At 37.8% G+C, this 116,975-nt stretch overlaps 7 protein-coding genes across 12 annotated transcripts in view; 3 read left to right on the top strand and 4 right to left on the bottom strand.

Moving 5' to 3' along the window:
* Positions 1–5,033: 5,033 nt before the first annotated feature.
* Positions 5,034–14,729, top strand: LOC141335745 (uncharacterized). Of its 4 annotated transcripts, XM_073841291.1 has the most exons (25): positions 5,034–5,503; positions 5,587–5,675; positions 6,048–6,250; positions 6,954–7,073; positions 7,217–7,360; positions 7,452–7,577; positions 7,668–7,706; positions 7,800–8,723; positions 8,812–8,951; positions 9,064–9,265; positions 9,378–9,494; positions 9,588–9,790; positions 9,872–10,019; positions 11,203–11,892; positions 12,031–12,051; positions 12,239–12,345; positions 12,506–12,625; positions 12,757–12,804; positions 12,896–12,979; positions 13,073–13,138; positions 13,761–13,812; positions 13,886–13,936; positions 14,093–14,137; positions 14,240–14,304; positions 14,401–14,729. In XM_073841291.1, exons 4-21 carry the CDS (start codon positions 7,067–7,069, stop codon positions 13,803–13,805), a joined length of 3,231 nt encoding a protein of 1,076 aa, XP_073697392.1. In that variant the 5' UTR covers positions 5,034–5,503; positions 5,587–5,675; positions 6,048–6,250; positions 6,954–7,066; the 3' UTR covers positions 13,806–13,812; positions 13,886–13,936; positions 14,093–14,137; positions 14,240–14,304; positions 14,401–14,729. The 4 variants fall into 4 exon arrangements, with proteins under 4 accessions (XP_073697392.1, XP_073697390.1, XP_073697391.1 ...); XM_073841289.1 differs by having other exon boundaries at positions 13,073–13,812; XM_073841290.1 differs by having other exon boundaries at positions 5,034–5,675; positions 13,073–13,812.
* A 920-nt stretch (positions 14,730–15,649) lies between these two features.
* LOC141334346 (E3 ubiquitin-protein ligase RNF144A) lies at positions 15,650–17,555 on the bottom strand. The gene is made up of 3 exons (XM_073839397.1): positions 17,427–17,555; positions 17,140–17,198; positions 15,650–16,173 (listed from the first exon to the last, which is right to left on the bottom strand). Exons 2-3 carry the CDS (start codon positions 17,152–17,154, stop codon positions 15,679–15,681), a joined length of 510 nt encoding a protein of 169 aa, XP_073695498.1. The 5' UTR covers positions 17,155–17,198; positions 17,427–17,555; the 3' UTR covers positions 15,650–15,678.
* A 932-nt stretch (positions 17,556–18,487) lies between these two features.
* hsd20b2 (hydroxysteroid (20-beta) dehydrogenase 2) lies at positions 18,488–45,986 on the top strand. Its single transcript, XM_073841387.1, has 11 exons — positions 18,488–18,659; positions 20,367–20,413; positions 22,879–22,954; positions 39,955–40,065; positions 40,862–40,929; positions 41,038–41,082; positions 45,038–45,072; positions 45,164–45,245; positions 45,358–45,423; positions 45,504–45,653; positions 45,849–45,986. The coding sequence occupies exons 1-11, from the start codon at positions 18,488–18,490 to the stop codon at positions 45,984–45,986; spliced, it is 990 nt and encodes a 329-aa protein (XP_073697488.1).
* Positions 45,987–49,194: 3,208 nt separating this feature from the next.
* slc12a9 (solute carrier family 12 member 9) lies at positions 49,195–63,586 on the bottom strand. Of its 2 annotated transcripts, none has more exons than XM_073839697.1 (14): positions 63,036–63,586; positions 59,849–60,062; positions 58,714–58,848; positions 58,467–58,604; positions 58,060–58,362; positions 57,639–57,746; positions 57,365–57,476; positions 56,201–56,358; positions 54,836–54,918; positions 54,615–54,739; positions 54,302–54,494; positions 54,050–54,224; positions 52,639–52,785; positions 49,195–51,452 (listed from the first exon to the last, which is right to left on the bottom strand). In XM_073839697.1, the coding sequence occupies exons 2-14, from the start codon at positions 60,042–60,044 to the stop codon at positions 50,638–50,640; spliced, it is 2,688 nt and encodes an 895-aa protein (XP_073695798.1). In that variant the 5' UTR covers positions 60,045–60,062; positions 63,036–63,586; the 3' UTR covers positions 49,195–50,637. The 2 variants fall into 2 exon arrangements, with proteins under 2 accessions (XP_073695798.1, XP_073695799.1); XM_073839698.1 differs by having other exon boundaries at positions 59,849–60,047.
* A 606-nt stretch (positions 63,587–64,192) lies between these two features.
* LOC141335557 (uncharacterized) lies at positions 64,193–68,552 on the bottom strand. Of its 2 annotated transcripts, none has more exons than XM_073841059.1 (2): positions 67,672–68,552; positions 64,193–66,233 (listed from the first exon to the last, which is right to left on the bottom strand). In XM_073841059.1, the coding sequence occupies exons 1-2, from the start codon at positions 68,327–68,329 to the stop codon at positions 65,488–65,490; spliced, it is 1,404 nt and encodes a 467-aa protein (XP_073697160.1). In that variant the 5' UTR covers positions 68,330–68,552; the 3' UTR covers positions 64,193–65,487. The 2 variants fall into 2 exon arrangements, with proteins under 2 accessions (XP_073697160.1, XP_073697161.1); XM_073841060.1 differs by having other exon boundaries at positions 67,681–68,552.
* Positions 68,553–73,394: 4,842 nt separating this feature from the next.
* gnb2 (guanine nucleotide binding protein (G protein), beta polypeptide 2) lies at positions 73,395–87,389 on the top strand. The gene is made up of 10 exons (XM_073839565.1): positions 73,395–74,178; positions 79,149–79,258; positions 80,422–80,460; positions 80,549–80,655; positions 82,351–82,414; positions 83,382–83,544; positions 83,799–83,865; positions 85,473–85,674; positions 85,774–85,990; positions 86,534–87,389. Exons 2-10 carry the CDS (start codon positions 79,202–79,204, stop codon positions 86,638–86,640), a joined length of 1,023 nt encoding a protein of 340 aa, XP_073695666.1. The 5' UTR covers positions 73,395–74,178; positions 79,149–79,201; the 3' UTR covers positions 86,641–87,389.
* A 2,865-nt stretch (positions 87,390–90,254) lies between these two features.
* Positions 90,255–116,975, bottom strand: part of mink1 (misshapen-like kinase 1) — a 53,288-nt gene continuing 26,567 nt past the window's right edge. Inside the window, exons 14-30 of the mRNA XM_073840033.1 lie at positions 112,953–113,219; positions 112,681–112,760; positions 112,493–112,596; positions 109,432–109,526; positions 109,177–109,200; positions 106,905–107,053; positions 106,702–106,822; positions 104,789–104,905; positions 104,522–104,633; positions 103,908–104,063; positions 99,665–99,808; positions 99,403–99,537; positions 99,145–99,245; positions 98,142–98,291; positions 97,786–97,945; positions 97,504–97,643; positions 90,255–94,294 (exon numbers count right to left, since the gene is read on the bottom strand). Of these exons, the coding sequence (XP_073696134.1) occupies positions 94,211–94,294; positions 97,504–97,643; positions 97,786–97,945; positions 98,142–98,291; positions 99,145–99,245; positions 99,403–99,537; positions 99,665–99,808; positions 103,908–104,063; positions 104,522–104,633; positions 104,789–104,905; positions 106,702–106,822; positions 106,905–107,053; positions 109,177–109,200; positions 109,432–109,526; positions 112,493–112,596; positions 112,681–112,760; positions 112,953–113,219 (2,139 nt within the window). The 3' untranslated portion in view covers positions 90,255–94,210. The remainder of the gene's footprint in view (positions 94,295–97,503; positions 97,644–97,785; positions 97,946–98,141; positions 98,292–99,144; positions 99,246–99,402; positions 99,538–99,664; positions 99,809–103,907; positions 104,064–104,521; positions 104,634–104,788; positions 104,906–106,701; positions 106,823–106,904; positions 107,054–109,176; positions 109,201–109,431; positions 109,527–112,492; positions 112,597–112,680; positions 112,761–112,952; positions 113,220–116,975) is intronic.

The raw sequence follows: 116,975 nt of genomic DNA, 5'->3' as shown, positions 1-116,975 counted from the left end.
TTTTCGTGCGTTAGTATTCAGTTCTCGTAAACAGGTTGAAGGGGAATACCAACAGTTCTGCGTCTTTCACTTTCTGTTTTTAGGAGGAAAACAAAAACAAAACAAAAGAAAAACCCGGCGGTCTTCCAAAACATTAACGTTCACCAGAAAAAGTTATACTGTCATGTACCATTCTTGAGCTGTTTTTTCTTTACAAAACACTATTCATTTAGCGAGCAAATACAAGATGATTGGTGTTTTAAGTTTATATAGCCCCATCTGCTGGTCAGTGAATGAAAGTGAAAATTAATGCTTGACACCTTCCCTCTTCCCTCTATTCGCCTTTATTCACCTGGCGGCCATTTTGAAAACTCGAACGCCGTCAAAGAGTATAAAATACCAAGAGGCGAAACTCTGTTGCTGTTATGGTAACAGCCACTAGGTGGCGCTTCGGTAGCGCGGCCGCCATTCTGGAGTGAAAATTCCAACTGGACAACAGCACTGAAGCAGACAGAATGACAACGAAATAGAAGTCAAAGTGGAAATAAAAGAACGCAATGACTACAGGGAGGTAGTGTGTGACCTTAAAAAGTGCAAAAAGTCACTCTACACTGTTAGATTTATTTTACGGATCAGAATTCATCATATCTTATTCTTACGCACCCAAAATTTTCACAGCCAGTTCAGAAGTGCAATAGACAATTTCTCAAATTAAGTCATCAGTAAATGTTATGACTACATTCATTCATTCATTCATTCATTCATTCATACATACATACAGTAAAAGTTGTATTGTATTATTATATATGTTTTATGTTATCAATTGTGGAATCCAACCATTACATTTGAGGCAGCCTGCTGTATTTTTATTTTATGCAACTTAATGCATTTACTATTACTATTATTTACTATTATAGGTCTGAAATATATATTGTATTATTTATACATTATATTGTACATGTTAAACCCATGGATCACACTACAAATATCGATGATCTTACAGAACATGATGTATTGCTGTGTCTTTCATAACTAAATAATTAAATAATTTTGGAGTTTTTAGTCATGCTTTAACGGACATTAATATAAGATAATACTGCAAAATTTACTGTTAAGCTGTTATATTCCTGTCGTATATTTATTGTCTAACATTCCCAATTTTCTGATGCATGTCCTTAATTTAATTATATATGTTGGTATTAGTTCAGCGTTTATAATGCTAGAGCAAAGATTTTGCGAAAAATAAATGCAAGACAAAGTCTGTTTTTGATAATATACGTTATTTTGTGTTGTCATATTTTTTAATTGCATTAATAACAAAGGTTAGGGTATGTACAAAACATACAAAAATCCTTTTAATAACAAACGAGTTATGGTTTAATAATTAACAGAAGTAGCCCAATATAATACAAAAATTCTTAAGAAATAAACGGAAAGGAGTAAAAAAATATATATTTGTATATTATATATATTTCATGATTCAGGTTGTGTATTTTAGCTTTAAAGTACTTTTTTTTTAAAACAAAGCAGCTGATATTTGCCATAGCGACAGCATGGAGAGAGTGGACTGCCGAGTGGCTTTCACTCCAAAATGGCGGAAGCGTAGGGCTGCTACTGGGCGGCGCTGTTGCAATGGAACGTTCTATTGACTTTCACTTCTTGTCAGTATAAGTTCTTTGACGCCGTTGAGGGGTACACAAAACTACAGGCCCATTGCCCTAACGTCGCATGTGGGGAAAATTATGGAACGGATGATTGTAGAAAGAATGACATTTTATATAGAAAGTAAATGTCTTTTATCCCCCTACCAAAGTGGTTTTAGGAAAGGACGGGGAACAATGGACCCTGTGGTTTGTTTGGAAACAGAAATTAGAAAAGCTTTGATAAATAAGGAATCGGTTATGGCAGTTTTCTTGGATGTGGAAAAAGCTTATGATATGGTATGGAAAGAGGGGCTACTGATTAAATTAGATAAAATGGGTATTAAGGGAAGAGCTTTTAATTGGGTCAAAAGTTTTCTATTTGAAAGGTATATTCAGGTTAAAATTGGTGCTTCAGTGTCTAATAAATTTAAAGTAGATAATGGGACCCCGCAGGGTAGTGTGATAAGCCCATTACTTTTCTCTATTATGATCAATGATGTTTTTAGTAAAATAAAGTATGATATTGGGAAGTCATTATTTGCTGATGACGCTGCCCTGTGGAAAAATGGCAAGAACTTACTTTTAGTACAAGAGAAGATACAGGAAGCAGTAGGTTTAATTGAAGAATGGTCTTATGCATGGGGTTTTAAATTTTCAGTGGAAAAAACAAAGATGATGGTTTTTACTCAAAAGAGGGATAAAGATGCTAAGGTGTTACTGTATGGAAATCAAATTGAGCAGGTAAATTCCTTTCGGTTTTTAGGGGTAACATTTGACTCTAAACTAACTTGGACAGAGCAGGTAAGGAAAGTAGAGGAAAAGTGTAAGAAGATTTTAAATATAATGAGGTGCTTAACTGGGATAGAGTGGGGTTCTAGTAAAGGAGCCTTAAGAGGGGTGTATGTGGCTTTAATAAGACCAGTGATGGAATATGGAAGTATAGTGTTTAGATCTGCGTCGAAAACAACACTAAAGAAGCTGGAAAGTATACAAAATCAAGCACTGCGAATTTGTTGTGGAGCAATAAGGTCCTCACCGGCTTGCGCATTGCAAGTGGAGGTGGGTGAGCTACCATTAAGCTTAAGATTTGAGCAACTGATGATGAATTATTGGGCCAATCTAAAAGGTCATAATGAAAGATGGCATCCTACAGTTAAGTGTCTTACCCCTTGTTGGGAAAGTGGGAAGGCTAAGACAGAATGCTTTGCTTGGGCATCTAGTAAAATAGCAATTGAAATGAAATTGCAGGAGAGTAAGTTCAGTCCTACTGTTCCTTGTTCAAGGACGCCGCCTTGGTTGTTTTCACCACTAATTATAGACTTCTATATTCAAGGAGAAATAAAAAGACTTAATGGGAAAGGAAACTGGGTTGAAAAGGTGGAGGATAGAATAAGGTCTATATATAATTCATTTATAGCTGCATTTACGGATGGCTCAAAAGATCCTAAGAGTGGTTTTACCGGTTTTGCATTCACTATTCCAGAACTAAAGGTAAATGTTAAGGAAAGAACCTCTGATCATCTGACAGTATTTACTGTGGAAATGTTAGCTATTTTAAGGGTATTACAGTGGGTGGAACAAAACAAAATTGCCAAGGTTTTAATTTGCTCTGATAGCCTATCATCATTAATGTCTCTTCAGTCGGTATCATCTAATAACAGACTTGATATTGTGTACGAAATATATGAGACTGTATACAGACTGCAGCATATTAATGCAGCGGTCAGATTTATGTGGATTCCAGCTCATAGGGGGATTGAAGGAAATGAAACAGCAGATATGTTGGCTAAGCAAGCTTTGAAACTTGACAGAATTACAAAAGTGGCAGTAAGTAAAGCTGAAGTTAAAGTTAAAATAAAGGAAAATGTTATGAAGACATGGCAGAGACAATGGGATGAAGGAAAGAAAGGGCGGCATTTATACAATATTATGCAAGAATTGGGGAAAAGGAAACCTACAGGTCGATGTGCTAGAGAAAGTAGCATTATTTCGAGGTTGAGATTAGGACATACTGGATTAAATAAAACTATGTATTTATTTAAAAAGCACCCTTCAGGTATGTGTGATTGTGGAAGGGGAGAGGAATCAGCGGAACATGTGATTAGTGAATGTGTCAAATATGAAAAACAAAGGATAAAATTAAAAGAGGAAGTACTGAAGTTTGGAGAAAACATGTTGAGCCTTAAAAATCTTTTTAAAATCGGAGAGCAGATAATGGGAGAGTTGTTTAACTTTTTAAGAGAAACTGGTTTAATGAAAAGGATTTAATTGATTGGTAAAGTAATTATAAAGGTAGGAAGAAGGTAAAGTAAAGTTTTTTTTTTTTTTTTTTTTGTTTTGAGTCATACCGTGATTAGATGCTTACATTTCTGGCCCACACTCCAGTACAGTAGGTGGCGGATATGCACCTTAAATGCCGGTTGCCACCCGCCATTAAAAAAGACGAAGAAGAAGAGAAGAAGAAGGGGTACACAAACCCGGAAGTTTGACTGACGCATACGATCTTCAGAGATTCAGCTGCAATGGAAACTACAGTGTGGACCACCAATCTTTCCTGTCTGCCCAAACAGTCCTACAAAACGTGGAGCAGTAGGCCAGTACCGACTGCAACATCCCCCGGGCAGTATTAATTAAGGGATACAGTAACTGGATCGAAGGTTTTATCCACGACAATGGACGCTAATTTACCTCAGTTTCTGCTAGCTTGTAACGACATGGAGAGTATGATTATTAGCGACCTTGAGTGTCCTGAAAGGCGCTTTAAAGATAAAATGTATTATTATTATATATTATAATCAGATATTACTTGGGTGTATTAAGATTTTAATATACTTAATAATTGTTTTTATCTTGTAAAGCACTTTGTGCTACTTTTGTATGAAAAGTGCTATATAAATAAAGTTTGATTTGATTTAAGTTTAGCTGTGATATGGAGTTGTTGACTCTGTGTACTATGTTAGATTTTATTTAACACTTTACATGTATTTAATCGACAGTTAATAGGAGCCCATCACGCATATTTGTGAGGGCTAGGTGTTTTCCCTCGGTGCGGAAAAATGAGGCACCGTACAACATACAGGTGTCAAAGTGCTAAGTGGACAAACTGCTCAGTTAGCAGAGCAGTGCCACAGTTAAACCAGCTTGTTACATGTTCGTTATGAGTTTATATAAACAATGCACCTTTCCCTGTCTAACTGAAAGTAACATGTTGATTATATCTCATTAACATGTTCTCTGTAGTTGATGTAATATCACATAAGCTTCATTGATCTACTCAAATATTATCTTGTTTCAAATTAGCAAAGCCAGACAGGGCTAGGTGCATGTTGCTATAGACCAATTATCAGCCTACGTCACACACGCGTCACGCTGGTTCAACTGCGCATGTCGGTTGCAAAAGACGACCGGAAACCGCTATAATGTCCCGTTCCAGGCAACCCGTTACTCGCGTTTTTCCGATCTTCTATCAGTGAAAGTGCACCCAAACGACAGTCAAACCCGTGACTTCCCACTCGTGAACTCGTACTAGATCGATGTGCTCCCAGTTCCGAGTTCTGACGTGACATAGCCCGCGAAACCACTATGTCAGCACCTAGTGCGGTGTTTATGCAAGAGGTACACAGTGAAAAATAGACTTTAGGACAATATAACATTGCAAACAAATTAATAATAATGTAATAATAATAAATGCGCTCAGGCAGTTTGGGGTGACTTGCCTGGAATGCTACAAAGATGTGAGTCGTGATTTGAAGTCCTGCTTTACGAGTTAAAAAACCTGCCTGGAACGCAGCGTAAAACCCGAAAGAAAAATCAGAAAATGAAGGAAAGACAACCGTGAAAATGTTGTATTGTGCAGTGGGTAAAGTTACACGGCTAGTCTCGTAAGCTTGGCTACTAACGTTGACAAGTTATAGCGAACTATCCTACTGTCAGTCACTAACGTTAGAATACACTTTTTGTACAGGAGATCGGTATTGGTCACTTCTGTCTTTTCCTACTCAACTCAACCCAGTGTGAAATAAACAAAGGCAAAGCAAAACTTAAATATTTGAGGTAAATATTGTCTCTTTATTTGCTAAGAGGGATGAAATTGCAGGCATCAAAATTCAGAGAATTTATGGCAAGTAATGTCACATCGTGTTTTTAAATTAATTTGTTAGACATTGATCGTTTTTGTATGTCTGCATTGTGTTTTGAAGCCTGTTGAGGCATGCTTTATACATGTAATTTGCACTTGACTTGATTTGGGTACACGATTACATCTATGGCAAACGGATCTGTCAGAGCAATCCCACTAACGTTAATTTCGTTGAATAACCATTCTTATCGTTGGGTGACAAGCTGTTGTAATATGCGGTAAACATTTTTTAAATAACATTAATCAAAATAATCTATAATAATTTAGAATCGAACTGTTTTGTCCAGTAAGGGTTCAGAAAAAAAATTGGCAGCTGGCAGCAGGAAGTACCTGTCATTGACAGCCGGAAGCCAGTTACTGGCAGTCGGAGGGTAGGAGGGACCTGCCACTTGGTGGCAGCCAATCAGCATCGACCAACGGAGCAGCAACCAATCACATGCAAGGACGACAGACGCGAAATTCTTCAGTAATGGCGGCGTTTGTCAGAGCGGTAAGTTTGGAAATTAATGGTCGGAGTAATGAATAATTGTTGCTTTGTATGTTTGATTTTAACTTTTATGTTAGCGAACGACAATGTAACTTTGTCTACTATAGTATCCGTTGAGCTTAGTATGTTAGGGGGGCACCATTAACTTTAAAATATTGCAATAACTCTTAAGTATTAACATGTTTAAATAATCTAAGGTTACTGAATGATATATGTGACCCTGGACCACAAAACCAGTCTTAAGTCGCTGGGGTATATTTGTATATTTGTGATTTTTCTTTTATGTCAAAAATCATTAGGAAATTAAGTAAAGATCATGTTCCATGAAGATTTTTTTGTAAAATTCCTACTGTAAACCTATCAAAATGTAATTTTTGATTAGTAATATGCATTGCTAAGAACTTAATTTGGAGAACTTTAAAGGTGTTTTTCTCAGTATTTTGATTTTTTGCACCCTTAGATTTCAGATTTTCAAATAGATGTATCTCGGCCAAATATTGTCCTTTCCTAACAAACCATACATCAATAGAAAGCTTATTTATTGAGCTTTCATATGATGTATATATCTCAATTTTGTAAAATTTAACCTTATGACTGGTTTTGTGGTCCAGGGTCACATATGTTATGTTGTTTGTCTGAAAGTGTTAAAGGTACACGTACAACACTAACCACATCTTTTTTTTTTTTTTTGTTTAATTTGCTATAGGCATTGTCTGCTATCCATTATTTTTCCCTCTTGTTACAAAAATTTTGACCAAACAGTTCTTTTAAGAACTATCATTCTTTCTTTTCACCTTTCTGTGTACCTGGCTATGAGTTATGGCAGGTAAGAAGTCACATTTTTCAAAATTCTGGAAATAATATGCAAAAAACTATATATAGGAAATGTAATTTGAAATGTTTTACATTTTATATATGAGTGAGTTTGTGTTAAGGAATGTTGTTTTCTTTAAAACAATGCATTTTTAGGTGTACCACTTGCTTTTGGAGTAGACGATGTCTATCCTGGGACAGGCAGTTGTCCCTATTGTACAGCTGGGGTGATGTCATCTCCTGAACATTTTCAGGCAAAGCATTTAAAGCATGCCATATATTTTGAGGACAATGGCATCCGTAAGCATTCTACAAACTGCACATTAATTTTGCATGTTTGTTTGTCATTGTTAGTTAAAAAGTATTAAAAGTTTATTTTATTTTATTTTAGGAAAATACTGTGTTCCTTGCTTTTGTTTGAGGTCCCAACAACGGAAGAGGTGCCACTGGCATTGCCCTAAGTGCCAGCACATCTTGTGTCGTGCCCCTGACTTTAAAAAGCACCTACACAATCATGGTGTGTGTAATGTAAATTACATTTTTAACTCTTGTTTCATTTTGATTTCATCCATGTTTAACTCCCATTATCTGTTTCTACTGTTTGCAGATCTTGTGGTTACAAGCAAAGTTACCAACAAGCCTGAGGGTACGAACTCTTGATGCTGGTTTTTATGAATGTTTAATATTTATTGGTCTTTGTGTATATATTGTCTTTGCATTTTTTTCTATTGTCCTTCAGAAGTGCCATCATTACAAAACCCAAAGGCAAGGCAGTATGTCAAGGAGCAACCACCTGTCATTTGTATCGATGAGAGAAATGGGATTTTTGTCACCCCAAAAGATGCACATGGACCCAGAGTCCCTATTCACGTAAAAAAACAAATTGTCTCAGGTTCTATAGCCTGTGAGTCACCGCTGTGTCATGATTTTATGAGGATTGGAGTAGAAAGTGGCAATCCAGGCATGGAGTGTGATCACCTTCAGAGGACAAACAGAGCTGTGTGCTATTCTGCACCACCAGCACTTAGGGAGGACGCTTTGCAGTCAATGGTAGACAATGGCCTGTTGTCCAAAACACGACAAGATGAATGTTTGCAGCTCAGAATCAAAAGCATTACTAATGGAGTTGATTGCGTGTTTCCTATTTTTTGGAATGAACAAACCTCTGTCAGGTTTGTTTATTTTTCTGTCTTTACTGGGGTGAGAGACAACTGGTGTCAGTTTGAAAGGACAAGGGTTTCTTTTGATAGCCATGTAGGCCAGTGGCACTGCCAGTGCCGCAATAAAATGAGGAGCTGTGTGCACAGATACTTGTGCATGTGGTGGCTCTATCAAGAGAAACCCCACCTTCTTTCTTGTCAGACTGACCCAAATGCTGAAGACAGTGATGTGGATGAAAGAGTCAGAAATGTTGCAGACACAGAAGTGGCAGCACTGGCTTCTTCTGACATACAGGATTGGACAGATTACATGTGGAAGCAAAAGAGGGTGCCAGAAGACCTTCCAGAGGATTTGGCAACAAAAGAGAAACAAATCCCCAACTTATTTGAACCACTCGAGTCCAACTGTCCTTATTGCCCTGGCCCAACTCCACCAGCTTTGGGAGAGAGGGTGCTAATTACACGGCATGGGACAGTGTATGGGATATCCTCAGTGACTCGAGGTTAATTTCTAAAATGTGTCTTTATTTATGTATTATTTTCCACATTGTGTTTTACATTTTAATGTTTTATAAAATTTGTGTTCTCCAGATGTGCCAGTGTATGTGAAGAATTGCCTTGTCTGTAGACGTCCTGTGAGGTTTCAAGAGTATCAGTCTGGATTTCACAATTATGACAACAGGACCTTTTTGACCATTCCTCTGTGTACTCTTCTGACATCTGGACTCGCAGTAAGTGACAGGAAAATATGACTTGCATTTCACAAATACTTCCACATGTCTATTAATGTGAGTTGTTGTTGTGGTGTGTGTATTTTGTTTGTTTGTTTGTTTAAATGTATAGAATCATGTTGCCCTTGGACGTTTTTTGCAAACAATTGAGGATCATGCCAAAATTACAGTTTCACACAATCTAATACGAAAGGCATTTTATCATTTCTCTGCTCTGAGGGAGTACTCCTATAGCTATTCATGCGTCAGATGTGGCCATAATCCTCCCATTTTGATAGCAGATGGAAATTGGAAAATCGCTTTTGATTTACCAGGTAAAACAGAATGAGGAGGGTGTGTTGTGTGAATTTTGTGTTGTAAATTATAAATGCATTTAATGACTGCTTGATATTTGCTTCTTTGCTTATTTTCTTGGTTGTATATCAGCACATCTGTTTAGACGCCCAAGCTTGGACAAAATCAGCCAAGAAGACACTCAAGTGAATGTGAGGACCAGATGGGAGACAATTGAGAAGGAAATGATTTCTTCTGGATTCTGTGATGGTAAGCGCTATTTTAGGGTATGGAGTGGGGGTACCTGTAGTTAAAATCTTAAATCCTGAAATGGACATTTTATTTTCCTTTTTTGTAATTTAGGAAACAAGTCTGCCAATCCATATGCACGTCCATTAACATACACCGCCTTCACTCCATGGTTGGGCAATCACTCAAGGTTAAGCGATATTGTCCCAAAGACAGAAGTTTTCAAAGGTCTGTCTCAGAAAGATCGAGCATTCACCTCAAGCTGTGGGTTGGAGATGGATGAAGATGCCATTTTGCAAGTGCTGGAGTCCAAACCAGTATGTACTCTATTTTATTCTAGTAATGATGTTTTCTTTTACCATTTTGTTTCTTTATTGACCATTACTTTTTTTATTTAGCCAAAGAAAGAAGCTTTGGTGAAAGCCTGCAATGCCCTTGGAGTATCACATGTTGGTAGTATCACTGACTTGATAAACAGACTTGAGGAGCTACTCCTTTACAAGGACTTGTACCCCAAGATGTTTGTCAAGCTTCAGAAGGCTGGTGGTAAGACATTGTTATTATTTGTTAAAGGAGAAGTTCTCTTCCAGAACAAACATTTACAGAATGTGATGTAGGGCTTCAACGATTAATCGAACAATGTTTAGTCAATGAAGCCGGTACTTTGATTAGTTGTAAATCCCCATCACATGCGTTCAGCACGTTGAATTCACGTTGAATTGCCGCTCCAGCTGAACGCACGTGATGGGAATTTACTACTAATCAAAGTACCGGCTTCATTGACTAAACGCGCCTCACAACATCGTTCGATTAATCGTGCAACCCTAATGTGATGCTCACCCCCTTGTCACCCAAGATGTTTGACTGTCAGTAAATAAATAGTTTTTTGAGGAAAACATTTCTGGATTTTTCTCCATATATGGTGCACTGAGTTTGAAATTCCAAATTGCACCTTCAAACAATTACAGCCGAGGAAGAAGGGTCTAAACTAGTGTATGTATATGTGTGTGTGTGTATATATATATGTATATGTGTATATATATATATATATATATATATATATATATATATATACTTTTTAACCTCAAACGCTTGTCTTGCTCTGCCTGAACTTTTTTTCTGGTTCAAGACAGTTAGGTTATTTAGACACCCATCTCATTTTCTTCTACAACTTCAAAATTGCCCTACATCGCTGTACTACCTTTTTTGTCATCTTTGCAAACACTGGGTCAGTACTTCTGCAGCAGTGTAGGATGATTTTGAAATTATGTTTGAAGTTAACGGTGAAAATGCTACCCTAACAGTTTTGAACCAGAGATGCACAGACTGCATTTGAGGTTTAAAAAGTATATAAATGTAATAATAAAAAAAAGGTAGTTTAGTAAGACCCTTCTTTCTCAGGTGATATCATTTACAGACGCATTTGGGATCGTTTGAAGCTGCGTTAAACTGCATTAAACGTAGAAGTTCAAACTCGGGGCACCGTAATAGTCCACTATATGGAGAACATCCCTGAAATGTTTTCTTCAAAAAACATAATTTCTTTAAGCATGAAGAAAGACACACATGAAGATCTTGGATGACAAGGGGGGTGAGTACATTATCTGTAAATTTTCATTCTGGAAGTGAATTTCTTCTTTAAAAAGTGTTTTTCTTTAGATTTTTTTATCATGCTAATAAAACATGTTTTGAGGATGTTTTTCACCATTTCTTGTTTTGTCAAATAAAGGTGGTGTTCTGCACATGACCTGCACACACTCTGTGGTGTACTACCAGTCAGCTCTGTGGTGGCAGGAGTCAGCACGTGATCATGGAGATGCTCTATTGAGTTTTAAACACCCTCCCACAGTATATGTCTCTGATATTGCTGGACGTGTTGCAAGACACGTAAATAATCGCACCAACCAGCGTTTTTTCCAGCCGTATGATGGTCGACTTTGTGCAAACACTGCTGAACATATTCAGGCTGCCGTGGAAAAACGACTTGAAGTCCGGTTTCCATGGGTGACAAGTGTTGGCTTCTCATCTAGAACAGTCTCTGCTAAGGAGGCCACCAACAGTTCTGACAGATTCTCTTCCCTGCATCCTGTGACAGGAACCAATGAAAGATTTTCTTTGTATGATCGCTTCCATCAGAAAAATCAGAGGAGACAAGAGGAGCTTTTGAGGAGTTTGAAATTGGCACCACATTTAGCTGCTCTTATTAATTCCTCCACAGCAGAACAGTTAAACAGGGAGTTGTCTTCCAGCAAGTACTCTTTATGTCAAATGAAAGATGAACATTATATGTTCTCTCTCCGACTGTACTTTCACCTTCATAACAAAAGGATTAATGAGAAATACACCAAAACTTTGAAGATGCAAGCAAAGCAATCTGTCCACATTGGCCTGCATGGGAAATTGACATTCAGGAATGAAGGTAGATGTTTTAGTGTTCAGTGCTTTTCATATTAGCTAAAGCCTTTAAAGTGTCTATAATGACAGTTTCAGTTAGACAGACAACTGTTGTCATATTATAATACTCCTATGTTCCTTTTTGTGTGTACATTCTCTACAGGCAGTACCACAGCACAACAAGGTAATATTGATTTGAATTGCTTAAGTAAATGTAAATCTCAAGGTCAATTATTTTAAGCTTTTTACACTATCTTTATTTTGTAGGTACTGGTAGTAATAAATGTGCAGTGTTTTATCACAAAGCACCTGATGAAATTGAAACATTAATTAGTAATAGCATTATTGCACCATATGTCTGTATTTTGTAGTTTCAACAAGTTCACCAGACTCTGACACTGATTGCTGGGGACGGAAAAATATACGTGCCAGGAAGGAGATCCCAGAATTCCAGTTGCAAAGCCAACAAAACCCACTGGTATACATGTTTTCACATAAGGATCATAATGTTTAAATATTAACCATCATATCCTGCCTTAAGCAAAGCAGAAAGAAGTCATTCTGGATTGTTATACTAATTTATTGACTAAATTGTCTTTGTCTTTTTTGTTGTTGTTGTTTTTTTTGTTTTGTTTAAGTTGGATCATATTTTGGATGAGACACAATCACCGGATGAGATCATAGGTGCAGTGGGTACAACAGTGTTGAAAAGATTTGATTTGATGTCTTTGGGATTGAACCAGGAAGTGGAGGCAACAGTAAGTGGACTTTTATAACGATTATATTTTAATATCATCTTTTAAATAGCTTGTGGTCTTTTTATTATTATAATAATAATAATTATTATTATTATTATTTAACCTAAAGCATTCTGATTTTAATACAATAGGTGGTGAATTGTTGCCTTTCTCAGCTATCCCACATTGCTGGACAGAAGGTAATATGGGTATCATTAACAAATCTGTTTAACTAATAATGTTTAATAATGGATAATTGTGCTTTACGTTGTATTTTTTATTTTCATCCAGGGCAAGGATGTTCATGTTGTCAGTGCATATGCAGTAGCCACTTGGCAACCACCTCTAAATTGTGATCCATTTCTGTCCCTGCCTGTAAGTGGTTTTAAAAATTTGTAGCTTAATTTTAATGCACTGCTTTAAGGTTATCATCACTTTACAATGTAGCTTATATTTTTTCTCCAACAGGATGATGCATCCTTGAAAGACTGCATAATTTTTCCCATATGCAAGTCAAGTCACTGGACCCTGTGTGTAAGTTATTGTTGTTGGTGGTGGTGTCTTCAAATAATTTTTATTTTGGAAATTTCTTTGAAAATTAAATCATTGTTTTCATCCAAGGTTTAGCTTTTTTCATTTTTAAGATGAAGGTTGTATACTAAAACTGTATTGTAGAAATGTAACGTTGTGTATTTGACAGGTTTTGCTGCCGAAACTTAAAAGGATACACATCCTTGACTCCACTGACCCTAGTGGTTATGGAGATACTGATTGTGTATCCATGTTCAGGTTTACATACTGTATAATTCTGTTCCATGGAGTTCCTTTGTGGGAGAGGGGGTTCTGTGTTCCAGTTCTATGCATGTGACTGCAAAACAATTTTTCTATATTTTTGTAATCTATAGAAAATATATTGGAACTGTTCATTGTTCCTATTTCAAAGATGAAAATATTAGTTCAGTGGTTCAGTTCAACATTTTGTTCTCTGGCTTTAGATGGGTATAGACAGTGGTTTATAAAAAAAAATAATACCTGCTGCTTGGTTCAAGTAACAGTGTCTTGTTTAACTAATAGCAATAATCTTGCTACTGTCTATACCTATAACAGTGTTAAGTGGTTCAACACTGATTTAATCTCTTTCTATCTGTGTATATAGCTCAGTTGCAATAAAGCTGATTCCAGGATCTTGGAAGCTCCTTAAAAATAAGGTATGAATTCATGGTGCAACATGTAAAATCTATAATGAAAATGTAAATTTTTATGCTATGATTTATTTTCCAGGATGTTCCTGCACAGTCAGCATCTGTGGACTGTGGTGTATTCATGCTAATGGTAACTAGTTACAGTGGTTTTGTTTTCCCATCACAACATTCATCTTGGGCAAAAAACACTTTTGCAAATTATGTGTCATCAAAAGACATCTGGTTTATTCCAATGAAAAAAATATTTCTAAAAGATTTCTATAAAACTGTGTTTTTTGTTTGACAGTATGCACTGTATTTGGCACTTAACTGGGAGTTTGACTTTACCCAGGTTAGCAAAGTAGCATATCCTTTTTTATGTTGATAAAAAATATTACGTATTACATTTGAACATTTTAAACATCCATTTCCAAATTAAAATTTTATTTTTCAGCATGATATGGCTCATATCAGGATTTGGTGGATGAATCTGCTCTTATCCAAAATGGCACATGCAAGGTATATGTTTTATATGAGAATACATTTCATTTTACACAGGTAATTTTGGTTGTAAGTTACTTTTATTTTATTTTATTTATTTTTTTTTTTTTAAAGAAAGAAGCTGTGCACATCAGCCACGGAGGAAGCATTTAAGGAGGAGACAATGGGAGCTGAACACTTGTAATGCTGTTTACATCGTACAGCACTGACGTTAACATCATACCAAGTCCTTTACAAATTTAAATGCTTTATTAAACAACCACAACAGTGTTGTTTCTTGAAATGCTACAAATGGAATTATGAACCTTCATAACACAGCTTAAATGATTAAAAAAATAAAGGTCATTAATAAGCCCATTTACTTTTGTCATTTATCCAGGTCTTTAATCAATTTACGGAATGTTTGAATATATTTATATATAATAAAAATACAATATACAGCATTTCTTGTCTCTCTATAAATTGTTTGCACACACACACATTCATTTATCTAACTAACTATCTATCTATCTATATCTATATATATATATATATATATATATATATATATATATATTTATTTATATATACACACACACATATAAATGATAATCTACCATTTAATGATAATTTTGATAGATTTAATCATATAGTACACATTTCTGACTTAACATATATTTATATATTAAACTTAGTATATATTTGTTATAACTTTATATACTTTATTATTATATATACACATATTTATATTTTTGTTGTTTTCTTTCTGCCGCTGCCAGTCCCGTCCGACAGCAGACGTCCGGTTTTAGTGACAGGTACTGTCGGCTGCCACTGGCAGCCACTTCCTGCTGACAGCTGCCGATTTTTCGCTGAACCCCCTCTCGTTTTGTACCATATCCGTGTAATTTCCTATTCGTAAACGCTATGTCTCCCGGGTTTTCTGCAACCAAGATGCGCGCGCATCCCGGATGTTTACAAACAGATAATTGGTCTATTGCTTGTTGACAACGATAGTGTAATGACAGTATATCTAAAAAAAACAGCACCATTGCACTGAGCAAAATCCAGAAATCGCGTTGTGAGAACTCCCGGAAATGGTAAGCGTACCCCTCAGGCTCGATGGAACGTTCGAGGTGAATAAGGCGAATATTCTAGTCCTGACCACTTGATCGCGACCATAATCATAAATATGCTCTCGGTACTTTTTTTCGAAAAAAGTCAAAATGCAGTGGAGCTTTTACAATGAAAATGTATTCATTGTACAAAAAGTATTAAAACATCACGTCTAGTTTGTTCCAAACATTTATTTTTCCTTTTCGGACTTAAAAGAAAAGACAAAAACATTTGAAGTTTTGAAAAATATTTATTCTCATATGAAATTAAATGTTACATTTAATAGTTTATCCTCATCCACTAGAGATCTTTAAGGATCTCAGCATTATCCACTATCACACAGGGCTCTGTTTCAGTATCATCATCGTCATCATCATCATCATAGTCATCGTCCTCGCCATTGTCATCGCCATAGTATTCATTATAATATTCATTGTCAAAGCATTCTGGACGTAGGCACCGAAAGCAGAACTCCTTATCGCAGTCGGGACAAATAATGTTGGGGCAGCCTTCACCATTGTGCGTTAATAGGGACTGGCATCCCGGACAGGCCCTGAAGTACGGGCATCCGTTCACTGAGCTTTGCGGGTCACTGATCTTTGTGACGCTGAGAAGTACAGCACGAAGTGCACAGTTGGGCAACATGCAGGAGCTGGTGGTCGAAGCGTTGTGTGGCCACTCCCTCTGACACGCCAAGCAGAACTGAAAGACGCACCTCTTTGCTTTAGAACAAGATTTGCAGACTGCACGCTGTCCGTCCAGCTTTCTGATATCAGATCGCTGACAACCGGGACACTGCAAGTCAGAGAGACAAGTTAAATAATTGCCTGGTGTCAAGAAATTATTTTGTCATTACATAGATGAGTCATTGAATCATTCACACAAACTATTTGTTCAAACACACAACAAAATACTCCATAATTCATTAAATCATTCAAGCAGTCTAGTCTTACTGACAGTGCTACTGTGTGTTGGCAGGACATACAGTTGAGGTGAAAAGTTTACATACACCTTGCAGAATCTGCAAATTGTTAATTATTTTACAAAATAAGAGGAATCATACAAAATGCATGTTATGTTTTATTACCTGAATAAGATTTTTCACATAAAAGAGTTTACATGTAGTGATTCTTAATACTGTTGTTAGCTGAATAATCCACAGCAGTGTTTTTATTTTTATTTTTTATTTTTATAGTTGTTCATGAATCCCTTGTTTGTCCTGAACAGATAAACTACCCATCGTTCTTCAGAAATATCCTTCAGGTCCCACAAATTCTTTGGTTTTTCAGCATTTTTGTGTATTTGAACCCTTTCCAACCATGACTGTATGATTTTGAGATCCATCTTTTTCCACTGAGGCACTCATATGCAGCTATTACAGAAGGTTTGAACACTTACTGATGCCCCAGAAGGAAAAGCGATCCATTAAGAGCCAGGGGTAAAAGCTTTTTGAATTTGAAGTTCAGAGTGAATTTAAATTATTTTGTCTTCTGGGAAACATGTAAGTATCTTCTGTAGCTTCTAAAGGGCAGTACTAAATGAAAAAAAAAAAAATGATATTTAGGCAAAATAAGAAAAATGTACACATCTTCATTCTGTTCAAAATTTACACACCTGGCTCTTAAGGCATCGTTTTTCCTTCCGGAGCATTAGTGAGTGACTTTCTGTGATAGTTGAAATCTCTTGTCTTTCCTATAGTACTCATAATGTGGGCAGTTTGTACAAATCTATGAAAATATAAAATGAAAATAACCGTTTTACCTTTGAAGTGCTCATGGTTTAAATTCTGCTGTTCCACATCCACAGATCAACAAAGAAACCTGTGAACAATACAGAGTCATACTGGTCGTTTAAAGTAATGTACTGACGAGCCACTGGAAAACAACAGTTTTCAAATCAGTCAGGAAAAAAGGCCAATTAGTCATCACCTCATTTTAATACATAATTTTAAGTCATAAATTCACAAATGTCATCATCATTGCTCAAAATTACAGTAGAACATGTGTGAAGTGACTAGAACAACAACAACAAAAAAAGCAAACAAATACCTCCTTTACTGGCAGATCATACACACACCATACTCTGCAGTCGTCTGTTAATGGAAGCTGTGATGCCACCTGTAAGCATAGCATCTAATGATGAAGGGGAATACCAGGGAAGTGCCATGCAACTTTCACTTTGTCTTTTAATCACTAATCTCAAGCACAACCTTATACGACCTTTCTTTCAATGGTTTTATGACAGGGTGGAACAATTTTAACTCACACCCACAGTGAGTGCAAGTTTTATTGTCTGTTCATCTTACAAGCTGTCTAATTTTATGTGACATGAGCTGCGTGTAAAAGTTTCAGTTAGCTTTTTATTTGGTCATTGTTTTTAAATAAAAGTCAAATACTTCCATTTAATACTCCCATCTTAATATTTAATATTATATATTTTTATAACATATATATAAATAAAAATACAGCGTTAAAAAAGTGCTGCATTATACTTTTATATTTATTTGCACAGAATTTTTCTAGTCATCTCACGTTTCACCTTTGAAGTCAAAAACTGATTTGACAATCAAGTTTTTCTTTAGAGTGTTTAACTAAACAACTACTTACATGTTAATACATTATAAATGTTTAAAATATTTAGAGCATGTGCATAAGCACTGAGAAACAAGTCGATATCGCCATCTTGTGTTTGTAAATAGAAACAAGATTCGAACAAGCTGTACCGATGTTGACAGCGTTTGTTTGTGATTTAATATATGTACAGTCAGGGTTGCTACATGGATTTTTATCTGTTCCGTACAGTAATAAATTGTTGAAACAGGATGTGATTCATAAGTGATAAACTTTGAGGTGAATGGCAGGTGGGACCACATGATAAACATTTATTGAATCATATTCCAAAAATGGCACTCAGCTGAAAGGATCCACATAATCACAAAAGTATTCTTACTTATTGATACTGCCGACCAATGACAGAGAGGCCCATGGGAGGAGCATGCTTATAATAAGCGTGTATATGTGTGTGGAGTTTTTTCCAACCTTAAACTCTGGAGCATACCAGAAAAAGCTGGTTTTATTTTTTAAGAAACGCGTAGTTGCTAAGAAGTAAGATGGGAGACATTGCAGGGTGCAGCTGGTGCTCATTGGTGTTGTGTAGCATCGGTTCCGTAACGGTTGTGTATTACCTGCTGAGGTGGTCATGGCAGTGTTGGCTAGGATTCAAAGTCTACGTGCTCTCTGAGATCTGGCAAACTGACCTGAAGACATATGGCCAATGGGCTGGTAAGGTTTTCTTCAAAGATGCACACTGGGTTCCTTTCTGATTATTCTGTAATGATATAATTAGCTGCTGTTTAGTATAGAAGAGCAGCAATAAACCGATCAAGACTAACACTGTTAGTACCTGTCTATCATTTGCTGCTTTTTTTCACTATAAGTGGAATGGCAAGCCATTGCAGCATTTATTCCCTTTAAATAATTTAAATTGTATTATTAAAATGCATGGTGACACTTTACAATAAGGTTCATTAGTTAACATTAGCTAACTACATTAGTTAACACGAACTAAGAATGATCAATACTTCTTTAGCATTTATTAATCTTTGTTAATGTTAATTCTAGCAATTACTAATGCTTTATTAATACCACAAGTTGTGTTTGTTAATGTTAGTTAATGCACTGTAAACTAACACAATAAACAACTTATTTTTATTAACTAACATTAACAAAGATTAATAAATAGTAATACATTAACTAATGTTAACAAGTTAAATGCATTTAATTAAATGATTTGTGATAACAGTGACAGGTAAAAATACAGTGTTACTGGTAACAAATTACAAATTGAATCCTACGGGTTTATATCTAACAAATAGGTCAACAATTAACTTCCAACTAGTGTGCATTCCAAGCACTAGTACTTATTTTTCAATTTATTAGATGCAAGTATCACTTTATGCGATTCTTTTCACTATTTTTTAATGAATAACTACAACCAGTTGAACAGATACTAGTCTGTACAGGAATAAGTCATTAATAAGATTGAAAAAGATACTAGTCACTATAACATTGTACACTAGTAATTAAAAATAATTATTAGTAGCTTAAAAACATACCGGTTTTTAAAATGTACATGTTAAAATAGCTTGCCATAAAATTCTGATCATGAACTCTTTGTAATGTTTTCTGAACTAAATTTGTACAATTCCTTGAACAATAAAATTGCCACTGCAGTGTTCTAGGAAAATGAAATAGTAAATTATTATAGTAACAGATCGTTTTATATGAGCTGTCTAAATTAATCTAATTTACTCATACAAATGTAGAACTATCTGATGTACGCTCTATACCCGGGAAATGCTTTCCAGGAAATATAACATGTATTTCTGTTTGACTAAAGTCAATGTATCAGGTTTTATCACTTGTCTCTTTTCTCTAGGCTTAGATGATAGTGATTGATATCTCGCCCCTGCTGATCAAAAGAACAGTTACCATTATGAATTTTGCACCAGTTTGTACCACTCAGCACTGTTTTTTTTGCTAGCCCAGCTGGTGGACCATGCTTTAACCAGCAGAATCCTGGTGGACCATAGGGAGTCCAGCAGACCGGCAAGTGATGCAGCAGAGTCTTGCTGGAGCAATACAGATGTTTGTGGTTACGCGGCATGTGGGCGCCACACCAACAACTAGTGTCCAAAAAACAACATTTGCTTGTGACCTGCTTTGCTATTTTTTCTGCAGGGGTGTTCTTTTGCATTGGCTGTACAGTACTCATTCTGCTCAGGGCATCTGCACAGCCAGAAACTCATCACTGCTGCCTTTTTCTTGTTTATTTAAAACGTCCAGATTCCAGACATAATCAAAACAGCCTTAAAAATCAGACACAATCAATTATAGTGGTTAAAGGCGGGTGATTTAATAATAACTGACAGTAGAACAGGAAGGATGAGATAGTGTTGATATTTCACTAAACCTTCCTGTCTCTCACAGTTGTAACTGGAGCAACATCAGGGATTGGTCGTGCATATGCTGAAGAGGTCAGTAAATATCTCTCTTTTCTGAAAACATTAATTATGTGGGAGTTTAATAGCATCTGTCTTGATAGTAAAACGCTCACGACAGATCTTTGTATAGTTGCATAGTTCCTCTAAAGATGGGTTGATTTTGGGCCAATTTCTCCTCTTCCGACAATCCTAGGTAACGTTTGATTATCTTGGTCGTTCTAAAGATTATTTTATCAGATGTTTCTGTGGTGTGAGGTGTGTTAAGAGCAAAATTCTTTTAAGGCAAGTCATTCCACTCGGCGGCCATCTTTAAAACGCCTCTCGGGCGTGCAAGTGCAGCTCCTATCTATTCTATAGGTAAGGAATAATTGATGAGCGGAGTTGCCATTACACCTCGGGAATTCATTATTTTCGTAGAATTTAACGGACCAAAGTCAATTATTCCGCTTATACTATGGTTGCCACAACTCAAGACATCGATCAGATGAAATATTTCAAGACATTCGTCCAGTTTTTGTCCTTAAAACGCTATTGTGAGTATGATTAATTTCTTACACAGCTCATCAAACATCTTCGTTGCTAATTCCAAAACGTCATTTTAGACCTAGTAATGAGACTTGAGCCGTTGATGGCAAACTAATACAGTTAATAATGAAATTTAGACAAACCGACAGACAGGTAGACAGAAAGAGAGAGGGAGAGAGAGATTAAGCTTGTGAATTACCTCTCTCAAGTCTGTGCCTCTCTTAAAAGTGATTGGCAACATCATCTCTACTACAGGTGCATCTCAATAAATTTGAATGTTGTGGAAAAGTTCATTTATTTCAGTAATTCAACTCAAATTGTGAAACTTGTGTATTAAATGCATTCAATGCACACAGACTTTAGTAGTTTAAGTCTTTGGTTCTTTTAACACATTTAACAAAAAATTTTTTAATGAATTGTTGGCCTTCTGGAAAGTATGTTAATTTACTGTATATGTACTCAATACTTGGTAGGGGCTCCTTTCGCTTTAATTACTGCCTCAATTCGGCGTGGCATGGAGGTGATCAGTCTGTGGCACTGCTGAGGTGGTATAGAAGCCCAGCTTTCTTTGACAGTGGCCTTCAGCTTATCTGCATTTTTTGGTCTCATGTTTCTCATTTTCCTCTTGACATTACCCCATAGATTCTCTATGGGGTTCAGGTCTGGTGAGTTTGCTGGCCAATCAAGCACACCAACACCATGGTCATTTAACCAACTTTTGGTGCTTTTGGCAGTGTGGGCAGGTGCCAAATCCTGCTGGAAAATGAAATCAGCATCTTTAAAAAGCTGGTCAGCAGAAAGAAGCATGAAGTGCTCTAAAATTTCTTGGTAAACGGGTGCAGTGACTTTGATTTTCAAAAAACACAGTGGACCAACACCAGCAGATAACATTGCACCCCAAATCATCACAAACTGTGGAAACTTAACACTGGACTTCAAGCAACTTGGGCTATGAGCTTCTCCACCCTTCCTCCAGACTCTAGGACCTTGGTTTCCAAATGAAATACAAAACTTGCTCTCATTTGAAAAGAAGACTTTGGACCACTGGGCAACAGTCCATTTCTTCTTCTCCTTAGCCTGGGTAAGATGGGTCCAAATGGGGTCCAAAACAATAATAGACTCAGTGACCTTCATTCTGTGGACAAAAATCTGTTGGAATGGATGGTATTAATTACTATTCTTACTAATAAAGGTTCTTTATTGGCATCAATGGTTCTATGAAGAACCTTTAACATAAATGGAAATTTTTAAATGCAGAAAAGCTTTTTTATAGTCACTGCAAAAACACCCTTTTGGAACCTTTATTTTTAAGAGTTTAACTCCCTAATATACAATCAAGGTCAAAAGTTTACATACACCTTGCAGTATTTGCAGCTACCCTAAACTTCAAATTCAAAAAGTTTTGACCCCCCGGCACTTAATGCATTGTGTTTCCTTCTAAAGCATCAGTGCGTGTTTGAACCTTCTGTAATAGTTGCATATGAGTCTCTCAGTTATCACTCAGTGTGAAGAGATGGATCTCAAAACATACAGTCATTGTTGGAAAGGGCTCAAATCCACAAAAATTCTGAAAAACCAAAGAATTTGTGGGACCTAAAGGATTTTTCTGAAGAACAGCGGGCAGTTTAACTTTTCAGGACAAACAAGGGACTCATGAACAACTAATACTAATACTAATAAAATCTGCTGTGGATCATTCAGGTAACAACACAGTATTAAGAATAAAATGTATGTAAACTTTTGAACGGGGTCATTTTTATAAATGCAACTATTATTTTCTCTTGTGAACTATATGTAAATGTATTTTATGTGAAATATCTTATTCAGGTCAGTACTAAATAAAAAACAACATGCATTTTGAATGCTCCCCTCTTATTGTGGTAAAATAATTAACTGATTCTGCAAAATGTATGTAAACTTTTGACCTCAACTGTACATACACATTTATCTTTGTGGGTATATTTGTCTTTTAGCTTGCCAAACGAGGTTTAGACATTGTTCTGATCAGTCGCTCAAAGGACAAGCTTTGCAGTGTCGCCAAAGAAATAGGTGAGTACAAAAAAGAAGTGAAGAACAAAACGTCTCAGGTTACGTATGTAACCCTGGTTCCCTGAGGGAACGAGAAACTGCGTCATCAAACGCTTTGGGGAATGCCATTGGCGAACCCGGCTCTGAATCAGTCTACAACCAATAGGATGACGGGGGTGACGTCAGACGACCAGGAAGTATAAAAGCACGTGCGTTTCAAACCGGCTTCAGCTTCCAGGAGTGAAGCGATGCGCGGTAGGAATGCGGGAATTATGGCCCATGACGCAGTGTCTCGTTCCCTCAGGGAACCAGGGTTACATACGTAACCTGAGACGTTCCCTTTCGAGAACTCTACACTGCGTCATCAACCGCTTTGGGGAACAATATGCCAACGTCTCCAGAATTCCAAATTCCTACCCAGTGGTGTTTGTCTGGGAAAGAAAAAGGGAAGCGCTGCTTCTGGTGGATCAAGCCAGGAAAAGCTCTCTGCCTGGGGGACCAGGACGAGAGAGACTGTACACCTCTGTCTGGGGGACCAGCCCAGAACGAGAGGGCAGTGCCCGATGATACTTACCTGCTGAGGCACTGAGGTTCTCTGCCTGGGAAACTGCCAGGAGCAAGAGAAAAATTACTCCTCTGTCCGGAGAACTGCCGGAACAAGAGGGAGGTGGCATATACCTCGGCCCTCGGGCTCACGAGGGAAGTGGTCCGCTCTGTCTGGGGACACCAGCAAAAGAGGGACTAAACAGACTCCGCCTGGAAAACTGCCAGGACGCGAGTGGAATGACATCTCTGCCTGGGGATCACCCAGCGCGAGAGGGAACATAACAAGTACCTCGGCCCTCAGGCACTTGAGGAGAATAGTCCAAACTCTGTCTGGGGAACAGCCAGCACAAGAGGGACTGAATTAGCTCCGCCTGGAAAGCTGCCAGGACGCGAGCGAGATTACATCTCTGCCTGGGAGTACCCAGCGAAGAGGGATATGATCCGCCTCGGCCCTCGGGCTCACGGGGAAGTGTCTACCTCGGTCTGGGGACCAACCAGACATAGAGGGACAGGTAGCGTCTGGGGAATATGCCAAGGCGCTAGGTTGCTTCACCTGGGAAGGATGCCAGGACGCAAGCGGGATTACATCTCTGCCTGGGGCGTGCCCAGCGAAGAGGGATTAGATAAACCTCGACTCTTGAGGTTAGGTCATACGCCCCAGTCTGGTCACCAGCCAGAGAGGGGGTTCTCCTCGGCCCTCGAGCACACGAGGAGAGGGTAGTCCTTTGTCGGGGCGCACCCGGATCAAGAGGGACACAAGTAGTGCCTGGAAACTCTGGCCAGGGCATGGGAATGGCTCCGCCTGGGAAAATTGCCAGGACGCGAGTGGAATGACATCTCTGCCTGGGAGTACCCTGCGCGAGAGGAATCACAGTAGGAACCTCGGCCCTCGGGCTCTCGAGGAGAAGTAGTCCAAACTCTGTCTGGGGAACAGCCAGCACGAGAGGGACTGAATTAGCTCCGCCTGGAGATCTGCCAGGACGTGAGCGGAATTACATCTCTGCCTGGGAGTACCCAGCGAAGAGGGATAGATCTGCCTCGGCCCTCGAGCTCGCGAGGAGAGTGTCTACCTCAGTCTGGGGACCAGCCAGACGTAGAGGGACAGGTGGCGTCTGAGAAATATGCCAGGACGCAAGCGGGATTACATCTCTGCCTGGGGAGCACCCAGCGCAAGAGGGAACATCTACCTCGGCCCTCGGGCTCACGAGGGATAGCGCCTTCGCTGTCAGCTCAGGACAGACGAGCTCGTAGCTCTTAGGTCTAGTTCGTAGAACTTCACAAAGGTCAAAGGGGTGGACCAACCCGCCGCACTGCAGATGTCCTGAATGGGGACACCTGCTAGCAGAGCTTTGGAGGCGGCCATGCCTCGAGTAGAGTGAGCCTTGACGCCCATCGGTGATGGGAGGCCAGAGGACTCATAAGCAGTAGTTATGGCATCCACAATCCATCTACTGATAGTATGCTTAGTTGCCGGGAGCCCCCTCTTAGGGGGACCGTAACAAACTAGCAGTTGCTCTTGTAGGGTCTGGACCAATCAAACACACAATTGTTCATTAGAAGTAGGAAAAAAAATCACACACTCCTTTTTCTTAGTCCCCAACTGTAGGCTCCGGCAAGTCTCACATGGCCCACAAGGCCCCGGTTGCTATAGTGACCAGGACATCTCTGCCAGACCATAAAAACTTTACGACGCAAAAGAATGTGAATCGCAACTTCCCCAACCAACTCTCTCCTAAACAGACTGCAATAGTAACTGACTTCGTTCATTAATTCTTTAACAAACCTTCCTATGAATGAACACACCAATCCCCAAGTCAGTGTGTATTTCATTGTGGTTTAGGTATCTTGTCTTTTGGTGTAATGTTTTTATGCATGTGTTACTATAGATATGGATGGATGTGTTATGCGGTGTAACCACATGGTCATGTTTGGTATCTCTGAATTCGTATTTTGATGGCCTAAAGGATGATACATATTATATGTCAATACACATGCAACATATTACAGTTGCATGAATCCCTAGTAGATATGAATGAGTACCCACATGCTCTCAGGAAAAGGGTCATAAAAAGCCCCCTTTCTATCCAAACCTCCCGCTTGGAATTTCAGCCTCTCTCATTGGTCAAACCCAGGCTGGGGGGGGCGTCATTCTTCAAGCCTTTAAAGGGCTCCCCCACAGTTCCGCCCTCTCTCTTTTTTTTACTCTTCGCTCTTCTCTTGGACTGAAAACACGTCACCCGCGCCCCCCCCCAGATCCATGGGAGGGGGGGGGGGGGGTGCTCACCCTGCAATCATGAGGCCTACAAACCCTTCTTCGAAGCCATGCGGTCTCCAAGGACACTCAAGGAACTGAAAAGGACTCTCTGAACTGAACACATACGGAACCAATGCACAACAACAAAAGCTTGCAAGTATCTGTCCTTTCTAACGTAGATAGCTGCGTTTAAGGCGTTTATAAAAACGATTTCAGGTTGTTCAGAACCGTTTCATACCTGTCCAATGCAACTCACTTTCTGTCTCTCTCTCACTCTCTCTCTCTTACTCTCTCTCTCACGCGTTCTCTGTCTATTTGTGTTTTATGTATGTTTGTCTATGTGCGATCGTTTGTAAATAGTTGAGTTTAATAAACAACCATATATTCACATATAATGATTCTCTGTGCTGAATGCTTACATTACAACAGTCACTTAAACTGTGTCGATCTCATATTGCTACCTTAAAGCCCTATTGTGTTCAAATTGTTTTAACTCCGTTCTGATTCGTAAAGAAAAACGTTGCCGTGACGACGGCCAACGTCAGAGTAATGAGTATCGCTGAGTAATTTGCTGGACAAAGAAACAAGCCGATATCATCATTACTGTTACTGATCAGAAACTGGAAATTGCGTATATTTAATGACGATTATTATACACAATTTCCTGTGAGTTAAACTACTTTCCCTGACCGAAATGTATGTTTTAAATAACTCATTTCATCCTATACATTGGTCGGAAGACCTGGTGGAGTTTTGCAGTGTATATGTGATGAGAGAAACAGTCTCATGCATATACACACATATATTGATCATCTTAAATTCTTTGAGCTAATGACATTCTCTACATATTGGCGTTAGAATGCGGGGCAGTTTTAAACTATGTGATGTGAGCAACTCAGGAATAATTTGTGTCTCTCCATGCTTGTTTATTCAAACTTGGCTCGTGACTCGCGTCTCTTTTGTTTGTGTGTGTGTGTGTGTGTGTAAGAACGGTGTGGACCCGCCCACCTTCAACACCTTCACAGATGCTTGAGCCTCTCGCACAGAGAAACTCTAACAGCTGTAAAAGATGTAACTTAACTGCAGTTTATATATTGACCCTATAAAACTAAGAAATATTTTATAGCGCGTCCTAAAGCCACCCTAAATTGAGCGTAGAAATCCTCTTTTTAGCGTGAAGAAGCTGATTGAGCGAGTTTCCTCTTTCACTTTAAGGCCTTTATTTTTATATTTTGAGTGTAGATAGATTAGCCATTGATGTGCATTCCAATGCTAATCAGCTATCTTGCTCCTTTGGGTTAAAACCTCAGATTAGCTACCTGATAAAATTAACCCCTTTTGCTCGTCGAATAGATTTAATGTAGTAAACAACTTCGCGTCATTACTGTACAAATCTTGATCGAGTGTTATTTATTTGTTTGTGTGCAAAGCACACACAATTCTTGTGTCAGCAGCCTGACTCAAGATCGACGTGCACGCATCGTAACTAAGCAACCTTTTAATAGTGAACGCATCCTATTAAGATAAGGTTTGCAAACCCACACATGTACCTGTGTTCAGTAAATGGACATAAGAAATATACACCCGCGATAACTCTTCGCCATGGTAACGGCACTTAGATGCGCGTTTAAATCCACACAAGGTGGAATCTGAAATCCCGCATAAAAAGGTATTTCCTTCTATTAAAAGCTAGAAGTCTGTCTAAAACCTTTTCCAATACCTATGCATGATTTCATGTTTTTGTTTTCTTTGGGCAAAAAAAAAAAACAAACAAAAAAAAACGCTTATGGATAGTCCCAGTCAGTCTCTCCCTTCTCTTTTCCCTTTTGATTTTACATTATTAATTATTGTTATTTGAACCATAATGATAATTAACATAATGTATGTTTTCTTTTTGTGTGATTTAATTTGAATTATTTCACCGCCTTAGATTCAACTCTCCCTTTAGCAATTATAATTGTATTTGCTCATTTTAAATTTTTGATTAAACAGTCTTGATTAAAATTTAAACTTTGACCAAATCGATCAAGTTGCACTCTCAGTACCCCAAAAAGCTAACTCAGCCCATCCCAGGAGGTCTGTTTTGCTCTCTCAGCTCTGCCATTTCCCAGGTGTGACGACTCCATAGTGCCCCCACCCGGTGGGCCCCGTCACTGACCCCAGGGCTGGCAGTCAGCTCACTTTCTCTCTTTTGCTTTAACCCTTTATACCTCTCTTTCTGGTGGATTTTGTTTTTATTTTTCTCCCTATTAGAGACTGAACCTGTCTGAACATCAGTGAAATCTTTTGGTAACTACACCGATGAACTGAATAGCTCCAAAGTTAATCGCTCATCATTAAGTTTACTCATAGTTTCCTGTGTTTACCCACACAAACTATCTGACCCTTTCTTTACAGCTAGGATAATAAGCGTTTAGTTTGCGTCACCATCTGATGACATCAGTTAAGTGCGCAACACATAGCAACATTTTAGCTCATTAGTTCTGTACAGACTTGCATTGGCTCGTTGTGCTTTGTCTCTCCCTCTCTATTTGTGTCAACATGTCACCATCCAGTCCCGCCATCCAGTCCAGACAAGGCAAAGATGCCATCCTGCCCTGGGTCTAGTGACTACAGCACCTGAGCGGAGAACAGCCGGACGACCACGCACAAAGGCGAATGGATCACGATCCAGCCAAGAGCTGCAGCTGCAGAGAACCAATCAACTCATCTATAGCCCGGATCATCAGTGACCACGCCCTCAACAAGATGGTCTGTCTAAACCCGCAGCGGAGAAAGCTTCAACCACGACGGAACCAGGACAGCGCGCAGAACCGCCCAGACCAGCTGGATGTCCAGGGATAGCGGACGGAGAGGACAAGGACCTACAGGAGGAGAGAGGAGAAAAGCTTCAAGACACGCCTGCAACACCCCCACAGACTGAGCGCAGAGAGCAGTACAGCAGAACACTCCTAAACAGCAGAAGCTCTCTTTACAATGGCCCCAGGCAGACAATGACAATCATGCCACGGCCAAAGCCTATAAAGGCCACCTGCAAGCAGCGTACGCCGAAGTTCAAGCAACGACTCCGCAAAGAAACAAAGTGAGCTGAACCCAGCACACCTTAAAGAACTCAAAGGCTTGCAGATAACAATGTGAACAAACAGGAGAGCTCAACACACAATCTCTCCCGGGCCTAACAGCCCACCGTTCACACCTCACACGCCAGCACGCTGGCCGGGAATCTGACAGCTGTCACCACAAAACGCTGTTTTCCTGAATACTGCAGTAGGCTACAACACACGCCTGTCTGCAAAACATTGACTTTTAAGCAAGAACATTGCCCAGTGTGACCACGAGACAGATCTGCTTAGCTCCACCTCCAGCCAACAGGACCCCAGCCTTTTGTACCACCAGTCAAAACTGTGGAAAAAAAAAAAAAAAAAAAAGCGGAATACAGCAGCTAAGAACACGACTGCTACGACCAGCATCTGAGCCTATGTGAGACAACACGACAGACACCAAGGGAAGACGGCATCAACGCCAGAACTCTTTCTCCTCAGATATCCACATCACACTCTGAGTCACCACCCAAATGCTACGGCCTTCTTCCGTACAGCGATGGCTCGATTCAGCAGACTCTACGGACAGCCGGAAAACGGCCAAGCACCAGAAGGCAATAAAGATTAGCAAAGTGATTGACCAGCTGCCCCATGCCAAGAGGAACGTCTGACTGACTAAGGTGAACGAACATACAGTGGTGTATGGGAGCTGAACACGCAGCGACATCACTGTGTGGGAGTGATCTGAGATCAGTGCAGGCCAACAAAAAAAAAAGGGAACAAGGGTATCTAGGAACAGAAACATGTTGGTGGCATAACTGTTACCAGAGTAGAATAGGAAACGGCGTAAAAGATTAAGCAAATAGTAGAAGAAGATAGAGCTGTGCTAGCTGGAAAGTGCTACATCTGCCTGAGGGGCAGATTGCAGCATTCGTTTACAGTAAACCATACCACACTGCCCAAAAGATGCAAGCCTGGAGCTCCCATGCACCTGACCATCAACACTAAGTGTATGTACGCACCACGTACAAATCACAGATGGACACGCCCTTTCTTCATCAGCACCAACCTGCTGACTCGTGTTGAGACCACACATTACAAAGATTTGGGCACAAGTATGGGAACTTAACCAGCCAGCCAACCAGTCAACTCATCGGAAGTCCACTGCCAGGTCACAAAAGTCAAGTGTGACATCCCAGCCACGGTTCACACACTCCCAAAACTACAAGGCCACAAGGTATTTCGTCAGATGTCAAGTGCATACAGCTTCCATCGCACTAATGCCTGACCACCATGGCCAACACTGAGGACACCTGTGCTTTGAACTTAACCTCGAATAGACAATGCAAAACCTGCTACTTCCTGTTTCTCACAACCCTACGATACTCCCTCAACTGCGAGAAAGCCCTGCTAGATAAGATTACTCCCTGATGTTTACACTCTGGCGAACGAACTACCTGCATTCACCAAAAGGGGTCACTGTTCGGCTCAAAACACGGTGTGGCCAAAACCCTAACGGTGCACACACATTCAATGGAATACGTGAGGCAGTGCCCACTCTAGAAGCCACACCCCCTTTCTGAAAATAATCTTTTGCAGTGTACATACCATACAGGTATTTCAAGAGCCTAAGAGAAAATGGCCACTCCGAAGTAGTGCCAAAGCTGCTCTCCACATATGACGATGATCCAGAACTAATGTCATGTACATGGTCCCATGCACAGAACGACATGACATCACACCAAGCCTACCTGCATCCAGGGCTACACAGAAACCACCTACAAGCTTGGAAAACTGTGAAAAGAACTACCCACTCAGGTAAACAAGCGCGCAAGACAGTGTCACAAACACCAAAATGACACCTGCGCTACACCAAATCCCTGAGTTGCACACACTGAAGGGGATATCATCTGCCATCCACTACCTCCACCCTGGTCCACACTGACAGCACGGCCAGAAGGGGGGTGGATTACACCTGCAGCGGCTCTCAGCAGAGCCCAGCACCCAGATGTCAACAGCGGCGCTGCACAAGCCATCCAGCGATGTGACAATCACAGAGACCTGCCACCAACGTGTGATGTTTATAACTGTCAATGCCTGCAGACCAAGGATCCCACGCACACAAACCCATGTGCTCATAGACCCAAGAGCGAGGCAAGACACGCCCAGAGCAGGTACCTAGTGGAAAACGACAAGCCTGTCCCACTGCGACACCTTAAGCCGGGCCACCTGACATCACAGCAAGAGTGAAGGCAATCGGATCAACCCTTCTGTCACAGCAAGTCGCAAGAACTCCCTCTGAAAATTACCAACCTGCATAGACTCAAAGTAGGCTAAGCTCAGTTTCAAACATCACCACTCAGAGCAAACCAGAAGCCAGCTGAGCATCAACACCTATTCCAGACAAGCATTGCCATCACAATATGAACATTACATGCTCATCCGTGGAAAAACAGTGAAAGGCCCAGAAAAAAACTGAGGGATTTTGTGGCTGCCTAAGGTTTTCAACAACAAAAACCCACCCACCCAATTCACAGACCTTAGGGTAAACTAACAACCGCGTATAGCTAAAGCTAGCTCTGTAGCAGCCCTAAACGCATGCAAGTTAAAGCCCTCCACCTCAACTGATAGCTATTAGCACTCAGCTAACACTTAGACACGTGTGAGTGTGGAGTGTAACATTTAACCCAAAGAATACAGACTTTGGAACATTTTAGACTAAGGGACTTTGATTTTAACTAGTGATGGGAGAGGCAAAGCTGCTTGAGGTTTGAATCGAACAATTCATTTGTGCCACAAATGATTCACTGTTGCGAAACGCCCCGTGCTGGAAACCCCTGCTGGTCAAGACAGGGAAACTGTAGTGAAAATGTAACTCAATGAAACACCCTACCAAACCAATAAACAATGATTTATTGAAGGTGTAATTAATTAAAGGTGATCAACGATCCCTAATACTTTTAAAAAATAAGGGTCTTTTAATGAGTTATATTTCAGTAAACGAATGAAAGCTTTGCCAATCAGACCAATATGAGACTTTAAAGTATGCCTCCTGCCTTTAAATGTGTCACTAAATGTGTACAATATATAGAGTTGATCCAAGATTGAATATAAATCTTAGACATTGGTTCATGAGACCTAGCATCGAACGGCTGAAATTTCAATTCAATTTGAAAAGCCATGGTGTAAGAAGCCTCGTTTACTGAAATCACCATGCACTCCGAATCATGGATTCGAGAAATAAGGAATTGACTGAGGGCCCAAACCTCTACAAAGTATGCTCAAAGACCCCATCACTAGTTTAAACAATTTAGCTCCCCCTTTCTCTTGGATTCATTTCCTGCTTGGCTGTCACCCTCTATGTAGGATCAGTCAGGGTAGCCCCTCTTCACATACTTTGGTTTTGACCATGTTATCTTTATTTTGACTTCATTCTGCCTCTCTTTTATTTGGTTTAATTTACTAACCTTTATTTAGCTTGAATGTAACAAATTAAGCTAAGATGATTTAAATTAAATTAGAAATTTGATTAAATCAATTTATTCACTTCTCTCTTGTGTTCTCTAAAGCTATTAGGACACTTTCATTAAGCTTTCACCTTAGTTAAGTTTGTCCGACCATCACCATCATCTCTGCCCCGGTATAGGATTATAGCAGTTCCAGAAACTGCTATAATCCTTAACGAACCAAGCAGGTTATTGGCAGACTAATTCCTGTCCCTCTCTATACCCCTCCTTACATAGATGTTTGATGTGTCTCTGCTAGCCGAGCTAACAGCCCCTAGGTTTAATGACACTCCTGCAGCATTCCTCTGAACGAGTGACAACTGCTAGGTCGTATCTTAGACTTAAACTAAATAAGGAAAGCCCTTCTTTCTCCCACTGTCTCTTTACGATTTTATTTCGGTTTGTTTTATTCAATACCTTCCTAGTGACCCAACCTGAGAACCATCAGTGCATTGAGTAAAAATGTGACCACATGTACAGCATGGTCAGTAGCTGACCCTTGCTTTCATCCTGTTTTAAAGTTACTCAAACCACTCCCTTTGTGCTCACCTGCACAGAATCTCAGGGTCCAATCTCACTAGCTCCCCAACGACAGCTATCCACACCTTACCTGGCCTACAGAGCCAATCACCATAAAGATAGCTTAGCACCTCTGTTTTGTGTTTGTACTTGCATTTGCCTTCTGCCTCTCTCTCTCGTGTCTCCACAAGTTAACCAGCGTGTCTCAGACATCCAGCCCTGCCAACCACCAGGACCAACTGGAGACTCGGCAGAGTGCTGTGAGGGACATCCTTTAGCCTAAAGCAGCCAACAGCCTGCAACGGCAGAGAAAGGAACAGCGGGACTGCAACATGGTCGCCTCACATCCAGCCTGGACAAGCAGGAGCTGACCAGCATCATCATCTCCTTGGCCCACACCCTCAAGGGTCTCAGACAGGAGGTAAATGAACTGAACCTGCAAGTCACAGAGTTCCAAAGGGAACCGACACTCGCTGGAAAAGAGAAGGAACCGACAGACGCAAGGAACCTGACAGAGCAATGGAAGGAAATCACCAGTCTTTACGAAGGCTTTAACAGCTGCCAGACACAGGGAGCAGCTTGAAAATGCCACCAGACAAGACTTAAACAGAGAACTGTTCCACACAAAGTCACTGTTAAAACAGTGCACACAGAACTTAATAACAGAGACACAAGAGCCAAGGCCGTAGAAGGCCTCCTGCATGCAGCCAGAGCTGAAGTCCAAACCTTAACTCAGCAATTCTGCAACCTTAAAGAGGAGCTCAACACGGTCCAGAAGGACTTGGAAAAGTCCTACGGACTGCAGATGGACTAGACAAATAACATACACCCTGCTGCACATCACACAGCCGGCAGTGCAGACCCCCTTATCCCGGTACACAGATACAAGAGGGGAAGGGGCAAAACCCTCTGCTCGACACAAGTCGACTTCCTGAAAACTTCTGCAGTGTCAGAAGGAAAAGGACTCATTCAGGTGAGTCCTGAAACAGCACATGAAGTGACATGATCTCAATCGAATGGACACAGACATCCCTGCATTCACACCAGAACTTGTAGGAGACAACGATGTCCATGCCTACCTGTGAGACATTTGACTTTCACCTGTAGTCTTGGACCAGTGTGAATCACCAAGATAGACTCCGTCTGCTCTGGGTCACCTCTAGCCCAGAGGTCCAACGCTTCCTGGCTCGACACCCAGGACCCATTCAATCAGACTACCAGCAGCTAAGACAAGCTATCATTAAGTAATTCTCAGACTCGGAGTCTGAACATGGACTGAACGCTGACCTAGCCACTCAACAGGGCTATAATGAAACTCCCTTTGCTTACTGTCATAGACCTCAATGAGCTTACTTCGGAGCTTGCAAGGGCTTACTTCAAGAGCCTTTTCATCCAAAACCTCCAACCTATTGCAAGTCACCATTTAGGCATGCTGGCCTGCCTCCACTCAATGCCTTTAACAACTGTGTCACCTGGCACAGAAAGCCTTTAACAAACACACACAAGGCCTGCTCAGAAAGGTTCTTAAGACCCCACTGACTGTGATCTACAAACCCAGAGGATAAAGTTGGCACCAGAAGGCACCCCGGTATGGCTTCAGCGCAAGACCCTCCTATAAAGATTCCTAGTCAGCCTAAGACTCACAACATGAAAACATGTGCTCAAGGGAAGCAAGAGTCTCCATTAACAGATTTTGGATTTGGCTGCCTGAAAGGAAATCTTAAATGGACATCTAAGCCTTACATGTCAACAGACTATGCACGGCCCTCTTGAAACCTACAGACACTTGCTACAAGCAATTTGAATGGACACTGCTGCATATTTCCACAACAATGACTTGTCACAGGAACACTGCCTCCAGAGAGCACAAATGGCATGACAACAGACTGTAAGCAAATCACCTGTGCCATTTAAGCTGACGATACCTTGCAACCCTAAGTTAGCTAATGACGTCAGTAGCTAGCAGTTAGCATCATTCATTCGAAGCCCTTAACTACAGCTCGTGGGCATGCAGTGCAAAGTGATCCAACCCAATGTCATTTAACCATATTTCTGGCTCCTGATTTCTTAAACTTTTGTTTTTCCCTTACTTTGAGGTCTCCTCAGCCACTTTCGCCATCACTATTTTAGGTGTATTCCCTCCTGGTTCAACTAAATTTGCAGTTACTTAGTTAAATTTAAATATTTAATTACATGTTAACTGTTCAGTTAGAGGAGAATTTTCCTTTTGGAGATATTTCATGTTGGGAACTACTCAATAGCACGTTGGCTAAAAACCTTAAGGAAGGAAACACCCATGATGTGGTCTTGAACACGCAGCAGCAGTGAGCCACTTTGGTATGATGATCAAAGCAAACTTAATGGTCGATCCAGATTGCTATTGAGTATTCCCAATTCCAGGTCACCCTGTGGTGCTAATAACTTAGCAGTCAGCTATTCACTTATTTATTTCCATCTGTTTGATGTAGTTACGCTAATCCCTTTCGTTCGAGTGTGGTTTCATATCTCCATAGAGCTGTAAGGAACCAGAGAAACTTCATTTGTGATTCTGCTTGTTCTCAACGAGTGCACCAAGTACCATGACCCTCCTACATGAGTAATCTAAATGATTACAAGGGCATAACGATAGTCATGCACACTGGTAACAAGCATTATTTGAAGAGGAAAGCTGTCCTCCTTCCTTTCCCTCCTTTCCTTTACTTTTTAAGAGATCTAGCCTGAGGCGAGCCATCAGGAGATTCTGAGAAATACTTTGACCATAAGAACCATCTTAAGTCATTTATTAAATCTCGGCTTAAGCCCTTAAAAGAAAAACTCCCAGAATCACACAAATCTTAGCATCCAAAGCTAAGATATTGATCATAGAAGACACTCCACTTGCAAGCCATGCCCCGAAACAATGAGCTGTAGGTTACATCGCTAGCTGACCTATTAAACCCTAACCGGGTCCGTCTGAAACTTTCTTTACACTACAAAATCTTTATGACAATTCTCTGCGAACACTGGAACTACCCGCCATCTCACAAGTCAGAGTCCAACCAGCGATTCCAGACTGCAGGGACCACAGATACTAGATAACAACCACCTGACACAGACCAACTTGGGTCAGGATGACAAGTGACAGTGCCTCGACACCTGCCGCACGAGTTCGAGGACTCATACCTTGCCACCGTCTACATTTTCACACCTGATAACATTGACCACGGCACCACAGCCACTCCTTGAAGCACCAACCTCCAGAGAGCCACCTCTCTCTTCCAGCCGTGAGTGCCGGGTGCATGTCTGACTGTTCCGCACCTTTGACGTCGCCCGCTGTTGTCTGTTGGACGGACAACAACGTTCGAAAGAGGGGATATGTAGGGTCTGGACCAATCAAACACACAATTGTTCATTAGAAGTAGGAAAAAAAATCACACACTCCTTTTTCTTAGTCCCCAACTGTAGGCTCCGGCAAGTCTCACATGGCCCACAAGGCCCCGGTTGCTATAGTGACCAGGACATCTCTGCCAGACCATAAAAACTTTACGACGCAAAAGAATGTGAATCGCAACTTCCCCAACCAACTCTCTCCTAAACAGACTGCAATAGTAACTGACTTCGTTCATTAATTCTTTAACAAACCTTCCTATGAATGAACACACCAATCCCCAAGTCAGTGTGTATTTCATTGTGGTTTAGGTATCTTGTCTTTTGGTGTAATGTTTTTATGCATGTGTTACTATAGATATGGATGGATGTGTTATGCGGTGTAACCACATGGTCATGTTTGGTATCTCTGAATTCGTATTTTGATGGCCTAAAGGATGATACATATTATATGTCAATACACATGCAACATATTACAGTTGCATGAATCCCTAGTAGATATGAATGAGTACCCACATGCTCTCAGGAAAAGGGTCATAAAAAGCCCCCTTTCTATCCAAACCTCCCGCTTGGAATTTCAGCCTCTCTCATTGGTCAAACCCAGGCTGGGGGGGGCGTCATTCTTCAAGCCTTTAAAGGGCTCCCCCACAGTTCCGCCCTCTCTCTTTTTTTTACTCTTCGCTCTTCTCTTGGACTGAAAACACGTCACCCGCGCCCCCCCCCAGATCCATGGGAGGGGGGGGGGGGGGGTGCTCACCCTGCAATCATGAGGCCTACAAACCCTTCTTCGAAGCCATGCGGTCTCCAAGGACACTCAAGGAACTGAAAAGGACTCTCTGAACTGAACACATACGGAACCAATGCACAACAACAAAAGCTTGCAAGTATCTGTCCTTTCTAACGTAGATAGCTGCGTTTAAGGCGTTTATAAAAACGATTTCAGGTTGTTCAGAACCGTTTCATACCTGTCCAATGCAACTCACTTTCTGTCTCTCTCTCACTCTCTCTCTCTTACTCTCTCTCTCACGCGTTCTCTGTCTATTTGTGTTTTATGTATGTTTGTCTATGTGCGATCGTTTGTAAATAGTTGAGTTTAATAAACAACCATATATTCACATATAATGATTCTCTGTGCTGAATGCTTACATTACAACAGTCACTTAAACTGTGTCGATCTCATATTGCTACCTTAAAGCCCTATTGTGTTCAAATTGTTTTAACTCCGTTCTGATTCGTAAAGAAAAACGTTGCCGTGACGACGGCCAACGTCAGAGTAATGAGTATCGCTGAGTAATTTGCTGGACAAAGAAACAAGCCGATATCATCATTACTGTTACTGATCAGAAACTGAAATTGCGTATATTTAATGACGATTATTATACACAATTTCCTGTGAGTTAAACTACTTTCCCTGACCGAAATGTATGTTTTAAATAACTCATTTCATCCTATACATTGGTCGGAAGACCTGGTGGAGTTTTGCAGTGTATATGTGATGAGAGAAACAGTCTCATGCATATACACACATATATTGATCATCTTAAATTCTTTGAGCTAATGACATTCTCTACACTCTGACTTTCGCCACAGGGCAGCTCTGTGGACATATGTGTCCAGTGCTCTTACTGAGTCCGCTACCAGGGTTAGCTGACTGGTCTCCTGAGGGCCCCGAGGAAGAGTGGGCACCAAAAAGTGTGGTAGACCCATTTCTCCCCCGAGAGGGGCTGCCCTCGATGGCCCTGAGCCATAAAAGTCAGGGCCGTTTAGCCGAGGACCTCTTCGACTGCAGGACGACCCTCAGGTCCGGCCTGGCCTTAGAGGCCTCCGACTTAGAGCGTGACCTGCCCTGCCCCCTAGATCTCTCTGGAGGGGCGCGAGCGGCCACGCTAGCTTTTTGGGTCTGGCGGTGTGAGGAGCTGGTACGCGGCTGGGGCTGCTCCCGTCCAGCAGCCCCAGAATAGACACGGCGAGGGAGGTATTGCTGGAAGGCCGCAGATTGTTTGCGGGCCTCCTGGTATCTGCTGACGACGGCCTCGACCGAGTCGCCAAACAGACCAGGAGACTTGAGCGGGGCGTCCAGCAGAAGGGCCCTGTCCTTCTCCTTCATGTCGGACAGGGACAACCATAGGTGTCTCTCCGCGACCACCAGGGCTGCCATAGACCGCCCAACAGGGCGGTCTCCTTGGTGGCGCGGAGAGCTAAATCTGCTGTCCGCCTCAGCTCAGACACATTCACCTCCCTGCCTTCATCTAGGTCTTTAAGCAGGTCAGCCTGGTAAGCCTGCAACACGGACATTGTGTGCAAGCACGAACCAGCCTGACCTGCTGCCGCGTACCCCTAAAATGAAAGTTAAAATTAACATCTAGCTTGCTGGGCAAGGTTGGAGCCTTCAAAGATGATGCCGCGGCGGGTGACAGATAGCTTGCTAGCGTCTGTTCAACCCTGGGCATCATCTTATAGCCGTGCTCTTCTGCCCCCCCAACATTACCATAATAACCGGAGGAGGGGGTGAAGACACGGGCTGAAAATGGTTTTTCCCATGATCTCGACAGCTCACTGTGGAGATCAGGGAAAAACGGAAGGCTCCGCCCTGGAGGTGGCTTGCGTGTCCGCAGAAAGCGCTCATCTAACTTGCTTTCATGCGGCTCATGAGTGTGCTCGGCGGGCCAGCTGATGTTGAGCCTGGCTACCGCAAGAGTTACCACCTCCAGGAGCTCCTCAAATTGCGGGGATTTAACAGGCGGTTGGGGGAGATCAACACTCTCTATATCAACCTCCTCGGAGGAAGACAAGAGAAGTGTTGAGACCTCCTCCCGGGGGGAAGAAACCGCAGTGCGGGCTTCCACATCCAGGAGGAGATCAACCGATCCGCCGGGTGAGGAGGGAGATAGGGGATCACCCGTCTCCATTCCCTCCAGCAGATCGAGCTGCGAACCCCACGAGTGCAGCTGCCGCTCCGCCTCAGCGGAAGCGGGGCCAGACCCGCGAGGAACGCTGGTGAAGGCTCCCTCCTCGAAGAGAGCCTTCCGGGAACGGAGCACCCGCAGTGGAAGGCGCTCACACTGCGGACAGCCAGCCCCCTCGAGGGCTGACTGAGCATGCTCTGCTCCTAAGCAGAGAACACACAGACTGTGTGTATCCCCACCAACGATGAATCGCTGGCAGGGAGGAACACACCGTCTGTGTGACTGCTGCACCGCCATTTCAAACTTCTTTCCCCTTTTTGACATTGCTCAAAAGAAAGTTGTGCAAACTGGCACAGAAAAACAGCAATGCAAAAACCAGACAAACAGACCAACATAGAGCGCTTCGCTGAATGACCAAAGCTGAAGCCGGTTTGAAACGCACGTGCTTTTATACTTCCTGGTCGTCTGACGTCACCGCGTCGGTGACGTCACTCCCGTCATCCTATTGGTTGTAGACTGATTCAGAGCCGGGTTCGCCAATGGCATTCCCCAAAGCGTTTGATGACGCAGTGTAGAGTTCCCGAAAGGGAAGCGTAGTTTCTAAAAGTAAAATATGTCATCAGAACAGAGATAAAACCACTTGTATGCAGGACCTCATCCACATTTTCGGCACAAAATGTTATAAAATATTATGAGCCTATTTGTAAATGTCATTAAACAAATGTGCAAATAAGCTGCTAAAAGAATAGTCTAAAATTCTGCTCATTTGTAATTCATCTCTAGTCTGTTCTAATAGCCAGACTAGTTTTCTGTGGGAAAAAAACGGTTTTATTTTCATTTGTTTAAAAAGAGTATAAATCTGCTCTGTATGTGCTTTTTTCAGAGTCTCAGTACAAGCGGCAGACACGTGTAATTCAGACAGACTTCACAGAGGGCCATTCCATCTACTCTGCCATCGCACAACAGCTAGAGGGCCTGGAGATCGGAATTCTGGGTAAGATAAAGATCAAGAATGGTGTAGAACAGTGTAAAACAGTAAAGATGGTGCAAAATAATGAAGTGAATGTTGATAAGCCCTATAGGCGCCATAGAATAAATGTTTTTCATTTCTGGAACAACAAACCATCATACATGACCACTTTTTTTTAACCCTTTCTTATTTGTTTTGCTACAGTACCTGATTCTAAAGTATATAAATGACTATACTTCAACTTCAGTAAACACTTATGACATTAAAGTTCATGTAAAGCAATATTACATTTCTTCTGAGTTTGTCACACCACAGAAAAATGTGTTATTAACCACCCTGTCAAATTTGAATGATAAAAAAAATACGCCAAGCAAACAAGTTATTAAAATAATAAAAAAATGCTGCTTCTCTCTCGCAGCTTTTAATTGGATTTACACAGCCATACATGCATTTACGTGATTGCGACATAGCTAGCTAGCAAACTGTAGGCTGTAGTAACTAATGGTAATAAAAGTAACCTGTGATTGAGTGGGCGAACCACTGATGCTAATGCACTCTAGTAATTATAGTGTTAGGGGAGGGCCCATGCACAGCCACTCCATTGAATCACTGAGACATTATTTCAGCCCTGCTTAAAAATGGTGAAAAATTCTTTAACAGTCTAACTCCACAATTCAGTACTACTATACATAGTTCACATTCTTTGTTACTCAATACATAGTACTGGATAATTGACTACAACGAGTCTGCATTTACTTTCTCATACTACTGAGAAAAAGAGAGGTGTATCTATTATTCATTTCTTCTCTTTTCTCTGTAGTTAACAATGTAGGTATGAACTATATAGGGGTCCTGGCAAATTTTCTGGATGTTCCTGATCCAGACCAGGTCTGACTCAGCTTTTCTACACCACACAACTTGACTTTCTGCTCCATTGTAATCTGAGTCCATTGTATGAAAGTGTCTATTACATGAAATACTTTGTTCTCTCTCCAGAGAATTACGCAGGTGATAAACTGTAACACACTGTCCGTCACTCAGGTAAGACTATCTGTATGTAAACCTGTTTACACTCTGCCTGTTATACCATATACACCATCAGTCAAAAGTTTGTGAACAGTAAAATTTGTAATGTTTTTTAAAGAAGTCTCTTCTGCTCACCAAGCATGCACTTATTAGATCCAAAGTACAGCAAAAAAGTAAAATTTTGAAATATTTTTACTATTTAAAATAACTGTTTTCTATTTGAATTTATTTTAAAATGTAATTTATTCCTATTATTCCTATTTATTTATTATGATTTGCTGCTCAAAACAACATTTTTTATTATTTTTATGTTAAAAACAGCTAAGAATTTTTTTCAGGTTTCTTTGATTGAAAATTCAGAAGAATTCAGAACAGCATTTATCTGAAAGAAATCTTTTGTAACATTGTAAATGTCTTTATCGTCACGTTTGATCAATTTAAAACATCCTTGCTAAATAAAAGTATTAATTTCTATAATCCCCCAATATAATAAAATTATATTGGATAGGGTGACCACCTGGCAATAGAGTCATACAGTATGTCACAAAAGTAAGTACACCCCTCACATTTCAGCAACCGTTTTAGTTTAAATTACTCACCATACAGCCATTAATGTCAAAATAGCTGGCAACAAAAGTAAGTACATCCTAAGTGAACTTGTCCAAAGTGTCAGTATATTGTGTTAGCACCATTGTTATCTGGCACTTTTACTTCTTCACCTAATGCTTGGAATGCCCCACAGGTGTTTAATATGGTTCAGGTCTGGAGACATACTTCTTGGTACTCCTCACCAGGGCATCACCACACATGCTGGATACCATGTGAGCCAAACAAGTTTATCTTATAGTCTCATCAAGACCACAGGACATGGTTCCAGTAATGCTCTTGGACAGGTTGTCTTCAGCAAACTGTTTGTGGGCTTTCTTGTGAGCCAGCTTCAGATGAGGCTTCCTTCTGGGCCTATGCAAATTGACTTTTTGCAGTGTGCGGCATATGGTCTGAGCACTGACAATCTGACCCACTTCTTCTGCAACCTTTAAAGCAATGCTGGCAGCACTCATGCATCTGTTTTTTGAAGCCAGGTTCTGCACCTGAAGCACAGAACGAGTGCTCAACTTCGTTGATCGACCCTTGCGAGGCCTGTTCCAAATGGAACGCATCCGAGAAAACCTCTGTTTCAGGGTGTTACTGGACCTCTAATAGCCTTGGCCATCTTTGTGGAGAGCAACAATTCTAATTGTCAAATCCTCAGAGAGTTCTTCGCCATGTGATGCCATGTTTAACATCCAGTGGTCAGTATGAAAGAATTGTACTTAAAGCACCTAATTTTAACTGCTCTAATACAAGATACACAACTTTGTATGGTCCTGTCAAGCAGACAAAAACATAAACATGATGAATAAGACATGTGGCTTTGCATGGTTAAACAACATACTGCTGTTATTGTTTAAGGTGTACTCACTTTTGTTGCCAGCTATTTTGACAACAACGGCTGTATGTTGAGTTATTTTTCAGTACAGTAAATCTATACTGCTATACAAGCTGCACATTGACTACTCTAAATTATATCCAAGTTTCATTTCTGTAGTATTGTCCCTTGAGATATACAAAAATAGCTGAAATGTGAGGGGTTTACTCACTTTTGTGAGATACTGTAGATGTGATTTTGAGGGACACGTGTGAGACAGATACCTTTTCTGCTGTTATGCTGTGTAAATACTGATTACATCCATTGTCATATGCGCTGATTTATGTATCTGAGCGCGCACATGTAAGCGAGAGAAAGTGTGTCTTTTTTATGAGTAAAGAGAATCCACCTGGGAGAGAAGAGATTTGTGCTTGCACATTTTAAAACAAAACGGTAATGTTGTGAAATATTTTTACTATTTAAAATAACTGTTTTATTTAAATATATTTTAATAGTCTTAAGTGTCACATGATCCTTCAGAAATAATTCTAATATGCTGATTTGCTGCTCAAGAAATTTATTTTTATTATGATCAGTTTTTAAAACAGTTGAGTATTTTTTTTCCATGATTCTTTGATGAAAAGAAATATGTATCAGAAATATAAAGCTTTTGTAACATTATACACTATACCATCAGTTAATCAGTTAATTTAAAAAATATTTCAAAATTATACTGTTTTTGCTGTATTTTGGATCAAATAAATGCAGGCTTAGTGAGCAGAAGAGACTTCTTTAAAAATAAACATTAAAAATCTTACCGTTCAAAAACTTTTGACTAGAAGTGTATAGGCCAATTAAATGTAATGTAAGGGAGTAATGAAATATAGGTCAAAGATATTTTTATGCAGTTTTGTGCATTTTTATTTATACAAAATAAATGTGTTAATAGAAGAAATGCCATAAAGCTATTAGGATTATTAATTAACTAATTTTACAGATTTTTACATCAACACAACTAAAGCCACTGCTACTGTCAACTCAAGATACTGTAAATATTGATAATAATAGTAATAAAAAAAGTTTCTTGAACAGCAAATCAGCATATTAGAATGATTTCTGAAGAATCATGTGACATGAAGACTGGAGTAATGATGCTGAAATACTTTGGATCAAATAAATCCAGGCTTGGTGAGCAGAAGAGACTTCACATTAAAAATCTCACTGTTCAAAACCTTTTGACTGGTAGTGTATTTGTAGTCTTATTTTACATAGCTGATTTTACAAAATGGGTTCAATTTTATATTCTTCAGATGCATATGTAAAACAGGGGTTGGTCAAAACAATGTGAATGCCTGGGAAACAAGTCAGGTGATTGAAATGGCCAGGGCAGATGTTGAAGTTCATTTTGAAGCTCCATCCGCAAGGTTTTATGATCATATTGTACGGTTTTATGATCATATTTTTCGCATTTTAGCATTGGTGTCCATGATGAAAGTTTTAGCAATTACAGCTCCTTTATGCATGTCTGCTTTCTAAAGTGCCATGTGTTTTTTTTTTTTTTTTTTTGTAGAAAGTCTTTTGTGGAGTCTTCAAGGTGAAAGCTGACGTTTCCTGTCACTTTGCAGTAGTTCAGTAGTTCTGTGTTTTTTTTTTAGAAACAATCTTAGTGCTTGACAGTCCCTATCATTCGTATCATGCTGACGAAGTCTTGCCACACTTTGTTGATGCCAGTCATAACCATAAAGACACCAAACAGTTGAGCCGTTAAGTCACTGTTTTGACCTGCGGCTTGTACTAAACACTACTGAACACAACTTATATTACACTGATATACAACCTAGGAAGTACAGACAATAAAAAAATTAAATTAAAAAATAGCAACGTTTGTTTTTCACTGTTGCCCAAACACACAATATTAACTCCTGTAAAAATGAATGTTTGTCCAACCCCTGTAGATAGATATGGCTATAACAATGGATACAGATTTTATATATAGATATAATCCAGTAAATTATAAGATACATACACAGTTTTGAAAGAAAGGCTGCATTTATTTGATTGTGAAATATTAATACAATGTAAACTAATAGTTTTCTAATTGTTATATAATTTAAAATGTCATTTATTCTGGTGATGATAAAGCTGATTTTGCAGCAGCCATTACTCCAGTTTTCAGTGTCACATGGTCCTTCAGAAATCATTCTGATATATTGATTTGGTGCTCAATTATCTTTGTTAATGCTGAAAAGAGCTTAGTTTCTATTCATTTCAACACCAAATTAATTTTTGAATGGTAGTGTATCACGGCTTGCACAAAAATATTAAGTAGCACAAATGTTCTCAACATTGATAATAACATGAAATATTTCTCAAGCACCAAATCAGCATATTAGAATGATTTCTGTAGTTAATATAATAATACAAAACACTGATTGTCATTTCAAATGCTTACTATTAAACAGTATTACTGTGCCACATTGATCTGTCATTCTAATGACAAAAAAACAACAACAGTTTTATTATTATTGTTATTATTATTATTTTTTTTTATTTTTTTTGTAGATGAGCAGACTTGTTTTGCCCGGCCTGCTTGAGAGGTAAACACACAGTCGGCTCTGATTATATTTGGGAAATGACTGTGTTAAAAAACTGTTTATGCTTTAACTGAGGGCCTGCAATTTCTCTCAGGGAAAAAGGCCTCATTATAAACATATCATCAGAAGCTGCATCTCAGCCCCAGCCAATGCTGTCAGTGTATTCTGCCACTAAGGTACATGTTTGTTTCACACAAGAAAAAATTCATACAGTTATATATTTCAATAAAATGCAGTCTTTTAGAATAACTGACTAAAGTGTGACTTTCTCTTCTCTTACATACACAGATATTTGTGACATATTTCTCTCGATGTCTCGATGCAGAATACAGGTCAAAAGGAATCATAGTTCAAGTAAGTCCAGTACTAGTAAACACACACACATATATATATATTTGCCAAACCTTGATGTTGTTGTTTTTTTCTTTGTTCAGTGTGTAGTCCCGTTTATAGTTTCCACTAATATGACTCATAACGTGCCTGTGAATCCACTGGTGAAAAGTGCTGCTTCGTTTGCTAGAGATGCTCTGAACACTGTGGGCTACACAACATACACAAGCGGATGTTTAACTCATGCACTGCAGGTAAATGTCTCACACAATCAGTTTGTAAAATGTGGAATAGCAGCTTCTATAACTCTTTTCTCAATGTTTCAACAGTTTGTACTATATAAAGATACAGGGTTGTTATAATGTCCTATACATTTTTATGTTATTTAAATAACTTAGAAATATGAGTATGTTATGGAATGATAACCTACTATCCTTTTGTTGTTTTAGCACTTTGCTCTGTCCATTATTTTCCCGGGCTGGCTGCGTCTCTCATCCTTTTGTGTGCAACACATGGTGAAATTTGCTCAGAGCATTGAACCACATTTAAAGGAGAGGATGGCAGAGTCCAAAAACAAACAGGACTGACACAAATCCATGGACAGCAGAGATGAACAATAAAAAAACCACACAGATAACAAAACGTGCATACACATGCAAACATACGCATAATGGCATTAACAATAAGAACTATAGACTTACTGCAGAGACAGGTAAACAGATGCTTTGTTAAGACAATCACACACACACAGACACATTGACATTTATATGGTGAGTTGGCTGATCTGTAGTCTGTGTAAAGTTAACATTTGTGACCCTGGACCACAAAACCAGTCTCAAGTAGCATGGGTGTATTTGTAGCAATAGCCAAAAATACATTGTATGGGTCCAAATTATTGATTTTTCTTTTATGCAAAAAATCATTAGGATATGCAGTAAAGATCATGTCCCATTAAGATGTTTAGTAAATTTCCAACCGTAAATATCAAAACTTAATTTTTGATTAGTTATATACATTACTAAGAACTTAATTTTGATAAATTTACAGGGGATTTTCTCAATATTCAGATTTTTTTGCACCGTCAGATAGTTGCATCTCGACCAAATATTGTTCTATTCCTAACAAAACATACATCAATGGAAAGCTTATTTATTAAGATTTCAAATGATCTACAAGTCTCAATTTCAAAAAAACTGACCCTTATGACTGGTTTTGTGGTCCAGGGTCAAATATGTACCCTTTTCAATGACATTTACACTTGCATTTAATGCAGAGTAAATCGAGAATTCTAACTTTCCCTCCTTTAAAAGCACATTATTTAATGTAATGTATATTTATACTACTGTTCAGCAAGATTTTTTTCTTTTTGATTTTAATGCTCACCAACGTTGCATTTTTTCGATCAGAAATACAGTAAAAACAGTAATGTGAATGAAATATAAATGATTATTTCATTACAATTAAAAAGAACTTTATATTTTAATATATTGTAATTTATTCCTGTGGTGGCAAAGCTGAATTTTCAGCTCAGTCTTTAGTGTCACATCAGTGCTCAAAACTACTGCTAATAGGTTTTGTGAAAACAGTGATGTGTAATTCAGGATTCCTTGATGAATAGAACATGCAAAATAACAGCATTTAACTACAGTGGTGGCCACAATTATTAAAACACTAGTATTTTCACCAGCTAAAAATAGTTAAGTCAGTTATTTCTATCTTTTGCTATAGTGTGTCAGTAGGAAAAAAAATGTTTGCACAAGGAGTCAGTTAGTGCTCCACACAGAGATCTGATCCCATCATCATCCAGTCTGTCTAAAATAACATGAAAGAACAGAACAAACTGAGACAGATTAAATCCAGAAGAACTGTGACAACATCTCCAAGATGCTTTAAGAAACCTACCTGCAAAGCTACAGCACTGTTAAAAGTTTCAGGCACTTGTGTAAAAGTGCTGTAAAATGAGGATGCTGTCAAAAATAATGGGTCTAGATTTTTTTTAGCATTTAACTTCTATTAACCAATTTAAATCAACCTTTGTGTTTAAAGCAGCGTTTGCCCTAGGTGCACTTGCGCATAGTTTTTCAGGTAGCTTTGCAGGTAGGTTTCTTAAAGCATCTCTTGGAGACGTTGCCACAGTTCTTCTGGATTTAGTCTGTCTCAGTTTGTTCTGTTTCTTCATGTCATTGTAGACAGACTGGATGATGAGATCAGATCTCTGTGTGGAGCACTGGCTGTTGTCTCACTGGATTATTACAATTGATGGCAAAATGTATGTTTGAAAATCTAAACTGATATTTCCTACTGACATGCTACAGCAAAAGATGACCATAGCTGGTGAAAATACAAGTGTTCTAATCATTTTGGCCACCACTGTATGTCACTTACGATCATAGAAAGAAAAAAAGATATCTTGCTGACCCTGAACATTTCAACAGGACAGTATATACAACAAATAACCTTTACTTTGTATAATATTATCCAAAGAAATCGAGCAAGCACAATAGTCAACACTGATATAGAGTTATGCTGTAATTTTTTACCCTTGCTTTGTGTTGAATGAATCAGCTTTTTTTTTTTTTTTTTTTTTTTTTTTTGAGAAATGCGACATGCCAATTGTAATGCTTACAGGTCTAGTTGCAATAATTAAAGAAGTTGACTTCCAGAACAAGAATTTACAGATCATTTATTTACCCCTTGTCATTTCTTAAGTCGTAAAGAAATTGTTTTTGAGAAAAACATTTCAGGACTTTGGTGCCCCCTAGTTTGAACTTCCAAAATGCAGCTTCAAGGGCTCTAAATGATCCCAGCCAAGAAAAATAGGTTTCATCTAGCAAAATGATCGGTTATTTAAAAAAATATATATATTGACAGTTTATATACTTTTACCTCTTACCTTACCTTTTACCTTTATTACTTTAACCTCAAATGCTCATCTTGTCTAGCTCTGCATGAACTCTGTGCATTCCAGTTCAAGACAGAGTATTTAAAAAAAAACTCCCATCTCATTTTCTCCAACTTCAAAATCATCCTACATCGCTGCAGAAGTACCAAACCAGTGTTTACAAAGTGAACATGCAAAGAAAAAAAAAAAAAAAAAAAAAGATAAGCGATGTAGGATGATTTTGAGGTTGGGGAAGAAAATTAGATGGGAGTTTTTCGACATACTCTTAACTGTCTTAAACTGGAATACACAGAGTACACGCAGAGCTAGAAAAGACGAGCATTTGAGGTTAAAAAGTATATAAATTGTCATTTTTTTTTTTTTTTTGAAAAATAATTCCTCAGCTGGGATCGTTTAGAACCCTTTGAAGCTGCAATTAAACTGCATTTTGGAAGTTCAAACTTGGGAGAGAAATCCTTAAATGTTTTCCTCAAAAAACAATTCTTTATAACTGAAGAAAGAAAGACATGAACATCCTGGCTGACAAGGGGGGTGAGTAAATTCTGTAAATTTCTGTTCTGAAAGTGAACTTCTCCTTTAACTGCATCATATAAATGACTAGATACTATAGCTTTCTATATATATATATGAGCTTTTAATGTAGTTTTTAAATACGGAGTGACAGTAGATTTTACCTCCCTATGCCAGCTGTTCTGTCTGAAATGTAAAAAATACCCATAGGGTAGCACTGAAGAACATCAGTCACTTAATAATCACTAGTTTTATACTATTAGCTATGACTCTTAGATTAATAATCTATTTATTGCTTTTCCATAATGTGATGTAAAGACACTCATTCTAGACTGAAGAAACAACATAATTTCAACATAAAGAAAGAGGCAATGAAGAACAAATAAGACTGAAATATTTTGTTTAATCACAAAGTCTTCTGTTTACAGACTTGACATTCTGTCATATGATTGGGCTATTGTATATAGTGCAGAGGAACCGCAGTACATCCTAACTGTACTTCCTGATTAACTAAATTGCTAATAATGCACCTTAATGATTTCTGATGTCAAACTTCTAAATACTGCAGATTATATGAAAACTGGATTGTAAAGTAATTTTTGCATACTCAAAGCACTGTTAAAATTTTTTATATATATATAATAAAATGTACAGAATGGAATTACGTGTACACATCTATTATTCAGCATAAGACTCCTAGTACTACAGATATGATGAAGGACTGACATTCCTGGGCTTCGGCATTGTGTTTTTGTTAATGCATAACAACACGCGCAAATGTGCAAAGTATTCAAGTATTATTTTAGCCAGTATCCCTTTTCAGTTCACAAAGACCAGGTGAAGACAGCCCTAACCAATCAGACATTTATGAGCTCCCAGTCAGCATAACCAAAGCACAAAATGGCGAGAAACACAAAAAATCAACAGGATGTAAAAACAACAGGAGGTAATGCAAATGGTCAGGGGAATTTCTTGAGGCCCACAATATGAAATAAAGATTCATTAACAGGTGCACAAGAAGACCGGTTCTGTGCCTTCTCACAAGCACACACACACACACACACACACACACACACACACACACACACACACACAAATGTAATAATAACAATAATAAATAACATGTTGATATAATTGGCCAAATGACAGTAAATACACTACGGATGCACAAATTCAATGTAAGAGCTCAATTCGGAAAGCTGAGAGCAGCAGTTCTGCCATATGACACCAAAAAACAATGACACAAACCCACAAGGGCTCCTCACAAGCTCTAACTGGGTCACAACGTGTTCAAAGGGTCTGTTTCACACCAAGAAAAAGCAGAAATTATTAACAAAATTCTCCAACAGTGCATTACAATAACAAAAAACAAACACAAGTGAGTAAACGGACTCACTTTGCCCTATTACTGTGCCAACTGTAACCATATCTCATTTAAGGCAAACTGTTTCTATCATTATTAGTCAACATTATTTTCCCTGCACAAACACATAAACATGGATCACAGGATATGCAAGCACTCCCTTTTCAGCAACACTAAACTTAATGAGAACAAACGGAGGTGCACAAATAGCACAAAAGCAACTGTGCACTACATCATGATTCGGCAGTATTCACCCATAAACCCAAAACACAGCTGTTTCCACCAACAACACAAAGTCTATCCACCTGTTTTTAAATAACATCTTTACCAAGAGCAGTTTATGATGTTTGGTCCTCAAAATCACCCGCCATTTGAGAATATTAGGAATCAAATACACTTGTATTTCACTCGCTAACATTTCAGATGTTCCCCTCTATCACACAAATACATTTTGGTTAGTTTCTCAGAGCTCAGTGCATGTTACTGGTGTGACCCCGTGGATCAAGAGAGTCGGGCCCAGGTCTCGCGTCAGCATGTCCAACTGCGTCAGGTACTGCTGTGACAGCTCCGAACTGGAGGGAGGATGGGGCAAATACAGGAAGCGGACTGCCGCCGTTGAGCTGTGTTCTCTCAGCAGGGCATTTACGCCACACAGGAAGTCTTCCGACACTTTTTGACCATCTGAGATTGGCCCTCTAAACAAGCGTGCCACGTTATCCCACGCCACAATCTTAATAGCGGCACGAATCCTCAGCTTTCCCAGCAAATCCCTAAATTGCTCCTCTTTGGCCAGCCAACCCTGGTCTCCCGATTCGGACTCCACGCAAACAAAAATACGTAACCTCACACGGCGCCACCTGTTGGCCATGTTTAAGACACACGCCATCTGAAGCATGAAAAGACTGGACACGTCTGCGTAACTGGCACTGCCTGGGGACAGTAGGTTTGTCGGCCACACGTCAATGGTGTCCACGTTGTCATTTCCCCTTATGCCTTTGCTCTCAGGCGGCAGCTGGAAAAAGTAGCGGCCTAAACAAACGTTCTTGCCCATTTTTATGGCATCACGGATGATGCTCACATATTCCTCGGGCTGAAGAGCGCGAGGGCTCTCGGCATGGCGCACCGGTTGAAAATGAGCCTGTAAGGATGGGAGGTCCACCCCGAAATTATCACCCTCACCCCTATCACCCTCGCAAAAGACAGGGTCCTGCAGGAAGTAGTCCTCTGGATAGCAGTTGTCATAGAAGCCCAAGACCAGAGTGTTGGGCTTCATGCCTCCTGGAAAAGAAGAGAACTGGTTCAAAGGAGTCATATGTTTGTGTGTCAGACTACACTACCAGTCAAAAGTTTTTGAACAGTAAGATTTTAAATGTTTTTTTTAAAGAAGTCTGCTCACCAAGCTTGCATTTATTTGATCCAAAGTACAGCAAAAACAATACAATTTGGAAATATTTTTTATTTTTTTTATGAATGCATTTTAAAATGTAATTTATTCCTGTAATCAAAGCTAAATTTTCAGCATCATTACTCAAAAATCATTCTAATATGCTGATCTGCTGTTCAATAAACACTTCATTATTATTATGAGTATATTTTTTTCAGGATTCTTTGATGAATAGAAGATCCAAAGATCAGCATTTATCTGAAGTAAAAAAGCTTTTGTGTAACATTATACACTAAACCATTCAAAAGCTTGGAGTCAGTATAATTTTTTTGGGAAAGTATAGAAATTAATACCTTTATTTATCAAGGATGCTTTAAATTGATCAAAAGACATTTGCAATGTTACAAAAGATTTTTATTTCAGATAAATTCTGTTCTTCTGAACCTTCTATTCATCAAAGAAACATGAAAAACAATGCTACTCAGCTGTTTTCAACATAATAATAATAAATGTTTTTTGAGCAGCAAATCTGAATATTAGAATTATTTCTGAAGGATCATGTGACTGAAGTAATGATGCTAAAAATTCAGCTTTGACATCACAGGAATAAACTACATTTTAAAATATATTCAAATAGAAAACAGTCATTCTAAATAGTACAAATATTTCAAAACTGTTTTTTCTGTACTTTGAGTCAAATAAATGCAGGTTTTGTGAACAGAAGAGACTTCTTTAAAAAACATTAAAAATCTTACTGTTCACAAACTTTTGACTGGTAGTGTACACTTGTGCTTTATTTTTTTTATTTACTAAAAAGAACCACACATGAGAGTCATTTATTTGTGAATTGGACTATACTAGTCACATTGTTGGAGTTGGAGAATGAGCCTATTTCCAAAAAAAGTGGAGTGTTCCTTTAAGAGACATGAGTGACTTTTAACATTGTGGAGCAGATGCCATCTATGAGTATTTACTGTTTTTTTCACTAGATATGTACAACAACAATGAAGATGAATCTAATCTAATTTATGCTTCCTGACGCCATACAGCATAAGATAACGTGATAAGGAAATGTCTCACCTAGTCCAGTGATGCGGAGCAGATGCTGAGTGCCCTGCCTGACAGACGGAGAGAGAGTCAGATCCACGAAGGCCTTTACACCCAATTTATCCACCAGACTCAACCAGAAATTATACTGCGGCTGCACCGGGTCTGCTGGCAACACATCTGTGAGAAAGAGTCCAGAGAGATTTGTTTTTTTGCCCCTTTCTAATCTGACATCCAGTGTACAAAAACATGAACTCACACCAGGAAAACTGTTTAGTAATCTTAAAGGTACAGTTCACTCAGAAATGGCAATTCTGTCGTGATATAGATATTCATTATTAAAAAGACATTCTGAGAAATATCTCTTTTTTTTTTTGTCTATACAATGGCTATGTTTCCATCACCCTGTTTTTATGTGCATTTTATCGCATCAGAAACGAGTGATGGAACTGCCAAATTTAAAAAAAAATCCCTTAATTCTCAAAAATATTGTTATGCTTGCTTGAGGTGGTTTTTGACTTGTGCAAAAAAGGATTAATGCGAATAATGGGAGATGGAAACATTTGCTGAATAAATTCCTCCATGCGCATCAAAAAAAAAATCTTGTTGCACAGCATCTGAAATGTTTTTATGGTCATTTTAAAATACCCAAACAAAGACTATCATCAAAGTATTTCTGTATAATTGCCTCCCAAAACTGTCTTACATGACTGCGTTCCTTAACAGCAGGCATCCGCCTCCGAAAGCAATGACCGCACTTATGGTTTTGTCTCCACTCCACATTTAGTGCCACTTTATCAGGAAGTGACCATTTTGTTCTCTGACTTGTTGGATGGAAACTGCGATCATTCGCAAATGTATTTTAATTTTGCGCATGAGTTAAATTCGCAACTTTAGATGGAAATCAAGCTAATGAAAGCCAATGGTTCTAAAATGGTTTGGTTCTGCAACAGCAAATGTCAAACAAGTTCGAAATGACGTGAGGGTGAGTGAGTAAACATTTTTTGTATACTATACCTTTAAGTTCATGAACTCTTTAAAAAAAAAATAGCAAGTCATCCATGGAGGTGGATTAAGCTTGAGTTAAAACTCAATTTGATTCAAGTTAACAGATTACAATGGAATGAGAAACACATTAGCTGAAACAGAAATCATCATCAGGTCTAATGGTGGATTTGCTCAAATATAAAAAGAATAGATTATCTTAAACCAGATTTTTTAGACAGCTATTCATTGTCATTGGTGGTTTGATTTCCACTCTGTGATAAACAATGACCCACTTTACATGCACTTATAAAACAGTTTAGTGTTCTGGAACATCAAGTAAACACGAACACAGCTTTTCCGTAACAAAAACCCAGAGAACATATTATTATATGCCTTGTGAAACTTGGGTTCTATCATACAATTGCTCCCCAACCCTAACATACTCCCTTCATCCTACCCAGATCTCCGATCTGCACATGCCCAAGAACAAACAGCCCTCCTTTCTTCAGCTGGTTGACAAAGCAGATAAGCTGACAGGAGGAGCGTGGGTTCGCCACCATCAGTAAGACCTGAGGCCGCCAGAACTTTACATGATCCTTACGGGAGTCTAACATCAGAAGGTACTTCCTCACCTGAAAGAAGCACAGAAAGACCATCTCTGGATTTAAAGTTCAGTGCATTCCCATGTGTTTTGTGTGTGTGTAGGTACCTGATGGAAGATAAGCGCTTGGCTGATGTAGCCCCAGCTGCTGGTGGGAGAGCGGTAGTGCAGGAACAGTAGGAGGAGCAGCAGCAGTACAATACTGGCCGAGGAATACACTGGGTTTATTACAAACATCATTACCACACAGCTTATAATACCCAACAGACATGTGTGCCAGGAGAAAAACTGAAATGTTGGCCTAGAAGGATGGGAGAAAAATTTTTGAGTAAATTGATATTTTATTTAGCAAGGATGCTTTAAATTGAAAAAAAAAAAAAGATCTTATAAAATGTGCACACAAACAAATTTCGAACAGTACCTGAAGTTTGGAGCAGAGGCCCATTCCAGAGCCAGACAAGCCAAATCAACCGCCGCATATGCCAACAGGTAAAAAACTGTCACAATACCAGCAATCACATTTAGCTGTCCTGCAAACAGTGTACACTACAACACACACAAATACAATCTTAACAGACATACTCTTTATATCATGTGTCACAAAAATAACATCCAAAGACACACGCACACAGCTCCTTATACCTGCACCAGACCCCAGGTGTAGAGAACAGACACCCACGGGTTCCCAGAGCTGGAGGTGACTGCAGCCGGAGCCAGAGGCAGACCTGAAACCAGATCACAGCACAGATCAACAAAACCTTGACACACTCTAACAGAGCAGTACCATCATGTCACTCCAGGATAAGATTACACCATCATATCATAACAATCAAGTCAAAACCAACAATGTAACTTAGTAACTGGGTCAGCAGGAGCATTTAAAATCATAAAAGTGGCATTTTCTCCTCATGATCAAAGTATAATCAAGAAAATAAATCCTACACACAGAGCTAAGCTGTGGTCAAAATGCTACATGGTGTGAAACTTTGGTTTTATGGCTCTTGTATGTCATCATGCTGTGAAAAGCCAGATATATGAACACGCTTTAATAAAGCTTTGCTCAACCAGACAGAAGAGATAAAATCTCTGCTGGGGTAATGTCATTTTATTGTTTCCTGTTTAAATGCAGTAGCAACCATGCAAAAATTATTTCCACTGGTACATTATAAGCATTATAACCTAATTTTAATCAGGCTACTGACCTATCACTACAATAAATTGTATAACATTAAACATTATAAAGATTTTGAACATCAAAAATGAAGATTTTGTCATTAATTACTCACCCTCATGTCGGTCCAAACCTGTAAGATATTTTAGATGAAATCTGAAAGCTTTCTGACCCTAAATGGACAGCAATGGAACTACCACATTCAAGGCCTAGAAAGGTAGTAAGGAAATTGTAAAAAAAAAAAAAAAAAACTAATTTTATGAAGCTACAAGAATACTTTTAGTCTGGAAAGAAAAAATAACAACTTTATTTAACAATTTCTTCTCTTCCATGTCAGTCAATGCACATTCACAAGAGTATTCTCGTAGCTTCATAAAATTAAGGTTGAACCACTGATGTAGTTGCTGTCTATGCAGGGTCAGAAAGCTCTAATGTGTGGTCTGATAATGAACGAAGGTCTCAAAAGATCAGCTTCTTTAGTTCTGATTATGACTTGTCAGTTGACTGATTTGAGTAGAAAATGTTTAGAGGAAATGTGTTATAATTCTTCTAGTTAAAACGTATTTTTTTTAACCTTTTCACAGAGATATATGTGCTCTCACACCATATAACAGCCTATAAATATTGACACAAAAGTTATACTCTAAACTATTCACTAAGCATATTTTTCCTTAGAAACTCTGAATACTGCTTTCCAAGTACTGCCCACTAATGTTTTTCCATAACACTTCTTGTGGAGATCTCAACTGCCCTAACATAAATAAACATCTCAGTATCAGTTTCCAGCCTGAAATATGTCCCTTAATCAGACCAAACGTACATAAACGCACACTAACCAAAAAGCTGGTCCAGAGCAAGAGCGTGGAGGATTCGAGAAGCTCCTATCATGGAGCACATAGCAGCTGAGAGAGATGCACAGTACACCCCAATCGTCACGAATGGAGGCCACACGTTCACACGCTGAAACACTGCGTAATCATTGATTAACAACAACCTGAGAGAGAGAGAGAGAGGGAGAGGGAGAGAGAGAGAGAGAGAGAGAGAGAGAGAGAGAGAGAGGGAGAGGGAGAGAGAGAGAGAGAGAGAGAGACCAATAAATGACAGAAGGAAAAAGGTGGAGATACAGTTGAAGTCAAAGGTTTACATACACCTTGCAGAATCTGCAAAATAATAATTGTAATAATTGTTTTACCTAAATAAGAGGGCTAAGACAAAATGCATGTTATTTTTTTTATTTAGTACTGACCTGAATATATAGTCCACAAGAGAAAATAATAGTTGAATTTATAAAAATGACCATTCAAAAGTTTGCATACACTTGATTCTTAATACTGTTTTTACCTGAATGATCCACAGCTGTGTGTGTGTGTTTTTTTTTTTTGTTAAGGACAACTGAGGGACTTATATGCAACTATTAGAAAGGGTTCAAACACTCACTGATGCTTCAGAAGGAAACATGATGCATTAAGAGCTGGGGGTGAAAACTTTTTGATTTGAAGATCAGGGTAAAATAAACTTATTTTGTCTTCTGGGAAACATGCAAGTATGTTCTATAGCTTCTGAAGGGCAGTACGAAATGAAAAAAAAAAATATGATGTTTAGGCAAAATAATCAAAATATACACATCTTCATTCTGGAACATCAGTGAAAGTTTGAACCTTCTGTAATAGTTGCATATGCGTCCCTCAGTTGTCCTCAGTGTGAAAAGATGGATCTCAAAATAATAGAGTCATTGTTGGAAATGGTTCACATACATAAAAATGCTAAAAAAAAAACATTTCTGAGACCTGAAGGACTTTTTTGAAGAACAGTGGGCAGTTGAACTGTTCAGGACAAACAAGGGACTCATGAACAACTATCACCAAACAAAAAAACAAAACAAAAACACACCTGTGCCAGGTGTATGTAAACTTTTGACTTCAACTGTAAATGAGAGGGAGAACAAAGCGTTGTTTAAACACATTGCAAATTGCCATGTGGCTAAGTGTCATAAATGGCACCTGTCGCAGGTAGAGCTCAGGAGCAGGTAGAGAAGCACATAGACAGTGAACGTGTATGACACCGCCATGATGGTCCCTTTAGGTATTGACTCACTGGGGTTCTTCAGCTCACCTGAGAAAGTGAGACAAATCAAATGACATGTTTATGACTCTCTTCCATTATAAAAGTGTTATCAATATTGTAAAAGTCAACACAAATATATTGGCAACTAAAAAGAGGATGCAAATAAAGGAAGTGTGTGTGTGAATGGTGTCTGTGGTTGTCTGGTTTTACCCGACATGTTGGCTCCTGCCATGATGCCTGTGCAGCTGGTGAACATCACAGCAAATACAGTGGCAAAAGACATCATGGTGTTGGTACTGTAGTCCAGAGAGTACCGTGCTACACGAGGAGACATATGGATAAAATTCATGCCAGTGCAATTATATAAATGATAAATTATCTATGTATGTATGTATGTATGTATGTATGTGTAGAGATCTATAGATAGATACAATTTTCAAATTTTCTCTTTTTCTTTTAAAAATGTCATTACTTCACTGCCCAATATACCTTTTTCCCACTAACACACAAGACGACTTTAATCAGTTTGATTTCCCTTTTCACGTATATTGAAATATAACTGCTAAATGGTCTCAGTGATCATTATCAAAACTATCACTATCATTACTGCGTGAACAATCATCTTACTCACGTCCAAGGTTGTTTTTTAACGTAGTGCCGTTGAAGCCTGTGTAGCTAGGGTTGACAGTGACGGTGTGGTTGTTGCCATATGTGTGTGTGATGTTGAAGTGCTGTGGGCTGACTATCATGGGGCTGATGATGATAGAGATCAGTGACACCGTCACCACCAGCAGAATGATAAAAGAGGCTTTGGCGTAGATATGAGCACCAACCAGACACACCACCAGACACAGCAACAGCACAAGAGAGGAGTACAACACAGTGTACCAGTAGCCCTGCGGCAACACACGCAGCCCTTGTGACACAGCAGAGCCTGTAGAGAGAAGAAAACAGATGCTTCAATATAAAAACTCAAGTCATATGCGTTGAATTGCTTCAAAGACTGTTTAGTACAGTGCGTTTCGATGCACTGCTCACCTGGATCCTTCCCAAAGATGTCCAGTATGGCCTCCACCAGACCAAGTACATAAACGCCGCACGCACATACCTTCGCTAAGTAAAACATCAGGCCGATACTGCCTCCAAACTCTGGTCCCAGAGAACGACTGATCATGACTAAGACTAAAGAGTTAAAGGTCAACAACAATATTTAGACAACAGATTCACATATCATTGAGTCTGCATTTCTTGTGCTCTGTATGATGGAAAAATTAGTAAAGGATACAGTAGGCCCCGCCACCTTCCACCGCTCCATTCGTTGAAATAGCACATATAGACAGGATTGTCAACGAGATGATGAAGTAGGCAACAAACAGCATGAGGAGACCATGGAGGAGACCAGCATGACCCACAACAAAACCTGAAAAATAGACATATGCTGTATTAGAATAATTTATGCACAAAAAGACATAGGCACGAGGGGAGAGACAGTTAAGGTCAACAGTTTACATACACCTAGCAGAATCTGCCAAATGTTAATTATTTTACCAAAATAAGAGGGATCATACAAAATGCATGTGATTTTTTATTTAGTATTGACCTGAATAAGATGAATACGTTTACATATAGTCCACAAGAGAAAAAAGTTTACATATGCTTGATTCTTAACACTGTGTTGTTACATAAATGATCCACTGAACCATCCTGAATGATAGTTATTCAGCATTTTTTTGTATTTAAACCTTTTCCAACAATGACTGTATGATTTCAAAAATCCATATTTTCACACTGAGGGACTCATATGCAACTATTACAGAAGGTTCAAACACTCACTGATGCTCCAGAAGGAAAATAGATGCTTTAAGAGCCAGGGGTGTAAACATTTGAACAAAATGAAGATTTCTACCATTTTGTCTAAATATCATACTTTTTTTCCCCATTTAGGTCATTCTGAAGCATCAGTGAGCATTTGAACCTTCTGTAATAGTTGCATATGAGTCCCTCGGTTGTCCTCAAAATCATACAGTCATTGTTGGAATGGGTTCAAATACACAAAAATGCTGAAAAAACAGAGAATTTGTGGGACCTAAAGGATTGTTGTGAAGAACAGTATTAAGAAATCAAGTGTATGTCAATTTTTGAACGGGGTAATTTTTATAAATTCAACTATTATTTTCTCTTGTGGACTATATGTAAACATCTTTTATGTGAAATATCTTATTCAGGTCAGCAATAAATAAAAAACAACATGCATTTTGTATGATCTCTTCTATTTTGGACAAATAATTAACATTTTGCAGATTCTGCAAGGTGTATGTAAACTTTTGACCTCAATTGTATATTGTGATACTTGGCCATAGTGAAAATGTTTAATAAAGTCTCTGGTCATCAGCTTCTGTCTTTTCCCATCTCGCACTCACCTGTGCGAAGAAAGAGCACAATACTGAACATGGAGAGGATGGTGGGCACCATGACACCGAAGAAGGTGTTGAGTTTACGGGGGGTTGATTTGGGGGATCCTTCTCCTGTCACTGCTGATCCACCCCTGGAATCTTCAGCATCACCCATCATGCTGTACACCCCGTGAACAAGAAGAGGGGAGTGCTCGTTTGCCATGGTCTGAAAAACAGGAACCTACAATAAGAAAGCTTTTTAGCGTTTCCTGTTCAGTACAAACAGACAAAATTAGACAATACATTTGTTAAACATCTGTCATAATTTTGAGGTAATGAAATAAGCTAATATTATTACTACTCATACACTTTTTTTTTTTTTAGAAATGTTACTTTCATTTCTCTAGGACACAATTGTTCAAAGGTGACAGTAAAAACTTCTACATTATTACAAAATATTTCTGTTTCAAATAAATGCTGTTCTTTTGAACTTTCTATGCATCAAAGAATCCTGAGGCAAATTTTTAAAGAGATCATGAGGTGCCACATGCACTTTTACAAGCTGTTTGAACTGAAATGTGTGTTGGGAGTGTGTGTACACAACCACCCTAGAATGACAAAGATCCACCCAGTAGTTTTCTTTTAATTAAGTAAAATAATTTGCCTCTTCTCATATCGAGCCGTTCTCAGATGCCTGTCGTTGTGGTGTAACACCGACAGAAGCCGCTCCTGCGATAGTTGATAGACAGCAGTGTTTTAGCATAGACCCGCCCAGAGTCAGAAGTAAACTGATGGCACTGAGGGAATGTGGCCGCCGATCTACCTAAATGGGTTCATGTTTACGCGAATGATTTCTCACCATACTGCTTTAAAAACGAGGGTCAGTATAAAGCTTAGCTTTGTAATGCTAGATGGTTTAAAACGGTGTCTGTTAATGATTAAGATTAGGGATGTACCGATATGAATCGGCCGATCATGCTTGCGCGTTTTGTCAGTAAAGCCGGTTCTGTAATCAGCGGTAAATGCCATCAGGTGCGTGATTTCACGTTGAGCCGTATATACTACACACAGCCGTTGTTTACCGACGAGCTGCGCAAATCAATGTTCATTATCAGTGTGAATGTGCGCAGCTCGTCAGTGAACAACGGCTGTGTGTAGTATATACGGCTCAACGTGAAATCATGCACCTGATGGCATTTACCGCTGATTACAGAACCGGCTTTACTGACAAAACGCGCAAGTGATCGGCCGATACAGATCGGTGCATCCCTAATTAAGATGTCATGTACAATTCATTTAAATCGTTTTGGATCAGTTATAACTGCATTAAGAATGGTAACGTTAACGCAATACCTGCAAAAGTGTTTACAGCCCGCAACAGCATATGAGTAAACACCATAACACTCACATTTATGTATTTCAATATTAGGACGGGGTAAGTTATGTTAACCAATCACTTTTTTGCTCTTGTTCAGTCAGCTATACCTCAGTAAAACACATCGCGTTCGTATATCTCTCAGTACTCTACCCTGTCAGTACATACAAAGATAAATCAAAGTGACATTAAGTTTACGAACCATTCAGACACGTCCAGTATAAGCCGTAATTGTCGAACTTCTTTGCGGGTGTCATCTTGTTTCGGTTCCAACTCCGGTTTTTAAATTAAATTTTAAATGGATGGGGTTGTGCAGTGTCTTCAAAGCCCCCCCAGTGCCATTTTCCCCCAAACTATACAACTATACCCTCAACTGTTGTCTAGGCAACACCCGTGTGCTATGTAATGACACGCCCTACAGAACTGAGGTGCGGGGTGAGCAGAGTTTCATATAATTTAAAGGGCCAGGTACTGATATCGCTTGCTGAGAACAGAGGCATTTTTTACCAGGTAAAATGAGTGTTTTTTTACACTACCATAGAGAATTCTTAATCAAAGTATATTACAAACTTTTCATTAGGACCCTAAAGCATCATATTAACTTGTGGAAAATGGGCATCCGATGACCCCTTTAACACAAAACAACTTTTAATATTGCGAAATGTTTCTTGAGATTTATGCATAATCTGAAAGCTGATCTATGCTTATCTATTGTTATGATAGGACAATATTTGGCCGAGATACAATTATTTGAAAATCTGGAATCTGAGGGTGCCAAAAAATCAAAATATTGAGAAAATCACCTTTAAAGTTGTCAAAATGAAGGTCTTAGCAATGCATATTACGAATCAAAAATTAAGTTTTGATATATTTACAGTAGGAAATTTACATAATATCTTCATGGAACATGATTTTAACTTAATAACCTAATGATTTTTGGCATAAAAGAAAAATCTATAATTTTGACCAATGCAATGTATTTTTGGCTATTGCTACAAATATACTTTTGGTCCAGGGTCACAAATCAGTATAGCCATCAGTTTTGCAATCTCAGAAATAAATTACATATTAATATATATTAATCATTTTTTTTTTTATTGTAATAATATTTCACAATATTACTGTATGTTTAATCAAATAAATGCAGCCTTGGTAAGCAAAAGAAAGTTCTTTCAAAAATACAGAAATTTTGGTAGTGTAGTGTTTTTCTTGTTGTAATTTAATAATTATTTTTAAAAAGTCAAAAAAAGTTAAATTAAAATGATAAAAAGCAGTCACTCTTTTAATGTCAAGTTCATTATAACCGAATTATTTATTTATACAGAGTTTGATGCTTTCAAAAACATCTAGTCGATGAATTTAGAGGTTTAACTGGTCACCATAAGTGTTAGTATTTAATATTTATTTCCATGGCTTTTATCAGGTCTGTAAATTACAAATTTAGTCGACATTTCCATGACCATAGAAACCCTGATACTGCAAGACCTTGAATGTGTCACTGAACGCTTTTTGAACCGCGTTTTTAAAACAAATGCTGCATCTTTCTAGTAGCGGAAATGCATGACCATGTAAACAATCCGAAGTACGCCGTTAAAGCGCGACTGTTACGGTTCAATAAGTAAATATAATAACGTGACTATTAAAATATCCCGCTGATAAAATAACATCCGAGTAGTTGTTTGAATAAACTAGCAGACATCAATGCCAGAAAAGGCAGGTGGCATGTTTAGATGAGACCACCTTCTTAAGCAGTCAGTCACGGATGCTTGGGCGTGTAAGGTTATAAAGACATATAACGGCGAAGTACAGTAAGGAGATGGAGAAGCAAACATGACCTACCTGTCCTTATGAACAACGGCGGCGACGCCAATCTAAAAGCGGGATGTAACTTCCGCTTTTAGGAAGAAACTGCACAAACCACAAGGAAACCAAACTACTCGTTTTGACAGTGTGGATGCAGGATGTCCTGAAACCGATATGTTTCATCAGAGCACCATGTCGAGTTGGTTTCGTTTCTTTAAAGAATCGCAGGTAGAAAGTTTGCGTCTGGAGCCTCAGATCTCGTGATCAAACCCCCGGGGACATGACGGATGATGAAGAGTGCGCCGTCGTGACCTGTGTGGACCTAACTATGAACAACAGACAGGAAGACCTAATGAAAACATAAATCTATTACGTAACGGTCCATTGAGAAGTAATGATCACGCACTGTCTCATACTGCAGCAGGGCTGGACTGTACAGCCTCAATTTGTTTAAAAAAAAAGTCACGGGGCAGAGGAGGCGCCCATGTGACTTCACAAAGAGGACGGCTGAAATATCACAAGTGGGAGAGGATTTTGAGTTCAGCATGAGAGAACCGTGTTGTTTACTATTTAATTCGTTATTTAAACACCTAGATGTTTGACCAGTCAGATATTTTATCAAACCACACATACTCATTTTCTTCACTATGTATTTAAAATGCAAAATTTTAAATTCAGTAGGCTACTACTAAACTATTGAAACGATTCACCCAGTAGTACCAGACTAGTAAAATTGTATGCATTAAAAATATATTTTATCTTAACATGGGTGTGCCCTGGTGAAAAACAAAACAAAACAAAAAAAACAGCTAAAACCACCCTAGGCTGGTTGGCTGGTTTTAGCTGGTCAACTAGCCTGGTTTTAGCTGGTCAGCAGGCTGGTTTTAGTGGGGTTTTGGCCACTTAAAACCACCAGCTAAAACCAGCCTGGGAGACCAGCTAAAACCAGCTACTTCCAGCTTAAACCAGCTAAGACCAGCCAACCAGCCTAGGCTGGTTTTAGCTGTTTTTTTTTTTTCAGCAGGGTGGTCTTTATTTGTCAAGCCATATTTTTAAACTGTGTTGAACTGAAATCTCTGAAGTGATGCGTTTATACAGAGTGAAAAATAATTAGTTTCAGTTCTGATATATGCAGGATGCACATTTTTGTATGATTATAAATGAGTACAATCAATTCTCAAAACCAGAAAATGCCTTATTGTAGAAGTTTAATCATAGCTGGAACCCATTTAAATAGTTTGCACTGTAACACTTGCTTTAAGTTGTTTTTATGCATAAAAACAACCTATGATTATGCTGCACTGGTGATGAGGTATTTTGTACATATGGATTGAATGAAATGTTTGTTTGTGTGTGTAATGGACAAATTGTTCACACAATGAGGCAAATATATATCTTCCAATATACCTCCAAATGTTTTTGGACCAAACTGTTACTGAACAGATTTTATCTGAGGTGTGTTTTGCGCCACAACATATATTCTCATAAAATGCATCTGTCTTCTCTTCACTAGGCCTTTGACTGAATTAGACATGTGCTGATATTTGGTAACACGGTGGATTGCGGTAATGAACGTACAGTATTGTAATCATGCACACTTCAAAATACAGTGAATAATTCTAGGTACTGAGTTTTAGACTGAACATTAGCTTGTTTTCCACCAACCAGTTAAAATGTATGATACAACATGTATGCTGTATAAAAAACAAGTCTGATTTTCACTTTGGTTTGACGTTTTGAAAAAAGCAGCAGACAGGCTGAATGGAAATGCAAATTCACTCTCTGACAGTAGGTGGCACTTATAGAAAAGCACAAATACAGCGGTTACCCCTGTACACAAAGTAGTGCTATGCAAATTTGTGTTTCTGACAAACAGTATTTAAATGTTTTCAAAACAACCATTTAGATTTTGTATTTGATATGGTGTTTATAAAAACAACACCAAATATTAAAGGGATAGTTCACCCAAAAATGAAAATGACCCCATGATTTACTTACCCTTAAGCCATTCTAGGGGTGTATATGACTTTCTTCTTTCAGATGAATACAATCTGAGTTATATTAAAATATGTATAAAGCTTCCCAGCTTTATAATCATAGTATAAGCAGTTTAAGATTTATAGTCCAATAAAAGTGTATCCATCCATCATAAAAACATCACACACTAGAATGCCACTCTTTCGTGAACACATGTACGACAGCAGAAGCTAGATTACAGTTTCTAAAGTTTTAAATATGGATATTTTTCATACAAAAATGCATCGATCCCTTATAGTTGTGCTTTTTTGCACTTTAATCTGTTTGAAACATTTCTTTACTTCATACATTTTGTTGTTTTATTGTATTTTAATGTCCCTGGTTTGAAAAGTTTTTACATTTGTTATTAAGCAGACAAATTTATCGTTTCAACCTGTTTTTGTAACATCATTCAATACCTTATACCAAGCTTCCACAATAACCACGCTTTGAAAATATGCTAGTCACATGCCTAGACTGAATCCAAAGACTGAGTGTTGAGATGGGGCCAGACATAGGAGGGTCCAGCTGGGAGGAGAGGAAAGGTGGGATTGGCCACCGGAGCAAATGTGGGTGAGTGTTTGAGTCTGTGCTTTTTAAGTTGACCGAGTTCTCTGAAGCAGCATCCGCACTCTGCACAGCGGTAGGGTCTTTCTCCTGTGTGAATGCGCTGGTGCTTGTGTAAGCTGTCCAAATGGCGGAAACGTTTCTCGCAGTATCTGCAAGGATATGGGCGCTCTCCTGTGTGTATGCGCTGGTGCGTTTTCAAGCAGTAGAAACGTCTAAACCCCCGGCCACAAATGTTGCAGCGGTGCACTTTATCAGGGCTCTCCATAGTCCTGCTGAACCCAGAGTCACTACTAACAGGTGGCACCAAGGCCAGCAAAGCATCGCCATCACTCTCCCGCATTGAAGGTGAAGAGATTTGGGGTAACTCTTGCATGGAGTTGGATGAAGATGCCACAGCTAGATTTGATGAAGGAGGCTCTAATGTTAGCGAATCAGGATCGTCCTCAATTTTAATGGTGCCCTGTTTGACGTCATCAGAGTCTTCCATCACCTGTATCAGCTCCAGCTCATTAACGTTCCCAGCTGGTGTGCTCATTTCAAACTCAAACTTTGTCATGTCAGATGGGTCCTCTGATGGGTTTGCAGAGGGGCCTGAACTTTCTGGTTCTTCATGTCTCCTCTCAGTGTCTGTTACAGCAGAACCGTTGTCTGTAAAACAAATAAAAGCTCATGTTTATTCACCTTTTTCTTTAACACGGACATTAGCCTATGGGTGAGACATCTGGTTCATTAGCCGCTATAGGCAAGTAACTAGAAGTGCAGTAATGTAAACTAAAACTGTTTGCACTTCAAACCAGTGTGTTCATAATTAAGATAATACGTTACAATTACATGGTAAGACACACCAATTTGCAATATCAAGCAGCAAATCTAGCTGTTTTGTACAGTTAAAAATAGCTGGACCCAATGAGACCAGAAACCAAATCTATAATATTTACAAATGGCCGCATCTACTCTTTTGTGAAGAAAAATGTGGATAGGGAAGAAACTATTAACACACACTAGTTTACAGTCATTTCTTTCAAACTAGCAACTTTGACATGCTCTTAATCCTATAAACCAACTGTATCGCTTTTGATACATGAATTTCAAAAGCCTTCAAATTATCAACATGATCAAAACTTTGCTGAAAACCTGTTGCACACAACCAACTCCTGATTGATAGTTTATACCTCTTTAGCAAGTTACATGTTTTATTTATTTATTTAAAATCACTCTTCAGGTTGTGGTACACACATCTTTCTCATATTTATGACATTTTATGATTTTTAGGAAATAAGAACTAAGAATAACTTCCATATTTACTTTAAGTTTCAACTTCCATGTAGTCGTATTTCAAGATAAACATTTACTGGACTAAAACAACTTTTTACTTTACCCAATTGTCCATACATATTTTTTTTTTCTTTTGAAAAATAATGTTACAACGTATCGGTAACAGATAGGGTAATTTAGTATAGGGACCAATTCTTACTATTAACTAGTTGCTTATTGACATGCTTATTAATAACATATTGGCTGTTCATTAGTACTTATAAAGCATTTATTCTACATGACCATATTCTACATCCCTAATCCTGATGAATAGAAAGATCCAAATATCAGCATTTATCTGAAATAAAAAGCTTTTGTAACATTATACACTATACCATTAAAATGCTTGGAGTCAGTATAGGTTTTTTGGTTTCTGGAAAAGAAATTATAGAAATTAATACTTTTATTTAGCATGGATGCTTTAAATTGATCAAAAGTGATGATAAATACATTTATAATGTTACAAAAGATTTCCATTTACTGTTTCTGCTGTACTTTTAATCAAATAAATGCAGGCTTGGTGAGCAGAAGAGACGTCTATAAAAAAAACCCATTAAAATCGTACTGTTAAACAACTTTTGACTGGTAGTGTATATTCTAAATATATTTATATATATTCCATCTAAATCTTGAATAAACCATTCCATTTTAACGAGATTTTTTTTCTGGCTATTATTTTAGAGTTTACAAGATTAATAAACAACTATTACTTTATGATCATACTTGTTTGGCAGTATTCTACTCGCAAATGGAAAAAATAATAACAATTCACATTTTTCACCCTCATTCGTGATGTAAATTTGACCCTCTGGCTCATCTTCTGGCTTAAAGAGAGCATGACTATTTTCCACAAGAGTTTGTGAGGTCGTCGGGTCACTCGTGAGAGCTGAACTGTTGCCGACTGAGGACCCTCTTGACTTTCTGAGGTTGACACACTCACGAGGCCAGTCTGACTGTACCGTGGGGAGACAGAGGCCAATACTAGGGAGATTTTTAGGACCGTGGATTTTTCCCGGTGAGTTTCTGAAGCTCTTGCGGGAGGAATCTCTGCCCTGCGCCTGTGGTGTGGGACTTCCATCCGCAGCTCGTGAGGGAATCACAAAAAGTGCGTCGTCTGTGTTTGGGCGCACGATATTTGACCCGGGCGGGTTTCTGTTGAGAAGTAAACACTGTTTGATGTTCTTTTCAGCCGCGGTCATGTAGTAGCGCACTGCTTTTAGTTCGCTCTCGGAGAGCTCCAGTCTCTCGCGCAGGGTCTGGTTCTCTCGGTGCGACTCTGCGGCTGCATTACGAGCCGCGGCCAGCTTTATGCCAACAACTCGCGCCGTTTCTTTCAAAACCGTTTCGACAGCGCATCTTACCGCCTGGTCGATAGTAGAGGCGAGTTCGCACTTGAGAAAAGAAACGCTGATGTCCATGCTCAAAGTCATGGTTACGATCCACGGCAGTATTTCACTTAGAGATGTAATGTTGCATACGTGATTGCAGAGCTCAGAAGATGCGGTTTGGGGTTCTGTCTTGGCTAACTGAGAACTAGAATAGAATAGTTTACGGCATCACTAGTGTAGTACTTCGATAATGCTAACTGGTTGCAAAGTTAAAAGAACAAAAACCCCCAAAGTATTTTGCAAATCTTACTCAATCTGTCGCGTTCTGCTGTCGTCACTGTCAGTGTCGAATAATAATGACGTCAGTAGCAGTTTGGGATTTTGAGTTTTCGTTCTGAGCCACTCCTTCTGCGCGTTGTTTATCAGTAGTTGTTTTACATTACATATAGATTAAATAAATTCTGTTAAGTATGCAAATTGATCCATGCAAGAATGAATGTACTTTTTATAGAAATTAAATACAAATGGAATGTAATTGTTATTAAGAGATACTGTGATGTGGTCTCCTTAAGGGGACAGTTTACCCAAAAATGAAAATTCTGTCAATAATTACTCAGCTTCATGCCGTTCTAAATTCATAAGACCTTTGTTCATCTCCAGAACCAAATTAAGATATTTTTGATGAAATCCGAGAGCTTTCTGACCCTGCATAGAGAGAAATGCAACTACCACGTTCAAAGCCCAGAAAGATAGTAAGAACATTGTCAAAATAGGCCATGTGTCTTTAGTGGTTAAATCGTCATTTTACGAAGCTACAAGAATTCTTTTTGTGCAAAAAGAAAACAAAAAAACAACAACAACTTTATTCAGCAATTCTTCTACTCCATGTCACCATCTTCCGCCGTTATTGAGAGTACCATGAGAACAGAATTGTTGAATAAAGTTGTATTTACACACAAACGTATTCTTGTAACGGTTGAACCACTGATGTCACATGGACTGTTTTACCGATGTCTGTACTACATTTTTGGGTCTAGGAACGTTTTAGTTGTGTTGCTGTCTATGCAGAGTCAGAAGTCTCTCGGATTTCATCAAAAATATCTTTGTGTTCCGAAGATGAAAGAAGGTCTTACGAGTTTGGAATGGCATGAGGGTAATTAATGACAGAATTTGTATGTATTTCCACTTTGTAGTTTCCATGAAATGGAATTAAAAAAAAGAGTACATTTGAAATATTTTTTACAACTGCCTGTCCAGAAAGCACGTGCAATCTCTAAAACTTCAAGTCAGGGACAAATATATTGAATAAATTATGAGTATGCACAGGTGTACATTTAAAAACTTGCTTTAAATATAAAACTGCTGTCTTCCTATGACCTTTATACTACTGGACATTGTTTGATTTAAAGTTAAACACACAACAGGGTTAAACATTAGAGGGAGCTTGCAGCAGAACACTAGCCCCCGGTTTCACAGACCAGGCTTAGTCCCAGACTAAAATGTAAATCTGAGCTGTTTCAGCTGAAAGAAACTTGCGAGGACTGATCTTAAAATATATCAGTGGCTTCGTTTTGTCTAAAGATGCATACCAGTAATGTTTTTATTTTTTATAAGGCACATAAAAAAAAATACTTTAATGTCCTAATTATCCTGGTTTAGTCTAAGCCCTGTCTGTGAAACCAGGCCCAGATGAATCACTGCTTCTTCATTCCAGGGATCCGTTCTTCGCACCTCAGTTAAAAGATCTGAGATGACTTGAAAGGCTGTTATCATGAAAATATTAATATGTATTTATTAAAATTTTGATTAAAATATGTCAGATGTGCAAGTTATCAACATAACACCACAGACACAAATAAAAGTGCGACATATGAAATTGTCAGAAATTTAGCTAACTTAACTTAAAATTCATAAGAAAGAATGTACTCATGCACCCCTTAGATCAACCATCACCTGCAATGACCCTTACACATAGGAAATTGTCCAAAAACATTTCCCACTTTTCTTAAGGTGTGACATCCATTGTTGTAACACCACAGACATGAATTTGGGGAACACAACTTTTTTCATAGATTGAACATGTATATGTATTTTTTAAAACAATTGAATAAAATTGTACATGTTAAATAAAATCTATATTCACAATATAACCACTTTATTTGTGTTAAAATGTTATATTATTGCAATTACATTCCATGATTCCTCTCTGAGGTATGGTGGTAACATGCATATTTTGTTACAAAATGCAATCTTGAACTCAATTAAATATGTATTTTTACTATGTAAACAGAAATGCAACTATTAACTGTGCACGAATTGTGTTTACCCTACAGAATACAAGCATGCAAAGATTTTATGATTTATTGGTATTTAAAGTTTATTTCAACTGTTGTAAAGTAGAGGGACATCATTTGCCACAAATGAAGAATGACCCAACTCTGGGATGAGCTTTGAAGAACCAACCAATCCAAGATCATGCCAAATTATCAACAATCAAATCTAGCTAATTGAGTTAGCGATGTACAGACCCCAGTTTTGGTTGGATTAAAGATCAATAAACATAAATTCAAACATCAATAAAATCGTCCTAACTTTTGAGAGAATACCATCCATTTGGTTTATCTTTGTATTTGTTTTTAACTTTTTTTAAACACATTTTTTGATTTATATTGCGGCCTTAGTTCAAATAATGGAAAAATTAGGACAGCAATTGACATGTTGTACGAAAGTGCACTAGCGCACTCTAGAGGTTGGCAAATGGAAACTCTATTTTAGACCCCGGGTTGTTGCACCAAAATCTGGTCGGTCTGACACCAGAATATGGACCCTTCCCATGGTGTCTGTGAATGATCCCACAGGGACATGAGTGTTATAACACTGCACTCCTCACCATCTTCATCTGTCCGTTCATTCTGTTCATCTCATCTGTTGCCAGAAGGGAAGTATGTTTAAAGCTTTTAAATACATCTTTGTGTTTTTAGTGCTTACAGTCAATAAGGTAAATATCTACATCATAGACTGGAGAATATACTATGTGGGACCTACCTAAGTGGCTATGAATATGTGTTGAGGATTAATGCAGAACAGTTCATGTCCATCCAACCACATACAGCTTGCATGTGTCTGTGAAAATGGTGTTGCTGGGCAACCCATCCACAGCTATACTACAGTCCCTTATGGGGAGTAGGGCAGGTGGAATGTACCATTACTACATTTGGTAAGGGGGATGCATGCTGATGCTAAACCAAATTTTGCTGCCCATAATATGTAGGGCAGTCTAAAAGTGCAGAGTTGTAGATATAAATAAAATAATAATAATAAATCACTGTTTTATATTCATTCACAGTAGTATAGCATAGATAATCCAGTCTGTCTTAAATTTTAATACAGGCCAGTCAGCAAGTGCACAGTAGTACAAAGTATAATCTGTCTGCCCCTCCCCTCAACTTGTAATTATGGCAGGTGTAATTAGGAGTGTGTCTCTGGTGGGTGGCATCTTATGCCTCTAGAGAGAAAGTGTGCATTGCATTACTGAGTGCCCTTACAGGGGAATTTTAATTACACCTCTAAGTAATTTGAGAAAGTGTGAGGTCGGTGAACTTATCTGGATAATAATAGGTGCTTATTTTTGAAATGAATGTATCCTATTTTTGTTCTGTGTAATTGGAACAAAAAGGCATACGTGAAAATCTACACATTTTAATAATATATTAATTTATTTTAACCTTTTCTTTTTTTAATATATGGCTAGTTTCTCACACACACACACACACACACACACACACACACACACACACACATGTTGGGTTTACATGTTTTATGGGGACATTCCATAGGCGTAATGGTTTTTATACTGTACAAACCGTACTTTCTATCGCCCTACACCTACCCTACACCTAAACCTAGCCCTCACAGGAGATTGTGCACACTTTTACTTCCTCAAAAAAACTCATTGTGCATGATTTATAAGCCTGTTTCCTCATGGGGACCTAAGAAATGTCCCCACAAGGTCAAAATCTACTGGTATTACTATCCTTGTGGGGACATTTGGTCCCCACAACGTGATGAATACCAGGTACACACACACACACACACACACACACACACACACACACACACACACACACACACACACACACACACACACACACACACACACACACACATGTTGGGTTTACATGTTTTATGGGGACATACCATAGGCGTAATGGTTTTTATACTGTACAAACCGTACTTTCTATCGCCCTACACCTACCCTACACCTAAACCTAGCCCTCACAGGAGATTGTGCACACTTTTACTTCATCAAAAAAACTCATTGTGTATGATTTATAAACATGTTTCCTCATGGGGACCTGAGAAATGTCCCCACAAGGTCAAAATCTACTGGTATTCCTATCCTTGTGGGGACATTTGGTCCCCACAACGTGATGAATACCAGGTACACACACACACACACACACACACACACACACACACACACACACACACACATAGAAAGAGAGAGACAAGTGGAATATTTATTTTATGGCTGGAGCTCGGCTTTCAAAACATATAGTTGTTTATAATGAGTACTAATATCTGTTCACTTAGTACCAGGTAAAACTGGAATAGAAACTAATAATTATTTGAATAGTTAACTAAAAAGTAACTAAAGAACATGTACCAGTGAGTAGGCTAATTATAGCCTAATTAAACAAACTGTGACCAACTAATGGCATTTTCAAACACCCACCTACTGCTGGAACCACGCCCTCTATAGTTATAGTTAATATTATAGTTTGTTCTTCTTTCTCAGCTACGCTATGTTTCATAAAGGAAGTCACTTGTTTTCGGCTTCTTGGTTCCAGTCCAGTTTTCTTTCTTGCGCGACCTGGCAACACTCCGTTCAGGAGCGCATTCATGTAGTCATTGAGCAGCGCGTAGGGGGAATTCTGTAGAATGTCACTATTTTCTCCAAGACGTTTATTGGTCATTTTCCACAAACGTTTAAATTGAGTTCCACTTATTCTCGTTTCCACATTTCACGAAAGAGCTGATATTTAGCAATAGCGGCCTAAACTCGAGTGTGTTCCAGTGAGGTACTGTTCACCCCCCTGAGCCGCTGTTTGGCGGCGAAGGTCTTCGCTGCAGTGGTACATTCGCAATAAAATGGGTGTGGTTGAATCTCGCATATGTGATGCTACGTGTTTCTGGTGCAGACCGAATGATTTCATACGGGACTGAATTGACAGCAGAGTCAGCGCACATTATTTGAATTATTTAGAAAACAACGGTACTGTTGTTTATGTTGAGTTCACCCCGCCTCCTATTCTGGCACAGTCACATTTGAACTGATGGATGGGTATGCTCCTCCGGAGAGATAGCCAAGTCGATTTTGGTTACTTTATTTTATTTTATTTAAAGGGCCACGGGGTGCCTCGCGTTGTATTGAATTGGTCATTTCTTGGACAAGGAGCGACGGTCAGAACGAAGAAAGCAGCACGAGAAGACGGAGGAAGAAGACACTCGGGAGGAAAGAGGCGAGGATCAAGCAACGCAATATAAAGACAACGACGGCATGTACTTCATTTGAAAGCTTTACTGTATTTGGACTTATTACATCTGTCGGCAATTATATTATTTAAGGCGCAAAATAAGTTTTTTCGCCTCCCAATAGCAAAGTGTACGAAAATCAGGAATATCGTGGAAAAGACTTCTTCCCATCCTCACTAAACGATCAGAGGGCGACATGGTAGCTCCATACTTCATGATAACATCGTTTTGATTCGTTTCACACATGAAACACACAGTCGCCGAGGCCTAACTAACGTTAGCACTAGGAAAAAACCGACAGTATGCAGTCCTAATCATTTTCCAGCAGAAAAATTCCCTGCGAATTACTTCCGCCACCCACTTCAGCATTCCACTCACTTTACGTGGAGACTAAAGCCAAACAGGAAGATTAACAGGTAGGCCTATATTAATTTCTAAGATTCCTCAGAATGTTGTGACCCAGATGAGACATATGGATGAAAAGTAGGGATGGCATCAGAGTTTTAGACCATCAAAATGGTTCGTGTTCATTTGTAATGTGTTTTTTTTTCCGATCAATTGTGATTTTACTGGTTTTGCAACAAAATCGCATCAGTGGATTGTTATTCACATCAATAGGAATATCACGGACAGTATATATCACATTACATTTGTTTTTTAAGGTATTTCATGTATCATTTTAGCCGTGAGTCGTGAATTGATGGAGCAGAAGCCTCCTGCTCTTTAGCTGGCCGCAGCCTCCAGCGCTTTACTCACGCTACAGCTCTAATTATGGCAAGCTGTTTCAACATTTATTGCTTTATACTAAATATTTGTATTTACTATTTTTTTTATTTTTAATGACTAGTAATAGATCTAATAATGACTAGTATTATAGTATTATTTTTACTTTTACTAGATAACGAATAAGATACTTTTCACTAGTATTTTAGTTTTTACTATTCAGTGGGTACTTGTTTTTTTTTACTTAACTGGGATAGTTACTAGTATATATTCCATCTTCACTATATATATATATATATATATATATATATATATATATGTGTGTGTGTTTTAAATATTTATGTTTATAAGACACTGGTATTTAGCCCAATTGTTAACATTAGTTACTATTGACACTTGCCTTTTGCTTGTCATATGTAATAACTAGTCAGAATGGCTACATTATTGTTTATTACAAATCTTACTGGTTGACTTTTTTTTTACTAGTTTGAATACATTATAGTGTCTAATAAATGTGACCCTGAATCACAAAGCCAGTCATAAGGGTGCATTTTTTGAAATTGAGATTTATAGGACAATATTTGGCCGAGATACAAATTGAAATATCTAGAATCTGAGGGTGCAAAAAAATCTAAATATGGAGAAAATCACCCTTAAAGTTGTCCAAATGAAGGACAACTTTAAAGCAATGCTAATAACTTACTAATCAAAAATTCAGTTTTGATATATTTACCATAAGAAGATTGATAAAATATCTTAATGGAACATAATCTTTACTTAACATTCTAATGATTTTCTTTGGCACAACAGAAAAATCTATAATTTTGACCCGTACAATGTATTGTTGGCTATTGCAACAAATATACCTGTGCAACTTATGACCGGTTTTGTGGTCCAGGGTCACAAATGGGTACTAGTGTTTGATTAGTTAATACCAGGAAAACTAGAACAGAGACTGGAAAAGTAAGAATAAGTACCATATTGACCTGAATATAAGACGACCCTGAGACGTTTTATCATCATCATCATCATCTTCATCATCATCATTTTTTATTCCTTTCATGAAAATGCATTATTTATACAAGGCACATACAATTCAGTTAAGTTTTCCTTTACATTTCCATGATCAGAAAGGAGCAGATGGAAGAATAATTTTCATATTTTTATCTGCCCCCTTTATAAACATAAACAGTAGATGGCATTAGCATTGTTCCCTCCACCATCACCCAAAATTTATTAACATAAATAATAAATGACATTAGCATTGTTCCCTCTACCATCACCCAAACTCCAACATATCCGATATTTGTTTAAACATTTTACAATGGTCACATACAAACAAAATCAAAATTCAGTTTGATATAATTCAAGTTGTTTCTTTTTATAACTCATTTTAAATACCAAAATATTTTTGCAACTTTTTAAATCTTTCATTAGAGAATTCCATGCTTTTACTCCAGCAACAGACAAACACATTTGTTTCAGGTTTGTTCGTACTATTGGATGTTTAAAGTCATAGCCGTCTGTGATTTCCATCTTCAGAAGTAAAAACAAATAACTTTTGTAAGTCATGTGGAAGAGCTTTGCTTCTAGCTTTGAACATCACTAATAAAGTTTGTAATTCTACAGTGTCTTTAAGTTTTAATAATCCTGACCTAATTAAGAGTGGATTTGTGTGATCCCTATATCCTGCTTTGAAAATAATGCAAATAGCTCTTTTCTGAAAAATAAATAAAGGCATAATGTTGCTATGATATGTATTTCCCCATATTTCTACACAATAGTTTAAATAAGGTAAAATTATTGAACAATATAACATTTTCATTGTATACGGTAAACTGTATTTAACCTTATTCAAAATAAATAGGCTTTTTGCCATCTTATTTTTTACATGCAATATATGACTTTTCCACGTCAATTTCTCATCTAAGGTGACTCCTAGAAATCTGATTTTATTAAAAACATTTTTTCTTAAATTATTTTCATATTGTATATTTTTCCTTTTTTAAGTTTTGTTTTGAAAGTATGGTAAATACTAGTAAAATGTACCAGCAATCACTTAAAAAAAATCTTTTTTTGATTTTTGATTTACCATAAAAATAACAGTAGTCTACCAAAATTTCATTAACAGTAGAAGTGAAATCTTATTGTAGTCTTCAAATCTAGGTTCTTTCTTATGTTTTAAAATCACATTTAAAAGCTGTAAGCTTTTCTTTTCTTTTGTTTTAACTCGCAATTTTCTAACATACTATATTATGTATTTCTTGGCACATTTGTTTGACGTCTATTTGGCTTCACATATTGTTGTGGGTGTAAATCTAGACCCTGAATATAGGATGACCATTTTTCTTTCTTTCTTTTTTTAAATCAACCCCAGATCCCAATATGCAGTACTAGTCAGTACTTGATTACATACTAATCAGGATTTGAAATTAACATTTTTCACTCACAGTCAATTTGTCTACTAAATTTTTAAGTTACCGGCCATTCATAACTTCTACTAGGCAAAAAAATTCCAAAATAAATAACAACAAAAAACAGCATGTGTAGACGCGGTGGGAGTCTTCAGGCCTTTTTTTCGACTCTTCATTATTTAATATATCATAAGTCACGAGTTCAGTATTTGCACTAAATCTGTGCAGATTTGGCTTGAATTTACCCAAGAAATTACTTAGTAAACATTTGACAGTGTTACCGCAGATTTTTTTTACCTGCATTTGGCGGGTGTTAATATCAAACTCTGATACTAATGCTAAAAATGAAAACAGATAGTTAGGAGTACTTGTTAAAACGGCTTGCCATATGCAAATGTCAGTAGAAAGATAAAAGAGGACGTTAACCGTTCATATGTCTGTTGTTCTGGGCGTTGGACGATCTCACTGAAATATAAACGTCACCCATGTGACCAAGCAACTCACGTTTTGCAGCTGTTTCCCGGGTTTAAAAGGACGCGTGGTTTACATAGGTTGCGGTTTCAGCGAAAGCACCGCTTGGTGCTAGAATACGATAGAATGCCGCTTACTTTTCTCCCTTTCCTCGCAGTACGCAGAGAGTGCATATGCCACTCTGCATTCAGCTATAGGGGTGGGGCAAAGTCTGACATTTCTTTATGGTTAATGCTAACAGAACTCCAAGGACACAAATCCAGCGAGCGTATTATCAGTATTGGTGCTTTTGGATCGGTTATGAAACGCTGATTTAACCGAAAATGGATCCATACACCCGCCATTCTGCGGCAACTTGATTGTGGAAGACGGATGCAACATGCTGTTTCCACATCTCATCTGTTTATGAGCTTCTGTAATGTAAAATAGTCGTAGAAAACATATTACCTGTTTTATGGCGAAGGAGAAAAACATTTGCCTACTCCGAGGCGGTGGCCTTGTTACTGCTCTCAATTTGGTGCTTATCAGCTGACAGCCCCCTCCAGTCATATTTAATGTATGAAGTTGTATTATTTTACATAGTGCTGACAATAATATAACCCCGCTGCAAAGAAGATAAAAAAACAGTTGGTTAATAAATAGATAATGTTTGATCCTAAGGCTATTTCTAACATATATATATAGCTGATTTCAAACAGTCAAGAAGGCATTATGGCACACTAGTATGGACCAGAGGAAAACTAACCCCTCAGCTGCTCTTTTCCCAACATGCTTGAAGACCTTAAAAGGTGCAAAAGGAGTTTCAGTCATCTAGATTAGCCAAGATTCCTCAGATCTAAGCCATTTATCTGAGGGAAAGGTTTTGTGGGTAAAATGAGATTATACATCATCGCTGCTTCTTTCTCTGTGATGGGTTGTGATGTAAGTTCTCAAGTGGGTGTGTGTAGCTTTTATGCTCTTTGTGTGGAGTTTCCTCACAGATTGATTCTTATACATTGCTTAACTTTTTTTTCTTCCTGCTGGGGAGTTAAGGCTCTCTAATAAGTATGTGTGGTAAGGGGGTAATAACAATATTTTTTGCATCCGTGTCTCACGGCTCCCATCAGCATAGATACAATAGCCATACAGAGATCTGTGGGTTATAACTGGAAACATGCAAAGCAGAACTGTTCATAAGGTCCGAAAGACTATGGGATTGGTGGATGATTTGTGATATATTTGACTTTGTAAAAAACACATGCAAAAATCCTGTGTGTTTTTGCATGCCAATTTGAATGTGTAACCTCATGTATGGTTTCAGGTCAGGCAACCTATTCTTTATCTCATTTCAATTCAATTCAAATAACTATATTGACATGATCAATAGTACATTTGGTATTGCCAAAGCAAGCAACATAGAAAGTAGTTAAGAACAACTGAATGGTTAAAAATGTCAATTTTAAATCTGGTAAACACACCTTTATTTACCATAAATGATAATCCTGATTCCTGATCTTGTTTATGTGTTTAGAATGGCTCTCAGAATATTAATCCTATTATATTAAAGGTTGTTAGCCAGATTATACCAGATTAAAGATTATGATGTAATATTAATCTGAAACCCTGCAGCACATCTGCACTATGAAATTATTTTATACATTTTATTACAAAAAAAAAACACATAACCAAAGATTATGAATCTTATCAATATTAATATTTTTATTATTTTACTTGTCAGCTTGTCAAACCACAACACTACGGCCACTAACGCTATTCATACATCATGTTTTAATCTACAGGTGTCTGAGGGGGTGAGAGAGGTCAGAGGGTAAAGGTTAAAGGTCATTTCAAGATGAGTGAGCTCGAGCAGCTTCGACAGGAGGCTGAGCAACTGCGCAATCAGATCAGAGTGAGTCCTAATACTGATACTGCTAAAAATAAAGTGTATTGGGGTCCTGATCCCTATGTCAGAGTTTATGTTGCCATTTGGCTTGACATTATCCCTTACATATGTGACCCCGGACCACAAAACCAGTCATAAGGGTCAACCAGACAAGGGCCAATTTATGCATATACATTTATACAAAAGCTGAATAAAAAAGTTTTCCATTGATGTATGGTTTGTTAGGATAGAACAGTATTTGATCGAGATTAAACTATTTAAAAATCTGGAATCTGAGGGTGCAAAAAAAATAAAAATTAAAAATGCCTTTAAAGTTGTTCAAATTAAGTTCTTAGCAATGCATATCACTAATAAAAAAATCAAGTTTTTATATATTTACGGTACGAAGTGCACAAATTATCTTAATGGAACATGATCTTTACTTAATATCCTAATGAATTTTGGCATAAAAAAATCTATAATTTTGACCCATACAATGTGTTTTAACTATTGCTACAAATATACCCATGCTACTTAAGACCAGTTTTGTGGTCCAGGGTCACATTTAGAAATAAACAAAATTAATATTTGTCATGTCACTGATAAATACGCTAATATGAAGTTTAATTTAAGACTTAAAAGGATAGTTCACCCAGAATGAAAATTCTGTAATTAATTACTCACCTGTAAGACCTATGTTAATCTTCAGAACAAAAATTAAGATATTTTTTATGAAATCCGCGAGTTTTCTGACCCTGCATAGACAGCAACGCAACTGACACATTCAAGACCAAGAAAGATAGTAAGAACATCTGTAAAATAGTCCATGTGAAATCATTGGTTAAACCGTAATGTTATGAAGCTACGAGAATACTATTTGTGCACAAGGAAAACAAAAAATACTGCTTCATTCAAAATTTCTTCACCTCTGTGTCAGTTTCTGCCATGCATTCAGGGCCTTGAACACAGTAGTTGCGTTGCTGTCTATGCAGGGTCAGAAAACTCTCGGATTTCATCAAAAATATCTTAATTTGTGTTCCGACACAAAACGAAGGTCTTATGGGTTTGGAATGACATGTGGGTGAGAAATTAATAAATTGATATCCTGATTACTTAAGATACATCGTCATATCCCACCTACAAATGGTGGCAGTAGAATGATTTACCTGACATTGTCTTCTGTCCCTCAGGATGCCAGGAAAGCATGTGGAGACTCCACACTCACTCAGGTGAGACGTAATTACACATAGAAGCGGGATGATGTGATCTCCAGAGGTCTGTGGGTTTTCATTAATGTGGTATTTATGTGTGTGGTAGATAACAGCAGGCCTGGATCCAGTGGGGAGGATACAGATGAGGACGAGGCGCACACTGCGTGGGCATTTGGCTAAAATCTACGCCATGCACTGGGGCTCAGACTCCAGGTAATTCTATTGGCAACCTTCAAACAATTCACTGCTCACACCTGGCATCAAAGAGAACAAAACAAGTTAAAAGTAGCAGATGAGCATGACTCAGTGGTTGGTGTCTTGGCTTTGGTTTTGCACCTGTTGACGACACAGAAGACAATGAACAACACGACACACTGACCCACATGTTAACTAATTGTTGTTGGCCAAACATCTACGGCTGCACTACTGTCACAATGGAAATTAATATCTTGAAAGATGATTTTTGTGAGCTGTTTTATACTCCAAAGTGTATTGCGCTAGCAAAATCTTCACAGTTATAACTATAAAGCCGAAATTATACTTCACTCATCCGCATTTTGCATCTGACAATTTAACATCGCTTTTGAATTTAAAATACTACATATTCATTTTACCATAGAATAAAATTCAACATTTTATTATGATATTAAAGGATTAGTTCACTCCTGAATTAAAATTTTCTGATAATTTACTCACCCAATGTCATCTAAGATGTTCATGTCTTTCTTTCTTCAGTCGAAAACAAATTAAGGTTTTTAAGGAAAACATTACAGGATTTTTCTCTATATAGTGGACTTTAATGGGGATCAGCAGGTTGAAGGTCCAAATTGCAGGTTCACTGTAGCTTCAAAGGGCTCTACACGATCCCAGCTAATTTTCTCCTCCTTCAAAATCGTTTGACTTTCTTTAAATGTTCGCTTTATAAACACTGGGTCGGTATTTCCGCCTACATCATGTGATCTTTCTAATGTGACTACGTAATGGATGAAGTCAAGCTAGCGCAATAAATTTTAGTTTTTGTTTGGAAAATGTTTGATCATTTTGCTACATAAGACCCTTATTCCTCGGCTGGGATCGTGTAGAGCCCTTTGAAGCTGCATTGAAACTGCAATTTGGACCATCATCTCATTGGCTCCCATTAAAGTCCACTATATGGACAAAAATCCTGGAATGTTTTTCTCAAAAATCTTAATTTCTTTTCGACTGAAGAAAGAAAGACATGAATATCTTGGATGACATGGGGGTGAGTAAATTATCAGGAAATTTTAATTCTGATTTGAACTAATCCTTTCACTAAGCACTGTATAATTTATCTAAAGCTATTGGAGTAGCATGGTATCCATATAGAATACATTAACAAATTTTTGCTTAGCAGGCTAATTGTTAATCCAAAAAGCACAGCAATTATTTTATTTGGTTGTATTTGGCTTGACTGTCAATGTGGACAACAGAGCACCACAGCCCAGCAACCAGTTCAAATTAAAGGTGCTGGTATGTAAATAAATGAAAACACCGGCTAAATAGATGACCCAAGCAAAAAAACAAAACAAAAAAACCCCCATCACTTTCCTGGTAAAAATTGCCATTTTATGCCCCCCTTGCTAGTAGCCTACACCGGTTACATACTCTGCCTAGAGAGCAGAAGTAATGTGAAATCATATAAACCCACAAGCAAATAACATACAAGCTACATAGTGATTCAATTATTTTTCTTGTCAACTATCTGAATTAAGTTGGAAGACAGAAATGAAGTGTGTGCAGTTGAAAGCTGTATCTTCAGTTTAGAAATTAAAATGACCTGTGTGAAGTAAATAGGTGTGTAGCATAAACTTTCAGCAAGACCACCAGCCATTTCCCTCTCTTTTATCTCTATAATAATATATGTCCGCTTTCTTATCTTATCCTCAGGCTTCTCGTTAGTGCCTCACAGGATGGAAAACTCATCATCTGGGACAGCTACACTACAAACAAGGTCTGTAGCTCCATTATATTGTTACACATAAAGCCCATGATAGTACTGTAGTTCTGAACTAGCAATCAAAAGCTTTTAAGTTGAGCTTTTCATGAACTATCACCATCATGTAAACCAATACCAGGTTGGTTGTCCCTTTAGTAGGTTTATTGAGAAGTTATTAGGTAAAATAACAGATTATTTAGAAATACAGATCATAACTAACACTGGCAAAAGGTCAGTTATATATGTGACCCCGGACCACAAAACCAATTTATAAGGGTAACTTTTTGACAGAGGGAACACACGCTCTGCCACACAGAAAAATACTTTCTCAACAAATTAGTGGAAGAGTTTGGCTCGGAATTTTTGAGTTTATACATGTTAAAGTGCGTGAGAGGACTCCAAACGGACTGCTGGGAAACACACTGAAGGAAATGGGAGAGAGCACCTGAAACCTGTTGCTCTGAGCACTAATGCGAAAGGTGATTTTATTTTTTTAATATTCACCCTTATCATACTTTTAAAAGGATTTCAACTTTTTGATTTATACATCATCTGAAAGTTTTCCATTGATGTATGGTTTGTTAGGATATGACAATATTTGGCCGAGATACAACTATTTAAAAATCTGGAATCTAAAGGGTGTAAAAAAATTGCCTTTAAAGTTGTCTAAATTAAGTTCTTAGCATTGCATAATTAAGTTTTAAGTATATTTCTGGTAGGAAATTTACAAAATATCTTCATGGAACATGATCTTTACTTAACATCCTAATGATTTTTGGCATAAAATCAAAATCGATAATTTTGACCAATACAATGTATTGTTGGCTATTGCTACAAACATACGCTACTTCTGACTGATTTTGTGGTCAAGGGTCACATATTATCTTGTGAATATTATCAGCATGTGTGTTTTTCCTGTCATTATCAGATTTTCAACAGCCTGTTTTAATATTTGTTCAATGTTCAATATTATAAACTTCAGATTCATGCCATCCCGTTGCGGTCATCATGGGTAATGACCTGTGCGTATGCGCCATCTGGAAACTTTGTGGCCTGTGGTGGACTGGACAACATTTGCTCCATATACAGCTTAAAGACTAGAGAGGGCAATGTTAGAGTCAGCCGAGAGCTGCCTGGACACACAGGTCTGATAACACTCGCATACACACCTTCATGTACAGAGAGTAAAGCAGTGTCATAAACATTAATGACTGCCATACAACGAAATATAAATATTTTTGATCGATTCATAGAACAGGTTGTATACGTTTGTTGGCAGCAATCAAATATACAGTATGTCTGGAAGAAAAGAAAATCAGAGAAGAAGCAGTTAAGACGTTTTTACCGTCATGCAGTTTCAGGGTGTGACATGTTGACTTCCTGTCTGTTCATTTTCTAGGTTACCTTTCCTGTTGCCGTTTCATAGATGACAATCAAATTATCACCAGTTCAGGAGACACAACTTGGTGTGTTCAACAACAACACACTATACTACACTAGAAAAAAAAAGAAGAAAGATAATGTGACAAACTCCAGTGGTTCTTAACTGGTTTTGCTTCAGGACCAAAATTTGTGGTGCCTTAATATAGTACAGTTGTATTTTGTACAAATGTGAACACAAATACCCCTAAAATCGAACATTATTATATTCATTTTATTATTATCATTTTATTATTATATTAATAATATTAATAAACTATTGATATATTAATAATTATAATCTTTAATATTAAACTCTAAAATATATGAAAGCCTGTTTCCGCCACTGTATAAAAAATAAAAAAAGGTAATTGCGACTTTCTATGTCACAATTTTTTCTTGCAATTGCGAACTGAAAATTACAATTCAGATTTTTTATTTTCTCAGAATTGTTAGATAAACTTGCAGTTCTGAGAAATAAGTCAAAATTGTGTGATATAAACTTGCAATTCTGAGAAATAAAGTCAGAACTGCAAGATATATCTCACAATTGTGACTTTTTTGAGTTCATATCTCACAATTCCAATGTTCCAATGTGACTACGTAATGAGTGAAGTCGAGCTAGTGCAAGATGAGCATTTATGGTTAAAAAGTATATAAATTAAAAAAAAATGGCTGATCGTTTCACTATATAGGACCCTTATTCCTCAGCTAGGATTGTGTAGAGCCCTTTAAAGCTGCATTGAAACTGCAATTTGGACTTTTAACCCGCTGATCCCAATTTAAGTTCACTATATGGAGAAAAATCCTGGAACGTTACATCTCGTAATTTTGACTTTTTTTAGAATTGCGTGATACAAACTCACAATTCAGAATTTTTGAGAAATGAAGTCAGAATTGTGATATAAACTTGAAATTCTGAGAAATAAAGTCACAATTCTGAGAAATAAAGTCAGAACTGTAAGATATATCTCACAACTGACTTTTCTCTCAGAATTGCAAGTGTATATCTCAAAATACTGACTTTATAAAACGAGATAGATACTCGCAATTGTGATAAGATTTTTTCAGTTTATTTCTCGCAATTCTGAGATAAAATTCTGACTTTATAACTCATGATTGCGAGTTTACATCTTGCAATTCTGACTTTATTTCTCACTTGTAGTATAAAAAATGTCACACTTGCCTTCATTTTTTATTCAGAGGCAGAAACGAGCTTCCATAGAAATCAGTATTCAAAAACATAAAATCAGAACTAATCACATTTATGTCATATTTTCTGTCATATCACATTTATGTCATAGTATCATGGTTTTTGAGGATGAAGACATATCACACAAAATGTCTATGTTAGCATAGCTAGCTTTGACTAAGATATAGATGAATTTACACCAAAACATCAAGAGAAAAAGATATGGGAAGCATTTCTCCCTCTTTTAAAAGTTGACAAGCCTGTTTCTTTTACATGATTAAATGGTTATTTGTGTTTTATTATTGTTTTCCCCCTGTGGTCCATGATTACACCAGTTGAGAATCACTGTAATCAAACACACCAATTACTTTCAGTTACAGATTCTCTGAATTTACACTTATATAGTTCAATAATGTCTGTTCGGGTTGTACGTGTTAACCTTTCATTCACATTTTTTTCCAGCGCTCTGTGGGACATTGAGACTGGTCAGCAGACTACGCTGTTCTCAGGTCACAGTGGAGATGTGATGAGTCTGTCGTTGGCTCCAGACTCGCGGACCTTCATCTCTGGGGCCTGTGACGCCTCCATTAAACTCTGGGACATCAGAGATAGCATGTGCAGACAGACATTCACCGGGCACGAGTCAGACATCAACGCTGTCTGTGTGAGTAAACACACGGCTTAAACAAATACACATTACTGATATCCCAGAATCAAAGTAGGTCACCTTTACATTTCACTTATTTTCTCCTCCATCGCTCAGTTCTTCCCAAGCGGCAGCGCGTTTGCAACCGGTTCCGATGACGCCACCTGCAGGCTGTTTGACCTGCGTGCGGATCAGGAGCTGTGTTTATACTCTCATGATAATATCATCTGTGGCATTACCTCTGTGGCCTTCTCCCGCTCCGGCCGTCTGCTGCTCGCCGGCTATGATGACTTTAACTGCAACATCTGGGACGCCATGAAGGGAGACCGAGCAGGTGAACACTTCATTTTTAACATGGCTTTCATTTGAAAGTTATTAAAGGGATAGTTTCATAAAAATTTAAATTCTGTCATTACTCACCCTCATGTTGTTCCAAACCTGTAAGACCTTCATTCATCTTCAAACACAAATTAAGATATCTTTGATGAAATCTGAGCGCTTTCTGATCCTGCATAGACAGCAACGCAAATGAAATGTTCAAAGCCTAGAAAGTTAGTAAGGACATTGTTAAAATAGTCCATGTGACGTCAGTGGTTCATCCTTAATCTTATGAAGCTACAAAAATACTTTTTGTGTGCAAAGAAAAAAACAATAACAACTTTATTCAACAATTTCTTCTCTTCTGAGTCAGTCTTGTAGTAGTTGCATTGGATTTCATCAAAAAAATATCTTAATTTGTGTTCCAAAGATGAACAAAGGTCTTACGGGTTTGGAGCGACATAACGGCGAGTAATTTTTGGGTGAACTAACCCACTAAAATACAGTTTTTTTACTGGCTCAATACAAACTATATGTTCACACTTATTGTCTCTTACAGGAGTGCTGGCTGGCCATGACAATCGTGTGAGCTGTCTTGGGGTCACAGATGATGGCATGGCCGTGTCTACAGGTTCCTGGGACAGCTTCCTGAAGATCTGGAACTGACCACACACACACCTCACATATTGTACACATTATTCACTCATCATACCCAATGTATGTACTTTACTGTACATATGATGTACACTTGCCTACACAGACACACATGCCTGACAAAAAAAACTGTACATAATATATATAATTAGTTATACGTTTACACCAAATCTTTTCAGTGCCACATCATTCTATACATATAGTCACACTATAGGTAGTTTGAACCACAAGTTTGAAACAGGAATGTTTACACTGACACACACAATTACTTTTTCCCTTACTTAAGGTTTGCTGGACCTACATGGTACCTTCACTAAGTACATTTGAAGGAATGTGCGTTGTCTAATTTGAGCGCACAATCCAAAACATTTATTTGACACGCTTTTTTTTTTTGACATGCTTCATTTTGAGACTGAATTGTATGCTCTAGTGGTGAAGAGCATTCATTTTTGTTTCGACTTCCATTCTGTCTTCTATACTCAGAAATAAGCCTAAAGTACTGATGTTTCCATGAGCATGTAGAGTTGAAATGATGGAAGACCTGAGACAGTTACCCACCAAGAATTGTCGTAGATGAAACAGATCACACTTCATGTAGTCCATGTTTTTATAGATGCGTATGCCGGCATATTCCAGTATACCAGTAAATATATGATGTTTTTGTCTTTCTTTTTTGTTTAGATTTTACATTTTTTAAAAGCTTTTATTCATGTTTTCCTGTGTGCTGCACCCTAAGAAGAATAAAGAAAACTGAAAATTAATAAAAATCTGCCGTGTCACTAAATATGTGACCACAGGTTGCTCAAAGGGTGTAAATATTTATTATTTGAAATTACTCAGTTCATAAAAGTGGTTTTCAACTGATTAAGGACCCAGACTTAACACTGAACAAGCAAAATTATTATTCTGACAGTGGTGTAAAAAAGCATAAACAACATAAGTGTGATAACTATCACACTTGAATATGATAAACAGAGCCAAAAAAAAAAAAAAAAAACAGCTTTTCACATTAAAGTCCCCCTGTAGTAAAAAAAAAAATTGATCCCTTAAAACTAATCTTTGTCAAAATTACATATTTAAAAACAATTATTGTGAAAATAATTCTCTCATGTCTTAAAACAGCTTGAATGTAACTCTACCCCCCAGCCTCATTTACTATACGCGGATCTATGAATATGCAAATTAGCCCCGCCTCCACTCACTCACACCAGACAGAGCTCATGATCCGTCCACTAGCTCACCTGCACTTAACTGTAGTAAACGCGATATAACGGGGATACACGGATAATGACTGATAAAACTATGTTTTTACTAGCGGACAACTACAGTGGATACTGTAACATTCGTTAAAGTTACTTACTTGATGATGTTGTGTCCTCAAAATGCCTCGAAGGCTTGAATGCAGCCTAGATAGTGATTCCAGTTCGCACCCGCGAGCATATGCGTCTGAAGTGCAGAGGCCAATGCGGGAGAGGTGCTTCTGACTCCGCAACGGTTGTCATTCAAATTAAATGTTAGCGGTTTTGCTCTATTTAATTTAATCCCAGGATTTTTCTGCATATAGTGGACTTAAATGGGAGCCAACGGAATGGAGGACCAAATTGCAGTTTTAATGCAGCTCCGCCACGAGTGACCTTTTCAACATGACTACGTAATGCATGAAGGTGAGCATTCGTAGTTAAAAAGTACACAATTTGTGTTTTTGTTTTTTTAGAAAATGGCGGATCAGTTTGCTAGATAGGACACTTATTTCTTGGCTGGGATCATGTAGAGCCCTTTGAAGCTGCACTGAAACTGCAATTTGGACCTTCAACCCATTGGCTCCCACTGAAGTCCACAGGGTTCGGACAGATACTGTAAAATGAAATCAACCACTACTCTTTTAAGGACTGACTTAAACCGGAGATCTCACTTATCAAACAATGTCTTCTTTTTCAAATTCTAAAAAAGATAAATAGATAAATAAAAATATACTAATAAAACAATGGCAAACAAAGTGAAGCACATGCAAAGTATTACTACTAAAGCATTACAGAGTATTCTACACTTTTACTATAGTAAAACCCCAGTTAATTTTCTTAAGGGATATGTAGTCATGTATACTTTCTTTTTGTACTGCCTTAATCACTTGATGTTTTCTACTGTTAAAACCACTCCGCAAATCTGGATTGGAAACAAATGATCCGCCATACGCGCTCTGATGTCCCGAACTGAATCAAATGATTTGCAAACTCACACCAAAGTTACATTTTTAATCAAATGATTTGCGATATGAAATTTGAAGTCCCAATCTAAGGGTGTGTTCACACTTGTAGTTCATTTCATTTGGTTCATTTGGTCCGTACCAAAAAGGAAAATGATACATTTGGTCCTGGTCCACTTAGTGTTCACACCGACATTTTTGACAGCGAACCTAAAGGCAGAGTGATATGATTATAATCTGATTGGTTGGGTTGAGTGGCGTATAGTGACAAACTCACAAAGAGCTCAAAAAAGGCACTTTACCTCATTGTTGCTTCACGTTTGCCCTCTGCTCATCCTATTTTGGATACACCGCTTGTTCCCTTCGTGAAATCATGTCGCATAGCGTCACATCTTGTCATTACTTCCTGTTTTTGGTTCGTTTAGAATTATTTGGTCCTTGTTGCATTCATATTAAATTCGAACCGCACCAGAGTTCTTTTTAGCAGCCTCGGTCCACTTGTTTGGTGCACACCAGGGTTCGGATGGCAGCATTCACATTTACTGAAATGAACCTAAGTAATCGCACCAGAGTTTGTTTTAATCGAACCAAACATGACAAGTGTAAACACACTCTAAGTTAAATGATTTGCGAACCCGTTCCGAAGTCCCGATCTAAAACGGATTATTTTGCTAGTGAATCGCTTAAAATTAATGAAGTCATGAGTTTGAATCAATCGGAGCGGACCCAGCGTTAATGACTCAATTGATTTGGTTCATCTGATGCTCTTTTCGCGCATTCAGCCATGTTTACGTCAGTACTACTACTGACTTAGCTTGCTGGTTTTATGACATTAACTGAAATAAGAGAAAAAGTATTATTTCTTTTATTTTGCATTAAAAGATATGTGCTAATTGAAAAAAATTAAACGGCTATTTTATAGATAGTTTGTCTTAAAGCACTTTTCAAGTACCTCTTCAGGAATATTGCTATTTTCAAGGGTTTTCTAGACCTTAAATTTCAAAAAGTCAAATTCAAGTACTTCAAGCACTTTAAGCACCTTGTGCGAACCCTGAGTGCACTATATGGGGAAAAATCTGGAATGTTTTCCTCAAAAACCTTTCTTTTCGACTCAAGAACATTGTGGATGACATGCAGGTGAGTAAATTTTTCATTCTGGAAGTGAACTAATCCTTTAACATCGAAAAACATTTAAAAAATTTTGTTCTCTGATATCTACTACAACCCATTTAGGAACTTGTTGAGAACCACTTTTTATGGTTCCTGTTTTAGTCGCAGGAAACAGTATTCATTAATAGTGTGTTTATGGTAAATACTTGATTTCCTCTAATTGACAATTATCTAACATGGCATAAAAGTATATGAGCATGAGCTAATAAGATGATCTAATAAAACAAGCTTGAAGGAATAAAGAGTTCCACCATTTTAACAGAGATCAAGTTATTTTTAATTTTCAAATAATGCTGTATTGAGACATTACAGACTTGTGAATGCATTCAACCTTTAAGACTTAAAATCATCTGAAGCATTCCCTCTCCTAAACAGAAACACTAAAAATATGTCTGAAACATCTACTTTTTTTTGAAACATAAAAACTTTTAAAAAGTAAATGAAAAGAATGATAATCAACCCATCACAGAGGATCAACTTTATCAAGACCTCCAAAAACAACCTTTTTTTAACCTCTCCTGGCTACTGCTATGTGATTGAACCAAAAGCACAACATAAAAGAACTACAAATCATGAACGTTTTTTTTCTTTGGAGTAGTAAATACTTACAAAAAAATCAGCTAAGGGATTAACTTTATTACTAGAGAACGACAAGAGAAATGCCACTTGTTAGCATAGTGCTAATAGCATGTAGAGTAGATAAATACCTCAAACACAGCAGTAAAGGCCTTAAAACGAAAACCAGACAGCTCCGCATCTCTCCAAGACCGCTACACGTGACCTAGTCTAGCTTTTTAAAGACCGACTGGTTATCTCGTTGGATATAAAAGAGTCATGATAAACATTTGTTCAAATCTGGGGGATGGAGTGTAAAATATCATCTTCACATGTGCACCTAAACCATGAAAACTAATACAAGCCTTCAATCCAACATATCAGTTTAATACACCAGAATAAAACAAACTGATTACATTCAATAACGTCCAAAATAAAGCCAACAACGTGTGTACCTTCAAAACAACCCCTGACCTGTGGTCAGCTGCTATAGAAAGACTAAAATGTTCAATTGGTCATCAGTGGCATTTACAAACACGACTCCAGTGATGATGTATGTATGTTTGACCATACCGGTCCTCGAACGCTGTCGACTGGTCTCGTCTTTTCTCCCCCCGCTCTCTTTCCTCTGAGGGAATAATGAACAGCACACACGCGGATCAAAAATAGCTCTCCTATTCACACATGCACAGTCGCACACCCACACGCTCGCTTTTATAACACTCGCTGGGAAAAAGAGGGGAGAGAGACGAGTCTAACCGAACGTACAGCCGTATGTACAGCTCAACGGGGAGAAGCTTTGTGCTCAAATGATTATTTTTAAGCCAGAAAAAAGCTCTATATCAATGCATTCATTTATTCAGAACTATTCATAAGGTTAATTTGTTTTTTTGTTTTTTATATATATAAATTCACATCTAGGTAAAAAAAAGGAATTCAGGGGTTATATATTTTTCCTCCATTTTCATCATTCTGACAAGCCATGGTAATCTTAATATAAACTCTTTATCTAATTTATAAAGCATATTTCCTCTCTCTTTAATTTTGTCATAATTCTGCTATAAAAACATAAATTCTGTTATACACATTAAAGCATAAAGGCAAAATCTCACCAAATTCCAAGAGCTCTTGGGAATGCTAGGGACTGTTACATCACACGCATGCGAGCAGCTCCTCACCATGACAACCCGAACCTTTTGTGAACCTCCGGCATGAAAACCAGAGGCTTTCCCTGTTTGGCAAAATGATAGAGCCACTGATATACGAGCTACAAGCATCACGCACTCCAGAACAAAGAGCTCGTCTTGTAACCGTAGGGCGTTGGGACTGTAACGTGGTGGTAAATAAACATCTAAACACTGCACTGCCTTCAAACCGGAGGACTGGACTCTTTATGGCATGGCTTTTGTGCTAAAACAGAGTGAGGGGAGCCTGTCTTGGTGCTCTGGCTATTGTCAGTTTAAGTGCACTTTGTTGGCACGAGACCCCTAAACTGCGCACTGGACTGTTCTCTTCCCTGAACTTCGGTTCTTATTAAAACGATCACATGCTCGACGCTCTCCCACACACACATGCACACAATCAAGCAACTGCACCCAACCCCAATCCAAGGCACTGTTATTTCAGTAAACATGGCAGTTTGATTTACTAAGCAAGAAAATGCTTAAGTTCTATAGCAAGAGATAGAAAGGAAGGATGAGGGGCACAAACGAAGCAAAATCTGTCATAATGGCACGGTACCGACTAACGCAACTATTATTTGTCTGAAGTGTTGCGCCGCCATATTTTAATAATGACTTACTGAGTGTGTCATCTGTGTTTAGTGCTCGTCTAGACTGTGCGACAGCAGCCAATATGTCCAGTGGGAGGGGCTATTAGGTAACCGAGGATGATTGTACCGCCACAAGCTACTGTACAAATCAGTGCTATAGTGTTAGGGACAAAGTGCGTTAAATATTCTGTTCTGTGATTAGTGTTCACAAACATTTTGTAAAAGCAGCATTCATTAAATAGGGAAAGAGAAAATACTAGATTGTTAAGGTGTTGTTTTTAGGTGAATACTGTTGCAAATCTAGATCATCTGCGTGGAAATGAGGGAAAAGCTTGAGAACAAAATCTCTGGTCTAGTATTGCAGAGCTGGAGACAGTAACACCAGGCACAAACCCGTCAATAATCCTTAAACTATTGCTTTATACTGATCCTACTGTATGTTACTGATTAATATTTCCCACTTGTACTCACTCATACACAATCACACGTTTGCACAAAAGAATATTCTTGCTCCAATCCACCCTTTGTCTTTGTCTAAAACATGACGTCTGTGTTGCTAAAAAATAGTGGGGTCTAAATAATCAACGAAAAAGTCTGATCAAATGCACACTTCCCTGATGAAAAAACTACACCTTCCATAAGCAATCAAGCAATTTTGACAGCACAAACACATGACTCTGTTATGAAAGCAGTAGTGATTGAACTCCTAAAAAAAATCATGTCTAAATACGATCATGGCTGCTATGTACAATTTACATTTTGACAACTGAACTATACGTTTATGCTGCCAAAAAAGCATTTCAATCACATCCGGAGCAACTCTATCTTCCTGTCTAAAAATCAGAGAAACTTCCTTGTAAAACTTCGAACAAGAACGAGCACACAGCACGTATTGCAATAGAACAGCTATAGAACAGCAGATAATAAAAGTAGGAGTAATACCAAATACGTTTACGTACAGAGAATATCAAACTGTAGTAGATATGATGATACTTCCCACATAGAAAGGAAAAAAAAGTGCTTTGAAAAGCGAAACCAGAGACTGTTGCTCTATTGTGGGTGACTTGGTCTCACCAGCTGACTAGTGGAAAAGCTGGATTCTGCTCGGTAAGCGCCCACCACCGTTTCCATCGAACAAACAGTTTGGTGACACAGGCGTCAGATTATTATTGTTTATACATCAAGAAAGCGAAAAACCTTCCCTCGCTCGGAAGGGAAGCCGTCTCGGAATAGGTTAAAACTCATATTTTTAAATCAGTTTCTAAACTTCTACTTGAAAGAAAACATATCACTTTTATCTGAAACTCTGAATGCGACCAAGAACGAACGACTACTACACTATACAGTGGAAATGGAAAATTACAGATGTTGCAGTACCACCTCGCACCACTGCAGTTTCAAGTTGTTTCTGCTGCTCGAAGTAGCTTATGAAGTCTCTCAAACACGCGCGCCGCGTCACAATTCTCCTAGTTTACACATATTTCTAGTAGAATAATGTACAATTAGTCTTTTTGTCTGGTCCTAAAAAGGTCAGAAATATTAGCGGTGAGGAATGTTGGCCCCCAGTGAGCTGAAAGCTAACCCATGTGGAATCGGATGAACACAACATTGCTCTGTCGGAGGTCAGCAGCGCGCTCACGGCAGACACACGCACGCCTTGTACAGTTGGCTCAGAGATCACAGGAGAATGGTGAAGGAGTGTCTTCAGGAAGATGTGAAGTAAATAACTGTGTGTGGGCTCTATCTGTAAGTTTGTGCAGGAGTGTCTGTGTTTGTCTGTATTTACAGTGTGAAAGTGTATGTGGATGTTGTGGTGTGAGGACTATCTCTTCAGTGTTTGTAAGTGTGCACACAGCAGAATCTATGTTCATGTGGCAGCTCTTTCACCAGTTCATAATGCAGTTTCTGTTGAGGGTCATAAAGTAGACTTGACTGCTGCCACCAGAGCGCACTGATGCAAAAAACACCTAAAAGAAAAAACAACAAACATATAAGTACATTAGGGTTGGGTCGATAGGCAATGCCATCGCAAAAAACACACACTTAATCACACTATATTGCCAAATACAAATTACAGTGAACTCCAAACGAATTACGCGAACTAGTTTGTTTACATTAATAAACGAGGCATACAAAAACAGCAGAAAAAAAAATCAAAATAATTTTAATTAAATTAGATTAAATAAACTACACCAAATATGCCTTTTTCATGGTTTTACCATAACGAACAGAGCTTGGAACAAAAAGCAAGAGAATATATTTTTTCCATCGAAATACGAACGTACAATACAAAGCCTAGTATACATTATAAATAACAGTTTATCATTCAAATACACTGGGAATATGGAAACACTTGGATTTGTGTCGAATTACAGAGGTACGTGAGCCCAACGCCTGGTATTTTTAGTTTCGCTTTGTTTTGGTTTCTTAACTTTATATATTTTGTTTCATTCCTGTTCTGTTCTGAATACCGTTACATTTAAATGATTCGTTTTGAAGTCAGGGTAACTAACTTATAGCTATGTTTATAGTGTTTATAATGTTAATACATAATTATATTTCGCTTGACTTGGTGTTATTTCCGATATTACACTTTCTCTCTAAACATTCCGCTGCTCATTAGAGAGAGTGGGTTAAGCAGTAAGCAATCAATGAGAGCGATTTTGAACTTAAAAAAGCTGACTGGTCGAAAATATGTTAAGGATCAACACACATCCTCCAAATACATCTACATAAACCAGTCTCGTATGCATGCACACACTATCACGATCTAATACACTTGTTAATGCCGGATCTTTAAAAATCCGGCTCAAATTAAGCACTGGTGGAAACGATTAATTAATTAATTTGTTATGAATCAATTATTTAACAACAAAAATCCCTCACCCCCCCCCCCCCCATCGCGATGTTTCACTTTAGACATCGTAAGATGCCAAATTGGTCGACATCGCCCAACCCTAAAGTACATGATTACAGGTAAAATGGATGAGATCATTTTTCTGTGTAATTCTGTTGAATTGATAGTAAATATAATTTCTAAAATACTTTTGATTATTTTTTACTTAAGACCAAAATGTAACATTTACCCCATTCTAACCTTATTAGTGTATTATTTCGCTTTATTACAAAAAATCTAACATTGCTTAAAATTGTGACACCCTTTCAAGCCATAGTTCACCCAAAAATTCAAATTCTGTTAACAATTGTCATTTCAAATCCATACGGCCTTTGTTCATCTTCTGAACACAAATTAAGATATTTTTGATGAAATCTATTTTTTCACCCTGCATAGCAGTGTTCATTTTGACAGCAAATTTTGATTTTGTTTTAGTCATAGTCTTTTGACTAAAATGCCATTTCGTTTTAGTCATATTTTAGTAATCTGAATTGTTTTTAGTTTTAGTCGACTAAATCTACATGGGCTTAGTTACAGAGTAAAACATTTATTAAACATTTCTCTAAAATTACCAAACTTTACAAAATGTAGGTTTGAAATTAAGGTTTTATCATGATAGACACAGATTTAACTGCTGTGACACGCAACATGTCTTTATATTAAAATTAAATTAAACCACTTATCTTAAAGAAACAAGAACATGCTACAGACTAATAAATATTACTGTTGTCCCTTTGTTTACGTGAATACTTAACAAAACTGAATATTTTTTTGTGTATTTCTCTATTAATGAGAGGCAAAGAGTAACTTACTTGTGCGCTGTGTGAGAGGCACTGAGAAAACTTCTCTTCTCTTCCTAAATCGGCCCATACCTAACATTTTCGTCTTGTTTTTATTAGTTTAGATTTTAGTCATAGTTTTTGCACTCAAAACGAGTTTTTGTTTCGTTATTGTCTCATTTTCGTCAGTGAAAAAATGTTGTTGATGAAAATTATGATGAAAAATTATTTGTCAATGAAATGAGACAACGAAATAAAACTCATTTTGAATGACAAAAACTATAACAAAAATCTATTAACTTTTCATCAACGAATAAAAGTGAGATGAAAATGTTAGGGAGGGATGATCTGCTACATGGTTAGGAGGTTAGATGCTTACATTTGAACGATAAAGAATGCATAGTTAGCCTATATAACCATTGGTATTTCATTGAAAAGAAGACCATGTTTTGGTTTCTTTATGAGAAGTGATTTCATTTGATTTTAATATAAAGGCATGCTGAGTGTCACAGCAGTTAAATCTGTCTTTCATGATAAAACTTTAATATCAAACCAATATAATGAGTTTGGAAATTGTAGAGAAATGCTTAATAAATGCATTACACTGTAACCAAACCCACTTGATTTTAGCCTATTAAATCTAGTTGACTAAAATCTTATGATATTTAGTCGACTAAAATTAGACAAACTAAAACAATTCAGATGACTAAAACATGACTAAAATGAAATGCCATTTTAGTCAGAAGACTATGACTAAGACTAAATCAAAATATGCTGTCAAAATTAACACTGGTTCATTTTTGTTTGGTTATATTTTTGGTTATGTTTTTTTTTCCTTTTCTTTGCACACAAAAAGTATTCTTGTAACTTTCAGTAAAATTTCAGTTAAACCACTAATGTCACATTTTATCAATGTTCTTACTACATTTTTGGACTTTGAACATGTGAGTTTCATCAAGAATATCTTAATTCATCCAAAGATGAATGAATATCTTATGGGTTTGGAACGACATGAAGCTAAGTAATTAATGACAGAACTTTTATTTTTTGGTGAGCTATCCCTTTAAGTAACATAATTTGTTCTATACAGGAGAATCACATTCCATTTTCTCAATCTTTCTTTCCTTTAGCTCAAATACTAGAGCGTGGCACTAGTTACCAAAGGTCACAGGTTAAAATTTCCAGGGAATGAATGTACTGATAAAATATATACATGTGCTCTTTGAATGCAACTGAAGTCGCTTTGGATAAAAGCATTTGCAAGATGAATAAATGTAAACGTAATTGTAATGTAAACTGTAGTGTTTATCAAGCTCATCCACTTGATCATGTTACCTTTTTTTAAAATACACATTTAAATACAGTTTAAACTGTATTAAGTCCAATATTTTGTCAGCAGAATTGCAAAAAGTATCCACTCTAGTATCTACTTTTCTTTTGAAAAAGAAAAGGGGCCCCATTTGTGTAAAGTGCCATGTATATATGTGTGAAAATGTATCACCTTGTCGTTTCTTTCACACAGGAACTTAAGCCTCTGAGCTCTCTTGTGCATGAAGACTCCATCCAGATGTCCCGTCTCAACAGAACGGATCTCAATGGCTTTCTCTCCCCAGCCCATAATCTGATTAGAACAAATGTGGGCTACACACAAAACACAAACACAAAGACACAAAAATATTTTATCATTCACTTCATTAAAACGGTCTCTATGACACATCTGCAACAAAAACATCTTCTGCAACAACACAATCCTCTCCTGGGTAACACCTGGCTGTGTACTGACCCACAGATGTAGGCATTTCTCCCCACTGCAGCACCACATCTTTAATGATGCGTCCGTACGTGTTGACGTAAACACCCTCATCCTCATAACACAACAGCATCTCCATCCCATCTGAATTGGGCAGGAATACGATGGCGTGAGGAGTCACCTGTGACTGGATCTACAGTGACAGACAGATGTGCAGAGAGCAAGAGGGAGTGAAAGAGAGAAAAAGAGGTCAAAGAAGATCTATCTTTTTGAAGGGACCATAAAACTTTTCTCTTCATTTTCCAATTAACCCACAAATTACTGATCACCCCCATGTGATTTAGTGTATTCTTGTGAATTTTTTTTTTTTACATGACAGCAGAACTCACATGTACAGGAATGTAGATGTCATAGTTGTTTCCAGAGTCAACATCAATGGCATGGAAGCCAGCACTTGACCCATAGATGACCTTTAACCTTTGACCCTCTTCTACAGTGAGGTCAACCAATAGAGGCCTATGTGGCAGGTCTCCAAATGACTGAGACATGCAAAAACAAAACAACATGAAACTATAGCACAGAAGTGATGTAAAGAAGCATACTTCTCTCAGATAATTTAGTATTTGTTTACTTCCTAGAACTTACAACATAAGAGTATAACGATTTATTACTAACACTACACTACCAGTCAAAAGTTTTTGAACAGTATTTTTTTTTTTTTTTTTTTAAGAAGTATCTTCTGCTCACCAAGCCTGCATTAATTTGATCCAAAGTACAGCAAAAACAGTACAATTTTGAAATAGTTTCACTATTTAAAATAACTGTTTTCTATTTAAATATATATTAAAATGTAATTTATTCCTGTGACTTCAAAGCTGAATTTTTAGCATCTGCTTTTGCTGTATTTTCGAATCAAATAAATGCAGGTTTGGTGAGCAAAAGAGACTAAAAAACATAAAAAGTCTTACCGTTCAAAAAATTTTGACTGATAGTGTATTTTGAAATGTAACATATTCCTGTGATGGCAAAACTTAAATGAAATGCTTCAGCAATTACTCCAGTATCACACACTTTTTTAGAAATCATTCTAAAATGCTGAATTATTGCTCAAGAAACATTTCTTTTTATCAATGTAAAAAAATAAATAAATAAAACAGCTGTGCTGCTTAACATTTTTTCAGAATTTTTTGATGAATAGAAAGTTAAAACAGCATTTATCTAAAATAGAACTCTTTTTAACATTTTAAATATTTTTACTGTCACACTTCATTTAATGCATCCTTTCTGAACAAAAGTATTAATTTCTTCAAAAAAACATACTGACCCAATACCCAGTAAACCCCATGTGAACTGTGTACATAATAAATAAAACAATCCAACTCATGTCTCTACCTTGAAGGCCATGAATTTGTGGTAAGGTTTGGGAGCCCAGGCGTAAACCTCCACCGCATTCTTCAGAGCGATAACCAGAAACTTAATCCTTTCATATTTCACTGGGAAAATAAACAAAATCTTTCACAGCAAAGGCGATATAGGACATGAAGTACATTAACAATTAGAGGCAAAAGTCAAAGTAATTGGTCTTCTGTAGCACATACTTTCACCACTTTTCTTGTGGCCTTTTCTTTGCGCATAATTAAGCACACTTACCAACTTTGTAGTGCACACAGCCCTCCATTTCTCCTACAGTGGTCCAGCCCTGTTTCTTTTCCACCTCTGGGTCATTATGGAGGATTTTATTCCTCAGCCAGGCCAGATAATACACACGCACCTTATTCTTCTTGCCTGAGAGAGAGATACAAAACATGAAGAGCCTGAAAATGAAGATGTACTTGCATGCATCCATATGTCCTGATGTGATGAGTAGACAAATATGTGTATGTGTAAAGTGATGAACAGGCCAGTGTGTAACCTGATATAGTGATGAGGAGGTTCAGTCCCTCCAAAACATCCATCTGCTGAAACCTGCGCGAGTTGATCAGTGGATAAACTTTTCCCTGGCCGCTTCGATCCAGCAGCTTCAGACCGTTTTCTGTCCCCACCAGCAGATTCACACCTGACAGAACAAACACTGTTATAACACACACAAACAGCCTCACAATTTAACATAAACACAGTGTTAGGGAAGCTATTCTGAAAATAAAGTTTGTCAAGCTCCAGGCTTCTCTGTAGGAGTAGCAGAAAAAAAAGAAAAAAAAAAACTTACACTGTTTAAAATGGCAAAAAGCTGTATGGTGAAACTTGGAAACAGTTCAGAGCTACAAAACATGGCCTTACATCACGTTATTCTACATCTACAATGCTTTTTGCTCATATTTTATGCACTTTGACCAGAGGGTGGCACTGCCACCAAACTAGTCTTGAACGTTCAGGGAATTAAGGCAATGACAATAGAAAGTTCATGTCAGTGCACAGTACATCAAAGCGTAGCACAGATAAAGCCACACATCCTGTCTCAATTCATATGGTGCCAAATGCTTTAAATAACTTGACTGCCAAGTGACAAGCTGATGACAGCAAGACGAGTTTGAAAAGGAGAAAATTCTAAAGGGAAATCACTTGCTGCACTGGTATGGCCCAGTGAATCAGAGGAAAAGGTTTTGTTTCTAGGACACTTGCTCAAACTTGTTTAGCTAAAATGTGCAAAAAAAAAAAAAAAAAAAAAAAAAAAGATTTTGAACAGTTGATGCGCTGTGGTACTAGACAGTTTGAGAGACTAAAATTAAAACCAGTGACATTGAGACCTGCTCTTATCAGTAGAGCTGGGCGGTATGACCAAAAATTTATATCACGGTATTTTTCAAAATTATACGGTATCACGGTATATGACGGTATTTTTTTCCCCATGCATGACTAGGTGTTAACCACATTTCCTAATAAATAAGAGAACAATTACTGCAGTATATTGGCTTAGACTGACCGGACTAGCATTAACCCGGGTTTGATTGGTCTCACAAAATGCTGCTGTTCACAAAGAAGTGACAGTGGCACTCATAATTGTAATGAGGTGAAGAAATCAGAATTCATGACTTGCAGTCAAAATACACAACACTTTATTGTGCATTCTTCATATTCCAGGACATGTTTGTGGCGGAGGTGGTGAAGCAAATTGTTTGTGTTGCCTCCTGCGGCTACAACTTTAGCCTGACCACATTTACATTTGATGTAGTGATGCACCGAAATGAAAATTCTTGGCCGAAACCGAAAACCGAAAGAATTATGCCAATTATTAGTACCATTGCATTTATGGCTATGACTGTGTACTAAATCTTACTAGAATCAAGGCATTGCAATTGCATAAATTAATATTAAAGTTTCAAAGAATAAATCAACTATATCCATTTAAACAATTATTATCAATCAAGTATTATATTACTTAAATAGCATATACATATATTTTACTGCCTTTGTTTAAATTGTTTAAATTTTTATAACACATTATCTTGTGGATCCATGAGTTCACATTTACAAGTCTACGCTTTTCTCTTCCAGCAGGAGGCGCTTTCAGAATGGTAGTACACAAAGCAGCGCAACAAATGATTTTGAAACGTGCAGCGCTCATATTTATTCAATGGATAGCCTTTTGAAGTTTCATCGCAATTCTTGCCTTTCAGTCCCCACATTTAAGACCACCTGAAATCATAATTATGACTTTCATAACCCCCTAATAACACTGCAGTCATCAATGAAAATTAAGAGCTTTATTTAAGACTTTCAAAAACAACCCTTACACAAAATACGTTTCTTTTATTTTTTTTTCCCACCATGTTCGAGGCACAAGAAAAATATTAAGGGACTTAATTAATATCAGCATATGAAGTATAATCGTCTCTCATTGTCTGAAAGAATGCACATCAGATGCTGAAAGTCAGTTTTTACTTTCACTTTAACATATTGATCAGTTTCCACGTTGCAAGTGTGATATCCATTGGCTCACCTCCATGGTTTAAAACATAAATATTAATAAAAATACATATAACGTAAAGCCATTGTTTTTCTCTCACTGAAAGCTACATCTGTCTGCACGCAATGCGCCGATCTCTGCTCTCATCACTGCAGACACACCCCCTCTTGAAATTTCGGCATTACAAGTTTTGCAAATCGCTAACCCTGGGTCTTTCTCAGATATACTGAAATACGTTCACACCGCAGATGTGTTGCTTCAGACAAGCACATGCAAGCTGCGGTTTCTGTTTGCGTCAACATACTTGTTCCCAGCGCTTTGTACGCATACACTCACCGGTATTGGGGTATATGAAAAATGAATATCATTAAAAAAAAAAACACCGGTATTCGGTATGAAAAGGTATACCGCCCAGCCCTACTTATCAGTGCGCCAAATTTCACACATTTCATATAATAACCAAAATAACATGTAAAATGCTTGATGTAGGGGTGGGCAATTAACCAGTAGAAAATTGTCAGCCAGGAGAGATTTTGGACTTTCGTCTCTATCGCTGTTACACGCTCATATGACGTTTCTGGGCTATGTAGGCACGAAAATGTATCGTTTGCGTGCGTTTTAACCATTGCAGGTTAAAAACAAGTGATTGTAAGCAATTAAAACACAATCAACAGCAAAACATAACTTGCTTCGCTATGTTCTGAGCACTGTCAGAGATCCAAGTGCATATGAAGACAGTGTTCATAGAGCACGGGAGTACTGAATGGTTATTTGGCCGAAATTTTTTGCCACTTTTTTAGGCCTTAAACGATTAAATACACACTTGTATATATCAAAATGTCCATCTCTGCTAGTATTCTCGCAACATAGTAATTTAGGTCTTAAGTGAAAGCAAACAGTTGAGAAAGAAAACACGTGTAACAGTATAATGGACCTGGGCAGCTCTTAAAGTGACAGCTGTCTAATACTCTGCTGTCTGTCATTCATGTTAATCAACAAACAACAGAAGAAAGAAAATCTCTTACTGCTCTTGACTAAATAACTTTTGTAACTTTTGCTTGTAATTAGTTTTTTATTTATTCGCTGACTATTCACTTGTCTTCAGTAAGCTTGAGGCTTTTTTTTTTTTACATTTAGGTTAGTATAATTTCTTTTGTGATATTGACATTGATGACAAGATTATGAAATTTCTTTGGTTTTATATAACAGAGACCTTATTTAAAGCAAAAATAACTATATTGTGATATATAGCATTACCGTAAAATAAACTTTCTCATATTGTGATATAAGATTTTGGATGGCTTAAAGGAATATATATATTTTTTTTATCAAATTGCACCACTCACAGAAACAAATGAGCTAAAATTACCCAAAATGGCCCAATGCTACTTGAAAATTTTAGGGAAGTGCTCTTGATGGGCTAAGTTAGTCATGTTTCTGCTTTGTGTGTTAGCTTAAAGGGTTAGTTCACCCAAAAAAAGAAAATTAGCCCATTATTTACTCACCCTCAAGTATGCGTATACGTATGCGTAGCACATGCGTGGCTGATCTCGTGAAAACCAACGTTTGTTTACAGGAGCAAAGTTTTTACTTTAGCATATATCGAAATCCTCCAACATTTTTCTTTATAAATCCTTTTTTTTTTTACTTCAATTTGTGACCATTATTTTGTTTTGCTCTCTGCTCTGTGCTTCCTTGTTTGTCACTTCTCATCTGCGAATATGCAACAGATATAGCTCCTACGTCATCCGCCTGGAACGGCTTCTGCATACGACAGTTAGCGCAAGCTAGAGAAAAGTAATTATTACATTTTAAACATGAATATTTCTTTTTTTTTTACAAAAACACATCGATTCGGTACAGGAGGCCTTTATTCACCCCCTGGAGCTCTGTAGAGCACTTTTTATTATGGATGGTTGCACATTATTGGACTTCTTTTGGATCGTTAAACAGAAACACCGGCCCACTGCCATTATAAAGCTTGGAAAAGGCAGGATTTTTTTTTTTTTTTTTACAATAATTCCAATTGAATTCGACTAAAAGAAGAAAGTCATATACACCTGTGATGCCTTAAGGTGGCACTGAACTCATCTACTCATCTACTATATAATCTGACGTGTTTTGTCACACGACACCACCAATTGTTAGAAAAGTCATCTGAGATACCGTCATGAAAAATGTAGCTAGTATCACTAACATGGGCAAGCTCATACACTCACACCTACACAGCCTGCTCTTGTTCAGCTCTTACCCCAGAGAGCAGCACAGAGGATCTCAGAGTTGAATCTCTTCTTGTATTTTCGGATTTCAGGAGTGTCACTAACTGGACGAGTGTTGGTGGGATTCACATTGACCATGGAGCCTTTCCTCACCTCCAGCTTCAGCTGCTCAAAACGAGAGCCCAGACCTACAACACCCACAAAGCAAAAAACAGAGAAACACAGCAGTGAGTGACTGAGTCACTTATCAGCAGTACCTTTACAATAATAAATCAATGATCACAGATCACTGCAAAAAAAAAAAAAATGTTTGGCTTGTTTCTCAAGTACACTTATTAAGTGTACTTTGTTTATTAAAAAAACATGACCATATTAGAATGATTTCTGAAGCATCATGTGATGCTGAAGACTGGAGTAATGGCTGATGAACATTCGGCTTTGCCATCACAGCAGTAAATTAAATTTTAAAACAGTAAAATCAAAAGCAGTTATTTTAAATTGTAATATTATTTCAAAATATTACTGTTTTTAATATATAATTGATTAAATAAATGTAGTCTTGGTTAGAGTAAAAGACTATAAACCATTTAATGTATTTGTATGCTAAACAAATACCTAGTAACTGTCAGACAATTTAATACCATACCTCCAACAGACATGTTATCGCCTGTGCCCCCTGATGGTTGGTACATTCCAAGGTCCACAAAGGTAGTAAAAGAGGACTTTCCAGAGGCCTTCACCAATCCCCTGGACTGATACTAAAATTGATTGCATGATCTGAGTTAACCAATCAACTACACACATGGTGCAATACATTTGTTAATGACTTGAATAAACAAAGAAAGACAATATGATGAAATAATGTATGGTGGAGAAAATGAAGCTTTCAAAGTTAGGTGGGCTGAGAGCTCACATCATAGGCAGAGTCTTTCCCAGGGGAAGAGTGGGAGGCAGAGTCTGTGGGAGAGTGGGACGGCTGAACCACATCAGGCAGGTTGGTGTATCCATTATGACTACGCTTCTCTGGAGTCTGCCAGAAACAAACACACAAAAACAAACACATATTGCTACTGGTATTATTCATGTTCCACTCATTTTCACAAACGGTCTATCATAAGCAGTGAATTCATTATTTTGGTTTCACGCATTCACACAAAGACTCAAGATTTTTTTAAGCATCCTAAAGACACTACTGATGAAAACCCTCAAACTGTAGGTAGTGATTAATAGGAAATTAATCAAATTTCAAATCAAAGCTGCTTATTTGAACTTTTCTTTCATTATTATAATAATAGGAAAAAAATAGTACGACGGCTTTCACAAAAATAATAAACAGCACAACTGATTTCAACATTGATAATAATAAAAGGATGTTTCTTGAGCAGCAAATCAGCATACTGAATGATTTCTGAAGAATCATGTGACTCTTAAGACTGGAGGAATGACCGCTGAAAATTCAGCTTTGTCATAAATAAAATACATTTTGAAATACGATTTTTTCCCCCCTAAAATTGTAGTAATATTTTAAATAAATAATATTACTGTCACTGAACTTAATAAATGCAACCTTGGAGAGCATTAGAGACATTTTGACAAAATAAATTTTCATATTTAAATCTTACCGAGCACAAACCCTGAAACATATTGTACATTTTTATTCAGATGACAATAATTAATACTGATAATACAGAGCTATTGTGCAATGTTTTTTGCCATGATTTTCCATGTCAATTAGTTAAAATAACATGAACACGATTATACAACATAATCAAGATATATATATATATATATATATATATATATATATATATATATATATATATATATATATATATAAAATATGATGAAATATTATTGCAATTTAAAATAAGAGTTTTCTATTTTAATATACTTTAAATTATTTGTTTCTGTGATGCCCTGCTGAACTTTCTTTAGCCATTACTCCAGTCTTCAGTGTCACATAATCCTTCAGAAATCATTCTGATATGCTGATTTATAATTTTTTCATCCATCTTTGATGAAGTTCAAAAACAGCATTTATTCAAAATAGAAATCTTTTCTAAGAATACAAGTCTTTTCTATCACTTCTTATCAATTTAACACATCCTTGCTGAATAAAAGTATTAATTTTGTTCAAAGAAAGAAAGAAAACATTTACTTACCCCAAACTTTGAAGGGTAGTGTGTATTATTACAAAAGATTTCTATTAAGCAGCACAAATGTTTCCAACATCAATAATAAATCAGGATATTAGAATGATTTCTGAAGAATCATGTGACACTGAAGACTGGAGTAATGATGCTAAATATTCAGCTTTGCATTAAAGGAATACATTTTATTTTAAAGTATATTAAAATAGAAAACCACTATTTTAAATTGCAATAATTTCTCACAATATTATATTATTTTTCTGTATTTTTAATCAAATAAAAGCAGCCTTGATGAGCAGAAAAGACACCTTTAAAAAAATTTAATGATCACAAACTTTTGTGTGTTTATGCATTTATACACTGCCGCTCAGAAGTTTGGGATTTCAAAATAGTTATTTGTGATCTAATACTTCAAATTGTTTGAGTAAATACTGTTATTTTTCATGGTTTACTTTTAATTTATCTTTAAATTAAATTACATGTTTACACACCAGCCACCCTAAAATATCAGCAACAGAGATTTAAAAATATATATAATCTAAAATATATTTTCTATCCTCTAAACATAACCCTTGGAGAAAACGTAAAAAAAAAATTCAATACACATTACATTATAAAGATATTTAGCTGTCCTAGTGTAGACAAAACAAACAGTAAACACTAACAAACATCCTACCCTCTGTACAAGCATGGTTTGGTCTCCATATCCTCCTGCACGTTCTTCGTCTCCTCCTTCACCTTCCTCCTCCTCATGGACCACCATAGTGTTTACAGAGTCTGAATCTGCATCACGTGGGCTGATAAACACAAAAAAGCAAAAAATGAAACAAAAAAAAAAACAACAACAGTGAAATATATATACACATCACAGTCTCATACCGGTCAGTAGGGCTTTCCTCTTCTGCTCCCTCTCCACTCTCACTCTCTTCACTGCTCTCACTGCTTTCTGAGGAAGAGGAGTAGTCATTAGCCTTGACCGGGGGCCTCGGCTGCTCCTCTGCCCGCTCCTTAGAGTATAGACCATGGTCCTGACACATTCACATGAGGAAAAAAAAAAAAAAAAAAGCAAGTGAGAAACACTTTATCACATGCCACTTATCTGTAGTCATCATTACATTAACACTGGACCTCTCCAGATTTAATCAGACAATAAGGTTTTGATCATGCACTCTGTCTTTCAAAAGCTATCTGGAGTTTAAAGGGTGTGGTGTGGGCATGGGATCTTGGTTGGGGAGGGTAAATGTGGTCACACAAAGACCATGAGTGTTGGGCTTTCCCACTACATATGCTGATGGTTGTGGACTAGTGTTCAGTTGAAATCAACAGGACAAAGACTTCTGAGGAGAGACGCGAGACGCTATACAATGGTCTAAGATGCAAGGGAATTCTGTGTGAATGGCTTTTCAAAGCATAGTTCACCCAAAAATGAATATTCTGACATCCTTTCTTTCTTTGGTAAAAACAATAGAAGATATTTTAGAGAATGTTTCAACTGTTTTTTGTCCATGCAATGAAAGTCAATAGGGGCCATTTCAACAAGTCCTCAGTGACTGATTGTATGGATAAACATTTTTCTCCCCAAAACGTCCTATTTAGTGTTCCACAGAAGAAGAAAAATTATTTAGGTTTGGACTCATCTGCATCATCTTCGTTGAGGTGCATTTCTTACAAAATATACACTACAGTTTTGGTCTCTCATGTTCTAAGTTTAAAGAAGAAGTTCACTTCCAGAACAAAAATGTACAGATAATTTACTCACCCTCTTGTCATCCAATATGTTCATGTCTTTCTTTCTTTAGTCAATAAGAAATTATGTTTCTTGAGGACAACATTTCAGGAATTATCTCCATATAGTGGACTTCTATGGTGCCCCTAAGTTTGAACTTCCAAAATGCAGTTTAAATGCAGCTTCAAATGGCTCTTAACAATCCCAGCTAAGGAAGAAGGGTCTTATCTAGCAAATCGATCGCTCATTTATGAAACGAATTGACAATTTATATACTTTTTAACCTCAAACACTCATCTTGTCTAGGTCTGCGTGAACTCTGTTTTTTCCAGGTAAATACAGTTAGGGTATGTTGAAAAACTCCCATCTACATCACTGCAAAAGTACAGACCCAGTGTTTACAAAGTGAACGCACAAAGAAGATTTACAAAAAAAGGTTAAACAGCGACGTAGGGCGATTTTGACATTGAAGAAGAAAATGAGATGGGAGTTTTTCGACCAACTCTAACTGTATTGACCCAGATTACACAGACTACGCATGTGCATCGCAGAAACGAGACAAGACGAGCATTTGAAGTTAAAAAGTATATAAATTGTCAATTTGTTTCATAAATGAGCGATCGTTTTGCTAGATAAGACCGGCTGGGATTGTTAAGAGCCATTTGAAGCTGCATTTAAACTGCATTTTGGAAGTTCAAACTTGGGGGCACCATTGAAGTCCACTATTTGGAAATAATTCCTGAAATGTTGTACTCAAAAAACTATTTCTTTACGACTGAAGAAAAAAAGACATGAACATCTTGGATGACAAAGGGGTGAGTAAATTATCTGTTAATTTTTGCTGTGAAAGTGAACTTCTCCTTTAATTTATCTGCAATAATACAGTAAAAACAGTCATTTTGCAAAAAATTATCACAACAAATTATTTTTTTCGATTTTTTTAAATATTTAAAACATTACTCATGTGAAGACAAAGCTGTTCCAGTCTTTAGTGTCACATGGTCCTTCAGAAATAATTCAAATATACTGATTTACTGATAAAAAAACACTTCTTATTATCACTGTAGAAATTGAAAATAGTTAGACAAGGCTTTACTGACACTTTTGATTAACTTAATGCATCTTTGCATGACAAAAGTATCCAAAATTCTGAACGGTAATATATAATGTTGATTCACTTGATTATTTCATCAACATATCACATCCTGTAATTAATTCGATTGACAGCTTTGATAATTTTATACTTTAAATCATGTGATTTATGCATTGATTCCCCAGAATTACATTTTCAGGATTCCTTATTTTCAACATGTAATGAGAAAACTCAACATTTATTTGACATTTAGCCTCATCATCACGAGAAGATGTAATCATGCAAGAACACACGCCGACATCATGCTGATATACACAGATACGGGCACTGACCTCTCCTATTGCTCTCTTATAGCTCTGAGGGCAGGAAGAGGGAGGAAAAGAGATTGATGAGAGGAGAGAGGGATGAAAGGATAAAGGGAGGAGAGGAAAATGTAAGGAACAGAGGTTAGTGTTTAGAGGAGGGTTGAGTGTGTTCATTCTATACAAGACACGGGCAAATGATTTGGGACTCTATGTGCATGAGTGTGTTTTTTTTACATGCTACTCTTATGTTTATGTAAGTGTGCGTGCGTGTCTGTATCTCACCGCTGGTCTGCTGGGTCTGGATGAGGTTCGGGATTCCCCTGGTTTGTGTCGACCGTCATGAGAAAGGGTGGGGGAGGAATCCATCTTGGATGAGCCTGAAATAAGCCCGCAAACTACATTATACACTTCATTTTTAAGAGCGTACAGTTTGTTTGCACCAATTGTAAAGGTTTCAAAAGAGGATTTTTTACCATAGAACAACCATTTTGGGTTCTTCAAAAAACCTTGCATCAATATTTCTTAAAAGAACCATTATTTTCTAAGTTTGATGAACATTTCAATAATCTAAAGAATGTTTTACCACTATAAATAACCTTTTGTGCAATGGGAAGTTTCCATGGATGTTAAAAGATAAGTTCACTTCCAGAATAAAAATGTCCTGATAAATTACACACCCCCACGTCATCATCTTAGATGATGTTCATGTCTTAATTTCTTTTGGGCTGAAGAAAGAAAGGTTTTTGAGGAAAACATTCCAGAATTTTTCACCATATAGAGGACTTCAATGGTGAGCCAACGGGTTGAAGGTCCAAATTGTAGTTTCAGTGCAGTTTCAAAAGGCTCTACATGATCCCAGCTAGGAATATGGGTCTTATCTAGCAAAATGATGGGTCATTTTCTAAATAAAATGAAAATGTATATACTTATTAACCACAAATGCTTGTCTTGCACTAGCTCTGTGATGTGCATCTGCGACTTCATGCATTACGTTATCACGTTGGAAAGGTCATGCACGGTTAGTTCTTCGTCAGTATACTTCGGTTCAAAACGGTAGGGAAGGATGAAAAACTCCATCTCATTTTCTCCTACAACTTCAAAATCGTCCAACGTTGTTGTTTAACCTTTTTTTTCTAAAAGGTGTTTGACTTTCTTTGCACGTTCTCTTTGTAAACACTGGGTCGGTTCTTCCACCTACGTCACGCGTGATCTTTCCAACATGACTATGTAATGTGTGAAGTCAAGCTAGTGCAAGACAAGCATTTGTGGTTAAAAAGTATATACATTTAATTTTTTTTTAGTAAATGACTGAATGTTTTGCTAGATAAGACCCTTATTCCTCAGCTGGGATTGTGTATGGCCCTTTGCAGCTGCATTGAAACTGCAATTTGGATCTGTAACCTGATCACTAATGAAGTCCACTATATGGAGAAAAATCCTGGAATGTTTTCTTCAACAACCTGAATTTCTTTTCAACTGAAGAAAGAAAGTCATGAACATCTTAGATGACATGAGGGTGAGTAATTTATCAGGAATGTTTAATTCTGGAAGTGCAACAATCCTTTAAAGGTTCCTCATGGAACCACAGATACCAAAAAAAGAAACAAATAACCTTTTCCTACTTATTTTATTTTGAATCATTGTTATTGAATTTTAAATGTCCCCAGGTGTCCCCAAAGAGGGTTTTGTCAGATTTAGCTATTAATGTTAATGATGTTTTCTATTCGCTAACACTCATGCAAGTTTTTTCTGTATTTTCAACGTTCATTAAGCAGTCCCAACAGGATTTCATATACAATTACCTGTAAATATTTTTGTACATAATTACTGAAACTGTGCTCCTGGTACTCCAGGCTCAAGGCAATGGCGACACAACCATAGAATTACTCATAATTCTGCTGTGCTGCAGGATGGAACATGTATTTATTTATGAGTTTTGGCTCTGAATTATGGATTTTGATTAGCTAATACTAATTGTCCTACTCTGAGGTAAAAGTGATGGTTCACCTAAAAATTAAAATTCTGTCATTAATTACTCATCTTCATGTCATGCCAAACCCATAAGTCCTTTCTTTATCTTTGGAACACAAATTAATATATTTTTGAGAGCTTTCTGACCCTGCATGGACAGCAACATAACTGACAAGTTCATGACCCAGAAAGGTGTGACACTGTCACACAGGACACATGTTTTAACCTGCTCGATATATTATGATTTTATGTATATTTGAGTTTTAATAGGTTTTCATGTTGTCTTAGCCATTTTATTCCTCTTAAACATTTTAATGTGTGTATGTCTTTAAATGAGTCTGGGTCTGCCTGTCATGTGATCAGTCACATGACAGGAATCAGGAACTAAACAGTATAAAGGCAGCATGGCAAACAATCTGGGTCATTGACCACAATTGTTGGATTGAGGAGTTTCTTTTTAAGGACTTGCCATTCCAGCATCACTTTTATTGGATCACACTTCTATGGACTGTATATACACTGGTGGACACTTTTACTTTGAACTTTCAACACGCTGGATTTCTTAAGGACTGTTTTATGGTATGGAACCAAAGGACTCTGTGCTTTTAACAGCCTAAGTTATTCTGGTTTTATTGTGCTGTTTTAGTTCCTGGTGCTTTGTGTAAATACACTTATTTATTCAGTTTACTTTTTGTCGTTGTCTCATCTTTTTAAAACACTTATTTTATCTCAAACAGCATAATCTTACCCCTTTTAAATCACTGTAACATCTACCGATAAGGCCGATCGTTACAAAGGTGATAAGGACACTGTTATAATAGTCCATCAGTGGTTCAACCATAATTATATAAAGCTACGAGATTACTTTCTGTGCAGAAAGAAAACAAAAATAGTGACTTTTTTCAACAATTTCTTCTCACGTTCATGACAGTACCATGACACGTGTGTATTCCTCTGCTTGTAAAAAAGGTGCAGTGCGTGGTACTTTTATGACTGAGATTGAAGGTTGTTGAATATTTTTGCCTTCTTTGCGCACAAAAACTATTTTCATAGCTTCATAAAATGAAGGTTGAACCACTGATGTTCTAGGCCTTAAATTTGTCAGTTGCTTTCAGATTTCATCTAAAATTCCATCTTAATTTGTGTACCGAAGATGAACGGGTGAATCATTTTTGACAGAATGTTAAGTTTTAGGAAAGTTCATTTTAAATTCCATGATTGCAAAATCAGTCCTGGAAGAACTGACTAAGACATTTTTTAGTGTGGTTATTAAGCTGTCATCCCCACAACATAGGTCATTTCAGGTTGTACTACCCTTGTGGGGAGATGTGACGCCACAGTGTTGGCAAAACCTGACCTACACAACACTCACTGAGTATGCGGTGCCTCTCTAGAGAGCCAGTCTGTGGCAGGTTGGACATGATGCTCATGCTATCTCCTCTTTCCCAGCGCTCATTGCGACTCAGATCAGGATTACTGACACAGAAAGAGCACACAGTGCAGGAGTCAGTGCAGTCATATGATTTGTGTCACAGCTGGAAGCATGTGTATGTACGTTACCTTGCTCGAACTGGGTGTCTGATGCCGGAGGAGAGATTTGTGTTCAGTGCAGTGGCTATGGAGGCTGTTCTCTGAGGAATCTAAGAAAGAGAGAGAGGGTGAGGAATTATGGGAAAAACTGTACATTGATGATTGCAATATTAATAATCATTTGATGACATAAATATCCACCCACTGATTACATTGTTTTTATTTGCACATGCTGTTTTAGCGCCCAGTCGTGATGAGTTTTACAAACCTGTACCAAAGAGAAAAACATTATTTTGTCTTACTTTCGGAGGTTGTTCAATCTCAGGAAGACGGATCCAGGGTCCCCGGTCGTCTCTCATTGGCCGAGACTGAGGGGCAGGGGTCTCTGAGGTGGGGTCAGAGTTTTGACGGACTAGTTCTCTGGAGTGTAGAGGACGAGGTGTGGGTGTGGGAGAGGGATCCTGGGTGGGGAAGGCGGACATGGTCTTAGTGGGCTGATCACAAAGAGACTGAGAGCGAGGGACAGGTGCGGCATACGGTTTTAACGGCACCAGGTGGGCCATCTGGAACTATGGCAGATGGGAGAGAAGACCAACGAACAGCAGAGGACACGAGACAGAAAGTATGTCGACGTAAGCCAAAAAGAAAGTGGGCGAGGGTTTTATTTATTTTATTTGAGAGGAAAGTCAGGATGTTTTTACAAAAGGGGTTTTGGAGAGTGTTTTAGAGAGCGGTTATCAGTAAAGCAGTTGTGGAGCAATGGAAACAGGATTGTATCATGCAAAGAAAGGAAACAGGCCAGCCGGGTTGGGCAGCAGAGAAAGGTAGAAGATCCAGCGCAGGATATGCAAGTGAAGAGGAAGTTCCCAAAATTGATGGAGGATTACAGAGGAAGCAAGTGGGCCCCACAGGAAAGAAAGAGAAAAAAAAGAAAATCATTGAACAGAGAGAAGTTAAGAGTTAGCCAGAGCATGCAGAGTTGAAGAACAGAAATGATGGCATCCTCCTGCTGATTACTATCCTTTCAAAAGTTTAGGGTCAGTGGGATTGTTTTTTTAAAAGGAATTAAGATTTTTTCCAGGATGGTAATTAAATTTATCAAAAGTGACAGTAAATACATTGACTGTATTATGATATAAAAATATGCTCTATTTAAAGAACCATGAAAAAAGATTAAGCAGAATGACTGTTTTTGACATTGGGAAGAGTCAACTGAACACCAAATCAGCATGAATGATCTTTGAAGGATCATGTGACACTGAAGACTGAAGTAATAAAAAAGCAAAAAGCACTTCAAAAGCATTACAAATCTTACTGACCACAAGCTTTTGAATGGTTGTGTACATAATTCAAAGAGATTATATTACTAGGGTGGACACTTATAAAAAGTCTTCAGAAATCAATGTTGTTTTGTATTTCCATAACATTAAACACAAGACATTAACTGAAATAAAGTACACAGCAGCCCTTTTCAGTTTCATTAGTCCAAATCAGATATTTAGTGTGTGCACACCAAAAGCGAATTTAATTATTTGCGTGAGTAGATTAGACACAAACTCAATGCAAAGACGCAATGAGCAATATTCTCCTCAATCACGTCTTCCATGCAAGTTGAAACATTTTTGCGGAAAACGTGGACGGAATTGCAAAAACCAGCCATTTTAGTGGAATTTACTGTATAACACGGAATGTCACAGAATTTGCCAAATTTGGGATGAATAAATCAACAGTAGGTCAGTACACTTAAATCAAAATGCGATATGGAACATAGGGCTGCACGATATTGGGAAAATATGCGATATGCGATGCTGGTGTTGAATATTGCGATAACGATATTTCTTGCGATATAACATTTTCCCTAGAGAAATGCTTTTTTAAATGATTATTATTATTATTATCTATTTTTTATCATTTATATATGTAATGATCATACTAAAATAAACAGGTAATAGATATTCATCTGTCATCCGAATTAAATGTAATTCAGGCTACAAAAAAAAAAAAAGTCAATGAAGTTGCAAAAAGTTTGACTTTAAAACACTATGAATGTCTTAAAACCTCTACAGATATTCTGACATTACTTTTTATTTACATGTAACATGTACACTCAAGAGCATCTTTTAAACACGTGCCCCAGTAAAAATATGCTAATAAAAATATTTAAATCTTAAATTTGAGTTATAATTTACATTGACAATACCAAAATAAAGACATTAAACTACATGCAACAACTGAATTAACGAGTAATGGGGGCCTGTGCCCCAGTAGAGCTTTAGGTCTAGCAACTCCCCTGGCTGGTTCTGAAAGCCTTTTTATAAATTTATTTTATGCCCTAAGCAAGGGACAAGAATGAATGAAAATGAGTAAATGAACAAAATGTTTATTTTCTCTATTACAGGTACAGCCATTTAAATTAGAGACAACCACTGAATTTTTTAAACAATCTACAGTATAAATAACAAAAAATAAACGACACAGTTCTTTATTATGCAGCCATAATCAAAGTAGGCTACTGTTTCAACATTCAAAGTGCAAATAGAGACTGAATTTTAGGCATGATACAGAGTTATAGACAACTACAAAACTTAATAGAGCCCACATACTAATAACAGCCTAGATATTTTATGTAGCCTAATTTGCGGGCATTGGGGAGTCGCTCTCTAAACGCGGGGTATTAAAATTGCTTTTGAATGCGGGTGCGCGTTTTACTTTTGGTTTCGTTTTAACTATCGCTCGAAACTCTCGGTGGCGCTGAGCGTGCATTCTACAATACAAGAGATTACTTTATCAAAACCTTTTGAAAGTCGGAGGACACAAACAGGACTTCATGAAAAAAATCATGTCCCCAGTGGAAATTACGCCCGTGTGAGTGGAACTCGGCCGCTGAGAGGAACAATGGATGGTTGAGAGAGAGAAAAAAAACGGCCTGTTCCTAGTTCAGCGGAGCGCAGTGTCTTCATTAAAGCTAATAATATAAAGATTAATTTTAAATGGTTATGTAATGTTGGAGAGAACGGCGAACCTGTCCCTGCATCAGCTCACAGCAGTCTGTGCAGTAGTTAGGTTAGCGAAAGTTTTGTAAAGAAATGAAACTAAGTCGCACCACAACAATTTCTTGCACTGGCACAGATGCTCCTAAATATAATTTGAGGTCGCGCAGATTAAATTTTGGGAGCATATGCGACCAAAACAGTCGCAATTTTGAGCCATGTATATTTCAGACATACATTTCTTTTTAGGCACAAGTTCGTCGCTGCTGTCATTTTCTCCCTTCATAGTCCTGCCGTATTTATTTTTCATTCTCTGCTCTGAGCGACCAGGTTCACCATTTGGCCCGGTCTAGACAATAACATTATAGCACCTACTTGGGAGACGCGTATAAAGATAGTAAGCGGCCATCTGTTTGGTCAAATAAGGACAACCTTTGCATGCAACGCACAAATGTTTGGCACATAAATTAAATGTCATTTATCGTAGCTCTCTGCGATACCAATATCGCGTACACTGTTATCGCGATAACGATATTTTTTCGATATATCGTGCAGCCCTAATGGAATAGTATCTGTGAATATCATATTATCATAATCTCCAGAACTGCTCTGAGAGTCAATTCATGAGCATTTTACTTCTTTTGAGAGGATCTATCATCATAAAATATACAGAAAACAGAAACGTAAAGGTCTACACAGCAACCCGTTAAAATACAAATTTGCTTTACCTTAAAGAAATTGTGACAGAAAAACATTACTTAATGTAATGGTAGTACTATTACTAATACAATTAATATTAAACAATATTTAGTAAGGAATATTTACCAGAAGAAAATATTTACCAGAATTTATTTACCAAAAAAAATAAATCTAATAATAATAATAATAATAATATTTTTTGTTTTTATAAAATCAACTAATTAGAAACTCTTTTGATTTAATAAACTATTAAAATAGAATCCAGAAAGTAAATGGAAAACAGAATTTGGTAAAAATCTGAACTGAATTGGAGAAAATAAATAAATAAAACGCATTTCATAGGGCCTTAAAAATTTAAGTTTTATTAAACTTTTAATACATTGCTGTTAAACTATATAACTTTTATGATTTAAATTAATTATATATGCATTTTGTTTAACATTTTTTTTAATTTAACCACTAACACAGAGTCTAGAAAAATGAAAATGGAAAAAATTTTATCCAAAAAAAAATATTTTTATTAATTTTTTTATGAAATCTGGGAAAAAATAAAACAGATTCCATAAGGCCCTACTTATTGACATGTCCGGGAGAAAAATGGAAGAAAGAAATGTTGCTGTTGATATGCATGAAGAC

The sequence above is a fragment of the Garra rufa genome, chromosome 5 (genome assembly GCF_049309525.1).
Source record: "Garra rufa chromosome 5, GarRuf1.0, whole genome shotgun sequence".
NCBI lineage: Eukaryota > Metazoa > Chordata > Actinopteri > Cypriniformes > Cyprinidae > Garra > Garra rufa.
The sequence above is the reverse complement of the archived record's forward strand: the minus strand, read 5'-3'. Positions and strand labels throughout refer to the sequence as shown.

What these genes read in the sequence shown, in the direction of transcription:
- LOC141335745 (XM_073841289.1), top strand. An exon ending in AGTTACCAACAAGCCTGAGG is followed by an intron (nt 7,707 to 7,799) that starts GTACGAACTCTT and finishes ATTGTCCTTCAG; the next exon opens with AAGTGCCATCATTACAAAAC. An exon ending in AAGTGCTGGAGTCCAAACCA is followed by an intron (nt 9,791 to 9,871) that starts GTATGTACTCTA and finishes TTTTTTATTTAG; the next exon opens with CCAAAGAAAGAAGCTTTGGT.
- hsd20b2 (XM_073841387.1), top strand. Translation starts at nt 18,488, where the DNA reads ATGGGAGACATTGCAGGGTGCAGCTGGTGCTCATTGGTGTTGTGTAGC. An exon ending in CCTGGAGATCGGAATTCTGG is followed by an intron (nt 40,066 to 40,861) that starts GTAAGATAAAGA and finishes TTTTCTCTGTAG; the next exon opens with TTAACAATGTAGGTATGAAC. An exon ending in TTGCCCGGCCTGCTTGAGAG is followed by an intron (nt 45,073 to 45,163) that starts GTAAACACACAG and finishes AATTTCTCTCAG; the next exon opens with GGAAAAAGGCCTCATTATAA.
- slc12a9 (XM_073839697.1), bottom strand. Translation starts at nt 60,044, where the DNA reads ATGGCAAACGAGCACTCCCCTCTTCTTGTTCACGGGGTGTACAGCATG. An exon ending in CTGAGCTCTACCTGCGACAG is followed by an intron (nt 56,359 to 57,364) that starts GTGCCATTTATG and finishes TCTCTCTCTCAG; the next exon opens with GTTGTTGTTAATCAATGATT. An exon ending in TGCTCTGGACCAGCTTTTTG is followed by an intron (nt 54,919 to 56,200) that starts GTTAGTGTGCGT and finishes ATCTGGTTTCAG; the next exon opens with GTCTGCCTCTGGCTCCGGCT.
- LOC141335557 (XM_073841059.1), bottom strand. Translation starts at nt 68,329, where the DNA reads ATGACTTTGAGCATGGACATCAGCGTTTCTTTTCTCAAGTGCGAACTC. An exon ending in CACGAATGAGGGTGAAAAAT is followed by an intron (nt 66,234 to 67,671) that starts GTGAATTGTTAT and finishes TTTGTTTTACAG; the next exon opens with ACAACGGTTCTGCTGTAACA.
- gnb2 (XM_073839565.1), top strand. Translation starts at nt 79,202, where the DNA reads ATGAGTGAGCTCGAGCAGCTTCGACAGGAGGCTGAGCAACTGCGCAAT. An exon ending in AGAGCTGCCTGGACACACAG is followed by an intron (nt 83,545 to 83,798) that starts GTCTGATAACAC and finishes TTCATTTTCTAG; the next exon opens with GTTACCTTTCCTGTTGCCGT. An exon ending in AGTTCAGGAGACACAACTTG is followed by an intron (nt 83,866 to 85,472) that starts GTGTGTTCAACA and finishes ATTTTTTTCCAG; the next exon opens with CGCTCTGTGGGACATTGAGA.